We start from the raw sequence: 124,960 nt of genomic DNA, 5'->3' as shown, positions 1-124,960 counted from the left end.
TATTTATTACTTTTGTATATATTATATACGTTTATTCATTTATTTTATATACTTTTTCATTCCAATAGCGGTGTGAGTGTCATATAATTCCTACGGACATATAATAATGTGTATCGCGCTAAATAATAAGATTAGATATCCGAAAAGATCAGTGTGTATGACCCTTTTGCAATAATGTATTCCACCTCTACAAGTATTCATTTACAAAGAACACTGCTTTTTAAGTATGGAAGAGCTTAATAACATATAATCTTGAACGTTTTTCCATCTCTTCCAAACCTTAATCCAATTTAATAATATCTAAACTAGTTGACAGTTTTATATACAATTTACAGTTACCTATCAACGGATATTTTCCATTATTTTGTGCAGAGATAGTGTTGGGGCAGTTACTCGAAATTGAGCATCAGAAATCTCTGAATGGGAATGGGTATTGGAATCGGAAGAGTTTAGCCTAATTTCATATTCCGAAAACCATTCTTTTACTAGTGTTAATAAATATTTATTAATACTAAGTCACAAAAATTTAAAATAATAAATCTATAGATCATAATAATAAGTTTCTTTAATGTTAATTGTGGAATTTAAACCCTAACCTTAACACTAATCCTAACTCTAACTCAAACATTTTTTTTATTAATTTGACAATATTTATCTTATCACCATTGATATTTCATGGATTACTCCGATAGGAACCACACTACCCGAGAATATTGAAAGCATAAAGTCACCCAGCACTTGCATCCACATGTATTTTATATTATTTTCATAAAATAAATATACCAATAAAATTTCTTATATTTTTAATTGGTGCGTTGTTGTTTCGTTTCTTTTTTTACAAATGCATGTCTGTCTAATTATTTTATGTCAATTTTTATTCTATCTGATCAATGCATTTATTAAAATCAGACATACATTGTTACAGATATCCCAAATAACATAATTGTTTTTTGTTATATGTACAAATTTATTCTATTCGAAAGTAAAACTGATGTCATGCTTGCAATTAATAACTATTTCATTTTTCAATTTAGTAAATTGATCTTCTCAATGAAGTTTATAATAGTTTTTCAATGGAAAAATCCGCATAGCATAAATCATCTAAAGACATCTATGCTATGTTTCAATTGATAGTTATATCGCTTCTTCGATTATAAATGGATGTGCATTTTATTATTTCCCATTTGGAGCACAGAGAGAAGCAGGTGCTTGTGTGATTGCAAGAATTATGGGTGGATGGAATCAGTTCAAGAAACTTCTTTCACTGCTAATCAATCAATCAATGTGGAAGGAGAGATCAGGGCTCTGGTTGGAACAACACTGAAAGAAGTCGCTGAGTTTACGTATCTGGGCAGCAACATAGTTTCCACAGAGAGAGATATCAAAATTTGCATCTCAGAAGCATGGGCTGCATTGGATGGGCTGCGTTCAGTATGGACTTCAAAGCTAACTGACAAACAAAAGGCAGTTCTTCACGGCAGTGGTAGAGTCTGTTCTTGTTTACGATGCTACAGCCTGGACACTCACCAAAAGGTTGGAAAGAAAACTAAACGGCACATACACCCATCTGATACGAACAGTATTAAACATATCTTGTCAAAATCATCCCACGAAGCAGCAACTTTATGGCAACCTACCTGCCATATCTAATACCATCAGAGAGAGACGCCTGTGTTTGCCAGTCACTGTGTGAGGAGCAAGCATGAATTGGTGAGTGATGTATTGCTATGGACTCTACGACACGGACGCGCAAGCAAAGAAAGACCTAGATCCACGTACATCCAGCAAATAGCACATGATGCCAACTGTGAACCTGAAGATCTGAGGCAACTGATGGAAGACAGGAAACTCTGAAGAGGAAGAGTCACATCCGTCCTTATGACGATGACGATGATGATGATGATGATGATGATGATGATGATGATGATGATGATAAAGAAGAAGAAGAAGAATCAACAGACAGGTAAAGCTGTCGACCAAAAGAGACTATCAGGAATCTATGCGTTGTGGAAGAAAAATTTGTCCAGTGAAGATTAAGAAAAAATTTTACATGGAAGGAAATAACATTAGAATTCAATTCATATGTAAAAAAAAATTACATGCTTCGTCGCCGTTAAGAATGGCGCGGGGACAGAAAAAAATGAAGGCGAACAAAGAGGAAGGGAGAGGTGCTGTAAATTTAGACGGTCGGAAATACAGTTGACCAGTACCTGTCTAATATCGTCTTGAACTGATCCGTTGTTGGTGCGGTGACGACCTCAAGCGGCAGTCTATTCTCTGGAATAGACTGCCGCTTTTGAGGTTGTCAACGCACCGAATAATACGATGGATGATTAATGCGATATTTAAAGAAAGGCTTAGATTTGATTAGTGGAAGGTTGAATCTAGATAATATAGGGAGAAGTGTGCAGACTAGTTGGTTTGGTCACGTTAAAATAGTAGATGCAGAACAGTTGAGGTAACAGGGTCAGTTGGTAGAGGAAGTCCAAGGGAAACGTGGGAGGAAAGGAAATAATGTATATGGATTTGAAAGAAAGAGGGATATATAAAGACATGGCCAGTGATAGGTTAGTTTGGAAGTCAATTTCTGCAAGCATATAAAATAGATGTAAAGCTGCTGCAGGTGTTTTTATAAGCATCATTGATTCATTTCTTCGTATGAATCGGATGATTATTGTTGGCATTTATTTCCCCGGTATCTTTCTACTTAGAATTCTTTCTAGAAAGAAATCAGGTGCTTACAGGATAGACCACGTGAAGGTCACCAAGGTAAATGAAAGTGTTTCTGTGAAATAAACTGGATTCAAACTTGGTACGCTCAGTCCTTGTCGTTAACCACTCTCATTTCCCTACTGCTGATGACGACGATGGTGATGGTTCCGCTTTTCTTTATCCTGCGATGTTTTAAAGTAAATGTCAGCTAGATAAATAGAGGTTAGTAGAGAGGAGAGATATAAGATGGGTAACACAAAGGTGGAAGATAAAGATGAAGAAGGAGCTATACTAGATGGGCAGGAAAGGGGAGAGTGTACATTAGTAAAAAAAAAAAAAATTTTTTAAAAGAAAGAGGGAGAGAAAGAATAAAACCATATGTAGAAACCAGGCACATGGTTAACCCTCTCGGTGTGATCACCTGTAGATTTTGTCAGATCATCCATTTGAGAAAGAAAACTCTGATAAGAAAACTGAGAGAAGGGGGGGGTCTTCTCAGTCATGGTTGACAACCTTCCTGGAGCTGGTGACTCAAACGGATTCCCGGCTTGCAGACGTAACTTGCTTAAACAGTAGATATGCTCTTCCTATCGCCGGCTTTCACACTTCTTTGCCTAATAGCCAGGCCAGAAGTACAATACCAGGGACTCACCAGAGTAACCCTGTGCTTGGCCCTATTTCATGACTAGGACATTGAACTCTGTTCCCCTATTCCCTATTTTGAATTTCTCTCTTTCTCTCAGAAATCAAGAAAATTTGTTTGCATGCCACTTGTGTCACTAGATTTGTTTGCGACGGAAAAGAAAATATGTTTTTTTATAAAAAAAGAAAATGATAATTGAAAGTCAAAGAAAAAAGACACGGAAGGCCTATAAAAATAATGAATCAATAATTTGTCATTCTCATTTATTTTTGTTCGATTAGCAGGAAACATATGTCGTTTCTATCTTTTTCCATTCCAAAACATCTGTGTTCTTTGTTTGCAACCATCAGGATCCAATTTTCAGTATTTGTATCCCTGGAAAAAAAAATAAAATAAAAATAAAAATGATGATGATGATGATGATGATGATGGTGGTGGTGGTGGTGGTGGTGGTGGTGGTGGTGGTGGTGCGAAACGATAAACCAGTAAGTGAATGCAGCAAACTGGCGCAAAAGGAATACAAAAAACAGGCACGACCAAGTGGGGGGATTGTGCAAACAACTGCATTTTGAACGTACAGACAAATGGTACAAGCATAAGCTCGCAACAGTACTTGAAAACGAGAACCACAAAATTCTATGGGACATGGACAAACCTATTCAAGCAAGAAGACCAGATGTCGTAATAATTAACAAGAAAGAAAAATCCTGTCAAATCTTAGATTTTGCTGTCCCAGCTGACCATAGGGTGAGTATGAAAGAAAAGGAGAAACGGAGCAAATACACAGAGCTAGCCAGAGAGATAAAAGGGATTTGGATGATGAAGAAAATCAAAATAATACCTATAATAATAGGACCACTAGGAACAATTCCGAAAAACTTCGAAAAAAGAATGGGAGAAATTGGAACCAGAGGGATGGCTGCAAAGATACAACGACTAAGGATAATGAAAACGGCTGAAATATTAAGGAAACCCCTTGAATGCGGAGAATAATACACATGAACCACATGCGTGAGCCAGACAAACTGCTGCAGAGGCAAAACATGAAGAAGCGTTACAGGGAATGAAGAATAATAAAGCTGCATATCAAAAAGTTCTACATCCCCATCATGCATCCCCTCTCATTGTCCCATTACCGCCCCCCCAGTGTGATACCAAATAACCGAGAAGGGTCAAGAAGGATGGAAAGACCGAGAAGAGAGCGCTGACCAGACCTCTGCTGGACAAGCGTGAAGAGAACTGGGCCCTTGGGGAGGCTTAGTGCCACTAAAATTCCAGTATAGACCAGTGGCCGCTGCCAGCGAGAAATCAATAATGAGAGGCTGTTGCGATAACGCAAATTTATTTGCAAATGCTATCGAAGGAGGTGGAGAGTGCTGGAGACTTGTTGTCACTCAGCTTCCAGGTAACACCACAGGTTTTTCAATCAGATCTTTGATGACTTGTGTGAAAGCTCCATGTGAGTCAATAATAACAATAGCGACAATAACAAAGAGACGAAAAAATAAAACACATAAGTGAATGCAGCAAACTTGTCCAAAGAGAATATAAAAACAGACATGCTCAGGCGGAGAAGGTAGTACACTGGGAACTATACAAACAGCTACATTTCGAAAGCCCAGACAAATTGTTCAAACACAAACCGATGGCGGCACTGGAAAACGAAATAACAAAATCCTCTTGGACAAGTAGATACAAACAGATAAATTCATCCAAAGAGATCAGGTGTTATAATAGTTTACAATAAGGAGAAATACTGTTAAATCGTAGATTTCGCTGTCACAGAAGATCATAAGGTGAATATCCAGGAGACAAAAAAGCGAATCAAATAGCAAAAATACAGTCATAAGGATGACCATAGACACGCCCTTCCCAATTTTTGAGTGGTCTTGTGCCTACTTTTTTGTTTATTACTGTTTTGTTGTAAACTTTCAGAGTGAATAAAAAATATATATCTCAAATAAATGAAACTGGCAGGAGAACCCACATACATATGGAACCTGGAGAAAGTGAAGATAACACCAACAATCGTAGGATTACTGGGAACGATCCCGAAAAACTTTTTTAAAAATTACAAAAAGAATGGGTAACAATTGGAATTAGAAGCAAAGCTAAGAAGATACAACAGGCGGCGATATTGAAAATAGCAGAAATCTTAAGGAAAATCCTCAAATGCAAAAGCAACCCACATAAACTGCGAACATTAACCAGCCACATGAATGTTGTAATAGAAATAAAACAAGCAACAAAAAATAAACATAACCACCTGAGACCAAGAGAACTGAAACTGCAAAAAAAAAAAATGGTGGTGTCTGTTTTGGCTGGAATCACACTAAACAATGGTGAAGGGTTGAGGAGGATAGAAAGTCTGAAGAAGAAGAGCACTAATCAGACCTCCACTGAAAGTATGACGAGCACTGGAAATCTTGTCACTCAGATTCCATGGAACACCATAGGTTATGTCAATGAGTGGTTGCTGGTAATGGCATGTGTGAAAACTCCTAGTGAGTAAATAATAATAATAATAATAATAATAATAATAATAATAATAATAATAATAATAATAATAAGAAGAAGAAGAAGAAGAAGAAGAAGAAGAAGAAGAAGAAGAGTTTAGAAACTCGGATTAGCAATGCACCAAAATAAAATAAAGCGGTAAATAAGGCGAAAGAGAACAGAAAACAAGAGAAAAGGAAAACATGACTGACAAAGAAGAGCAACTAAACAAGAAACATGAAGAACTAAGGCAAAAGAAGAAAGACAATTCAAATAAAAATATGAACAGTACAAACAAAATATGACATTTGAAAACAATGAAAGCTATTTTTACCGAAACGTAAACGGAGGGAAAATAAGAAGAACCAAACCCAAAAGAAAACCAAACACTTTTGGGATAATGTACGGAGAAAGCAACAAAATCACAACAGAAATGTTGAATACTGAAAAGCATACAATAAAATCTTCTGGAAATTGAAAAACAAAAGAAAATTATTGAAAAAACACTGAAGAAAATCCTAAAAAAATTGCATATTGGTAAACAATTGGTAAACAATTGGTAACGCAAAACTTCTTTTTCTTCTTCTTCTTCTTCTTCTTCTTCTTCTTCTTCTTCTTCTTCTTCTTCTTCTTCTTTACATCTTTTACAACACTTTTCCATTTTTACGCAGTTCTTTACATTATTGTTGTATTCTGCAAGATCTTTCAAGCTGCACCGGTTCGGCAGTAGAGGACAGCCAAGGCTGTGTTGCATCGTACGGTCCCCTTCTGTCCATTCGTACATGGTTGGGTCAGTTTTGTAGCTCCATCTGGGCATAGCAACTTTTGATCGTTCTATTCCTATTCTTAGGCGGTTGCTTCTCAGAGCGTTTATGAATTGGCAAGGATTGCATCAAAAGTGGTGATTCCCATGTCAGTATGAGATGGGGGCATTCTATGTATAGCCGTCTGGTCAACAGCTGTAGTTTGGTTTCTTCCTGAGGGGTTTGACATAACTGAGAAAGCTATTCCTTGATTTCAGTCGTTAGGCTGCTGGTTTACGTTCATGAAATAGATGATGCTTATCACTGACAGCTTTTGTGATCTATACACGGCTGGCAACTTCCTGTCCCAAATCTGAAGGGATAATGCAAAGAACACATACCTTGAGAAAATGTATACACAAAGTAAACTTTCACTAAAAGAAAACTATATTAACACAATAAGACTAAGCAGAGAACGGTCCCAAGCAACTATAGACCAATAACATGTTTACCAACAGTATAGAAGATCGTAATAACACCGCAAAATAAATAACTCTAATACGCCCTTAATAATCATGAACTATTCTCTTGATGCTGGAAAACGACAAGAGGGAAACGTGACCTATATTATACAAAAGATCCTAAAGGAGGTAAGTAACATAAAAACAAGCACAGCCAACACAATCATAATGTACTTTATGAAAGTTAAACTAGACAACTTAGGAAAACAGCAAGTTATACAATGTAGACGAAACAAATAACAAATCACATCATAATGAACGCAGCAAACTAGACTCAAAAGATACAAAAGCAGACATGGAACTATGCAAACACTGGCATTTTAAACATACACTTGGAGACAATACTGGAAAACAAAATGCGTGTCACTCTCTTCCAATATCTTGGTGCTTTCCAGTTGCCCATGATGTTTTGCTCTCAAATCCACTAATAGTAAAGAGAAACTTTACTGTGATTAAATACTTCAAATGTTTCTGTAATGAAAGAATATAATATAGATTAAAGTTTCTTAACTAATAATACTAAAAAGAAAAACTCTTTAATTTTTTTTATTTTTGTTTTTTTTTTCTTTTTGAAAAAGAGAGAGACCTCTCAAAATTACCAAAGATATTTACCATCCCGGTTATGCTAAGCAGTACGTTCGTATTTATTGATTTTTAAGTGCATCATTTTGAAAAACAAATAGTTATACGAATCTAAATACGACCTTCGTTCATTTGTTTGTTTTTTGTTTTTGTTTGTTTTTTTAATACGTAACTTCAACATACGGGTATTTTACGCTGATAACATCCGTCATATGCACTTACATTTTTTTTTACAATTACTTGTAGATCCATTCAATGCTATCTCGGAAATAGAAAACGATATTAAAGTTTTTAATATGTTCTGTTAATTGATTCCAAAACTAAATTATTCTTTGAGCAAAACGTATCATGGTCGAGCCAAACATTTGAACTCTTTTCTGAGTCCGACGTTTGAACTCCTCGTGAAATCCTCAAGAAATATAAATTGGAATGAGTACATAAAAGATGTTACCAAGCCTGCTGAATGGAATATAGGTTCTCTCCATCAGATTTTTAAAAAAAAGCTGTAGAAAAAAAAAAGACAAATAAACGAAATCTCACCTTTAGTAAACAGTTTATGAACAATTGTCATACACAAGCTCGTAGACACGGGTCTTCTTCATTATAGATTTTACGACAATTTGACACTTTTTCTCCTGAAAATAAAATAAAATAACATAAGTCGACCCGGAGATTGCGTACCTCCGCATGACAACAGAAAAATGGGCCAAAGTTTTGCCTGACTGATTGTTTTACTTAATACATAAGAGAGAGAGAGAGAGAGAGAGAGAGAGAGAGAGAGAGAGAGAGAGACAGAGACAGAGACAGACAGACAGACAGAGGCAGAGAGAGAGAGAGAGAGACAGACAGACAGACAGAGGCAGAGAGAGAGAGAGAGAGAGAGAGAGAGAGAGAGAGAGAGAGAGAATAAGCCCATTTTCTAAATCCCCTACAGAATTACTACTAGGAGTTGCTAGCCTGCAGGTAATAGATTGAGTTCTAAGAGTTGAGAAACATTTTTTTAAGTGTGGGGGGGGGGGCATTAGCTGTCACTTTGTATAAACTTTATTCATTTATTTTATTTATTGGTTTAATACATATATATTGGAATATTAACTGTCTTGGTTCATTTTGACGTACTTGTTTGATGAGGTCTATTTCACTAATGGATTGCTGGCGCTGCAGATTATCAACCTCGTCGTGGGTGGACGATGGTTGTTCATCGAAGGTTTGACATGTTGGTTACTTGCGATTAGTGTTGGTTTGAGGAGATAATCTGCAGGTACTGCGGTGGTGATTCTATAGAAAGAAATTATTAACTCTTCATATTTAGTGAAAACAGGGGTAAATAACTGCCATTGACGAAAAACAATATATTTTAAGTTGCCCAGTGTTTTTCTTCTCAGTATACTGTAAGAGTTATTTTCTAAAATTAGCTGTGACTAAATAATAAAATACTCCACAGAAAGTAAACGTTGTAAGAAAACAACTACATAACAAATGTTTCAATAGTCAAAATAATGTACGTTGAAACCTACCTGCATAATATTATTTTGTTGTAACTTATATCAAACTAATAGGTCACTGTGCACTGTTTGTCCACACGGCAAAGAGTGCCTATTTACTATGCCTCCCCACGGGACAGAGTTAGACACCAGGGTCGTTTTTTAACGTGGAGAAAAGGTACAAAAATAAAAATTGTCTCAGTCGTGAAGCATTTCTCCTCCACTGAAAGAGAACAAGAAATAGAAGTGCAGCATCTGAAGAACAGATGGTATTTATTTGCTCCCCCACCGAGCAAATTAGGCACAAGGCCAATTTTTGATGTGAGGAGTGAAGGGAGGGGGAAGGGAAAAAGGGGACCAGCTCCCGAGAAGTGGGAAATGGGAGCTGGTTAAAGGTCAGGTATGTGGGGTTGCCCCCACATCTGGTCTTTGCTTGCAGTATCTGCCGGAACAGATGGTATTTATTTGCTCCCCCACCGAGCAAATTAGGCACAAGGCCGATTTTTAATGTGAGGAGTGAAGGGGAAATGGGGACCAACTCCCCGGGGAGGAGGGGAGCTGGATAGTGACAATTGGTATGAAGGGTTGCCCCTACATTGACCAAGGTCTTATATGTGGGGTCGCCCCCACATATGGTCTTTGCTTGCAGTATCTGCCGGAACAGATGGTATTTATTTGCTCCCCCACCGAGCAAATTAGGCACAAGGCCGATTTTCAATGTGAGGAGTGAAGGGAGGGGGAAGGGGAAAAGGGGACCAGCTCCCGAGAGGTGGGAAATGGGAGCTGGTTAAAGGTCAGACTTGTGGGGTTGCCCCCACATCTGGTCTTTGCTAGTCATAGCTTGCAGTATTTGCCGGAATAGATGGTATTTATTTGCTCCCCCACTGAGCAAATTAGGCACAAGGCCGTTTTTAATGTGAGGTAAAAACCAGCTCCCCTAAAAGTAGGCAAAAAGGGGGCACTCTGGTTACCAAAAATAATAATTGTCCCAGTATAGAGGGTTTCCCCTCCATTGACTGGTACAAATTATCTTAAGTGCAGTATCTGCCGGAACAGATACTACACTTTGATCCCGGCCCGAAGGCCAAGAATCCGAAAGTTGCTCTTAACATGGGAAGGTTAAAAATAAGAAAATGCCTTTTGGAATAACCACCCTTAACCTCCATTTATACGTTGGCCAACCAGTGCAAATTGATCAATCAACGATGTGTTTACATGTTGAGAGTGTTTCATCAGAGCAAGGAAAGAGCAATAGGTGTTTGATTCGATTGTATGTCAGTTACGTATGCGGAAGGAAAGAGTTAGCAATGTGTGTAAAAATGCCAACGTACACAAGGAGAGATGGGGTGGCGGTGTAATCAAAGTGTGGTAGACGATGGGAACAAAATGAACGGATACATTTTTAGAGTTAGTTTTAGGAGTGACTAGGTTGGGAGCAGTTTGCAACGTTCGACGACTATTACAGTTGAGGACAGTATCTGGTTGACGGCAGTTGTGAGTTCGCCTGTGGCTACTGAAAGAAGGCCGATGCACATGACAGCGTGACTTCATTATCACATTCAGTTGTAGGTATATGGTCTAGGCTATCAGCAGCAGTTTCCTCTAGTTTTCAGTTGCTAACATGGTGTATTCTTGCGTTGTTTCAAATTACCGGGGAAATTATCCAAAAGGCCCCAGAATACATACATTTTCTTTTCCTAAATATAAATTAAAGTACTTTCATAACGTTTGATAACATTGTTAATATAAATTAAAGAAACAATACTTTTATTGCTAATACAGCAAATATTATCTTTAACTGTTTATTTTCTTATAAGGCTTTTTAGCCTTATAAGTCTATCAGGAAGGTTGAAAATTTAATTTAATTTTGTTTTAGTTTTGAAAATTATAAACAAATAATTTTTACATGAGAATAATTGTCAAAATGTCATTTTAGTAATGAATAAAACCTTCTTTTTTTTTAAATTACATTTTAACCATAAAACAAGGCACATTGCCACTTTGATGTATGGGGCTACTATCAGGGGCAACAACTACTGGTGTACTATGTAGGGATTTGGGCAGCAAGATGTCGGTTCACGTTGCACTTGAACTTCTGCACGTCAGTACAGTTGGGGAAGCAGGGACCTGGAATGGAATTCCAAAGGCTAGTGGTTCTGGGGAAGAAACTACTGGAGTAGAAAGATCTTTTACATCTAGGGATCTCTACAGTATGGGGTGGGATTTTGCAGCCTGTCGGGTCTGTCGAGGGTGTTCACGTCGTGGGGGCACAAGTGCTTGCAGTTCGTTACAGCATTCACCATTAAAATACTTGATGCAACGTTTCGTCGATGGGACAGAGGCTGAAGCTTAGATGCCAGTTCAGGGCCTATCAGATTTGCGACTCTCTTTTGAACCTTGTCAAGGGGCGAGAGACTAGTAGCCGATGCACCATCTCAAATATGACAGCAATACTCCATACATGGGCAAATGGTTGCCTTATAGAGGTACAGGATACTTTCGGGTGTTAGTAGTTTTCTAGCACGGTAGAGAGAGCCCACCTTCCTTGCAGCGGCCCTGGCAATGCCCTCGATATAATTGTTCCAACTCATGTTTCCTGTGAACGTTAGGCCAAGGAGCCTGAAAGACGTATTCTCAGATAAAGAGTCGTTGGCCATTGTTATAGGTGGTAGAGAAGGTTTCTTGTAATTATTGAATGAAACTAGTTTAGTCTTGGCGGCATTGAACGTGACCATCCACTTTTGTCCCTATTCCACTACAGATTGGAAGTCATCCTCTAGTGTTTCTGCCATTTCTTTAGATGTGTTCATTTGTTTTCCTGTCGTGCCTGTTATAGAGTTTGGTGTCATCAGCATATATACCCATCCCAGAGGCAATTTTGTCGGGGAGGTCATTTATGAATATCAGGAACAATAGAGGTCCAAGGATAGACCCCTGGGGCACTCCCGCATTTATATCATATTGTTTAGATGTACGACCGTCAAGGACAACCTACCTGGATTTTTCTCTTATCTAAGAAGGATTTAATTATGTTAAGTATTCTACCAGTGATACCGTATGATCTAATTTTCCTGAGGAGCCCCTCATGCCATACCCTGTCAAAAGCCTTAGATATATCTAGAGCTACCGCTCTGCCCTCCCCCGCTTTGTTCATTGAGTATTTACAAATTATTTTGAAGTTCTATATTTTTTTCTAAAGTCGGTTTGTAAATTATTCACCACACGGCTATAAATGAAATTAGCCGTGACTGAGCGTTATATATTAAAATTGATTGTTTCTTTTTAAAATAATAAACAAATAATTTTTACATGAGAATAATTGTGAAAATGTCTTTTTAATAATAAATAAAACCTTTCATTTAGTATTTCCGAATTATTTTGAAGTTCTATATTTTTTTCTAAAGCCGGTTTGAAAATTATTCACCACGCGGTTATTAATGAAATTAGCCGTGACTGAGCGTTATATATTAAAATTGATTGTTTCTTTTTAAAATAATAAACAAATACTTTTTACATGAGAATAATTGTCAAAATGTTTTTTAATAAGTAAAACCTTTCGTTGAGTATTTCCAAATTATTTTGAAGTTCTATATTTTTTTTTTTAAGTCGCTTTGAAAATTAGTCACCACGCGACTTATTAATGAAATTACCAGTGACTGAGCGTTATATATTAAAATTGACTGTTTCTTTTTAAATTATAAACAAATCATTTTTACATGAGAATAATTGTCAAAAATATTGTTTTTTTAATTTATTTACTTGCCTCCCCACGAGGGCACAGTTAGACACAAGGTCAGTTTTTAATGTGGGAAAATCTAGCTCCCCAAAAAGGGGCACTCTGAATAGGAACAAAAATAAAATAAAAATTGTGTCAGTCATGAAGGATTTCTCCTCCACTGACCGAAGACAGAACAAATGGAGTGTAGCATCAGAACAGATACTACACTATGATTATATTTTTAGGTATGTGAACATCATTTTCGGCCTGAGGATGTAATAAAGGAGAAGTCAAGATTCGATAATAAAACGTTGTGAAATAAACACGCAAGATGAGAACATTAGTCAGAATCATACAAATTATCAATCCTCATCTCTAAAGCTCCAAAAAATAACATTCAACCCATATGATTTTTCTCTAAATTAAATTAAAAAAATATTTCTGCACTAGTAACTTTTATTGTTTGTTTGTATTTAAATTATTTGTTTCATTTCAATTTTTTGTGTTTTATCGTTTGTTTTCATTCTTAAAATTATTTATCGTTTGTTTTCACTTTTAAAATTATTCATCGTTGGTGTTTAATATGTTATTTAATTCTTTGTTTACTAAATTCATAATTCACTTTTATCAGTATTAAATTGTATATCGCTTTAAAATTACTTAGTTTTACAGAGATAATATTTATATTTTATATTGAATAAAGTTCAGTTTCAGTATTAATCGAACTGTGTTCCATTTTCTTTTTAACAATGTTTTATTGCTCTTTTTCGAATGGCCCTGATATAGTACTGACAGTCTGATAAATCATACCTACATTGCCTGCTGGCATTTTTTAGTTAACAGGCCTTCTTCTTACTCTCGGTGGCCGTGGTTTGACACAATCGGAAGCTGATCGTGGCTCGGCAGTGATCCACCGACTGACGAACACAGTCTCTACAGTAGATGTAGATGTAAACGTTTAACGTTCAGAAATGGTGTCTTCTACTCTAATTGTTTTCTTTTTTTCCTCGGACTGCCAGACTTTGGAATTTCTTCTCTGTTTCCTACTTCCCTAACTGTACTTACCCACAGAAGTTTAAATGTAATATGAACATACATCTTGCTGCTTAACTCTTCATAGTCCACTGTTAGACACAATCCCAAACAGTAGCCCTTTGCATTCCAAGTGACAATATGTCTTGTTTGGGGTAAAAAGGAGTTTAAAAAAAAAAAAGACAGTTCAAACGTAAAAAAATACTGGCCACATAAATTCCGTTAATGGGCTACATGCAGTGCAGCACACGACGTATATAGAGAATTTGCATTATTATTATTGTTATTATTATTATTATTATTATTATTATTATTATTATTATTATTGTTGTTGTTGTTATCATCATCATCATCATCATCATCATCATCATTATTATTATTATTATCATCATCATTATCATTATCATTATCATCATAATCATCAGCATCATCATCATCATTATTATCATCATTATTATCATCATTATTATTATCATTATTATTATCATCATTATTATTATTATTATCATTATTATCATCATTATTATTAATTTTATTATTATCATTATTATTATTATTATTATCATTATTATTATCATTATTATTATTATTATTATCATTATTTTTATTATTATTATTTAATAATAATAATAATAATAATAATAATAATAATAATAATAATAATACGAAAATTAATTCTCATTTCAAAAATTTAAATACGTGATGAAAGTGATAAAATATACTTACGCGGGCATCTTTTTTAGGGGGGCATTGTTTCAAATGTTTGTATAAGTTCACTTCTTTATTTCTGCAAACGGTTTTTATAATTGAAACATTAATTGTATAATGGGTCCATTCTTGAATCTGCCAATTGAAATTATATATATATATATATATATATATATATATATATATATATATATATATATATATATATATATATATATATATATATATATATACATTAGTGGCCTGGCAAGGCCACGGAGGAGACAAAGAAAAAAAGCTAAGAAAAATTCATCCCAAAGCAGCAAAAAGTACACTATATATACAAATGTAGGTAAATTTTGTCATATTTTATTGTCAATTTTTTACCAATTGTGATAAAATTGTAACCATAGGATAGTATTATAATCTTCAAAAAGCCAGCAAATTTCCATGTACTCTCGTCCCATAGAACAAAAGATATGAGGATTTAAATATTCAATTTAGCTACGAGTGTATATATATATATATATATATATATATATATATATATATATATGATGATTGCAACGTCTTGTCAGACGAGTGCCACTCCCTCAGACACTGAAAGTTCATGAAAATGATATTTAGTCCTGCCGGCGAATTCACATGCAAGACATGACACTGAAGACGGTCATTGGTATACACACATATATATACACGTACGCACACATACATATGTACACATACATACACGATACATAATACGCACACATACATGTACATACATACACACGTGCAAACATACACAAGACGGTCATTGGCAGACATACATATAAATGTATACACGCATACATACATACATATCTATAAACATACGCTCATATATACCTATATACATACATATACATACCCACATGCATACATACACATATACATACATATACATCCACATATACACACACGTATACAAATACATACACACATATACTTACACATACACATGCATATACGTACACATATGCACATATATATATACATACACTTACCTACATATACATACACTTGCATATATATGCATTCATACACATACACACATATACACATACACATATACATGCACATATACACATACATATACATACATACACATACACACATGCATACATATACATGCACATATATGTGCATACATATACATAAACACATATATGCATATATACACATACATGCATACAAACATATATAAATATATATACATACACACGCAAACATATATATATATATACATACACATATACATACATATACACATAGATATAAATACATACACACACATGTACATATATAAATATATATATACACATATACATACATATATACATAGATACATATAATTGATCTATATACACATAGACATATAATCGATCAATATCTACATACACATATGCATACATGTATACATAGATACATATAATTGATCTCTCTCTCTCTCTCTCTCTCTCTCTCTATATATATATATATATATATATATATATATATATATATATATATATATATATTTATTATGGGGGAAATATATATATATATATATATATCCCCATAATACATATATATATATATGTATATATATATATATATATATATATATATATATACTAGCTGTACCCGGCCACGCGTTGCTGTGGCTCAGTTTGTTAAAATGGAACACATGTGAAAGTAGAGAAAAGTTTGATTCATTTTTCAAGAGAATGTACAAATTATTATTTTTTTTAACAGATGTTAAGAAAATAAACAGAAAAATACTTCCATCATTAATTATGCAAAAAAATAATAAAATGTTGATTTAGTGTTTCAATATGCTTATAAATTACGATAAAACTGGTTGAGTATGCACTGTTTTACGGTTGTTGTAAAAATGGAACGGAAACTTAAATTTCGCTTCATTTTAATCTTTCTTAATTTTTTTAATTGTGCCCCCCCCCCAACGAATATAATCAAAACAGTAACATTCAACAATTGTACTTTATGTATATAAAACACAAAATATTTAGGAAAAAAAAAATTTTTTTTTAAGTTAATAACGAAAGGGAAATAATTCCATTTTAAACGAAAAAGTCAGTTTACCTAACTTACAATATTAATGCTATTTTTTTAAGCAAGAAAAAAAAAAGGTAAATATCCAGATACGCTACTACAGAACACCGACCACTCTAATTTGTTTTTGTATAGGTAATTGAGGTCGCTGACAACGAATCTGATAGTCAAACTTGGGGCAAAATTACCGTTTGCATGGTATTTACTCCTGAACCCACGAACTTCTTTCCACCATTTTGCAGCTTCCGTTTATGCTACGCGCATGCACGCTGTAGCATAAACGACAGCTTCACCAAGCAAACTACGTTGGGGGAAGGGGATTTTTTTTTCCAGGACATAGAATTTTCTAATTTTCAAAAATACATTATAGCGCTTTTGGGGTGGAAAATTTAAAATTAGCTGAAAAAGAAACAAAATAAGAAAAGGAAAGCACACCAAGTTGGAGTGGGGGAGGTAATTTACCTGTTTTTTTTTTTTACCTGGAACATCGAATTTTCAAATTTTCCGTAAGTAACGCACCGACATTTACCAATTAGAACACCATTTAACATTGAAGATTTTACTTTGTACATTTGGGGGGGGGGCGGATGTGATGTTGGGGCGCGTGAGTGGTCGGTGGGGTTTGTATTACTGTACACATAGATTCGAAAAAGTTGTCAAAAAACAAATATATAACAAATAAATGTTATCAAAGGCAAGATAAGTTACTTTGCTACCAAACTGGATATATTTTTCGTGTTTTTATTCAATGTAACATGTTTATTCAGCTCGAAAAACATACAGTGTTTACAGATGTATTGGAACATTCAAGATGGAGTCTGATTCTCTCTTTAACACGGTAAGTTTTGAAAAAAAATGTTATAAATAAAAAACCGGATAAAATACTGTTAAAAACTCGCTCAATACATGTTACTGTGACATAGGTTGACATATATTCGGCGGGTTTTTAATAGTATTTTGTATAGTTTTTTATTTATAACATCTTTTTCCAAACTTACGGTGTTAAAGACGGTGTGAGACGCCATCTTGAATTTTCCAATACATCGGTAAACACTGTATGTTTTTCGAGCTGAATAAATATGTTACATTGAATAAAAACACGAAAAATATATCCAGTTTGGCAGAAAAGTAACTTATCTTGCCTTTGATAACATTTATTTGTTATATATTTGTTCCCCCCCCCCAAACAAATTAGAGTGGTCGGTGTTCTGCAGTAGCGTCTCTGGATATTTACCAAAAAAAAAAAATATTTAGGTTTGGCTATAAATTCCTAAACTCATTTCACCCTAAATAATTTAGGTGACTGAAATAGGAATCTAATTGAATCTTTAATTTCCTGAATAGTATGCTAGAATTCATTTTTCATCGAGTTATATCGAATACATTAATACGGACTTTAGGGGCTTTTTTCGTAATGTTACTGTAAAAATTATTTTTTATTGTTACAAATTACGATGCTTTAAAAAAAGCAAAAATAAATTCTTGCGTTTTTTATTTACTACTGAAAACCATAACTTTAGTAAAGGTATTTTTTGTTTAAACAAAATAAAACATTTTCACTAAGAGTTAAGTAAAAATAATTAGTTCATTATATTCTGCGATCATTATTTGAAAAATACTGCAATTTTCAAATAAATGTTATCAAAGGCAAGATAAGTTACTTTTCTACCAAACTGGATATATTTTTCGTGTTTTTATACAATGTAACATATTGGGTTTGTATTACTGTACACATAGATTCGAAAACGTTGTCAAAAAACAAATATATAGCAAATAAATGTTATCAAAAGCAAGATAAGTTACTTTGCTACCAAACTGGATATATTTTTCGTGCTTTTATTCAATGTAACATGTTTATTCAGCTCGAAAAACATACAGTGTTTACAGATGTATTGGAACATTCAAGATGAAGTCTGATTCTCTCTTTAACACGGTAAGTTTTGAAAAAGATGTTATTAATAAAAAACCGGATAAAATACTGTTAAAAACTCGCTCAATACATGTTACTGTGACATAGGTTGACATATATTCGGCGGGTTTTTAATAGTATTTTGTATAGTTTTTTATTTATAACATCTTTTTCCAAACTTACGGTGTTAAAGACGGTGTGAGACGCCATATTGAATTTTCCAATACATCGGTAAACACTGTATGTTTTTCGAGCTGAATAAATATGTTACATTGAATAAAAACACGAAAAATATATCCAGTTTGGCAGAAAAGTAACTTATCTTGCCTTTGATAACATTTATTTGTTATATATTTGTTTTTTGACAACTTTTTCGAATCTATGTGTACAGTAATACAAACCCAAACTTCGGAGGTTGGAATCCCCTCCCACCTAAAATGTACTTGGAAAAATCGATTTTATAGTGAGATTTAAGAATTGTGAGTCGAAAAAAAGGTGAAAAACAAAACAAATAATCAATAAATAATTGTTACCAAAGCCAATAAATGCTACTGTTTTTACTTACATTGAATATTTTCAAGCGCTTTTCTTTATTTTTTAATAATCTAATGCGGGTGTGTGGGTGCCAAATACCTCCAGATTTTCTAGAATTTCCCGCTAAATTGTAAACGAAATCTCCAGATATAGCAGGAAAACCGCTAAATTGTAACACTGGTCACGTGACAGGAAGCGGTAATAAATAATTGTCCCTAAATAAAAAAATGGCCTCTCGGTACAAAGAAATCCACCTATTTATCATAGAAAAATTAAGTATAATGTTATAATTAAAAAGAAATATATAAAAACACACATGGATATAGTAAACATATTATACCAAAACGTGGAAGCCATCCGTCCAGTGGTTTTTTAGACAATTAATTCCGAACGAACCAACATTTACATTTATATATATATATATATATATATATATATATATATATATATATACATACATATATATATATATATATATATATATATATATATATATATATATATTACCGTCACTGGATTATTTATCTTCCACCAGACTATCCATTAACGCGTAATCACCTTTTTCTTCGCCAATTTCCCTCTGCTTCACTTTTTTGTTATCAAGTAAGATCTTTGACTTACTTGTTGTTTCATCAAATACTCTTGCATGTAAAATCCGAGCCTGCATTTTGCTAATTCCTACCCTCTGATGAGAAGGAAAGTATTTCTTCGAAACGCCGCGGATTAAGGACTATCCACTTATCAAGTGTTTCCTTTTCAGATTAAATGTGTTTTTAACTCTTTTTCAAAGTGTTTTTTAACATGTTTTACTAAATGTTTGCTCGTATTAGAAGCTCTATCTCCTATTTGGTTTTATCGAGCTTTTACATCTGGCTGAGATGACTTTATAAATATTAATTCTTTTATATTTATATTATACTTTAATTTTACCATCTTGGATCATTTTTGTAAATTTAATTGTAATTTTTATTATATATATATATATATATATATATATATATATATATATATATATATATATATATATATACACACACTTTCATTTTAAATGTTTGGCAACAACCTTCAATGTGACGGACAAGTGGTTCCAAACTTTTGGCAAAAACTGCAGAGTTGCACATACTTTGTCATGGCGACATTTAGAACATACACTAACAATGTGTGACACGGTTTCAAAATTTACACCGCGCATCCGGCTCTTATTAGAACAGTCCTTCCAAAAGATGTTGTTGTTGTTGTTGTTGTTGTTGTTATTATTATTATTATTATTATTATTATTATTATTATTATTATTATTATTATTATTATTATTATTATTCCTTGGTAATCTAAGTTGTTCGCGTATGTGTAAACGTGAAAATGCATATAAATATAACTTAAAGTAATCAAATACGGAAAGCCTACGTCGGTCGTCTCCCCTTAGAAAAGCTGCGCGTCTTAGTGTGTCAAAGCCAAAACGATCGACACATTACTTCATTAGAAACAAGTAACTCGTAAATAAATCGATTTTCTTTTTTCTTTTTATTTTTAGACGACCGGCATGCGTTTTATGTTTCATTTTTCCATACTTTTCTCCTTTTATCAGTGCGTGTTTTTCAACCTTTTTCTACCCACACCACTCACTCGGCTTATAATCCATTCAACCTGTTCTCTATCCCTACTTTGTCTTTTTTCTTCTTTTTATTCCCTTCTCTCACACTTCTAAATTATTCCTTCTTTCTGTCTCCCTCATTTTCCCTTCTTTTTTTTTTCTTTTTAAATATATAAAAACGGTCGTAAATTTGTTAAATTATTCCAGTCGGAAGCTTAACCCCGAATGGTCTTCTTGTTTGAGAAAGCCATTTCGAGTTGAAATATTTTTATGAGATCGTGCAAAGTTAAATTTATACAGTTTACATTGATTAACTGTGAAATGTGATTTTAATGACGAATAATTCAGCAAATAAATAGAGCTTATAAATGTATTTATTTCTAGACTTTTAATATATTAGTTTATAATAATTCAGGATTAACACAACTCAACGGAGTTTAAATTATTTTCAGAAAATCCGTAATGATTCGCAATTCTCTATAAATGTTAAGTAAAATGATCCCTGATTTCCGAGTCATTCTAGCGTTTTAATACAGTTAACCATTTTTTGTTTTGAAATTGGAGGTAAATTCTGTCGGTTGAGTTGGTTCAACTTTTTTAGATGATTGCGTGTGATTTTCCGACTTTGAGAGTCGGACTTAATGTTATTTTAAAAAAAAACAACAACAACAAAAAACAGTACTTGTACAGTTTAATCAAGACATTAAAAAATGAAAATATCGAGAAAAAAAAAAAAAAAAAAAGGTTATATTGTACGTATCCGTTTTGAACTGAAGATCTCCGAAAAAAAAATTTCACTAAATTTGATCGAGTAGTTTTTTGTTTTTTGTTTTTTTTTGTTTTTTTTTGTTTTTTTACAGCGGAAAAACACGTTTTTATGAGAGCGCGTTGAAGGCATATATCTTGGATTTTTTAAAATTTTTGTTTGAAGTTTATAAACGCCACGGGGAGATAACTCCATGTAAAGCGCCGACACTCCCTCCCATCTTTAATAACTAGCTTTTCTTCCTAAAAATCGAACCTTTTGTTCGATATCATAACAAATTGTTTTTTCGCTGTAAAACAAAAACTACTTGAGTGAAATTTATTTCGGAGAACTTCATTCCATAACAGATACGTACAATTTAAACTTTTTTCGATATTTTCATTTTTTTAATGTCTTGATTAAACTGTACAAGTACCAAAAAAAACTTTATTTAACAGCGTTTAAAAAATCCTCCATAAACGTAGAGAAGGACTCATTTTACCTTAAATTTGTATTCAAAACTGATCCTGCTACATTTACTTTCTTAAATAATTATGTTTTATTTTTTATTTTTATCTGCAAAGTTTTTCAGGATGTTCATATGTAATCGCCTAAAAAGGTTAATTACGTAATTACAGGTCGAAATTAGTAAAAATCCTCGCCCCCCCCCAAAAAAAAATGAAAAATAATCGAGTAGAAAAATAATTAGAAGAAAGAAGAAAATTTATCGAATAATGCAATTTCTGCAGTTTACTCTCATGCGGCCAATTTCGTATGACAAACTGACTTATCTCCCTTTGTTTCACTTTTGTCATTTCACATTAGAACATGGCGGATTTATAATAACTGTTTTTTGTAAACAAATAGACTAGTAAATCTTCTACTCGATAATTTTTGTAATTTAAAAAAAAAAAAATTATTAATTTCAGCATGACACGTCAAAACGTAATAGATTTTTATTTAAAATACATTTTTCTATTTTTTAGACATTTATTTATAATGCACAAGCACCCCCCCTCTCTCTCTCTCTCTCTCTCTCTCTCTCTCTCTCTCTCTCTCTCTCAATTCAGACGTTTCCAGATCGTCTTAACTCAGTGCGTCGGCCAAAACATTGCAAAATATATTCTAACATCAAAAGCTATCTGACAACTAAAAAAAGAAAGAAAACATTGAGTTAAGTACCAAATAAGAAACCGAATCTATAAAAATATAATCGATTTATTTTACACATTTGCTTATTATCCGTTACATTGGCCTAAACGTTGTAAGAATAACACTCAAGCTGTGAATAGTAATCCGAATAGTATAAATTTATTTAATTTATGCTAATTATGCACGACAAATGTACAGCAAAGCACGATAACAGCTCTTGCTGCCGCTCTATCCATGTGATATTTAGACACGTCAATTAAGAGCAACCTAGAATTCTTATGTCAGGAACAACAAGAGGCAGCCGATTTTAATTCAGACAGACTGGTTTGCTGTAATTTATTTCCTCTAAATTTGTAAATATTGCCAGGCAACCGAGATTAGGGGAAATTAAATAATTTGGTTATAGATTTCCTTTTATTGTAATTTTTTAGTTAACATTTAATATATATTTTAAAAAACGCATGCAAAAATTAAAAAAACAAAAGCATTTACAATTAAAAAAAAAAAAGAAAATATTTGTTTCTTATGTATGTTAGACTCACTTTTATTTTACATTTTCTCTGCATGTCTTAAAAAAGACGGACCTGTACGAAAGTGTCCACCCCCGAAAAATGCGTGTTTTTCGCTTTTAAAATTGTTTTTTTTTTTTTTTTTTAGTTTTTTCTGACGATTAATGAGATTACAGACTTAAGTATCATATTAGCAGAAAAAAATTTGAAAACAAAAATTAATAACCTTTAAGAAGGGGTTTAATCACGTGACACATCAAAAAGAAATGGACCGTAAGTCAGTTAGCAATGAAAGAGAGCGTTATAACAAGAAAGAGAACCCCCTTTTAAAAAAAACGTTAATTTTGTTTTTTTCAAAACTTTTCTATTAATATGATACTTAAGTCTGTAATCTATGATAATCGTCGAAAAAGTTTTTTTTTTTTTTAAGTGTAAAACACGCATTTTTAGAGGCTGACATTCTCGTACAGGTCCGCACAAAAAAAATACAGGATCAATTTGTTATACCTAAATATCGAATCGGACTGCATGAAGTGTGAAGACATTATGTTCCGCATCTCGGAGACCTTAAATGCCAATCGGTGATGATGAAACGTTTAAATTGATCGCTTTCCATTTAAAATAGTTGCATTCTATAGTAAGATGTCTTTTTTGTTTATCTTTTTCAGATTTTCTAGATACCCTGAGACAAACTTTAACATGGATAGCAGTTCCAGGGGGAAAAAAGCTTTGTTCATGGAATCCATGTTTAGGTTTAGACAACGGTAAAGAGTCTGGGGATTTATTGATAGTAATTTGGGCTGGAAGAGTGTTTTTTGTGAAAGATTGGAAAGGCGGAGGGGAGCCAATCCACTTCAAATCCAATTCTTTCCACTTTAGGGACGTTGTCAACCTTCACATAAATTCCCGTTAGTGCCCTATATACTTCTAGAAAGAATTCTAAATAGAAAGATGGCGGGAAAACGAATGCCAAACAAATTTTTAAAAAATCAGCAAAAGCAGTTGTCATGCTTTGTCGTACATTTGTTGTGCCTTAATTTTCCGTACATAAACAGGAAAACGGCATTGGATCGCTCTAAATCCTGTTATAATCTTTAAAATAGCGGAGAATCTAACTTGATTTTATATATTAGATATATATATATATATATATATATATATATATATATATTATTATTATTATTATTATTATACTAAATTGTTTAGTCGATAAAATAAACAAGCGAACTGAAACTCACAATTTTTATTACATTCAATATTTCGGTGATAAGACTCATGTAGAAAGAGTTTGTTTTTCGGTTAATAGCGATCATACCGAATTCCGCTGCAGCTATGTTTTCCGGATTAGAGACATCAGTATGCCATCCATGATACCCTTCTACCTGCAGATTACGGTCTGTCGGTTGGCATTCCAATACAAACACAACAAGATTCTGAATCAGAGGTTGTTGCAAGATAGCGACATAGCATTCTTCAATCTGAAAAATAAATAAATAGATAATAAAACAATTTTATTGGCCACTTTTTTTTAATGTAACACGCACACACACGCACGCACAAACATTGGCATATATGATGGACTCTCTCCCGCCGATTTCGACGTATAAGTGTCTTAACGTTTACTGATCAGTTCAGATGTATATGTCGGAGATGACATGTAAGTCCAGCGGGTGATCTGCAAAGAAGACCACAAATGGGGCATGGGTGATAACTAGGGCTATGACAACAGAGTATTCTTATCATTGTTTTGACTCTCGAGTATATATATATCCAACACAGTTAGACACAGTTAATCAACCGAAAACCACGTCACTCTATATAAAAGCATATAAGATATCAACAGATACACACTCGAGAGTCAAAACAATAAAAAGAATATGCTGTTGTCCTAGCCCTAGTGATGACCATCGAAGATGATTTGTATTTGTTTGGCATGTATTTTGGTCCTTAATCCTTCTCCTTTCAGTTTGTTGGCCCTGTCGGTGGGGCATTAGAATACGCCGACTGCCTCCCTGCAGAGGGTAAAAGTCCCTCAATGAGGGTCCTGGATATGACCTTAAACTATATCCAGTGGTGAGGCCCCAGCTTGTGGGCTTTGGGGAATGTGGAGCCACTCTTTAATTACCATTGCTCCCAGGTCCACTCTGACCCGGAGTGGTAGTACCTGTTAGGGTCCCAACTATGGGTTAAATAGAAACTGACGTGAAAACAACAAATATATTCTATTAAAAAAATAGTTTTGTTCAAAATCTTTGAATTCGGCATTAAATAACCCGAAAAGGGTTGATATGCCGTAAAACAAAAACAACCAACCAACCTTTCAGTTTGTCGATACCATTTGTTTCAAAAGTCTTCATTTCCTCCTAGCAGGTGCGTCTCAATTTGTTTTTGTTCCTATCAAATGTAAAGTCATCAAAAAATCCAATTGGAATATTGAGGACTGAAAGATGGTACTTAAGTTTGCCTTTGTATCGGAGTCGACGTCTTCCAGTCCTTTAGTTATCGTTTGTAAGTTTACTGTGCATCAAACTTTTAGGTATACTTTCCTCAATCATTCTGATGGCGTAGTTAGGCCATCTAAGATGTGACTACGAACGTTTCGAGATTCCCAATCATACTTTTTCAAGAAGTTCATAATTTCGGACTTTATGTTCAAGTGTTTAGCTTCAAATAGGACGAAGGCATTGTTTACGGAATGCGATAAGTTGATTTATCTGTGACTGGTGGAAAGTTGCAGATCCAAAGAAAAACGTTGAAAGAACAACAGTTTTATAAATCTGAATGATTGTGTCTAATCTGATACTTCTATTATTCCACAGACGATGACGGAGATTTTTTTCCTTACAAGGGAGTCACCACTTATCAAGGACTAAAGGCCACTCTAGGATAAGAGTTAATGAGTGCACGGTGGTCACTGAGAGCAGCGCAGTGATCTTTAGTGATGGAAGTTAAGTAGAAATTAATTGTCTACAGGAACGGCTCAACAAAAACTTGTTTACATTGAACTTGAAGACGACCATATTGTAGTAAGCTGAGAAGCAGGCCAGCGAAAAAGAGTTCCACGGGAGGGAAGTTCTAGGAAAGAAGCTTTGTTTATGAAATTTGTGTTTAGATTTCTGCACAGATAAAGAGTACAGGAAATTGTTGATAGTGGTTGTAACTAGACGAGTGCCTTTGTGAAATTTATGCAGAGGAGACCCAAATTAAAGCTCAGGCGAGCACTTGCCATGAAAGTAATGATAGAGCAAGGACAGGTTTATAATGTCTCTTCTGTGGTAAAGAGGTTGTAGGGAGGAGAATAAGCAGTATCTTACTAAGTTTCGAATCCGGTTTTGAACTCTGTCAGGACAGGAGAGAATTCTCCGAGTGGTACTCCCCAGATGTGGCAACAATGCTCTATTTTAGAGCGTCTTTAGCTCTTGTACAAATAAAGGATTGCGTCGAGGGTGAGATACATTCTGGAGTGATAGAATGATGCAACTATTTTTCCAGCAATTTTGGCAACAGATTTGATGTAAGTCTTCCATTTTAGGTTAGGAGCAAAAGTCAGGTCCAGAAACTTGTCGAAGCAGGAAACTTCTTAGAGACGAAAGCCATTCATATCAATTGGGACCAAGTGTACATCAGAACTTTGGTGGTGAAAAGATAGGAGTTTGGTTTTGGATACGTTAAAAATTAACCAACCACCTTTTGTCCCATTGCATAATGTGCACAAGATTGGAGAATAAAAACTCAGACAGATTTTGCCGTGTTGCCTTAGATGAAGATAAGGAAAAGAGTTTAACCCAAAATGGATGATTGAGGCGCTTTGAGCTTTGGACTTTTGCTTATCGATGATTACTTGTATAAATCTATCAGAGAGAAAAGATTCAATGATTAAGAATGCATTCATAGATATTCCATGCTGTAAATCTTGTGAAGTTGACTTTTATGCCAAACCTATCTAAATGCCTTTAATATATCAAAAGCTATTATGCTAAAGTAGAAACCCCCTTCAATAGTTTCACTGACCATACAGTAGATCAGCTGTAAATATAGCAGCACGGAAACCATACTGCTTGTCACTTAGTAGGTTATTGTTGCTGAAGTGGTTGACAATTTCGCTATTTAACACGGATCCAGGCAACTTGCTCGTGATACACAGAAGACTAATTGATATGTAATGAGATGCAGAAAGGCGATCTCTAGTATTTTTAAATACTGAGCAAACTAATGAGGTTTTCCAATGTGTTGGGAATCATTTCTCCTTTTGACAATGATTAAATGGGTAATAGTCCCGGCTGTAGCTTTTTGAGTACTATGACTGGAATATTGTCAGTACCAGTTTTCTTTGCTGGCATCAAGGTTTTTGATGAGTCTGGCAACATCTCGGAGAGATATATGAATGTACCTCAGAATATTTTTGGTTTTGGGAGGAAATTTAGCATGAAGGTGACACTGATCGTATTGGGTTGAGTTTGATGCAATGTTCTTGGCAGAAAGTTTAGCTTTGTTAGATGTTGACGAAATCACCTGAGGCTCGTTGATAATGGTCGGAATGGGGGACACGCATCTATTCATGACCTTGTTTGTTATTCGCCAAAACTCATGGGAACCAAACTTCTTTTCTACTTAGGGCTTGATAGGCTGAGCATATGACTCTTTCGCGCTTTCTATAATTCTTTTCAGTGATTGCTGGCAATTTTAAAGATGGTTTTAGTTTCAAAACATCTATTACGTTTAAAGCAATTGAAGTAGTGCTTTCTATGTGCAATGGCTGTAGCACACTCGAGTTTGTAACATGTTCGGGTTTAATGTTGGAATTTTGATGGGGTATGTAGCTGCTTATGCCGACGGTTAACCAAGCAATTAACTTAGATGCTATGGCAGAAGCAATTTTTTTTTTAACATGGGGCGTGGGGATAGTTTCAATATGACGTTCAAAATCCATTCCAATCGACCATCGATCAACGATAAACTGATCGATAGAGAGATATATTTGCGGTTTTGTTATGCTTTGTTTTTATCTCTACTGAGACAACCGATTGATCAGAGGATCCTAGTGGAGACAAGACTGTGGATGAGGACAGTTCAGGGCATATTGTCAGAAAAAATCTAAAAGACTTTCAAATTGTCCATCAGTATCAGGTGCCCGAGTGAGCTCGTTAACAATCTGTGTTAGGTCATAAGCAAGACAGGAATAATGACAAAATATCCCTTTGTCATTTGTTTTGAGTGGATAGCCATTCAACATTGTGAACATTGAAATCTCCACAGACGTGAATATGTTCTGAGGTACGAGCGGTATGATCACTTTGCTTAGCGATACTCTTAAAGATACCTACTCCATCTTTGTGGGGAAGCGGAAGAGAGGAATATAAATGGTTTTCAGGATAAATGCTACTCTAAAGTGCATGTGGGGATGATTGGGGTCTTCTTTAAAGATGTCCCTGCCAAAGGGGAACCCACTCCTAATGTAGGTACATATTCCATGTTCATGTCGATCTTGAGGGTCGGGTGTGAATGTGAAGTAGAATAGCATTTGGTGGAGAAATCAGTTAAGGAAATAGTTGAGTTAATGCCAGTTTCCCGCAAGAACAACAGGTCAAGTTTAGTCTCCCGTAATTGGATTTCAACCTCTGGTAAGTTTGTTCGTAGATCCCTGATGTTAGAGAAAAATGTCTTGTAGTGGAGATCTACGTTGGAAGTTGTAATTCTAAGTTTTCTCATTCTTTTTCTTTACAAGGGAATCCCCATTTATCAAGGCCCAGAAGCCACTCGAAGATAAGGGTTAAATTGGGTACAGATGTCAAAAGGACAATATCATAGTAATCTTTAGAAGTGCAAATTTGATAAAATTGGATTACTTAAGAACGGCTAATCAACAATTTATTCACATTGGACTTGAAGACGGCGATATTGTAGTCAGCTAGAAAGCAGGTAAACGGAAGTGAGTTCCACAGGTGTGCAGTTCTAACAAAAGAAGGTTTGTTCATCGAACCTACATTTAGGTTTAGGAACAGATAAAGAGTGGGGGAAATTATTGATAGTGTTTTCAGCAAAACGAGTATTTTGTTTGAATTTTTCATGGTTAAGTTGAGGGGTATGTGGAAAAGGGTCAGCAGAGTTATTTAGAGAAGAGCTGAGGGGGGGGCGAGGGAGAGAGATTAGGAACGAAGAAGAAAGTGAAGAAGGAACACATTTGTAGACCAATAAAAAAGAAAACCTGTTCCCACTAATATGTCATCGAGAGGCTTCACCCGCAACTACTGCATGGTACAGACTCCATTCCTCAAATGTCACAGCAGCAGCTCTGGTTTTGTATCCTTGACTATCAGGTGGATAAGGTCAGCCCAGGAAAACGTTTATCTCCAGCACTTTTACCACTGGCATGTCTACAAGAACAGAATGGAAAGAATTTAGTCATCTCTAACCACTGTCCTAACCGAATTACCGACTGAGTACACAGCGTTTCTCCACTCCTGTCAGAAACTTCTCTCATTCGTTGAAGATTAAGACTCAGGGACAAAACAGGGGAAGCGAAAGTTTCTGAACTGTTGAAAATGCATCATAAGTATTGTACTTAGTATAATTCCATAAAAACTATATTGAAAAAGAATTACAGAGATAGGCCCCCTCTCATGGGGTCACGTAGTCTAAAAGGGGAAAGCTTTGAGAGGGAGTAAAATTTGCCTAGTTTAGAAGCATAAAGTTTTAGGAACTTTGACTACCTACCTTAGCAGATGCTAATATGTGTATTACTGTCTGTAGAGGAGGTAAAAATGCTAGAATTGTTTTCTTGTGAGGAATGATATGCGAAAAAAAACGCGATATGGAATGTTCTTGCCGTTAAACAGTAATTCTCATGCAAAATGTGCAAAGACACTCAATTTAGAAACGGTTTCGAATAAGTTTCGGTATTTGTTGACGACCGGCCCTAGCGTAGTATAAATATCCCAAACAACCCCATGTTAAGAACTGCTTTCGGAATAAACAACCCCAATCTCCCCATGTTAAGAACGGCTTTCGAGGTTTGGGATGTTTATTCCGAAAGCCGTTCTTAGTATGGGGAGGTTCGGGTATTTATAATATGCTAGGGCACGTCGTAAAAATTTACCAAGGTTTCTTACGACTGAAAACAAATGAATTTTACTTGACTGTACCAAATTTTTATGCTACGATTTTGACATTCATGACTTTAAATAAACAGTTTTGCAAGCATTGAAATTCAGTGCGCAAAAAGAGAGAAAATACGGAAGTAGTCTAGTTTAAGGGTATAAAACTATAAAAGAATTTTGCCTACTTACTATAGCAGAAGGCCGAAATACACGTATTACTGTTAGTAAGGTGAGGTAAAGATCCTAGGGTTTTTTATTTGGGAAGGGAGGGTGATACGCGAAATAGAAGAGGAGAAAAGAAATGTCCTTGAAGTTAAAAAATAATTCTAATTTCCCAAAGTGATTAGATGCCTTGGCTATCCGGTTGATAATTTAATCATCCAGCGGTGCGCTCCGCAAATATAGGATGTCCCAACAATATGTATACACTATGCAATAAAACCAACATTTATTATAAGAAAGAAAAGTTTCATACATCAAAATACTGTGAACAAATATAGAAACCAGCTAATTACCGAAAGTGTTCAAATTTTTGGCCATTGTGATCCATGAACAGCTGATAACGTTCAACGATTGAATCGAAGACGTTTCTAATCAGTTTAATTGGTATTTTTGACACATCTTCTTTCAATGGTTGCTTTCAACTTATTCATTGCAGCTCGTTTTCTAGTGTGAACCCTGTGTTTAACATGCCCTTCACCTCCGCTCTAAAAAAGAGAAAAATCCAGAGGTGGGGGGGGGTCAAATCCGGTAAGCATGGACAGTACTCAATGCTTCCTCTTCGTCCTAACTATCTGTTTCGCAGGTGAATATCAAGATATGCTCTTACGTCATGATGATAGTGGGGAAGTGCTCCCACCTGCTGGAAGTGCCATTCTTTACTCCTAAATATCTCTTGGGAACGTAGCATAGCGTATTAATGTAGCAAGTTGAGATAATTTAAAGAGTGTATACATTTTATTGGGGTCCCCTCTATCTGAACGATTTTACATATAGTTATTGCCACCCATTGTTATTGGAACAGTTGAAAATTGGTGAACATGAAGAGTTTACTTGGCGCCTTTTACCTGCTTTAGTGTAGAAGGAAATTGATGCACAACTTCAGTTTTTTTTTTTATGCTGATTGTAAACCCAAAAGCCTTCCAAGCCATTGTGAAATGATTCATCAGTTTCTGAACTTCTTCAAAAGATATTGCAACGAATAACGAATAGGAGATCGCGAATCACACACGATCGAACCTTAATTTTAGCTTTTATAGTTGAAGAAACTACCACTTATGCGAAATTGGAACTTAAAAATACTCTCGCTTTTTCCGCAACCTAGCAAAGGGAAAAGATTATGTCGATCGCTCCCCGGCTTGCTCGAAATCGGCATTGGGATTCTGGGTAAATTTATTTTATTTATTTTATTTATTTTATTCAGATTCTGTGACTTCGTAATCTAATAGATGATGCCCTTTTCTCTTCTTTGCAACCTCTTCCGCACAGAAGGGACGGTGCGGACTTAATTCTGCTCTATCGTTATTTTCATGACAAGAGTTCGACTGAGCTCCAACCTATGGTACCCCCTTGCCAATCTTTCACAAAAAAACACTCGTCTAGTCAAAAACACTATCAATAAATTCTCCCACTCGTACCTAAACCTAAACGTGGATTCCATAAACAAAGTTTCTTTCCTAGAACTGTCCGCAAACGATTACTACGCTACTCTATTTTATATATATATATATATATATATATATATATATATATTACAATAGAAATATACAAGATATTCTAGTAAAAAATATAATAAATTTATAACTTAAAATATTGTAGCATTAAGAAATGATTACATAATGTTATAAATTGAATTTTAAAAAAAATCCTAATGCTGTAATATTATAAGTTATAAATTTATTCAATTTTTTACTAGAATATCTTGTCCTTTTCTTTTCCAGTTTTAACAACTAGTCCTTTACTTTTCCATGTTTAAGCTTCACCATATTACTTTTCATGCTTGCATTTTTCTATTAGAATTCATGATTTTCCCAGGCTTCCAATAAATCCACTTGTTCTTTGTTTAATTTCAGTCTTATTTTTTTGCCCCCATAAACACGTATGTAATAACAATGTACGACAATCGTCTGCTTTCAATAACATCCCACCAATCATCTCCATTTCATGCTTTCATTCTCTATGTTTTACTTGTTACTTCTCTTTCCGCGACAGCAGTGAATTAGTAGCAACAGTAGTCGCTGAAACGACGTAGTTCAATGGAAATCAGTCACAAAAGATGTCGCACACCTCCTTACATATTTTTACGATTTTGAACACCTGAAAATTCATCATAACTTTTGCTTTGCTGGACGAAAATGAAAATTAGCTGAGAAGGTGATCTATAAACTGTAATAATTATTTGAAATTTGGTCGAAAAATGAGTGAACGGTGAAGCTTTAACAGTTTTAAATGACTAAAACTGCCACATATTCAAACACTACCGTGTTTGAATGCTATATATATATATACACATATATATATATATATATATATATATATATATATATATATATATATATATATATGGTGTTTTTAGAGGCGGCGAACTTTAAATTAAAATAAATCACAAAAGTATATTTTTATTATACAAAATATTTTTTATATATTAGGAATAATATAAAAGATGAAAAATTGTCGCCCTACAAAAGACGACATGATTCCATTTCTGTTTAATGAAAACTGGTTTTCTTTTTCTGTTTCAGATTATCTACTAATTGACCAGTTGTGTACAAATCCCGAAAGCGATAGGAGTCCTCTGTCATTTATGAAAGTGACACAATGTTCAACGAGCAAGATCAGTGATGCGCCGCTGTAAAACTTGTGCTCTTTACCGATCCAAGTTATGAAACAAGGCCATTGCTGGCACCCTCAAAATGCAAATCCAACCGGTTCAACACTTGAGGGTACAGCTCAACGAAGTTTACGGCCACAGTTATAGTCTTTGATGTAGTTTCAAGCGAGGATCACATCATGCCACCTCACATCTTTGAAGTCAGCTTGAAAGTCCACACCAAAGTGTACCCGGATGTGATGAAGAGTGTAGCAATCCCCAGGTGCAATCAAGTGACCGCTGGCAAACCCTAGGTGTGGCAGCAGAACTCAGCACCGGCCCACAAGTTCAAAGAGATCCGGGCTTGGTTCAGAAAGAGTGCTACGACATTGTACCCTTCTCCCACTGGCCTCTCTCCTCCTACGACTTGAACCCGCTGAACTACTTCGGTTGGTCATATGTCGAGAACATCACCAACATGACCTCCTACAACAACAAAAGTACAACAAAGTTAGCCTAATCACAGCCATCCGCCGAGTATTCGCCGAGCTCCCGCTTCTGAGCTTGTGGAAAAGGCATGCTCCCAGTTCCAGACCCGCATCGAGGCGGAGATTGAGGCTGAAGTCGGCTACCTTGAATAGATGTCAGTTCTACTACATAATTAAGTAACCTGAATTGATTTTTCAATAAAAGTTTTAAAATAAAGCTGTAGTGTTGTTTTCTTTAGGGCAACAACTTTATCGTTCCACTATGTTGTTTATTCGAAATATTAATTTTTGAGATTTAAACAGTTGACATTAAAACCGATAGTTGTTGATTTAAGAAAATATAGTTGTCAATTTAAAGTTCGTCGCATATATATATATATATATATATATATATATATATATATATATATATATATAAAGAGAGAGAGAGGCAGAGCCATAGAGACATGACGTTTCTGAATTTTTTAGATGAGGATTGGTAATTCGTATTATTTGAATTATTCGGACTACTGTTCTCATCTTGAGTGTGATTTTCACGTTTCGGTCGATCTAACCTCTGAATTTCTTCAGGTGTATCTTGTCGAACTCGGGTATGTTTCTGTCGAACTCAGGAATTTAGACGGAATTTCAAATGGAACCTTTTATTTACTTCACGAGGATAACATGCTCTTGTACCATCAGGCATGACTGCATAGAGGTCCTAAGTAATTCGTAATTGTATTTTCCGGTCGCCCATACTGAAGATGGAACCTTCACTCTTTCAGGAGAATATCACTTTTTACAATTGATTTTTCCAAGTACTCTAAACACTGCGCTAGTACGAATTTTAGGAGCCTTTGTTGTCATATTTGGGTTGGTGCATCTGCTACTAGTCTCTCGCTCCTAGACAAGGTCCAAAAGAGAGTCCTGAACTGTCATCTAAGATTCATCCTCTGTCCCATCGACAAAATGTTGCATCCCCCTGCCTGTTCTAAAAGTACTTTAACAGTGAATGCTCTGATGAACTGCAAGCACTTGTACACCTTCGACGTAAATACCCCCGACAAGCAGCTAAATCCCACCTCTTCACAGTAGAAATCCTTAGATGTAAGAGAGCCTTCTACTCCAGTAGTTTCTTCCCCGGAACCGCTAGACCTTGGAATTCCCTTCCGGGTCCCTGCTTCCCCAACTGTACTGACATGCAGAAGTTCAAGTGTAATATGAACCGACATCTTGCTGCCCAACTCCCTACATAGTACCCCTGTAGCTTATGTCCATGATTGTAGCCCCCTACATGAAAGTGGCAATGTGCCTTGTTTGGGGTGAAAATGTAATAAAAAAAAATACTAATTATTACCGTATATTACTGTATATCTATACAGTAAACCCCAGTATACGGTTTTGTCAGGCTACGATGGTTTTTCCTGCCCCATGATACTCTTTACAATATTATTCATAATGTTATTTGATTATATACATGTGTATTATATACTTTACTGTATTTTGTTACTAATTTTTAATGTCGTGTTCCAGGGTTCTACTGTATATATATATTATTGTTTTTACTTATTATGTGTATATATTACAAAGAAGGTCGGAAGTTACATCGACTGAAACATTGTGAAAATCACACTCAAGATGAGAACAGTAGTCCGATGAATCCAAATAATACAAAGAGACATATTATATATATTAGTGTTGGGACGATTATAATATTTTTCGCGATTCGGATATAATTATCGATTCTTTTCTCTATTCCCGATTCCGATACAATTACCGACTCCAACTCTAAACTCGCCTAAAACAAATAGAATTTCGTTTTTTTTTTAGGGGGGGCGCAATCCTGATCTACTTTGAAATGTAAATAAATTTTTCTTTTTAATTTGAAACGCTAAACGATTTTCTATTTATGTACTGCATCCAAGCTTTTTTTTTTACTTGGGCCAGTCACAGGAGCATCAAAGTTAAACAAAAATAAATAAATAAATAAACTAGGAAATAAAAGAATCGTTTTTAGAATCGGAAATTATACTCAGATTTTTTTGATTCCGATACCGATTCCGATATGATAAAATTCAGGAGGGGTGTTGTTGGGATTGCACAACCCTTGTCTCACAATTCTACGTGCAACAACTTTTACAGGAGGTGTCCATTGTCTCGTAAGATTGATCGGGGAATCGACATAATATTATATAAATATTATGCAAAAGTAGCCATATAGAGGTTTGTCAGAGGGTGTTTGAGAATGGGTATATATATATATATATATATATATATATATATATATATATATATATATATATATATATATATATATATATATATATATATATATATATATATATATATATATATATATATATATATATATATATATATATATATATATATATATATATATATATATATATATATATACGGTGTTTTAAGACATTTTCTCAAGCCTGGTCTTTTTTTAATGTTCCTAAATATTTTCTATTTAGTATTAATGCAATATTTTCCATTTGCAAAAGAAGATGAGATATCCGTTTACCAAAATTCAAAATACAGACATACATACAAACAGCCATTATAAATAGACTAGCAAGGAAACCCAATGTTGCCCGAACTTGAATAAGGATCATAAACGTTGCACAGTTCAATTCTTTTCTTGTTATTGGAATCTGTGAAATCGCCCACTTTTGTTTTTGTTTTTACAATCAAATCCATTGTGGTATGCCAAGAAAAAGCTTCAAATATCTGCCTCGCAGTAACTTAGTACATTGTAGTCTACATCGCACTGAAGAGAACTTACTGTTGATTTTATGAAATGTTCTTTATATAATGGCTTGAATTAAAGTTTAAACTGCAAACGTCAAATTGCATGATTCAATTGTGCTCTAAGCAAAAACATTCATTTTGGACGTGCCCTTGAACTTGTTGTTGATTTTGTACGCCGGCCCTTGTGCTTGTAAGGCAATAAACTTCTCTTATGCACTTATATGTATAAGGGTGCTAGTTTAGGTCAAAATCGAAGTGTTCTTTTTTAATCGGATTCTTTTTATTATCGATCATCGATACTTATCGGAGGCATTCCGATGCAAAACTTATCTAAGCACAATTCCAAACACATAATGTATATTTGTGTGAAATCTCCAAACAATTGACACAGCTGTTTCGTAATCCTTAGGGAACGAACTCACACAGACACGCACACTTTATATATATATATATATATATATATATATATATATATATATATATATATATATATATATATATATATATATATATATATATATATACAAGAATGTATTAATTATTAATTACTTACTGTTCCACTATTATCATGCTTAAAGGATCTGTAAAGTTTCAAGAAATAAACAGTTCCAGAAAATATCTGAAAAACAAAATAAAAAAAATATGACAATAGTGCGAACACTGTAGATTATGATTGTACTCGCCCGAATTCGGCATTTAATAGTTTTAATTCCCTTCATTCCCGTGGCACTTGTTTGGTGGCCATGAGGTAGAGGCTCGGTAAATTGAACAACAGGTAGCTTCGTGCCTAGGTTCGAATCTCATGACCGGTGGGAACTGTTATCCTACACTGATTATTGCGTAAGCCCGAAACACCAGTGTCCGTAGATACAAATGAATAATTCTCATTTAATCGTTTTAATTATATATATGTATGTGTGTGTTTTTTTTCATTTCTTTTTCTCATTCAAAGTTTAATGTTTTTTTTAAATATACTTTTATTAGAACATATTTTATCAAAAATAAAACCAGAGTCAAAAACAGTCAAATTCATTTGATTATTTTCTAAGTCTTCAGTAAAAACAATTTTTTAAAATACGTTGTTAAATTTTCAATTATAAAAAAAAAAAAATGGAACACATTACATAAATATCAGAAGGGACTATTTTATAGAGTAGCGAGTTTTCATAGTAGTGTGTGGAATTTTGGAGTAACAAATTTTGACAACAGTGTGTCGGATGTTGGAGTGGCGAGCTTTGAGGGCAGTGTGTCAAATTTACCCCCAGAAATTGTTGGTTGAAAGTGCAGAATAGTTAACAACCTATTTGAGGAAGTATAGAATAGTTAACAATTGGTTATTTAACCACAATCTGTTTCGACGAAACGGAAAAAATGGACGAACGAGTAAGATTAAGCAGTAACATCCTGGGGTCGTTTAATGGGGAAGGCGATGTGGTTGTGTAGCATAAGCTGAAACGAGCTGCAAAGGCAAAGGTAGGAACATTGATTACGATGGATTTTGAGGGGAATGTGTTAGCGGTCTATTTGGAAATGGGAGAGAAGGACCAGATCGATGCCAAGAGTATTGAGATTAAAAGATTAAAGATAGTATTTTCGGTAGGTTGCCTATGATAATGATATGATGCCTATAATAAGCTCAGAAGAGTTACAGGAACTGGATAATAGGTAGACATGTACACGGCAGAAATAAGGCGACTAACAAGATTCGCTGGATATATAGGACGCAGCCTTGAGAAGAATGTTAAACTGGATTTCATGAGTGGTTTTCCTGACAGCATTTGTATGAAGCTGTAACGATTGACTATCGAAAACATGGAGGTGGAAGAAATTTTGAAGCATGTCTGGGTGCTGGCGAAATATCGCTGTGAACTATAGGCAGTTGTAATCCTTACCGCAAACAAGTCCGACTGAAATGAGCAGACAGTGAGGCGACATAGACGTAAATTCACTGAAAAATGCTTCATATGTCAGGAGCTACACCTATATATATATATATATATATATATATACTAGCAGGCCACCCGGCATTGCCCGGTCGTAAAATACGCTTAAATAAGATATTTTGATGCAGATTTCGTATTTATTATTATAGTATATTGGACCCAATATATATTAATGATTTAAAAAGTTTAGTTTTAAAGAAAAAAAAGCCACCGCCGAGAATCGAAACCAAAACATCTAGCTTACTATTTTCTTTTTCTTTTGATGTTAATGCCTGAGCTATGAAGCTATGAAGACATGTTTGCTGCAAGGCTAACAATTAAAACATAAACCAATAGCTATTACGTTAAGCATGCATATTCGTAATGCTGTCGTTCGACCTTCACATTGCAAATTCCATTTTTTAATTTTCACAATTTTGCACCGATTTTCCCCGGCTAAAACCCAAGTATAAAGTTTCACGTAGTTTCGAATGCCCTATATATTACGTTTCATGTCTGTAGACCAAAAACTGACATAGGGGTTTGGCAGGTAAAATTTAAAAATATATATATATATATATATATATATATATATATATATATATATATATATATATATATATATATATATACACGCATACATAAATATATATAAAAGAAGTTTGTCTTTACTATAAACTTTTTATGCAAATATTGCGAAAGTATAAATAATGTAGAATACCTGCATTAATATAATTGCACGTAAAAGTTAACTAAAGATAATCATAATACCCATAAGAAAACCGAAAAAACTAAACGGGAATTAATAAAAATGAATGTTTAAAAGAATATACAAATTAGCAAGATCTTTTGCAGATGAATGCAATATATATATATATAAATTTGTATTTCCTCTTTCAATAAATACAAAAAAAAGAGTTTTAAATATGAATATCCATACACAAAAAATGTTTATATATAGGAGTATAATTATTTTTTTTTACTATAATAATTAAATACCTACAGACACTAGTGTTTCATCCTTTCGGTAATCTTCAGTGGAAGGGATCACGATTAACACCGGTCGACAGATTCGAACTCGGCAACACGAGCTATCTCTGGCTCGATTAGCGAAGACCGTATCCATTCGGCCACCATTAACCGCGTGAAATAACGTTGAATTTAAACATTTTAATTTTTAAATGTTCTTTACGTCAGTTACAAAGTGATCTATTCGTTATACGATGATCTATGCATAAGAGCTAAATTGACCGACTTAATTCAAATGAAAGTGCTCAACGATAAGAAACGAGTTTCTTAAAGGGGCTGTCATAGTTATTTTTTTACTATAATAATTAAAAAATTTTACTATAATAATAAAATATATAGGAGTATAGGTAGATATATTAGATTAGATTACGGCATTAAATAACGTTTTGAAGTTAAAAGCAATTTAGTAATACCGGGTAAAAGAGGAAAAACACATTTTTACATATTTTTTCGTCATGGGCAATAGGAAAACAGAATATTCTCATCATTGTTTTGACTCTCGAGTATATATCTCCTACACAGTAAGACACAGTTAATCAACGGAGAACCACATCACTCTATATAAAAACATATAAGATTTCAACGGATACATACTCCAGAGTCAACAAAAAAAATGAAGAGAATATGCTAATAATAATAACCTACTAATAACCAACTTCCGGTGTAAGTATGGCGCCATCTTCGATTATGCTAGTATATTTATTTATTTTAAACGAAAACTGAAATATTGAATTTCAAGTGTAACCAATCTTATCTACTAAATTGTCATGTCGCAGTGATGAAAATTTCCAAAGATTACTAAAAACGATAAGGTAGAAAAATTAAATATTAACGAAAATAGTTTTCGGAGACAATTAGTGAAAATTAAGTTTTGCTAAATTGGCCAAATATTTTCAGTTTTCAGAAAATATTTACCTCTCTTTTGTTATAATTAGAACTCTCCAGCTTTTATTTATTTATTTATTTTTATTTATTTATTTTTTTTTTTTTTGCAAACTCAATTTTCTGCTAATTGTTTCCGAAAACTATTTTCATTAATAATTAATTTTCAACCTTATCGTTTTTCGTAATGTTTTGAATATTTTCATTACTGCAACATGGCAATTCAGTAGATACCATTGATTTCACTTAAAATTTAATATTTCAATTCTCGAATTTCGCCACAATAACGAAGTAAAATCGAACTCGAAGCATAAAACTTTTACCAAAATACCCGTAATTCGGCATGAAATAATCCGAAGAGGGTTGAAACCACGTAAAACTAAACAACCGATCAAAACACCATGAATATTTAAAGGTATTAAAAAAAAACTTGAAACATAAAACCTTTTTTACGAAAATGATCGGATTCAGCGTTAAATAATCCGAAAAAGGTTGGTATGTCGTAAAACCATATCAATAATACGAACAGCTATATGACGAAGATGCATTACAATAAGAAATAATTTCTATGTGCTTCACATGGCTTTTTTATCTTTGTTATAATTAGGGGGATTTTTATTAACTGTTTACATGTTTATTTTTTGATATGTTATAGTTTGTGAAGACAACTGTGTTATAAATACATATTTAACCTTTCGTTGACAAGGTGTTCAAAATTACCTAGTTTTAAAATATGATTTTTTGCATTGTGTCTTCGGTGATTTGGCGATCGCACATTTGAAAAATCGGGGACGACTAATACCGTACGCACAAACATGAAATTGCCTTAGCATATTATTATACAGATTAAAAGATCAAAATTAGTGTTTAACTCTGCGTGCATTGGGCGTTCAAAATTACCTAGAAAGCCAATTCGGTTCACACGGACCCAATTCTCCCCACGACGTAGACACCCTCGACAAACCCGACAGGCAGCTAAATCCCACCCCACACAGTAGAGATCCCTAGATGTAAAAGATCTTTCTACTTCAGTAGTTTCTTCCCCAGAACCGCTAGACTCTGGAATTCCATTCCAGGTTCCTGCTTCCCTAACTGTACTGACATGCAGAAGTTCAAGCGTAACGTGAACCGACATCTTGCTGCCCAAATCCATACATAGTGCCCCAGTAGTTGCTGCCCCTGATAGTAGCCCCCTACACCAAAGTGGCAATGTGCCTTGTTTGGGGTGAAAATGTAATAAATAAAAAAAATTTAAAAAACAACAAAAAAACAATGTATGCACTCAGAATCGCCAAACTTTATACATGTGTATTTTCCAGGCCTTTTTGGGATAAAAACCGTTATTGTTTTTGTATATATTGTGATTTTTTTTTTCTTATAGGTGTGTAAGAAGTAAAAGATGTTTAAAAACAAACACATTTCTTCGTAATTAAACAAACAATACAAGCAACTAAATGCATTTGCGATAAAAAAAAATTTTAATTAATTAATTCCATCAAAAATAATATTATGGAACAATTACTTGATATGTAAATTATGTCGAATGATCTTACTTTGGAAAATATAAGGGTTTTAGAATTGCACCGAAACAAAATAGAAATTAAGTAGACATACAGAAGTCTGGTAGTATTTTTAAGGTATATTTTTGGTTGTAGTTTCATTGAAATTAATTATCCTAAACTATTAATGCATGTGAATAGCATAAACCTCTGATGATTAAAGTCAGTCAATATAGGTATTTTTCACGTAAATAAACAAACATATTTAATACTACACGACTCACTGGGAACTCTAGGGCCCCCTCCAGTACACAAAGTGTTAACTGACCATCTTTTGTCGTCTTTTGTTGCCGACATGTGCGTACTGGCAAGCATGTGGGATTCGCTTGCGTTGTCTAACTATACTTTGCCTATGTTTGTGGAATGAGAGTATCCAATAGTCAACATCCAATAGTCAACATCCAATATTCGCATTTTTTCACGGTAACGGGTAAAGACGGAGAAATAATTAAAGAGATAACTGATCGTAATATTTTATTCTCAGTTTTCAACAATAAGAATTTTAAATAAGACATAATATGCCTTGGATTACTCCACTTGCCCTTGAACTTTCCTTTATAATGATGGGTCTTTAGTAAGGGAGCATAAACACTTTTTAAAAGTTTTGTGTGTGTGTGTGTGTGTGTGTGTGTGTGTGTGTGTGTGTGTGTGTGTGTGTGTGTTAGAGCTTGTATTATTGTCTCAGAGACTTGTAAAAAAAGAGGGATTCAAAATGGCGATGTATTTTATATGATGTTTAACGCGATTGCGCATCTTAAGTCCGTTTTTACAAACCCTCGAGACAGCGATACAAGATCTTTAAAAAAGAAAAACACTTTAAATGGTTGTTTCAATAAATGAAAGGCTATGTAAATCGATAGAAAATAATTTTTAAAATCGCGTTTTTTAAAAGTTATTTGTTGTAAATTAATTTTCCTCCTTTTTTTTATTTTTGGTTGTTTATTTTAATGCACAATTGTCGAATCTTTAAACTGTAATTAGTAAAAAAAATAAATAAATAAAATAAAATAAAATAAAAAAAGAAACTGTAGTGTTATTTGAGAGTGCTCTTGCGCATACGGTGTGGAGTGTTCTGTTAAGACGAAACAAAGAAAAATTAGAGCAAAATTTGGACGATTGTAGAGTTGTTGTCAACATATAGCATGGATATGTAAGATGCAAATCTATTTATTAGCAGTAAAGGAAACCCTTACGCGGAAGGAAAAACAAAACCTATTTTAACACAATCGTAACATAGTACGGACGCACGCATAGCAGCAGCAAGAGCAGCAAGAGCCAACGTATGCAAATGATTAAAACAACGTATGCAAATGACCGAGCTGTGTTCGGGGTGGCGTCAAAACGAGGAGGGTGGAAGGAAGGAGATTATAAAGAAAGAAAAACATCGACCCTGGAGGTTACAGAGAACAGAGATAAATAGAGACACGTGAACCGAAAGCTACAGGAAAAGGCGTGTTCGAAACATGGTCGGACAAAGACAAAATACCATATGTTCGACATGGCAGAGTCTTGTTAAGCCCATTGGAATACGAGAAGACTTTTGAACAAGAGACAAGGCGTTATTCTGGAAAGTACCTGTAAATAAATGTCTGTTGTTTCATTGAAAAAAAATGAATCGAATTCTTTACCTGTTTTTGTTTCCTTGCAATTGTCTGCATACAACGTGCGGGTTCCGAGTGTGGACACGTAACATGTAACGTTATACAACGAAAGGTTTTTTTTACATGAAAGAAAGGTAGACAGTGTCCGAGTGAGGAAAATGGAGAGTTGAAAGTTGTTTGGGCTGTCGAAGGTCGATCAGCAGTTATCCTCAGGCGAAGATCGTCAACGCTGACAGGGACAGTAGAGAGACGGTGGGAGTGGGATCTTTCCTCGTTGCTTCTAGGGTTCTCTGTTGATCGATTGCGATTCCCAAAGTGGGTTAAAAGTTCCTCAGGGGATAAATGGAATCAATATATCTTACAAAGTGATTGGTTAGTGCGTAGCCAAATCGCCCAACAGGGACATTGATTCGCAAGAGAAAATAAGTCTTTATTTATGACAATTACAAAAGTATAATAAGAGAAGTGGATTTCAGATCGCTTACGAATTTGTAAAATATAATGAAATACCTTTTAGTGTGTTAGAATTTTAGATAAGATGACAGAATAAATTTTGTAATTGTATTTATTTATTTTTTTATTTTTTTATTTTTATTTATTTTTATTTTTTTTTTTTTTGCTTGTGTATGGTGCATGTTTGTTGAATATTGATTTTATTTGTAATATTGTGATGGTGGAAGTATTGTTGTCCGGCCCACTTTTTGTGATGTTGTAAGCGGCTAGTCATGTTAACTAATTGATAACATGTGCAGGCGGTTATTTCTTTTTTATTTGTGACAGGTTGCAAAAGTTTGTTTTTATTGTCATTGTTGTTGCTATTTTTTGATATTTAAATGTTGAAATGGCATTTTTAAAGAACCAGTCCGGTCTCCAAACCGTATTTCTTCTACCTACTTTGAACTGTTAGTGTTGAACTAACAACAGAAACGCATACTTGTGCACCCATGGGTTATGAAAACGTTTACGAAAATGCTGACATGCATGGGTGGAATAATATTTATATGCAGTCCAAGTAAATCCCAAAAAATAATTTAATAAAAATCCGTGCAAAAAACTTCAACTTGTAAATCCAGGTGGATAAAATCCGGATTTTGCGCCGTTTCTTATTTATCCAATTATTTTTTGACGAATTTACTTGGACTCCATCTAAATATCCTTTCACTTATGTAATTCTGTATTTTCATAAACTTTTTCATAAACTTTTTCATAAACTTTTATGCAAATATGATTTGCCTCATATTTCGCAATTTCATTTTATGCGCTAAGCAGCAAAGTCATACTCCAGCTATAAATAATATTTTGCTAATATTTTTCCTCTGAAGAGAATAAGGCAGTCTTTGAAACTCCATGGAATAAAGAAATTTCTATATGCTCGTCGATTTCTTTATCGAATAATAATTTTGTTGTAAATCTTAATTTATAGAGTTTAACTTAATACTCTTACACACGCACGCAAGCACACACACACACACACACACACGTATATATATATATATATATATATATATATATATATATATATATATATATATATATATATAGGGTGGAACGATAAAATTATCGCCCTAAAGGAAAGAAAAGCTTTATTTTCAAATTTTTATTGAAAAAAAATCAATTCAGGTAACTTGATTATGTACTGGAGCTGACATCTATTCAATGTAGCCGCTTTCAGCCTCAATCATGCCTTTTACACAACCGCCAGCGGAAGCTCGGCGAATACTCGGCGGATGGCGGCGATCAGGCTGGCTTTGGTGTTATGGGAGGTCATGTTGGTGATGTTCTTGACAAGTGACCAAACGAAATCGGGTTCAGGTGGGGGGGGGGGAGATGAAGCAATGAGAGAAGTGTACAAATTCGTAGCACTCCTTCTGAAGCCAAGCCTGTGTCTCTTTTGACTTGTGGGCTGACGCCGAGTCCTGCTGCCACACTCAGGGTCAGCAGCAGGAGATCATCACACTCTTCGGCGCATCTAGGTGCCCTTTGGTGTTGACTTTCAAGCCGATTACGAAGATATGTGGTGGCATGGTGTGGCTATCACTTGAAACCACATCAAAAGACCATAACCATGGCCAGAAACTTTGTTTTCATCACCCTGAGCACCTTCCTCTTATTCGTGGCAATTCAGCGATGTATTTTGATGATGCTGGCAATGGTCTTGTTGTCATAACTTGAATCGGTAGAGAGCATGAGTTGTACAGCGGCGCATCTCCGATCTTGCTCGTTGAACATTGTTTCATTTTCAAACATAATAGACGACTCCTATCGTTTTGGGGAGTTCTACACAAATGACCAACTAGTAGATGATCTGCAACAGAAAACAAAACAAAAAGAAAACCGGTTTTCATCAAACGGAAATGGAATTAGGTCGTCTTTCCTCGGGTGACAATTTTATCGTTTCACCTTATATATATATATATATATATATATATATATATATATATATATATATATACATATGTGTGTGTGTGTATTGTGTGTGTGTGTGTGTTTACTCTGCGAAGTGGCGAAAGCTTGTACATGAAAGTTGTGATGCTCTAGAGAAAAGAAAGCATGCCCACAGCAATCTGAAGCGAGAGCTTCGCAAAGGTTTAATTGATGGTCTTAACCACACAGACACACAGAGCTGGAAATGCCATACTTGTGAACGAGTGCTTTTGTCAAAAGCGTTCTACGTCAACCACCTTAAGTCGCACAAAACTCCTGTTCAGGGCAACTTTGCACCTATTAGTCCGAACCAAACGATGTTTAACATGCAGAAAAATTTGCAAGTCTACTGCTGGTTCATAGGAATAACCTTCAACCTCCAGAGGAAGCCAACTCGATAGAAATTGCACAATTTGTATGTCGCATCTGCTTCAAGATGTGCAAATCTGCGGCGGGAGTGCACAGTCATCTGAGATGGCATGAACGACAAGATTGGGAGAACTCAATGTGACGATGATCATCTGGAAAGATGCAGCAATCACCATATGTATATATATATATATATATATATATATATGTTCATTATATATATATATATATATATATATATATATATATATATATATATATATATATATATATATATATATGTTAGTTTGGTGCAAAAATAATGCAGTTTTTTTAAATGAAATTGAACGTCAACAACCGACATTATTTTTGCACCAGCCATATATATATATATATATATATATATATATATATATATATATATAAGTGAAAGTGTCTACCTTAGAGAACTCTACCAAACTACTATATATATATAAGTGAAAGTGTCTGACCTTAGAGAACTCTACCAAACTACTCCGACAATTTTCGGTATAAACACTTGAAATTTTAGATATAGGTTCCTTGGACATGGATCTTTTTTTTTATTATTACATTTTCACCCCAAACAAGGCACATTGCCACTTTGGTGTAGGGGGCTACTATCAGGGGAAACATCTACTGGGGTACTATGTAGGGATTTGGGCAGCAAGATGTTGGTTCACGTTGCACTTGAACTTTTGCATGTCAGTACAGTTAGGGAAGCAGTGACCTGGAATGGAATTCCAAAGTCTAGCAGTTCTGGGGAAGAAACTACTGGAGTAGAAAGATCTTTTACATCTAGGGATCTCTACAGTGTGGGGGCCTATCAGATTTGCGACTCTCTTTTGAACCCTGTCAAGGAGCGAGAGACTAGTAGCCGATGCACCAGCCCAAATATGACAGCAATACTCCATACATGGGCGAATGGTGGCCTTATAGAGGTACAGGATACTTTCGGGTGTTAGAAGTTTTCTAGCACGGTAGAGACAGCCCACCTTCCTCGCAGCGGCCCTGGCAATGCCCTCGATGTAACTGTTCCAACTCATGTTTCCTGTGAACGTTAGGCCAAGGAGCTTGAAAGACATACTCTCAGATAAAGAGTCGTTGGCCATTGCTATAGGTGGTAGAGAAGGTTTCTTGTAATTATTGAATGAAACCAGTTTAGTCTTGGCGGCATTGAACGTGACCATCCATTTTTGTCCCTATTCCACTACTGATTGGAGGTCATCCTCTAGTGTTTCTGCCATTACTTTAGATATATGTTCATTTGTTTTGCTGTCGTGCCTTCTATAGAGTGTGGTGTCATCAGCATATATACCCATCTCAGAGGCAATTTTGTCGGGGAGGTCATTTATGAATATCAGGAACAGCAGAGGTCCAAGGATAGATCCCTGGGGCACTCCCGTATTTATATCATATTGTTTAGATGTACGACCGTCGAGGACAACCTGGATTTTTCTCTTATCTAAGAAGGATTTAATTATGTTAAGTATTCTACCAGTGATACCGTATGATCTAATCTTCCTAAGGAGACCCTCATGCCATACCCTGTCAAAAGCCTTAGATATATCTAGAGCTACCGCTCTGGTCTCTCCCGCTTTGTCCAGTGAATGGTATATGCGTTCAGAGATTACAGTGAGAGTGTTTGCCGTGGAACGGGCTTGTCTAAATCCATATTGTTGGTCGGTCAGAAGTTTAGCATCTGTAAGGTGCTGGACTAGAGCATTGTTAATTAAGGATCTAATTTAATAACTTGATATGAGCCCAAAACAATAAATGTTAAGGCGTGATAAGAGGGGTCAAAGTTTTAAAAAACCTTACCGCTGCGGTCTCTACCAAATTACTCAGACAATTTCTGGTCTAAACATTTGAAACTTTACATAAAGGGAATTCAGAGATAGGGCAAGCTTTTTAATCGGTTTGGGTCGAAAATTTGAGCTACGATTATATAAATGTATGTATGTATGTTTTCATATCTGCCTTAAACTTTCGACAGTGGCGACGGATTTTCACAAGATCAGTATCTTTTTGAAGCTCGACCATTCAGACGACAAATGCCGAAAAATTCGCTAAAAACATTAATTTCTTAACCTTCAACTGGGCACTTTTCTACAGGAAGGGGTCGCTTTTTTCACTAATATTTTCGAAAGTCATCCCCTGTTTTCGATTGTCTAGCCTTAATTTAAACCTTCCTCATTTCCGGTTTGGCGGTGGTTGTAACAGCAAAGACATCAGGTTTTTCCCCGTTCTTTTCCTCCTCCGCGGTACGGGTTCGAGTCTGCCTTCCTACTATCACTCTTTTTTTTTTTTTGCTGAACACCCATCTCCAAACACCCGCCCAACGCCGGGCACCTATGCTAGTATATATATATATATATATATATATATATATATATATATATATATATATATATATATATATATATGACTACATATGTGGATACATGTTTCTGTAATCACCCGCGTTGGGGGATTACGTCTTCAGGCCAAGAATTATCGACGATAATTCTTGGCCTGAAGACGTAATCCCCCAACGCGGGTGATTACAGAAACATGTATGCACATATGTAGCCATCAATGTTTGTATAAATAAATTTCATATACCTGCTCTGTTTATTCATTGAGCATTCTTTGGTAGACACATGTTGTTTCATTGGATGTACTTCTAGGAAACTAAACTCTACTGGCTAAATATATATATATATATATATATATATATATATATATATATATATATATATATATATATATATGCTATAATTATGTGCGTGTGTATACATGTCTATTTAGGTGATTTCCATGTAATTTCTATTTGATAATATTTTAATTAAATTTAATGAGTGTGTACATATTACGAGGGCGTTCTAAAAGTAATGTCTCCTAGTTTTAATCCGGCCGAATGGATCAGAAAAGACTACAAATTGCATTGTTATGCTGACTACACGCGCGCATTCATGAACTGAAAGTTTCGTCTCTTTCTTGCAGGTATTGATGGTGTGAGACTTTAAAGCAACCCCTGTTTTGGGTGTCTGTCATAAGCAGAGATGCATCATTGAATTCTTCCATGCAGAAAAAATTGAACCGATGAATATACATTAGCGTCTGTTGAACATCTACGAAGCCATAGCAGTTTATGTGAGCACGGTGGGGAGATGGGTTCGTCAATTTCAGAGTGGCGACAGAGATGTGAGTGACAAAACGCTGTCCAGACTTTTACAACCGAGACGTCGTTCATCGATGGCAAGAGTGCATTAAGAATGGCGATGACTATACAGAAAAATAAATTCTGGGGCACTAAAGGTCGCTTGTTTTAATTGTATTACTCCTGTTTTCATATCTCTTTAACGTTTTTTGTTTTGAGTAAAAATAATCAAAGACCTTACTTTTGGAACGACCCTCCAATACACACACACACACACACACACACACACACACACACACATATATATATATATATATATATATATATATATATATATATATATACATTATTTTAATACCTACAGACACTAGTGTTTCATACATGTCTATGCATTAATATCTATCCACATAAAATATACACATATATACATATACTAACCATGCATGCATACATGCGTATATACGTACGTACATGCGTAAGATTATGCCAACATTGTAAGAAAGCTATGCAGATAGAAACATTTTTCTGCTTTACAGCTGACCCATTCCCACATCCATTTCCGCTTCATGATATTTCAATGTTTTTCGTTTTTAAGGACATTCTTTGGCCCCTTTTCTTTTGAAAAAGAGATTATATTCTCGAGATATTAAGACCTTCACCACCCAGATTATATCAAATAGTAAGTTCATATTTACTGATTTATATTCTGATTATCTTGAAAAATAAATGAATATACGAAATTAAAAAAAATAATAAAACAAATAAGACCTTCTTTCGTTTGTCCATTTTTGTTCATACGTCCATACTTCACACCAATACAACAGCCGGTTTCCTGAACTGCATTGCTATAGCCTTCTCATACTCCTCCATATCTATTTACTAGCAATGCTTCAAACAAACTACCTTTCTCTATTATATGTGTGTGTGCGTGCGTGTGTGTGTGTGGGAGAATGTGGAACAGTTTACTGCTAAAAGCAATAAAATATATTTATCATAGTAAACTGTTCATATACACACACATAACCGTACATTCACGCACACACACACACGCGCACGCACACACACACACACACACACACAAACACACACATATATATATATATATATATATATATATATATATATATATATATATATATATATATATATATAAGGAATGAAAAAATATACCAGCGGTGGTTGACGTTATGTTTAAAGAAAAAATAGAAAAAACCGAATGATGACGAATATGTGTTCGTACACATATTCGTCCTTTCCCGACATGGGTTGGATTTTAAAAAACTGTCTTTTTTCGCACGATCTATGACTTTTTCTTTTATCACATTTTTATTTCAATTATCCTGAAGATGTCCTCTGAAACAAGGACGAAACGTTGATTTTTTAATAATTTCATTCGGTTTTTTCTATTTTTTCTTTAAACATATATATATACATAATTATATATTTTCGTATATATAACTTGGAATATTATAGAACAAAGATAGATAACGATTTACTGCTAGTTATAGACAGGAGAATTTCTATTTAAGGGCGGTAATATTCAATATGGACCATAACTTACGGCACTAATTATTGCAGTTTGCTAGCTGAATAATTCCGGAATGCAAGAACTAAAAATAACACAGTGCTTACTGCCATGATATGGATTAAAACAAATATTTCAACAAGGAAATGCTAGAATGTACACAAGCGGAGTGTATTTCCCTCTGTACCTGTGTTTACCTTGATCTTCACTTCGTAAACACCTTTCCTGTTTGGTAGTATAACGTCCAATGTAATGAATGCTTCTGACCAAGCGCTCATTTTTTTCCGTGGCCCTGCACTGAACAAAAAAAAAAACGACATCTTCTCAAATTCATCAACTACATGGTTCTGAACGTTACCATTTCCTTGTAGCTCATCCATTTTTTTTTTTCATGTAGTCAATTGAAGCCTCACATATTTAGCACTTTTGATCTCGTTTTTGCTGTGCTGAGCAGTTGCTTTTGCAACTCTGGAAATTTAGTTCCCACAATTATCTGATTAATCACACGTTTTTCTAATTCACACTCATCTCTGAACTTACATTTATGGGCTTGAAGCCTGCACCTTCCGAGAAAATCATCAATATTGTCTGCTTCATTTTGCGAGTACTTTTGTAAGCAGAAGCATACAATTGAAAAAATAACTTGAGGTTTTATCTGTTTTTGGAATTTCTCCTAATTTATAGCAGAATTGCGTCTGTCGGCTACGTTTCCGAATGACCAAGAATTATATCCTCTTAGTCTTTCTTTCCCCGATAAGAGAATGTGATCCAAGGAAGAAGAAAAAATAGTATACAACTCACTGTTCACGGGTGTAAATTCAGTATGGCGTCTTTATGGACACACGTGGGCAAAATTATCTTTGGCCGGAAATGAGAGTGAAATATTGTCTGTAAAGATTCTCCTTTTTTTCGGTAATATTCCATAATTAAATTTTACCGCCCCTACCATGTCTAATTCCTGGGAAGACTACTATTTAATCGTAAACTGGTCAGCAATCTCCCTACAAAATGCATCGACCAAAATGTCCGAAAAGATGAAACTTAGGATCGCCTACTACAGAGAGATTTGTTGCAGGAAAGACGTGATAAACGTGCTAAAGATTTCCCTAATCTTAGCGCAGGACAACGGGTGCGAGTACAGGACCAGGACACGAAAAGATGGACTCCAGCGGTCGCCAGACAAACTTACACTGAATCGCGATCTTATATTGTTGAAGACCCAACAGGACAGTTTCTTCGCAGAAACTGCAGGCATCTAAAAGAAGATGCCCACATCTCCAATACAACACATACGTTTTTGCATAATACACCCCCGTATCACATTCAGCTTACACCTCCACCCAATATTCCAAACTTGCAGAAACTCTCAACACACATACTAGCATCTGCACTCCCTCTGCAGAAACACACAGATATTCACACATAAAGCACAGTCCACCAACAGCAAATCATCTGGAACAATCACGAGATCGGATCGTGTCGTAACCTCCTTCACCCCCCCCTCCAAAAAAAAAAAGCACGACCTATAGGTAAAGTTCATAACTGAAACCCCTTCCAGCAAACTCTGCATGAACATACATTTCTTTAATGAAATAGGGATGTCATGATATGGATTATCTTACCCTGTTTTGTTGTTTAGCTGTACGAGTTACGTCCCTTTAGGAAATAATAAAAATGGTTCCTGTAGCTCAGTGACGTCTCGTTATTTCTTCTCCTTATTATAACTTATTTGTACTAACAAATATTTAAAAAAAAAAAAAAAAAGAAAAAAGAAAAGGTACAACACTTACCCGAAATTCGCTGAGAGACACGTTATGGATGATGGACTCTTTGAATTGTGGTACAATATGTTCTATGTTCTCCACGAAGTGGTGTTCTTTTACATGGTCAATCTCATCGTCACGGATACTGTCCAGATGCTAAATAGTAAAAGAAAAATGAAAGATACTTTATAATAGCGCAATATGCTAAAATGATCCTTGTTTATCTTTTGTTTGTTTTGTTTTTTAATAATAATAATCTAATTACATAGTAAAATCCAATAAAATACATTTCAGATTCAGTTAGCAATATATATTGTTTTGCTAATATATATATATATATATATATATATATATATATATATATATATATATATATATATATATCCCGACTTCGGATATGTCTAACTGATGAGCCAAATGATGGCGAAACTCGAGTCTTGGACTTCCAATTTGTTGGTTGTCATGGCTGGCTCTTGTCACCTGCGACGTTGTTTATATAGGGGAAAAAATTATATATACATACATACATACATACATACATACATATATATATATATATATATATATATATATATATATATATATTCACGTTAGGGTTTGTGTTCTCTTTATAGAAGCGTAGAAGTATCTAATACGCATTTCATATATGTGTGTGTGTGTATGTGTGTGTGTGTGCGTATATATATATATATATATATATATATATATATATATATATATATATATATATATATATACTAGCAAAAGTACCCGTTGTTGACTGTGTTCAAAAACAGCCTACAGAAAATGGACTCTGATTTGTGAAAGTATGATAGGTTATGAAAAGGAAGGGTTGTAAAGAGATAGCTTCGAACTTGGGGGTATCAAAACCAAAGTAAAATATGATGAAAGTAAAAATAAAATGGATATAGATAAACCCCATAATTTATTATACCATACCTGTTCACACTGAAACACTTATCACAATATTCTGTGGATCTATATTAAAAACCTTGTTAAACTTTGTGACATATTTCCATTCTATAGAGGTCAGACGCGAACGAACACCTCATAATTTTATTATACCATATTTCTTCAAACTGAAACATAATTATGAAAGCATACTTACGCAGATAGATATGAATAGTCTTTATTAAAGTTTGTATCTATTTCCATTCTATGGAGGCCAGGCGCGAACGCAGACCCCACAATTTTATTATACCATCCCTATTTAAGTTAAAACATACTTATCAAAGTATTATTATGTACATCTATATCAAAAAAACTTGTAAAGGTTTTTTTTAATGTTTATTTCCATACTTTGTGGACCAGGCGCGTACGCAGACCCCACAATTTAATGAACCACTGTTCTGCCAGATCAAACATACCCATTCCTGTGTCTCGATATATCTTCTATCATTATATGCAATCAGTTTTTTAAAATAGTCAACCATATAGGAGCCTATTGGTGACTAGACACACACACATTCAGCTTTATATTATATATATATATATATATATATATATTAAAGATTTTTCCAAAAGGTTTAATATATAAAAATCTATTAGCTAATGGCAATGTACATATATCAAAAAGAATTTAAGCTATGTAAATTGACTCTATTATTAAGCAACGTGATTGGCATTTCTGTAATCGAACATTCATATATACTTGCAAAACCAAAACAACAAGGAGAAAGATAACATTATATTTATATTTTTTCGAATATTACAAAAAAACAAGTCAATATTTAACAATTCTCGCTGTAATTTAGAACAAATATACGAAAATAGGTTGCCATAAAAATATTTCTCCAGCACCGGTTGTTGATTCATTAAAAGCACGATGAGACCGTACACACTGCTAGAAACAGTTAATAACAGAATGACAATGTGTTAAGATACGTATTAAACCTGTATTTTTTTCAACTTATCTAATGAGATGTTTTCTACGAAAATTTTTAAATGACATAAAACTGAAAATTGTCTGGTTGATATCGAAACAATTGTAATATTCGAAAAAATACAAATATGATTTTATCTTTCTCCTTGTTGCTTTTGTTTTTGCAAGTATATATATATATATATATATATATATATATATATATATATATATATATATATATATATACAAGTTAGAAAAGCATTTCATCCAAGACATGAAAATTGTTAAACAAAATGTGTTTACTATAGGCTTTAAAAATAAAGGTACAAGATTCAATTTGAAATTTATTTATCTTCAAAGTGCACTTTTATAAATTTTACAAAGTAAGGTATAAAAATTAATTTAAATTGAAGCAAAAAAAAATACATTAGATTTATGTTATGTAATGTACATTCTGTTGCACTTTTGAAAAAAAAATCATTGAAAATTTTATATCGATATCATTAATTGCTAGATGAAATGTAATGTTTTTAAGGACTGTATAACTGGTTACGGTCAATAGTAGTCCTCGCCAGCGAAAGTCTTTGTTATTGTTATTCTATCATTATTATTATTTAAAACATTTTGTGTCCTGCTCTTTCACGCGAGGACTAATATATATATATATATATATATATATATATATATATATATATATATATATATATAACTATATATATATATATATATATGAGAATATATATATATATATATATAACTATATATATATATATATATATATATGAGAATCGGAATCCGGAATCACTCTTGTACGTACCAGAATCGAAAAAAAAATTGTTCCTATTTTCCGATGTTAAAAACGATTCTTTTAATTGTTTTTATTTTTGTTTTTTTAACTTCATTTTCCAATGCTGGTAAAAATGATAAGATAATAAATATTTATGGATTTTGAACTATCAGTAAAATTTAATTCGATAGATCACCCCCCCCCCATACACACATGTGTATTTTTACATTTGCGAAAATATGTGCACAATCTTACATGGTTTTTTAAGATGATGCGAAAATGTAAAAAAAAAAAAAATTCCATAGATAAATGTTTTGAAAAAAATCAGAATTGGTAATTGTATCGGAATCGGTAATTTAGAACCGAATCGATAATTGTATTGGAATCGGGAAAATATCGGAATCATCCCATTACTACACCGCAAAAAGAAAACAAGGTAGGCAATAAAAACAAAAGTTGTATATAAAAAAATGACAGTTTATTTAAAAACTGCTAAAGATACATACTTCATTATTTTTCGATTTACCCACCGCCATCGAAGACGACCATTTCAACACGAAATGAGTCACACGCTTTGGAAAAACTATGTCCTTGTATATAGCGGTAAACACCTCCACGATGGCAACCTTCAGAGAGTCAATCGTGTGGTTGGCGTACTTGATGGTCTACGCCTCGTTCAGAACCCAAAAGAAATATTCGGTGGCGATCTTGTTTATCCAGAGCTTCACCAGGCTCCTCGACACCTTTTAGTAGGTCGTTTATTTTTTGTCAAGGTTGTCAAATTTTCTATCTAAGCCTCAATGGTTGCGTTTATGTTATGTTTTTCTTATCAATTAATATTCTTCATATACGTGAGTTCTTTATCGCCGCTCATCGTCGCTTCAATACTATCGGTTTCCGGGAAGTATAGCTTGTTTTGCCCGTGTCTTCGGGACGTTTCTTCAACGATTATTACGTCCTGAGCACAGAAACTAGCTACCTGTGTGTGAACCAGGCAAAATGATGGATCCATCCCCTTTTTGATCAAGGAGTTAATATGTCGTCGGCTACATCTACTGGTGAATCTTCTCTTCTAGTTCTCTGTCGGCGGCGTTGTTACTGGCAGCGCCGTTGTGCTAAAACTGGACGCTGTATGAAATAGGCGAATAAGAAGTCTTTTTTATAAAAAAAAAATTTTAAAAATAGGATTTTAATTTGAGAACCGTTCTTGACAAAGTTGAGATTACAACTTTGTGAGGCCGTCCGCAACGGTTTCCAAATTCCCAACTCGAGAGTTGAAGCAAGCGATCTGTTTTCTTCGGGGTATTGATTTTAACTTTTTGCGACCGTCCGCAACAGTCTCCCGATACCAACTTTTACGTTCGCCGACGACTGCGATTGGGTCCCAACGTTTTGCGTCTGTCACTGACGGAATCCAAACTTCAGCTGCATTATAATTCTTTCTGGCGAAAACAAGATAGATAGATAGATAGATAGATAGATAGATAGATAGATATTAAAAAAAAAGAAACTGAAATATTATTTTGTTTTTCAAATCCGAGTGCCAGTTAAGTAAGTTTGATCTTTTGCACCTATGTACCACGATTGCGCTGTGATTGTATGAAAATTTGTTTAGAAGGTTTTTACATAAATCGGAAAGTTGGTGATTTTAATAATACCACATGATCGAGAAACATAGAAATATAAAATCGAATAGTGTTAGTACGTATTAAGATAAATAATATCGGAAATATGATCATTTAAAGTTAGTGAATTTTTTTAAATAATTGTACTGTAAAATAAAGAATGTATGCTGAGAATTCGGGATTATGTATGATTATGCATATAGTGTAAGGTTGTATACAAAAAACATCCAAATTGTTAATGTATCAGTTTGGCGGCGATGTGGACAATCTCTATCTATAATTCTGTTATTTGTACATTTTAATTTTTACCATTTTGGAAATATTAGCTTAACCTTTTTTAATACAGTTCATGCATTTAATTAGCCACGCCTTTAACACGTGGCCACGATTTCACAGACAGCTTTCGATACTCGTACGTATTTAAAAATTATCAATTGCCACACATTTTTAAGCTTAGCTAATATAACCGCTAAACGACGACTGGGCCATTCGGTTGAAAGTGATCGCGAAATAACGAAAGAAAAGAAACATGCGGATCCTATTTGTAACAATTCGTCAAAAAATACAGAAAGCACAATACGAAAATTAGAAAAAAAAATCCAAAGGAGGTACGCCGTTCTATTTAGTAATATCTGCATAATATTTTCAAAGGATAAGTGGAGTCATTAGAATTTGGGGGAAGATCGATGCAGGGAGAAAAAAATAGACACTAAAAATAGTCAAAAGACTATTCGACTAAAATAAAATTAAAAAAAAAGAACCTCGAGGTACATTTCGTCCGACACTTGTCTCTTGACAAGGGTCAGACGAAAGGTACCTCGAGGTTCTTTTATTAAGACAAAGCAACACAAGACAAAGCACACAGTACAACACAAGACAAAGCACACAGTACAACACAAGACAAAGCACACAGTACAACACAAGACAAAGCACACAGTACAACACGGGTTTTTACATCAGAGTTTCTTTCTCCTAGATGCATGTCTTAACCAAGACTGGGGGTGCATCTTTTTTTTTTTTTTTTTTTTTTTTTACACAGTGATCACCACTTATCAAGGCCCGGAAGCCACTCAGGGATAAGGGTTATTGCAAATACATTCATTTAGTGAGGAGATTTGCTGAAGTGTTTACTTAAGGGGGCGGTTCATTAGGAAATTTCTGGAAATTTCTACGACTCGGCGCGGTACACACAGCGCCTAACGTTCCCAAATGGTCACCTATCTGGTACTGGCCAGACTCAACGTTGCTTAACTTCGGTGGTCTGGCGAAAACCGGTGTGTCAATACTTCTGCATGCAAAATCCGATCCCGCATTTTGCTAATTCCTACTCTCTGATGAGAAGGAGAGTATTTCTTCGAAACTCCGCGGATTAAGGACTATCCATTTATCTAGTGTTTCCTTTTCAGATTAAATATGTTTTTAACTCATTTCAAAGTGATTTTTAACATATTTTATTAACTGTTTGCTCATATATATATATATATATATATATATATATATATATATATATATATATATATATATATATACGAAGAATATCAGAGAAACCAATGCCAACAATAGAATCAAGTCTGGGTGCCAGGCGTTGCCCAGGTGTTTGGAGGTGGGTGTTGAGAAAAAAAAAACAAAAAAATAGTGGTAGTAGGTAAGCAGGCTCGAACCCGTACTGCGAAGGAGGAAAAGAACGTGAAAAAAAAAAACGTGACTTCTTTGCTGTTGCGCCTATCGCCAAACCGGAAGTGACAAATATTTAAATTAAGGCGTGTCAAGCGAAAAGAGAGGGATGAGTTTCGAAAATATCGGCGAAAAAGCGACCCCTCCCTGTAGTAAAAGTATCCAGTTGAGGGTGAAGGGATTAATGTTTTTAGCCAATTTTTCGATGTTTGTCGTCCGAAAGGTCGAGCTTCCAAACGATACCGATCTCGTGAAAATCTGTGGCCTCTGTCGAAAGTTTTAACGAGACATACATACATACATACATACATTTAAACAGACAAGTAAGATTTATATTATAGACTAGCCTAGGTGCTCGGCGTTGCCCCGGTGTTTAGAGTTGTGTGTTGAGCAAAAATAAAATAAAAGCGGTTGTATGCTAGCAGGCTCGAACCCGTACACGAAGGAGGAAAAGAACGTGAAAAAAAATGTGACGTGTTTGCCGTTGCGGCCATCGCCAAACCAGAAGTAAAGGTTTAAATTAAGGCTAGTCAAGCGGAAGGAGGCATAATTTTCGAAAATATTGGCGAAAAAAGCGACCCTTTCCTGTAGAAAACTGCCCAGTTGAGGGTGATGGAATTAATGTTTTTAGCCAATTTTTCGATATTTATTGTCCAAAGTCTCGAGTTCAAAGCAATATCGATCTCGTGAAAATCCGTCGCCTCTATCGAAAGGTTTAGGCAGACATATAAATATACATACATACATACATACATACATACATACATACATATAGACATACATAGATACCTACATACATTTAAACAGACAGGTGAGATTTATATTATAGATGGAGATGATGATGATCTGGGTTCTTATTTTCAATACTTCCCTTTTCACTTGCTGTATCTCTCATGAAATCATTTTTTCGATTATACTGACAAAGGGATCCTTTTGGCTAGGAGTAAAATCTTGTATCTGTTCTGGTACTACGAGATAGAAGAGCCCCATGATTAATGGAATTCTAACTACTGTATTTAAATCTTTTTCAGATCTTGTTCATTGTCAGCCGAGAAAGGTTTTCGGAACAAATGGAATGCGTTCTTATTTATAGGAGAGTTCAATTAAAAATATTTTTTTTTTAAACGTAAAGGTCAGTTCGCAGAAAGAAACACAGTGCACAAAGTGATAAGCATGAATTTTAAAGAAATGATAAATCAAGACAGCATCAGAGATGCTTATGCTATGTTGATTAATCGGACTATTATACTCACTTTCAGTATTATTAGCACAGTGTTTCGGTCGCTACAACCTGCGACCTTCTTTGGGTGTTGAAAACATGCTTCTTTTTCTCTACTAAGGAAAAGAGGGTTGGCTCTGCATTACAAGAATTCGAACCGTGGGTTTGAGGGTGGGCCCGTAGATCATAAAGAAAGTTCAATCTTCAGGGGTCACTAAGATATTTTTTTAAAACTTTCCTATAACTAAATTTTTCAGGATATCTATATTAATTGTTAATATTAGTGAAAAAAATGTTTTACGAAACAGAGGATGGATATCCATGCGTATATTTTTTTAATTTCACCCAAGATGAGAATAATAATCCGATTAATCAACATAACACAAGCATTCACATCTCACCTCAACAATTCAGAATTACATCATCAGAGATATTGGTTAATTTGGAAATCAATTGTTAAAAGTCGTTTAATGCATGCTAATATGTAAAACCGACGTTTAACCAAATATAAAGAATACGGACCTATTTAGCTACGGAGATTACAATAATTTGCTCAATCGTTAAACTTATTTCATTTAAGGTAGATATACAACTTCATTTACGCAAAAATCCAATATTTTTTGGATCAATTTTTGTCCAATTGGGGTCTTTTTTTTTTTTTTTTTTTTTTTTTTTTTTGCTTAACAAGTCATACATTTCTGAATATTTTAGATAAGGGTTGCTTATTTGAAATATTTGGATTCTTCGGAGTACTATTCTCACCTTGAGAACGTTTCGGTCGATATAACCTCCGACCTTCTTCGAATGTATCTTGTCGAAATCTGGATTGTTTATGTCGAACTCGGGAATCTGGACGGAATTTCGAACGGATATTTACTTCATGGGGGTAGTATGCTCTGGTTCCATCAGCCATTACTGGATAGAGATCCTAATTCGTAATTGTATTTTTCGGTCCAGATTCCCCGAGTTCGACAAGATACACCTGAAAAAGGTCAGAGGTTACATTGGCCGAAATGTTGTGAAAATAACGCTCAAGATGAGAACAGTAGTCCGAAGAATCCAAATAATTTCATATAAATTGATAGTTTAAACTATTTTGAAAATGAGAAAAATAAAAAAAAATCATGAAACAAACTTAAAAGCAATTTATTTAATGAAAAAAAAAGAATGAAGAAAATCCTTTATTTTAATCATTTATAACAATAACGTAAGCATTCAACTCGAATAGTTGTTTCTCTCGGACTGCTGTACTTTGGAATTCCCTCCGGGTCCCCGTTTCCCTGGCTGCACTGATATGCAGAAATTCACGTGTCGTGTGAATAGACATCTCGCTGCCAACTTCATAAATAGTATCCCTGCAAACCTGGTAACAAATAGTAGCTCCTCACGCCTAAGTGGCCCTGTGCCTTGTTTGGGGCGAAATGACAATGAATAATTAAAAAAAAAAAAAAAAAAAAAAAAACGAGAAAATTTTATCCTATTCTTAACTAGAATCATAAATCACGATAATACCACATTTACTCTAGGGGCCGTCCAACTCAAATATTCTCAAATGGTCAAAATATATATATATTAAAAATAAATATAACTATGTACAATAACTTCATTAGAAATTGGAGTGGGGAAAACAAAGAATAAAAAATTTGGTTAGTGAGACATTTCTAATCCATTCTAAATAAATGACCTCCACTGTTTTCCGGTTTGTTTTGAACCGAAAACAAGCCGGCTAATCTCTAAGTGGGAGATGAAAGCTAAATGAGAGAGAAAAGAAAAATACGGAGGTGGAGTTTGGAGAGTGGGAGATGTCTTTCCAAGATGAGTGCAGTTTGGGACAGGCCGGGGACGAAAAAAATTAAAAAGTGAACATTTTACTTTGATCTTAGCCTGAAGTCCAAGAAAGTGTAGTTTATTTCGAGTTCCATGTTCAACATAACAGTAGCACCAGATGAAAACTAAAAAAAATAATCTTTTTTTTTTTTTTGCACTGTATCTTTGATGATCGGGCAATCGCATATTTGAAAAATCGATGACGAGTGATAACGTACGTACAAACATGAAATTGCCTTAGCATATTATTATACAGATGAAAAGATCAAAATCAGTGTTTAACCCTTCGTGCACTGGGCGTTCAAAATTGCCTAGAAGGTCAATTCGGAGCACAAATATATATTGTATGAACCCAGAATTGCTAAATTTTACATGAGTATTCTTCAAGACTTTTGTGGGTGAAGCCCTATACTGCTTTTTGTATATATTGCAATTTTGTGTGTAAAAAGGAAAAATATTCAAAACGCTTTTATTCTGAAAAAAAAATGCATTTCTTCTCAATTGAATAAGTAAATATAAACAACTAAATGCATTTGCACTAAATACAGAAAAACATTAATAAATTACATCAGAAAAATAAAATCGAATAATTGTTTGATATGTTGATTATACAGAATGATAAACTAAATCTAATCTGTTAAAAGTAAGTAATATTTACATGCTAAAAAAATTACGCTGCATGGACGGCAAAGTTATCTCCCTTTGAGGGGATGAAATTGGAGGATGGGTTGTGCCCTTGGGAGAAAGAGGTTCGTTAATATACGTGATCTCATTCTACGTTCTCGCGAGATTGCGGAGATCGATGATTATTTCTTTTTTTTCTTTTTTTAATTCTCTTGCTTGCTATTTACCGCACAAAACAGACTTGCTGGGTTCCTATTACGAAATGTTGAAATTACCTAAAAGGCTAATTCGGTTCACACGAACGCCATTCTTATGAATCAGATGAATACATATTGTATGCACTCAGAATTGCGTTTTTTTTGTTTTTTGTTGTTTTTTGTATACATTGTGATTTTTTTCTTATAATTTTTTCAAAAAATTGTAAAACGCCTTTATTTTAGAAAAAAAATGCATTTCATCTCAATCAAACAAGTAATTATAAACAACTAAATGCTTAAAAAAAAAAAAAGACACGATATTGATTTGGTTCTCTTGGACACAAACCGATTTACATGTTAATGAAATTTGATAAGCAATCTTTGTAAAACATAAAATTTTTAGAATTGCACCAAAACAAAATAAATATGAAATAGTCATGAAAGCCTGATGGTGTTTCTAATGTACATTTTTGGTATATTTTCATTGAAATTAACTATCCCAAACAGAGTACTTTTTCAGGGCAGGTGCTCAAGTGAAAAAAAAAAACGTGTCTCGGTGGGGCACAGGCCTATAGTAAATTCCTCTGAAAAGGACACTTTAAAACAGGAGTAAACATGCACCCCTAGTACCACCATATCCACGTGCCTGATCCCAAGCCTTTAATACTTGTGTATTTCCATAAATCTCTGATGATTAAATTCAGTGAATACGGGTATTTTTCTCGATAAATAATGAAAGATATTTAATACTACACGACTCGTTGGGGTCTCTAGGGGCCGACAAGTCGACAAAGGGTTAAAATATACCAAATAAAAAGGGGACATAACCACGTTCAAACACCGGATCTCTGTATGTAGGAGGGCGTTGAGACCTTCCTGCAAGAATTGCAAAAACCTAACGTCATCATCTCCCTTGATGGTGATATACAATCGACTGGAGACCACTTGTTAATTTTATATACGCATGAAACTTCCTCCTTTGGAAGAAACTGGTTCAAAACGACTAGTGTGAGTGCCGTTTTAGTACGGTCCGTACAATAAATGAGGGAGGGTGGTAAATAGCTTCGTCATTAAATTCTCTTAGCGTATTATTGCATAGAGGAAAAGATCAAATCAAATGAATGGGGGAATCAATAGCTTGGCCACGTTATGATATTTTCAAAGTCAAACCTAAATATTAATCAACACTTTGCTGATCGGACGCTTTCATTTTTAATGCGTGTGAAAGGTGAGAACGTACGTACAAACACAAAATTCTCCAAAGGCATTTCTTTAATAGAAAATCGCCCCAGACCAGGCATAAAGCCACTTGATGGAAAGAGCTTAAAAAATGTACCACTTCAAGATTAACAACTAGTTGATGACTTATATGTATAGATTCCGATTCAGAAAACAGCAATTCTCTCCCTTTGTCAGAAACATTGCTCATGGAATGTGAGAACTAGTAGACAAAATAAGGAAAGCGATATTATTATAGAGATAAAATAATACAGAATTAAATTTGAAAAGGATAAGCAAGATTAAACAAAAATTATGTATTACGGTTAATAGAAAGAAATAAACTCTTCGGTCTAACATTCAGAGGTTACATGAATTGGAATATATACATAGAAGATACTGCCAAGTTTGCTGCAAAGAATGTTTGCTTCCTTTACCGAACTAGAAAACTTCTCGTGCCTACTAATATATTATACTAACAAGGTGACCCGACCTTACCCGGGATTGAATTATGATCAACGAATGTTTCACACTCTTATATTTTTCTTGTCATCGAAATCGATTAAATAACCTATTTTTCAATCAAATCGATTGATTTTGGACCCATCGCAATAAACCTGAAAGGAAGCTTCACATACCTCTCACAGTAAATTCATAATATATTGTAGTGTACATTGCACTGTAGAGAACCTACTGTTGATTTTATAAAATGATGTTATATATATAATGGTATGCATTAAAGTTTAAAATGCAAAAATCAAATATCATGATTCAACTGTACTCTAAACATAAATATTCATTTCGAACGCGCCTCTTTCATATAAAAGAGTTTTATATTGATTTTATATGCCTGGCATTACTGGTTGTGCGGTGATAATAGCTTTAATTTAAGTTTAAGATGAAAAAGTCAAGTATCATTGTGAAATTGTGCTTTAAACAGAAACATTCATTTCGAACGCGCCCCTGTCATATCAGAAAACCTACTGTTGATTTTATATGCTGGCCGTTTCGGCTTTTCTCAAATGAGCTTGTTACGTTAGGCTGTGTAAGATGTTAACTTCTATCAAAATCGCCTGTTTCTTGTTTCATCGGATTATTTCAATTATCGATTATCGATAATTATCGAAGACATTCAGACAGAAAACCTATCTAAAAACACTGCCAGTCATGTAAAGTACCTTCGTGTGAAATTTCATAAAATCGACGCAGCCGTTTTCGAGACCATAGGGAACGAACTCATAGACACACACAGACACACAAAGTTCCTTTTATGTAATAATAGAGGTAGAGATATTTACAAAGCCGCCATTGGCGTATGAATAGAGTATTGTTGCCACATCTGCGCTGGTGTACCAACAACTTTCGGATGAATATAAAGAAAAATAATAATCAATAGATGCTTATTTTGCTATTTTTCCCCCGACTGTACCAACACGTACAAATGTACATGTAATACAGAATAGGCATCTTGCTGCACAAACCCCTACTTAAAATGTCCCCATGAATATGGTTCCTAATTTTAAGTATCTCTTTACCAGTGCGCATTAAAATATAAAAAAGGGAAAGATTGACATACCTCTATAAAGGGAAAGGAGTTGACAGTGGCGACAAAATATACGACGGACACAAATGCCAACGAAAGTAGAGAGTGTGACGCCATGACAGGGGGATCAAGTAAATGTTCGCCTTGTCTGGAGTGAAACTAGTTTTGCAATCATTTATACATGACGACATATACGTTCATAGGATGGCCTTTAGGGGGGGAAGGGAAGAAAAGGGAAATAAAAATGATTGGTAGAAACGATGAAAGAATACATGGAAGGGAGAGAGAAAGAGGTAAGGCGTTAATAAGAAAGAGAGAAAAAGTTAAGAGGGGGAAGGTAAGAAAAAAATGAAAGAAAGGGGGGATGGGAAAAAAGATGGGGAGAGCAAGAGGGAGAGGGGCAGTAGAGAGAATGCGAGTGAGTAAAATGGACAGAACCAGGTAGAATTAAACCAATCACGTTACTTTGTGAAAAAGGAAAAAAAAAGATCAAAAGAGACAAATAAAGGAAAAGGACGCGAGAGGTAGAAGGGGAGACAGAAAGAGTAAAGAAAATTGGAAGAACGATAGAAAAGGTAAAGGAAAAAAGAAAGAATGGAAAAAGATGGGAAGAGAGAGAGAGTGAACAAGAAAGAAAGGGCACAAGAGAAAGGGGAAGAAGAAATAAAGAGAACAAGATGGAGAAAGAAAGAAGGAGAGAGAGATAGGACAGGAGAGAGAGGGTGAGGAGATAAAGAATAAACAAGAAAGAAAGGAGACAAAAGACAGTGGGAGGAGAAAAAGAGAAAGAAAGAGAATAAGAAAAAGAAAGGGAGGGTGCGTAAGAGAAAGGACGAAAGAGAGAAGGTAAGAACGAAATAATGAAATATAAAAAGAGGACACGATAAAAGGGGAAGGCGAAAGAACGAAAAAGAAAGAAAAAGTAGAACAGGGGGGAAGGTAGAAAGAGAAAAAGAAAAAACAAGAAAGGGGGTAAGAGAGGGGGAAAAATAAGACAGAGAACAAGAAAGGAAGAAAGAGTAAAAGAGAGCGTGAAAGGGGGGGGGGAGAAAGAGAGAAAAAGGAACAAGATAAAAAAAGGGGAAGAGAATTGACAGAACCGAGTGCAAGTAAAGTGGCCATATTGTTCTGTGCGCACCAACAACAGTTTGTTTTTGTTTGTTTGTTTGTTTGTTTGTTTTTATTTGTTTGTTTGTTTGTTTGTTTTTTGTGGCCATTCTGACAGAAAATCGATGGATGAGGAGGTAAATCTACGAGAACTTAGAGAACGCGTATACGTGTAACATTGTCCGACATAGAGAAATAGACAAAAGAAGACGGGCGTATAGGTACGAAATGATATTTAAATAATAGAATCTCACATTTATCAAAAAACAAACTTGCACCGACGAGCCATTCGCAGAACCAATGGATTCTTGACAACAAAACAAAGCACCACTCGAATAACAAGAAATATGATCAACGACGAGATTAAGGTTTTGTATAGCATCATCATGGTTGCCACTCGACCGAGCTCCAAACCTGGGTTTCCCCTCTGTAAAACATTCACAGCAAGAACTTGCATAGCTACAGAAGGAAGGTGACAGTAGCTCAGTGTTTAACAATACGGACTGGCAACCTGGGTCTCACAAGTTCTAATCCAGGTCGTTTCAGAGAAACACTTTCACTTATGAACGTTAGCGATCTTTACTTTTTACTCCCGTAAGAAATACACGATTTCTTTTAGAAAGGATCCTTAATAGAAAGATATCGGAACACCAAATGCCAATAAAATTGTTATTAATGATGCTCGACAACAACAACCACTCCCCTAGAAGAAATGTTTATTTTTTTTAAGTGAGGAACGAAAAAATCAAACTCAGTGAACACCCAGAGCGCTACTGAAAGCACCAAATAAAATTAAGGAAACCTCCAGAGAACTTTGTGAAGAAATGAAATTAGTTATGAAACGATAAATTTAATCTCGAATTAGTGTATTTCAATTAAAAATTGCTCATTTCCTGAGCTGTATCAATGCATGATAACGTTAAAAATCGTGTTTATTTCTTGATGGCATTAAATGATAATTGGTGCCTCCCCAACGTAAAAAAATCATGTGTTAAATTTTTTTCCGCTGATAAAAAAATACCAACTTTGTAGGTGTTTGTTGTGTATCTTTTAAGATTTAGCTGGACATAGACGCATACACACACAGACTTTATGTAATAGATGGAGAGCGAAAAGAAGCAAAAAAACCTTCCGAGACCCGACAACGGAATAATTATTAGATTTAGAAGAAAGTTTCTGTAGAATTTTATATTTGGATATCAAACGATGTATTTTCAAATAAATTTTCGTTTTAATACCTTTACTTTATATATCATTTAAAAGAGCGTTTTCCGCTCTATTTAATCACTTGAATTACAATCGTTTTAAAACAATTATGCCTTCTTATAAGAAGGTTTAATACAAGATGAAAAAAGCAAATTCGCACATTTTTCTTATTTCAGTTCCAACTAGGCCGAAAAGTTGGTAAAACAGCTCACGATATCAAAAGTGGGTTCTTTACGACAGCCAGCAAGACTCAGATCAGTGGTTACACGTCGACTATGCTCCACAACACTTTTCGAAGTGAGAGTTTCACCAAAAGAAGGTCATGCTGTTTGGTGGTCTGCGACTGGTTTCATCCATTACAGCTTTTTAATGCAGGCGAAACCATTACGGCGGACAAGTACTGTCAACAAATGGATGAAATGTATCAGAAATTTCGACAACAACAGACAGCATTAGTCAACAGAAAAGACCAAATTCTCCTCCACGACAATGCCTGACCGCATATTACTAAACTTACCCTGCAGAAGTTGAAAAAATCGGCTACGAAACTTTGTCTCTTCCGCCATACTCTCCAGACCTCTCACCTACCAACTACTACTTTTTCAGGCATCTCGACAACTTTCTGCGTGAGAAATGCTTCAATATCCTAAGCGATATCAAAAACGCCTATGCATATATATATATATATATATATATATATATATATATATATATATATATATATATATATATATATATATGAGAATACTGGAAATAGTATTCCGACAAAATAAAGAAATAAAAGGAACAAACCGAGTTATGTGTTCATCAACGTTTCGCTTTTATTTCGAAACTTCTTCTGGATGCGTGAGATTAAGAAAACAAAAACACTAGTACAAATATTTGAAATTTTTTTCATGTGCAAAGCGTGACGCTGTTCTATTTCAGAAACGGAAAATCCTCCACATTGTTTAATTGTGCTTGAATTTACGATAAGCGCTGATTCAAACACAATTAAACAACGTGGAGGTTTCTATAATGTAACGCCATTAATAAGTAAACTTTTATTAAAAAACATAATTTAATTGTAGACATAGGTAACCCTCTTACACCATAAAATGCTACATTACATCAGATTAGCAACACCATCTCAATCATTGCATCTACATAAGAAGAAGTTCCTATTTTTCTCTCTCAGTATTTAGTGCTCTTACCGCTACCAGTTGTCACATTTTTTAACTATAGTGTGATTAAACCCTCCGTAACTGGCTAAGACATTCATAGACATAACATATTCTTTCCGATTTCCGAATCGGCTATATGAAAGAAATATCCCTCTCTTTAACAACGCAAGCACCTTTTTTTTTAATTTCAAACTTTTTTTGTTTTGTTTTTTTGTTTTTCGTTTCTAACATAGAACATCGTCACACTTTTCACAAGAAATTTCCAAATAATTGTGCTGGTGTTTTTGTTTTCTTAATTTCATTCATCTAGTCTCTAAATAAATATGAAACGTTGATGAACACATAACTCGGTTTGTTCCTTTTTATTTCTCTCTCTCTCTCTCTCTCTCTCTCTCTCTCTCTATATATATATATATATATATATATATATATATATATATATATATATATATATATATATATATATATATATATATATAATATATATATATATATTATATATATGCACTTGTGACATAAAGAAAATAGTTTTTTTACATAACAGAAACATTTCGATAAAAGTATATTAAAATGAAATGGATCACTCAAACATGAAAAAAAATCCTCCCTATTCGTGTAAAGTTACCTATTTTTCCGAATAATCGCTCAAAAATCGAAAATTAAACATGATTTTCCTACAAATCGAACGCCGACGAAATTCATTTAGCAGCAAAAACGGATATGAACCTACCGATGAGAAATATAAGAATGAAAAACCCATATTGGAATCCTTCAACCAAGTTATAGAAACTTAAAATCTAAAAAAAAATAATTAATAAAACCTGAAGCAAAAAACTAAAACCTAAATAAATAAAATAAAACCAATATCGAAACAGGTTAGTAAATGTGTCAACAAATTCACTGTTCTCAGACCACTATTTTGTATCTAGAAATGTAAACTAAAAATAAAAAAGAAGGAAGGAAAAGGGACGGATAGGTAGTAGTAGTAGTAGTAGTAGTAGTAGTAGTAGTAGTAGTAGTCTTGGCTTTACTACAATTGTTCTTATGTTTGTCAACGGGTTAAAGCTGTTTAGTTGTAAGAAAATAGCGACAGTATAGTTGTAAATAAGAATAGTTGCAACACACCCCCACTCTTGCCATGTTAAATAATAATTTCGAAATAATAACGTTAATATTTCAGTGCGCAGGTAAAAATCTGCAAAAGAAGCGATCTATGTTTATTTGTTTACGTTGTTATGAGTTAATGTTTATGCGCGCATGCGCAACCGGATGTCGTAAACCAGAAAGTGGGTTACATCACTCGTTACAAGGTCATTTGAGTTTTATAATTATATAGATTAAAGTCAATTGAAAAATAAAATAACTATATACAACTGAGAAATATGTATGGTGTGCGAATAAGGGTAAAAATGAAGTGTAAATATGCGACTAAATATAAGTAGAATAAAAAAAAATAATTAAATTAACTATCAAAATATTCTAGGGTAAACTACAAAAGCATCTAAAAATATTTAAACAAAATCACTGCGAAAAATAAAGGGACGAAAGAGGTAGAAATGGTAAGAAACTCTGGGACCAAGGCGAACGAATGAAAAAAAAAGTATAACAAAAAATACATAGCCATAATATATATATATATATATATATATATATATATATATATATATATATATATATATATGTGTGTGTGTGTATATATATATATATTATGGCTATATATATATATATATAGCCATAATATACACACACACATATATATATATATATATATATATATATATATATATATATATATATATATATATTTAAAGTGATGGTTGTGTAGTTCCAACGAGAGAAAAAATGTATATTTAAAAGAGTGTAGCCATCAACAATTGTGGGGTTTTTTTTTTAAGGTTTTCATCATATTTTTATTTTAAAATATTTTTATAACGCGTTTCGAGCTTAGGGTGTGCTCTCTTCAGATATTTTCGTAAAAAGTTTTTCTTTAAAATGGGAGTTTGTAGATATGCCTCCGCTGATATTAAATATGTTTTTCATAGTGGTGCGATGCGTGTGTTCAGTGTTTAGACATTCTGTCTCCAACTGTAAGTTGTTCACTGTGACCGGTCAAAGTTAGTTTCAAAGAGTGTTTTTAGTCCATATGGTGAAGGTTTTTATGGCTTCTTTAGGGTTCTTTTTAAAGACTTTCTTTCCCCATGTATAGCATACACTCACACACAATCACATACGCATACATATATATTCATGTACATGTACACATGCACACGCACACGTACGCAGGCACACACACATACACACACGTACATACATAGAAATATATGTAGGAGCATACATATATACACATATACATACCCACCTACACACCCACACACGTACTCGCATACATCCACCGCTAACAATTATTTTTATTTTTTTATTTTTTATTTTATATATATATATATATATATATATATATATATATATACACTTTTTTTCCCAACCAAAACACGCATGTATATATGCGCTTAATCATTCAGACATACGTACACGCACCCACACACACACAAGTAAGATGGAGCATAGGTAGAAGATATATATATACACACACATACACGCACATACACACATATATGTACACACATATATGTATGTGCACATACACTCACAAACATCCACATACTATGTAGGCACATACACATACACACACACATGCACACACACAGACATATGCAGGGGCTCACACATACGCGTATATCCATATTCACACGAACACATTTACCCACTCATACATGTGCATACATATGTATATATATATACATACACACACATACATACGGATGTGTATACACTCATCCACCCATATATATATATATGGGCACATGCACTCACAATCACACACACACATACATATTCATACATCACACCTTATGTATATATTGGTTGAAGTTTCCTTTCCAATCCATGCACATATGCATACATGGATTCGGTCACCCAAACATAAGTGCACGTATACATACAAACAAGATGTAGCATAGATAACAGATGATATATAATTATACACACACGCATACACAATCATATGTGTACACCCACGCACACACACAAAAGGAGTCACAAAATGCAACAAACAACGGTGTGGAGTCTGCAACATAATATTAGAGGGAAACACATACACATTTACGAACCCCATACAAACATTCAAAATTAAAAAAAACCTAGATTGCACCTCAAAAAACGTGATCTATGTAATAAAATGTCCAGCATGCGATAAATCCTACATAGGCGCTACAAAAAACCTTAGTAATAGAGTAGCCCTACACCGATCCAACATCAAAATCGCGGAAAATAGACACCTACATGTATCACAACATATACACGCATGCAGTGGAGGCAGATTCGAGATAATGCCCATCTTCCAAACTGACAACTACTTCTACTTGCTAACTCAAGAAAAAAATTTCATAACAAAGTTTAACCCCGCCTTAAACATCTCTCCATAATTATACACATAAATAGGCAAAACACAAAATACACTTACACGCATGCATGCTTGGGTAGGTGTGCACCCTCACACACGAAACAACAAAAAAGCACAATAAGGCACACGCACACTTTCGCGGGTGCGCGCGCCCATACCCAGTACAGTACCATTTCTCTTAACTAAACAAACAACTAGAAATTAAACGTATGTATGTGTATGTGCGCGCGTGTGTGCGTGTGTATATGTGTGTGTGCGTGGGTGTACACATATGATTGTGTATGCGTGTGTGTATAATTATATATCATCTGTTATCTATGCTACATCTTGTTTGTATGTATACGTGCACTTATGTTTGGGTGACCGAATCCATGTATGCATATGTGCATGGATTGGAAAGGAAACTTCAACCAATATATACATAAGGTGGGATGTATGAATATGTATGTGTGTGTGTGATTGTGAGTGCATGTGCCCATAAACTCGTCCCGGGAAAACTCGTCTCGGGAAAACTCGTCTCGGGAAAACTCGTCTCGGGAAAACTCGTCCCCTTTCGCTAGGTAGGAAAACTGGTTCCTTATTGAATAAATATCGATTGAAAACACATTTTATGATCGTTCTTGAAGGAGATATTGTTTTTTGAAATAAACTATAGCCCCCCCCCCATAATATTTTTAAAAAAATATTTTACTTGTTTAATGTTTTTTTTGTGTTTTTAATAAAAGCGTTTATTATGTTCATAAACGAGACCGCATATTTTTTTTTATATTAATATAAAAAGAATTTACTTATATACTGTTGTTTATAAAAGGGTAAAATCGATTTTTCTACCTCGCCGATTATGTTGTTTATTTAATTTATTTGGAATCGTTTATTTGGTAAAGAAAAAAAAAATAGAAAACAAACAAAAAACATGTCGGTCGAGTGTTACGGGAGAACGAGAAATAATGCCCGGTATCTTAGGGGGTCTTGATAATCGCTAAAAAATAGAAAATTAAAGAAATTACTGAGGGAGATTTGGTTTTAAAAAGAAAATAATAAATTTTAATATTTTTTAAAATATAATTTAGAGAGAGAGGGGGGGGATAAAACCTATATCTCCCTTCGAAAAGCAACCAACAAAAAATGAAATTAAAAGGATTTTTGATAAACGATAGCGGAGTTTTCAATAAAATTGATTAATAAATTTATTTAGTGATTACTTTCTCTCTTAATGATTGATTTTAGAATTTTGAAGTAAAAATTAAAAAAATTAAAAATGAGTTAACGAGAGATTGTTAGCACATGGCATCTCTCGCGCCAAAAAAATATTTCGCTTTTAATTTATTAGTTAATTTTTGCAAAATTTGACAGGACGACAATAACTGTTGATAATTGATAAAATCATAATTTTAAATAACGCATGAGTGCATTTGGTATGACAGAAAACAAAAACATAACAACAAAAAACTATCATAATTAAAAAACAAAACCAAAAGCGTAACGAAGAATCGAATCGCTCCCTGTTTTTTAATGTTTTTGTTTGTTTTTTTATTATTGTTTTTATGACTCCAAAAAACATCGTTAAAATAAGAACAAAAAAAATTTGCTATTAACTTTGTATGAACATAATAAACGCTTTAAAATAAGTTAAATCACTAAGAACTTAGCCAGTTAGGTAGAAAACGGACACTTAGAAAATCGATTTTATATAAAAAAACAAAAAACAAAACATTAAACAAGTAAAAATATTTTTTTTAAAATATTAGGGGGGGGGCTATAGTTTATTTTAAAAAAACAATATCTCCTTCAAGAACGATCATAAAATGTGTTTTCAATCGATATTTATTCAATAAGGGACCAGTTTTCCTACCTAGCGAAAGGGGACGAGTTTTCCCGAGACGAGTTTTCCGGAGACGAGTTTTCCCGAGACGAGTTTTCCCGAGACGAGTTTTCCCGGGACGAGTTTTCCTAAATTCATATATATATGGGTGGATGAGTGTATACACATCCGTATGTATGTGTGTGTATGTATATATATATACATATGTATGCACATGTATGAGTGGGTAAATGTGTTCGTGTGAATATGGATATACGCGTATGTGTGAGCCCCTGCATATGTCTGTGTGTGTGCATGTGTGTGTGTATGTGTATGTGCCTACATAGTATGTGGATGTTTGTGAGTGTATGTGCACATACATATATGTGTGTACATATATGTGTGTATGTGCGTGTATGTGTGTGTATATATATCTTCTACCTATTCTCCATCTTACTTGTGTGTGTGTGGGTGCGTGTACGTATGTCTGAATGATTAAGCGCATATATACATGCGTGTTTTGGTTGGGGAAAAAAAGTGTATATATATATATATATATATATATATATATAAAATAAAAAATAAAAAAATAAAAATAATTGTTAGCGGTGGATGTATGCGAGTACGTGTGTGGGTGTGTAGGTGGGTATGTATATGTGTATATATGTATGCTCCTACATATATTTCTATGTATGTACGTGTGTGTATGTGTGTGTGCCTGCGTACGTGTGCGTGTGCATGTGTACATGTACATGAATATATATGTATGCGTATGTGATTGTGTGTGAGTGTATGCTATACATGGGGAAAGAAAGTCTTTAAAAAGAACCCTAAAGAAGCCATAAAAACCTTCACCATATGGACTAAAAAACACTCTTTGAAACTAACTTTGACCGGTCACAGTGAACAACTTACAGTTGGAGACAGAATGTCTAAACACTGAACACACGCATCGCACCACTATGAAAAACATATTTAATATCAGCGGAGGCATATCTACAAACTCCCATTTTAAAGAAAAACTTTTTACGAAAATATCTGAAGAGAGCACACCCTAAGCTCGAAACGCGTTATAAAAATATTTTAAAATAAAAATATGATGAAAACCTTTAAAAAAAACCCACAATTGTTGATGGCTACACTCTTTTAAATATATATATATATATATATATATATATATATATATATATATATATATATATATATATATTATGGCTATGTAAAGACCAAATTCAAACTTGTTCGAAAACATTCATTGTTCCCCCTTTTCTTTTTAAAAAGTAATTAAGCTCGATTTTAGCTCTGTTGAGCGAACTTCGAAACCGGTCAGCTGATGCATTCATTTTTATTTTTTAATTTCACAATCTAAAATAAAGAATGTTTTCGAACAAGAGTTTAAATTTGGTCTTTACATAGCCATAATAAAATTTTGTACCCCGCAAAAATATTTAAATATCTTAAGACTAGGTAATCACTTGAATTAATCAATGGATTAAATTCATTGTTCAAAATTAGGAGTAAAATAAGAACTATGCAGACTAACCAGTCCTTTTTATATTTGTGCCAGAGCAATAAAGTCTGTCCCTCTTTTATTTTGTTTAAAAAAAAAGAGCTAATTTATATCCTGTACAAAAGATTGAAGATGCATTTATCTCTAATTTTTTGTCTAAACTTTCTTGCGATCTGGCGTACTTGAGAAGGAAGTACTCTGAATTATGGAGAAATTATGTAGGCAGTTTATCCTTGTTTGATAAAATACGATTTATTCGTTATGTTGCAAGAATACACGAACGCAACCTTTCCAGGGTGAAGTCAAAACACCAGAATAAATTGCAACATTTAATATTTAAAAAAATTTGGTTGCTCGACTAGCCCGGATATTTCTAGAAACGTCCTTAATATCTCTTCCTCGCAGTTGTCCCAACTCGAATTGAGTATACTTTCACATGGGTTGGACTTCTGCATCCCCCCTTCTAACCCCAAACGTGAAGAGATTTATTCTGAATTCGAAGTCTTTTTTACTCAATTAGCAAGACTTTCCCCTGTTTCCGACAGTAAGGTTAGTGACCTTTAGGCGAAATTGAATGATATTGCTCATTCCTATGCAGGTACACCAGTCTCGTTTAGTGAATCCAAATGGCGTAATGAACATTTCCGTGTTATCAAAACACTACTCCAGAATAAATCTCTTACTATCACTAAACCGGACAAAGGTTCTGGTGTTGTTATACTTGACCACCAGGATTATATCAATAAAATTATGACAATTCTCAATGACACCTCTAAATTTGTACAGCTAAGTCCGGTAGAGACACATGACTCTACTGTATCTGTTGAATCTAGATTCCAAAGACGTCTGGTTAAATGGGTGAAGAGTGGAGCTCTTTCTTCCTCCATTTCTGATTTAATCAGACCGACTGGTTCATTACGTCCTTGTCTCTATGGTTTACCTAAAACCCATAAGAGTGGGGTACCTTTAAGACCGATATTATCCATGATAGGTTCCGCCCAACATAAAGTAGCCAAATGGCTTACTTATATTTTAGAACCCTCATGCCATACCCTGACAAAAGCCCTACATATATCTAGAACCAGTTTGGGAAGAGTATAGTTCTTTCTGCATTAAAGATTCTTTTTCTTTTGCTAAATTTATGCAGAATTATACTCAGACTGACAAATTTATGTGTTCTTTTGATATTGAAAGCCTATTTACCTGCGTTCCACTCTCAGAGACTATTGATATATGTGGCGATGCCCTTTATCGCAGTCAGCTCCCAACTCCCCCTATTCCTGAGAATATTTTTGTGGAACTTATGGAATTCGCCACCATGTCGGTCGAATTCAGTTTTAATAACATTATGTACAGGCCGATAGATGGTATTTCGATGGGTTCTCCCATGGGACCAGCTCTGGTAAATATTTTCGTAGGTTTCCACGAAAAGAGTCTTTTGTCTGGCTTTCAAAAACCAGATATTTATTTTCGTTATGTTGACGACACTTTTTGTCTGTTCAACAATGAAACGGAAGCAGATACCTTTTTTGCTTTCCTTAATAATATTCACCCAGTTTTAAAATTTACTATACAAAAGGAAAGTAATTCTTCCCTTCCTTTTCTAGATGTACTGGTGTGTAAAACACCTTCCGTTTTCTTGACTTCCATCTACCGTAAACCTACATTCACTGGTCTTTACACACGTTGGGACTCTTTTTGCCGCACCAAATAAAAATATAATCTTATCAACACCCTTATCCATAGAGCTTGTATGATATGTTCAGATAACAAATTAAATGATGAAGTCAAATTTATTACCAAGACTCTTTGCAATAATGGTTTTCCATTGAAAATCGTGGAATCTACAATTAGAAATAAAATTTCTAATTTCAATAAAATTAAACAGGCATCTGTCGACAAATGCCCTATCTACCTACACCTACCTTGGCTAGGTAATATTAGTGAAAGATTTGCCAAGAAATTTTCTTCTGTCGTACAACAATGTTACTTTGCATCAAATACCCGTGTTGTTTTTTCTTGTAAACCCATTTTGTCTTCAATAAAAAGTAATTAAGCTCGATTTTAGCTCTGTTGAGCGAGCTTCGAAACTGGTCAGCTGACGCATTCATTTTTATTTTTTAATTTCACAATCTAAAATAAATAATGTTTTCGAACAAGTTTAAATTTGGTCTTTACATAGCCATAATAAAATTTTGTACCCCGCAAAAAATATTTAAATATATATATATATATATATATATATATATATATATATATATATATATATATATATATAATTATAAAACTCAAATGACCTTGTAACGGGTGTTGTAACCCAACATCCGATTTACGACTTCCGGTTGCGCATGGGCACATAAACATAAACCCATACAAGCGTAAATACATCGGTAAATTGCCGTTGTAAAATGCTCTTATGGTTGTCAATGGGTTAAAATAGATTTACTTGTGAGAAAATTGCGTTTAAATAACTTAAACGTAATACAAAATGAACGATGTAAAAAAAAAGGCAGAAAGTATTAACAATTGTTTATTTGGATAATTTAAACACGAAAAAACATTGGGACGCTGAAAACATACACAGTAAAACAATACGTTTTATTATCGCGTTGATTATTTATTTGTAATGCAAATTTAAAAAAAACATATTTTCGGGGTTATTTATTTATGTTGGTAGTGTAAATCCGAAAACATTTTATTAAAGTTACATTTTATTTTCATTTTCTATTTAAAAAGCTATTCTTAACACGGGGAGAGTTTTTTTTTAACTATTCTGTACTATCAACTAACAACTTTATTTAAAAAAGATATATCAAAATTTGAACATAATTTTAAGTATTATGGTATGTGTTCAGTGCACATTTACCTATAAGTATGGCAAACCACTTATAAACCAATGGCTTTAAGTTTTGTTTTTTAAAAAATAAACAAATATAAACAGAACAGCTCGTAGAAATCTATCTATATTGTTTTTTTTTAATTTTAATATACTTTCATAGAAATGTTTCTGTTATGTCACAAAAAACTATTTTCTTTACTTCACAAGTGTCACGCTCATACATTAATTCTATAGCTAATATAACATACTGACCCAACGGTGTAGTATATTTATAAATTAATGAAATCAAATGGATTTAATGTTTACTTGATATACACAATGGTAAACTTCAGACTAATATAAATAACAGTATTTATATATAGAAAATTTAATCACAACCGAATAAAAAAGCTTAATATGCAATAAAGGGTAGAGCTTATTATAAATGTTGCTATTATGTTTATTTCTATTAATAATGTTTTTAGTAGTAGTAGCTTTATAAATAATATTATTATCGCCATCTTTATGACCGTTTTTTATCATTATTACTAAATTTTGTTATCATTAATACTAAATTTGTTACTATCATTACTAAATTATTATTATTATTATTATTATTATTATTATCATTATTATTATTATCACACATGATCATTGGCTATATTATTATTTGAATTACTTTGCATTTATTATTATTATTATTATTATTATTATTATTATTATTATTATTATTATTATTATTATTATGTCATCTTTATCATCATCGGTACTTTTCGACAGCCTTATAATTACTAATAAGCTAAGATTCTGCCACACTTAAATCTTTATAATCCTCACTCCTCTTCACCTTTTTTAATAATGACATCGAATTTAACACTTTATAGAAAGATCTGTTTCGTTCTGTCTAGACAATTTCCGGTCAGAGTAATACGAGCTTTCACGGACTGATTTTTCCCTCGCTTAGCCTGAACTTAATTTCTTTCAAATTTAATCTGAAATCACTTTTTCTAATTAAGCCGATGATGAAGGTTCTCATACTCGTTTTCTCGCCTTTTATTGCTCGGTCCCATTTGACTGGAGATCGACTTCTTTTTGGGCTACTGCACTGTCCGGAAAAAACAATTGTTATTATTTCAGCTGTTTTGAAGGTTTTCCAATCAGATTATATACATCGTCACGCTGGACTTATTTTGGACTCCATTCTCTCTAAAAAAAAACTATTGAGGATTTTCATGCAAGCTGAAATAGCGCGGTTTGTTTTTATATTTTTTTACATATCCAACATTTTTTCACTTTTTTTTGGCAATTTATAACTACAATAAATTGTGGTTTCATTTAATGCCTTAACTAGCAAATTCTATCATTGCTACAAATATAATTTGCTGATTTCTTTATGTCCTCTGATGAGAAGAATAACAAGAATAGCATTCTTTGAAACTCCGCAGAATAAGGACTTTGTAAATTATTTTTTGAGTATTCAGCCGAACAATAAATTTTGATTGTAAAGTTCAACTTACAGTTTTAATTTTTTTTTCTCTTATAATAAGCTCTACACTCTATTGAGTTTTGAGGGGGTTTTTTTTTTTTTTTTTTTTGTTGGGATTAAATTTTCTATATATAAATACTGTTATTTATATTAGTTTGAAGCTTAGCATTGTATATATTAGGTAAACGCTATATCCATTTGATTTCATTAATTTATATGCTCCTTAAGCATTTTGATCCCATCCAATTTTGTTCGACAAAGAATATCTCCCCCTCTCTGCAAACAAAAACATCTCCATTTTTTTAGAGGCTAAAAACGCATAAATCTTTAAATTTGTGAAGGCTTTAAACTCCTTCTTGAAAAATGTAAGATGGATGGCTTACCATTACGATTTGAATTCGAAGAATAACCTCAGGTCCAACACTGCTTCTTCTGATCAAGAACACCCAGAATCCCAAAATCACTCACTCGCTATCAATTCGCAAAGGGAGCAGAAAAAGATTCAAAGAAGGACTGCTTAATTCTATGAACTTAAATCAATTATACACCCCGCACACAATCCTTACCTTGACGAATTTGAAAACTCTATGATAGCTCTCGTAAGGAGGATTAAATTAAAAGACAAAAACACCCTCCTAGCCCTATTTCTAGAAAAATTAAAAACTTTGCACAAAAAGTAAAAACTAGACCCCATATTTTTGTCACTGCTGACAAAACAAAAAATTACTACAAACTTGAATATCCTGAATACAAAAAAAAATCTATATAAAGAGCTTAATAAGGCTTACAAAGTTGTACTTCCTACCATATTAGATAAGATCAATGCTGATGAAAAAAAATTCAACAAAAGATGAACATTCATAACTATACGAAAATATTAACTCCAGGCACACCGAGATCCACGCTGAAGGATCACAAACCTAGCTTCCAAGATAAGCCTACTATTAGGTTAATCTAGCCTTCTAGCTCTGATATTGGTGCTTTCAGCAAAAAAATTCTAGATAGAATCATCCTATCAGTAATGAAAAAGCAAGCTTACGTCTTTGGCAAAATTCTCAATCAGTAATCAATTGGTTCACTAATCTCAAAGATAAAAATAATCTAAGTTTCATTATATTTGACATAAACAATTATTACGAATCAATTTCCTCTATACTTTTAAACAAGTCCCTTATTTTTGCAAAAAAAAAACTCAGATTTAACAGACTTAGAAATTAAACTGATTCTTCTGGTCAGACGTTCTCCCATTTACTTTGACAATAAACATTGCACCGGGAAGGACACCATTTATAGTTTTGATATTCTCATGGGTAATTCAGTCTCAGCATATGTGATGGATTTGGTTAGGATCTTGCTATTAAAGGAGCTTAAGATATATTTCAAAAAGATCCAGGGAGATCTTTATAGAGACGATGCCCTCCTCGCTGCTACTAGAGCCAGACCTAGAGAGTATTATAATACTGTCAAAGATCTTCATAGTTTTTTAATAACTGAATAATAATCCATAATACTTTCAATCTCTACCAGAATCACTAGGTTATCAGCTGACAAAAACCTTTAATCAAAACTCCGTGTTTTATAATAACGCCCTTAGATATTCGGGGTTTACGCAAAAAAAATAAAATGTAACCATAAAAACCAAGAAACTTGCCGATTACCCTCATTAATTACGCATAACATGTCCAGAAATAAAGAAATCATAAATTTTCAACATAGACAAATCTTCCACTAGAAAAAGGACGAAGAAAAAGAATAATCTTTGTTTAACCCCACTTTCAGCTCCAATGTAAAAACTAATATCCTCAAGGAATTCTTCAATATTGTTGAAAATTCTTTTAGGTACACGCATAAGTATAGCACTTTGTTTAATAAAAATTCTATCAAAATATCATACGCTACAATGCCTAATTTAACTTAGACAATCACAGCCTCTAATAAGAAGAAAATTAAAGATGCCCAAGCAATTCCTTTTCCATTGACCAAGAAAACCTAATGTAATTGCCAAAGAAAGAACAATGCCCTTTCGATAACAACTGTATCCATAAAAATGTGATTTATTCATGTACTGTAACTGAGTAACCATCTAAATCTCTCCAAAGAAACACCACTAATCTTTCCGAACAGCCAATCTTTGGTCAATCAAATGGCAATGAACTTGAACACCCCCTCCGCTAATAAGATTGATAAATAGAAGTACTAATAATATAAATACTGATAGTCCTTCACAGAACAACTCCCATGATAATAACTTTGGAAATCAGCTCAGTAATAATATCCCCATTTATTCACCCACATCCTGTCCTAACCTTAATTACAATCTCATATTAAATACCAACAACAGTATCCACAATGCACCCAAAACATACACATACATCGGATCCATTTCTACTTTAATAAAGCAGAGAATCTCTAACGAGAAATCATCTTTTAGTAATAAAAACACAAATAGCAACAAGGGAACTTCTTTGGCTACTCTAACTAAAAAAATTAAATCTAAGAATATTCACTTCTCAATTAATTGAAGTATTATATGTAAATCGCAATCTTACACCGCTGGATCTAAATATTGTAACCTCTGCCTTTCTGAGTCAGTTAGGATAATAACGTCAAATCAATCGAAGAATGTAATCAATATAAAGAGTGAGCTGATTTTCCAATGCAAACATAGGGCAAAATACAAGTATTGCAATTTTGAAATTACGTAGTCCCCCTGTTAAAATTTAAAATAAAAATACGTTAGAAATTTTTTTTATTACTATACATTTTTATTATAACTATACATTTTTTATTATAACTATACATTCTTATTATTGTAGTTTTTCAACCCATTCTACCATTTTATCCTCTTGCTTTTATCTTGAAAATTATAGAAATAATCAATAACACTATCAGCTGTTATTACTTTATTTTTTTAAATATTAAGATAAATAGTACTCCTAAATTATACATATTTCTCTGTATGTATATATATATATATATATATATATATATATAATCTATATATATATATATATATATATAATATATATATATATATATATATATATATATATAACCAATACATTTTCAATTTTTAATTTTCTTTAGGCGCATTACTAATCTTTCACTAGGTATTTATTATTATTATTATTATTATTATTATTATTATTATTATTATTATTATTATTATTATTGTTGTTGTTGTTGTTGTTGTTGTTAGTAGTAATTATAGTGGTGGTGGAGCAGCTATTATCATTTGTATATGTGTATATAATTGTCCTTATGTGTGTATGTATGTATATGTATATATATTTATTAATACATATATATATATATATATATATGTGTAGGTTTTTTATATGTCTATGTATATGTGTATATATGTGTTTGTGCGTTGTATATATATATGTATGTGTATTTGTGTGTTTTTGTGTAGTTACGTATGTATAAATATGGGTAATTATGTGTATGCATGTTTGTGTATACGTGTGTATGTATATATATATATATATATATATATATAATATAAAAGCTGAATGTGTGTGTGTGTGTGTGTGTGTGTGTGTGTGTGTGTGTGTGTGTGTGTGTGTGTGTGTGTGTGTGTGTGTGTGTGTGTGTGTGTGTGTGATCACGAATAGGCTCATATATGGTTGACTATTTTAAAAAACTGATTGCATATAATGATATAAGATGTATCGAACACAGGAATGGGTATTTTTGATCTGGCAGGACGGCGGTTCATTAAAATTGTTGGGTCTGCGTTCGCGCCTGGTCCACAAAGTATGGAAATAAAAAATTTAAAAATTAAAAGAAAACGTTTACAAGTGTTTTTGATATAGATGTACATAAGAATACTTTGATAAGTATGTTTTAACTTAAATAGGAATGGTATAATAAAATTGTGGGGTCTGCGTTCGCGCCTGGCCTCCATAGAATGGAAATAGGCACAAACTTTAATAAAGACTTTTCATATCTATCTGCGTAAGTATGCTTTGATAATTATGTTTCAGTTTGAAGAAATATGGTATAATAAAATTATGGGGTGTTCGTTCGCCCCTGACCGCCATAGAATGGAAATATGTCACAAAGTTTAACGAGGTTTTTTAATATAGAGCCACAGAATATTGTGATAAGTGTTTCAGTGTGAACAGGTATGGTATAATAAATTATGAGGTTTATCTATTTTATTTTTACTTTCATCATATTTGGTTTGGTTTTGATACCCCCAAATTCAACTCAAATTTACAACCCTTCCTTTTCATAACCTATCATACTTTCATAAATCAGAGTCCATTTTCTGTAGGCTGTTTTTGAATATATATATATATATATATATATATATATATATATATATATATATATATATATACTAGCAAAGGTACCCGTCGTTGACTGGGTTCAAAAACAGCCTACAGAAAATGGACTCTGATTTATGAAAGTATGATAGGTTATGATACTATGTTCCAATAGAAAAGGGCGGATAATTCCGTCAAAGAGATAAAACCAAAATCAACATTCTTAGCTGATTAGAAAGACGATATTACGTCAAGAAAAGAATACCTAAGTTAAATTGCCTCAAAGGGTCCATGTACAATATTGGGCGCTAAAGCCCTTAAATTAATAAGAATATTAAAAATGCTTCAGTTCTGCATGAAAGATTTGCTCGGACTAAAGTTTTCAGTTTAAACCTACCGCGCTTGCGGGTTAAAAATTCAAATCAACCATTGAGTAAGTCTGTAATTAAAACAACGAATTAAACCAATCAACCAATGAAGTTAAACGATTCAACTCATGAAATTTCTCACAATGGTTTCATTGACACAAGTTGACTTTTATTGTTTTATTGTTTAGAAAAGATCTTTAAACTCCATTCCAAATCCACGGGGACTTGCGAAATGAGAACATGTGATTTATTCGATATTCTCTAGTCGGTCGGATTTTTCACATTTAATAAACACAATATGTATTCATTCAACATTAATAATGCAAAAAAAAATAAAATAAAATAACAAATTCATATAGGCCATCCACATAATCTATGTTTTAATCTATATTATTTGAAAAAAAATCTGTTGTAATCTGTGATTTATTCGATATTCTTTCATAACCTGGAATTGTTGTTCGAAAATCGATTGTAACACGTCGATGATTGAAAAAGGTTGAACGAAAAATTAAACAGTAAACATCAACCTGTATCACTGAAACTATGATACGTCACTGGAATATGTAATGTATATGTTTTACATAAATCATTTCTATTTTAGCTTTCGCATTCTTACGATCGAATACTTTATTGATTTCTTTTCGACGAGTTATAAGTAATTTTCTATATTTACTTAATTTAAATTTTGTAAGGTTTAACTTTTTTAATTTTAATTTCTATTAACATGTGTTTTTTATAATGTTCCTTTTAAGTGGTATTTTAAATAAATCGTATTATTCTAATTGCCAGAGAAGATAGTTATTAATTATTCTTTTCACTGTAAATACTCATATATCTACTAGTATATAAAAGTCACTGTGGTGTGTGAGTGTGAGTTTTTTTTTTTTTTTTTTTTTTTTTTTTTACAAAGGCATCACCACATTATCAAGGCCCAGAGGCCACTCAAGGATAAGGGTTAAAGAGTGTACAGTAGAAGTTGGTCAATATAGTAATCATTAGTAATGAAAATTTGGTAAATTTAATAACTTATATGGAACGGCTCATCAAGAACTTATTTACCTTAGACTTGAACACAACCATATTGTAGTCAGCCGGAAAGCAGGAAAACGGAAGACAATTCCACAGGCGTGCAGTCCTAAGAAAGAAGCTTTGTTCATGGAATCTATGTTTAGGTTTAGGCACAGATAAAGAGTGGGGGAAATTATTGATAGTGTTTACAGCTAGACGAGTGTTTCTTGTGAAAGTTTGGCGAGGGGGGACCATAGATTGAAGCTCAGTTGAACACTTTCCATGAAAATAACGATACATCAGAGACAAACTCGCAACATCTCTTCTGTGAGATAGAGGTTGTAAGGAGGAGAAAAGGGCATCTCCTACGAGGCTACGAAGTCTATTTTGAACTCTATCAAGGCAGGACAAGTCCTTTCTAGCAGCTCCTGCCCAGATGTGGCAACAGTATTCCATCCTTGGACGTACCTGGCTCTTATATAGATAGAGAATAGCATCAGCAGTGAGATATCTACTGGATCGATAGAAAGATCCCACCATTTTTCCAGCGGCCTTGGCAACAGATTTGATATACGTGTTCCATTTAAGATCAGGAGTAATGGTCAAGCCCAGAAGCTTGTCAAAACTTGAGGCCTCCTGAAGACGAGAGCCATTCATTTCAATTGATGACAAATGTGGATTAAAATGTTGATGATGTAAAGAGAGAAGCTTGGTTTTAGATGCATTAAAAGTAACCAGCCACTCCTTTCCCCATTGTACTACATGCTCAAGATCAGAGGAGAGAGAATTGGAGAGTACTTGCTCGTTTACTGTCTTAGATGTGCTACCATAAATGGTAGTGTCGTCAGCATAAATGTCTACAAATGATGTAAGGATGTGATTTGGAAGATCATTAATGTAGATCAGGAAAAGAGTTGGGCCCAGGATGGATCCCTGAGGGACACCGGCATTAATACTGTGAGCTTCTGATTTTTGCCCCTCAACTACTACTCTTATGAACCTATCAGAAAGAAACGATTTAATAATTGAGAAGACTTTTCCAGCTATACCATAGCTAGCGATCTTATGAAGTAAACCTTTATGCCATACCCTATCAAAGGCTTTAGATATGTCAAGAGCAATTGCCCTAGAAAGATTGCCACCGTCGAGAGATTTGCTAATCCTATGCGATATAACTGTAAGGACATCTGCTGTAGATCTAGCAGAACGGAAACCATATTGAGTGTCACTAAGAAGGTTATTTTTGTTGAGATGTTTGATTACTTCTGTATTTAACACAGATTCTAGCAACTTACTCATGACGCACAGGAGACTTATTGGCCTGTACTGAGAGGGGGATGAGCGATCACCTGAATTCTTAAATACAGGGCATACTGATGAGATTTTCCAGGGAGATGGGAAACTATTCTCCTTAAGACAACGTTTAAACAGTTTTGTAAGTATGGGCGCTAGTTCAGGTTGAAGTTTTTTGAGTACTATAATTGGAATACCATCAGGGCCAGTTGCTTTACTGGAATCAAGGTTTTTGATTAGCTTGGCAACATCACGTACAGATATACGTATATCACATAGCGTGTTTTCTGATACAGGAGGAAATATTGGGGGTTGGCGGTCTTGGTCGCAAAGGGTAGAATTAGCTGCAAAGTTCTTGACAAAGAGTTTGGCTTTGTCTGATGCTGACGAGATTACCTCAGGTCCATTGATAATAGTTGGGATGGAGCACACGCTTCTGTTCAGGATTCTGTTTGCTATTTGCCAAAACTGGTGGGAACCAAGCCGCTGCTCAGCTACTTTGGACTTAACAGATTGAGCATACAACTCTCTTGCGTTCCTTATTACTTTCTTACAATGGTTGCTGGCAGTCCTGAAAACGGCTTTAGTTTCCATACATCTATTACGTTTGAAGCAATGAGTGTGAGTTCTTTCCTCATAGTCTATCTTTTGAAAATTTCATACAAAGGTATTTATATATCTGACAGTGTTCTTAGATATGTTTTGTACAGAAATTCATCCGATAATTATCGAAATAATTCGATCCTCAAAACAGTCTTTCTTTCTTATAGCTAAAAAGAAATATTTTTCACTGGGGAATATTTTACGTTACACCGGCCAAGGGACATATTAAAATCCCTGTAAATCGTTGTTCTTAAAAATAAAACAGAATTATTGTCATCTGGAAATATAGCTCAGTAGTAGAGAATTCGATTACAGATCGAATTATCCCCTGTTCAATCTGTGGTGCACCTCACTATTTTATTTTTAAAAAATTTTATTAATGAGTTCAATTTACGATAAAAAAGAGGTACAATTTAAAATTGCCGCAAATCATTTCTTCGTCTGCATATTTTAAAATAAAACATTAATCAGAAGTGACTTTTCCAGGGCATTTATCGTCAAGCGCAAATATCAGCTGACGTGATATTATAAATTAACACACACGGAATTTGATGGACGACTTTATCATTATTATTTTTATTATTTATCTTTTATCTATTTTTTTTTTTTTTTTTTTTTTTAGTCCATCGGGCAAATTATTCTCCGTAATATATAATACCCAATAAAGAATTAATTCTATAATAATGCATACGCAATCTACATAAATTAAAATACTATGTTTAAGCATATTGTACGACCAGGTAACGCCTGGTATTCAACTAGTATTTGTATAATTGTCTTTTAAAAATATATCTTTTTTCTATTACCACGTGACTTCTTATATGTGTTTAACAGTTTTTCTTTCTCCTATTGTATTTTTGTAAGTTTTGCGTATTATTGGTACCTCTGCTCCTATAAAAAGAGTGTCTACTAGAAAATCATGGAACTATATTTTAACAACCTATTTCAATTTGAGAGTTGCTTATTGTCTTTTTTTCTAATGTTTCTGAGAACGTTTTTAGACTTCTGAAAACTCCCGAGATATATATCTGTATTTGGTTGTTCATGTGTAAACGAAACGATCCGTAAAGTTATACTGATCTTTGGAAAAAATCAATAAAAATATATGATCATTAGAATTTGGTATCCTATTATTTATTTATATACTAGCGGGTGGCTGCTCGGTGTTGCCTGTGCGCTGGACCCCCCTCTTCCCTCCCAAAAAACCAAAACAACTTTTCTTCCAATCAAAATAGTAGGGAGTGCCCGTGCGACCGAAAAATAATGAGCCGCAGTGACCGGGCTCGAACGTGAAACGTGAAAGAGGGGAAGAAGGCAAAAACTTACGGGCAAACGCTTTTGCCCACACAGTTATGTGCTTATGATGTCATAACGTTGCAAACGTGAACAGTTGCCATATAAATCTATCAAGCACAAGAAGGAATATTAATATGACTGATGTGATAGGTTGAGAAAATTTAAATGTTATTTAATAACATGAAAAAAATCGCACGAAAAAGTAAGTAACAAATCTGGTCATACAATGAACAGTATAATATGTTTGTCATTGACTGTCTATAGCAATAAACTGATTTTATTGCTAAAATAAACATATCCCGTTTTAATTTGATGGATTTAAAGACGCAATGCCAGCAGAAGCCGAGGACTATCCAATGGTACGTGGATTTAGTCTTGTGTCGACTTGCGTAACTTTGTAATATGTTATTAACATTTAAAACTTTAGTTGTGGACAACAAAGCTGAAATGTTTCGGCGCTGAACAGGCAATTAAAAAAGAAAAACTGCATGCTCGTTGTTGAAACAGTAAACTTAGCTGTTCTCCTTTTCAACGTATTAAACCGTTGTCTTTAAATATTTAGAGAAATACGTTGGAATTCCTATTCTTTTTTTCCATTAAAAACAGAAAATGAAAGGAAGGAATTTCTAACGGGGGAAAGGCAAAAAAGGGGGTATTTTATTTAGATTAATTTATTCATGTTTTTTTTTTTTTGTGAACTTGATTTTTTTTTTTTCCTCAATTTTTTTATATTACTTCGAAGCAGGTTCTAAATTTTTATGAAGAATTTCTTTTTCCACATGTGAAGGAGTGTAACATAGCGCGGACGCGCGGACGCGCGTATGCAAATACCTGCGAAATGACGTTGTAGGGGACTAAAAATTAGAGGACATCGGGGAGGAGTAATCTGCCCCTCATATATTCCTTGTGTCTTTTACTCTTGGTCATGGGCAGACGTGTTGATTTTCCCTCTCAAGGAGAGGAGAACCTTTTTCCACCACGAGGTGAGCTCTAAGGCCTTATTCCACCACCATCTGGTGAGTCTTATTGAACTGTCTCGATTGTACTATGTTGTGTTGTTCTTTAAATGTTTGCCAGTGTACAATAAATGTGTAAATGTAATTTGGCTATTGTGTTTTATTTGTATTTTTCTGTTTAGTTTAAACTAACAACGTCACTGGTAGGAAAATAAAGACTTTAAAAAGGAGATCACGTTAGATACGGAAATAACGTTCCAGATCACGAGAGAGGCGCGAATGACGCTTGAGAAGACGATCACGTGAGAGACGTCAAAGCGGTAATGAGAGAATGAGAAAATAAATGTCGTTGTACAACAAAAAAAAACGCGAGTTGAAGTTCTTTTCTATTTTTGTCTACCTTGCGACTGGGTCCACAACGTGTTGGTCCACGGACAATGTTACATAATGTATTTTCCCGTGATGAAACGAAAATATTCCAAAATCAGGTAAATTGATCAAGTAGTTTTATTTTTAAATAATAAAATCAAATTTTATGAGTAACCGAAGAGCAGGTGTTTTTGCCCCTAATTTTGAAAACAATCTAAAAAAATAAAGGGAAATAATTGCACAATAATTCATACTTACTATGTGGTAATGCATACGAATTCGCAATTATTGCTCAAAAATGATTTTCTTTATTAATATAAAACTCACGTGATTTTTTGGAATGTGATTTTTTTTTACACGGTGGTCACCACTTATCAAGGCCCGGAAGCCACTCAGGGATAAGGCTTATTGCAAGTACGTTAGTGTGGAGATTTAATGAAGTGTTTACTTAAAGGGGCGATTCATTAGGAATTTGTTTACGTTGGACTTGAAGACATGCAGGTTGTAGTCAGGTAGGAAGCAGGCAGACGGAACAGAGTTCCACAGGCGTGCAGTTCTAAGATAGAAGCTTTGTTCATGGAATCTACGTTTTCATTTAGACACAAATAAAGAGTGGGAAAAATTTTTGACAGTGGATTCAGCTAGACGGGTGTTTTTCGTGAAAGATTGGGAGGGGGGAACAGAGATTGGAGTTCAAGCGAGCACCTGCCATAGAAATAACGATAAAACAAGGATGGGCTCGCAACGTCTCTTCTGTGGGAGAGAGGTTGCAGGGAAGAGAAAAGGGCATCCCCATCCACATGTGATATTTTTGTTTCATCATGAGTACGTACAACATACAGATTTTGATTTTTTTTTTTTTTTTCATATAGGGTGAATGCTGGACAAGGACCAAAATTTTTACAAGCTTTTCTAATTTTATAAGAAGTAGTTTTACAACAACAATAATGTCCAGCTACGATTTTCCTTTCTTTCTTGTTTTCTTCTTTTAGTATGAACGGCTTTACAATATACAGATTTTTCTTTCTTTTTTTTTTTTTCGTACTTGTACAGTTTATTCAAGACATTAAAAAATGAAAATATCGAGAAAAAAAAAGTTTAAATTGTACGTATCCGTTATGGAATGAAGTTCTCCGAAAAAAAAATTCACTAAATTTCATCAAGTAGTTTTTTTTGTTTATTTATTTTTTTTTTTTTTTTTACAGCGAAAAACTATTTGTTATGATACCGAGAAAAAGGTTCGATTTTTAGGAAGAAAAGCTAGTATTAAAGATGGGGAAGGAGTGTCGCCGCTTTAACTGGAGTTATCTCCCCGTGGTGTTTCTAAAATTCAAACAAAAATTTACAAAAAATCCAAGATGTCTGCCTTCAACGCGCTCTCATAAAAACGTGTTTTTTCCGCTGTAAAAAAAAGAAATAAAACTACTCGATCAAATTAAGTGGAAATTTTTTTTCGGGGATCTGCAGTTCAAAACGGATAGGTACAATATAACCTTTTTTCGATATTTTCATTTTTTTAATGTCTTGATTAAACTGTACAAGTACCGTTTTTTAATATGCCAAGGACCAAAATTTTGATAAGCTTTTCTAATTTTATAAGAAGTAGTTTTACAATAATAATAATAATGTCCGGCACGTTTTCTTTTCTTTTTTTTATTGTTTTCTTCTTTTAGTATGGACGGCTCTCATAAAAGGGTACTTACTCTCACTTCGATACTAATAAAATGATTACTTATTCGTCTCTGTTTTTATATATAAAATTCTAAAGGTTTTAAAACGCCTATCATGTATATATCGTCGTTTTATGTCCAGTAATAGCAGACTTAAAGAAATTGCTTGCTATAAAAAAAATCAATGTGGACTATTCAACCATTGAATTCTTTAAAGAGTACGGGGTAATTAAATTTTTGACAGGCAATAAATTAATCTTATCTGTTACGTTTTGTTGTTGGTCCCCATTATGTCGAAAACACAAAATGTTCTTGAAATACGTCCCTCGGTATTTGTGGGGAAAATGCTATTTTAAGCGACAGCGTGAAAACCAACACGGCAATAGGTAGGCGCATTTGAAAATGTCAAAATGGGAATTTCTGAAAAGTTCAAATCGACGAACAATCGAGTTGGCGTTTGGCAGCCATTACAAATGTTACTCACGTACGATTTTATTTGAGTTTTTGTTCCTTCAATGGCCGGAATAATTTGATCAAATTCTCATGGAACGATTTGACCCCTTCTGACATTTTTTCATTCAAGTTGGATCGATACGCAGTGGATGATTAGTGACAGAATTCAAAGAACAGCGTAGGTAAATAATTTTTTTTGCTGTTGTTGTTTCAACCCTGATATTAAGAAATATTACAGATGAAAAATGAAATAAAATTGTCAATACGTATAAAAGTTGTCTACTGTCTGAATGAGATGCAACCTACATATGCCACGTTTATCTGAGCAAATGTAAAATATTTAACAGTGGATTGTAGTATTTATTTGCTTGAAAGCCTTTTTCAAGAGTTTTAGCCGAGTTTTATACTAAATTCATTGGAATGTGCGTCTGAAGAGGATGCTCAACCACAAGCATTCTCAGTTACTCACATATCTAGTGGAGACCAGCAGCTTCTTCAATACAACTGCCATGCAAAGTAAAAAAAAAAAAGGTGCACCAACTCACAGACACTCAAAAGACAGAGAGACCCCTTTTTCTGTGTACATCGGGCTGTCTGTCTGCACACAAACCACACAAAAAACATTAGTGGAAAACCTTAATAAGCATGGCATTAATATTTCATATGACAGTGCTCGAGATATCGGCATAGTTAGGAGATGCAGCAGTCAGCAAGTATTGTCTGCTCACCAGTTCTCAGAAAAGGGCTGTTCACTATCTCAGCAATGAACAATATAGACCATAATTCCACTGCAACATTGGCGACCATTTCTTTTCATGAAACCAGCATCTGTTTTTTTTTGTTTGTTTTTTTTCAGAACCCAACGAAAGAATATAAAGGTGAAGAGCGTGTACAGCTGAAGTGTCGGGAGCAGAAAGTAAGGGCAGTACCAAAACTGCCAGACTCCTTCATCAATGTATGACCCGATTTCTTCAACAAGAAGAACCCCTCTCCTCCCAAGAAATGTGTGGTACTTGTAGATACCAGCGGTTGCTGAAGCCGCAACTGACAATGGAGTATAAATGACTCAACAAGAGCAGTTGGTCAGCCCATCATATTTCACAAGTCAGTATATCATCATTATTACTGTGAGATCAGTTGCACATTCAGTTGCACCAGTAAAATGCAATGGCTAAATCATAGAGACAGTGGCATTTCCGAATCCCAATCAAGTGCCAATTATTGCTGTTGACCAGCCAATATATGCAGTTGCTAAGCAGTTATAATGGTACTGACCTGAGTTCTATGGTGAGGACAAGTTCGTCATAATGTTTAGAGGTTTGCATATTGAGATGACAACACCGAAGTCCATTGGAACTCTACTGCAGGGTAGTGGTTGGACAGGACCCCTCAAGGAATCAGAGATAGCATCTCGTGGGACAGCAGATTGATTTTTGATAGCTTTAAGCATCACTAGGACACGACAGATGCATCAGATAACAGTATGCACTTTGTAGAAACTTCTAAAGACACCCTACACAGATTATTTGAAAAAGACGGAAGAAAAATCCAAAGAGGTGTTTGAAACTTGGTGTGAGTACCGCAAACAGCATAGTCCAATGTTTCATTTCTGGTATATGTTTCTGTCAATAGAACAGTTCTCAGAAAAAGGCTGTTCACTATCTCAGCAAAGGATAATATAGACCATAATCCCACTGCAACAACGGCGACCATTTCTTTTTATGAAACCAGCATCTGTTTTTCATTGTTGTTTCATTTTTGTCAAAATAATTCAACCAGAACTAGCACCCATACTTACAAAACTGTTTAAACGTTGTCTTAAGGAGAATTGCTTCCCATCACCTTAGAAAATCTCATCAGTATGCCCTGTATTTAAGAATTCAGGTGATCGCTTATCCCCCTCTCAGTACAGGCCAATAAGTCTCCTATGTGTCATGAGTAAGAAGCTGGAATCTGTGTTAAATACAAAAGTAATCAATCATCTCAGCAAAAATAACCTTCTTAGTGACAGACAATATGGTTTCCGTTCTGCTAGATCTACATGTGCTTACAGTTATATCTCATAGGATTAGCAAATCTCTCGATGGGGGCAACCTTTCTAGGGCAATTTCTCTTGACATATCAAAGGCCTTTGATAGGCATAAAGGTTTACATTGTTTCATTAGTGGTATTTTATCATTGGTTTTATCTATCCATTAACTATACTCTCTCTATCTTATAGTTGGGGTAATCGTACTCTTATTTGACTAGGGCATATGTCCCAATTTATCTCACAAGAATATGTTTTAGTTTTACAATTTGCAGACGCCGCTTTGTTGTCAACACGTTCACTTATTAAAACAGCCGACGTGACTTTGCCAACCCCATAACACATCTCACAACATCGTAGATTTAATATTGTTAAAATCAACAATTCTCTGTTGTTGTTAAAATTGCCATTTCAACTTTCTACTAATGTTCTAATGCTAGACTTAGTCTATTCTGTGTTCAGTGATGGAGAAGTACTTCTAGATTGAGGCAATTTTTATTTTTGTTCTAATCCAGAGTTACATTTGGGGGGGGGGAAGCTGGAGTTTACCGACATTAAAAACTGACATTGCGTCTAACATTGCCCTTGTGGGGAGACAAATGAATAGGAAGAAATGGTGCGTTTAAGATCTACCATTAGTTAACTGAGGAAGAAAGCATTATTCATAACCTTCGCCTTGGACACGTATACGATATAGACAAAGTTTCTGCCATATCGCAAGCGTTTGAATGAAACTGATGATGTTTTCCTGGTAGACTTAGAGTCACTATGCTATTCGACGGTATGACAGTGCGAGTTCATGCAGCTGCAACTGTTTGTAGACTGCTCCATGATATCCGACAATTTTTGTGTTACAAATACATTTAGTAATCTAATAATTTATAAAACTCACTATGTCTGTCTGCCTCCATTTTTTTCAAACTGCATCTCCCCTGAGGCGAAAGGTCGCAGAGCGGTTCTAGGCGGGTTAAATGATTGCATTTTTTGTGAGCTGTATTTATGGATCTTTAGCCGGTAAAATTAACTGCTAATGGATCGAGAAAAAAAAAGAAGAAATTGGAACTTGACAGGCATAAGTCAACTTCAAGTTCTCTTGCATGCATGCGCATATATCTATATATCTATAAAGTGAAAGTATCTGTGTATGTACATTTCCCTACGCAATAACTCTGTCAATTTTTAGTCTACAGACTCGAAATTTGATATACAGGGTACTGAGATTTGGGTTTTCGGCCAGAAATTTGGCGATTAAGTGGTCAAAGTTCAACGATTTCACCTTTGGGAACTCTACCAAACTCCTCCGATAATTTTGGGTCTAAACACTTCCTTGGATATGGATCTAACTTAATAACTTGATTTGAGCCCAAAACAATAAATTTTAAGGTGTCATAATAGGGGTCAAAGTTAAAAAAATTGACCGCTTTTTTTTTTTTTTTTGCTCAATATACACCTCCAAATATCCGGGCAACGCCGGGTACCTATGCTAGTATATCTATAAAAGTGAACGTGTCTGTGTGTCTGTGTGTCTGTCTGTTTGTCTGTGTACATTTCCCTTCGCAATAACTCTGACAATTTGTGGTCTAGGCACTTGAAATTTTAGATATAGGTTCCTTGGAAATGGATCGATTTGAGGCCAAAACAATAAATTTTAAAGGGTTATTATAGGGGTCAAAGTTTAAAAAAAAAAACTTGACCATTTTTGTTTTTGTTTTGTTTTGTTTTGTTTTGTTTTTTTTTGTTTTTTTTTTGTTTTGTTTTTTTTTTTTTTTTGCTCAGCGTACACCTCCAAACACCCGGACAATGCGGGACTGAAATGCTATAAAAGTGAAAGTGTCTGTCTGTATGTCTATCTGTCTGTGTATTTGTGTATCTGTGTATCTGTGTGTCTGTGTGTGTACATTTCCCTATGCAATAACTCTGTCAATTTTTAGTCTACAGACTCAAAATTTGATATACAGAGTACTGAGATTTGGGAAAATCGATGTAATTGGTTTTCGGCCAGAAATTTGGCTGTTAAGGGGTCAAAGTTCAACGATTTGACCTTTGAGAACTCTACCAAACTCCTCCGACAATTTTGCGTCTAAACACTTGAAATTTTAGATGTAGGTTGATTGGACATGGATCTAACTTAATAACTCGATTTGAGCCCAAAACTATAAATGTTAAGGGGTTATAATAGAGGTCAAAGTTTTAAAAAATTAACCCTTTTTTTTTTTTTTGTTGTTTTTGCTCAGCATACAGCTCCAAACACCTGGGCAACGCCGGGCACCCATGCTAGTATATCTATAAAAGTGAACATGTCTGTGTGTCTGTGTGTCTGTGTGTCTGTCTGTCTGTGTCTGTTTACATTTCCCTACGCAATAACTCTGTCAATTTTTAGTCTACAGACTCGAAATTTGATATACAGGGTACTGAGATTTGGGAATATCTTTGCGATCGGTTTTCGGGCAGAAATTTGACTGTTAAGCGGTCAACGTTCAACGATTTCACCTTTGAGAACTCTACCAAACTCCTCCGACGTTTTTCGGGTCTAAACACTTGAAATTTTAGATATAGGTTCCTTCCACATGGATCTAACCTAATAACTTGATTTGAGCCCAAAACTATAAATGTTAAGGGGTCATAATAGGGGTCATAGTTTTAAAAAATTCACCTCCGCGGTCTAAACCAAATTACTCAGATAATTTCTGGTGTAAACATTTGAAATTTTTTATAAAGGATATTCAGAGATAGGGCAAGCTTTTTAATCGGTTTGAATTTTTAGTTACCAATATATAAATGTATGTATGTATGTATGTTTGCATGTCTGCCTAAAACTTTCGACAGAGGTGACGGATTTTTACAAGATCAGTATCGTTTTGAAATTCGACCTTTCAGACGACAAATATCGAAAAATTGGCTAAAATCATAAATATCTTCACCCTCAACTTGGCACTTTTCTACAGGGATGGGTCGTTTTTTTCGCCGATATTGTCGATAGTCATCCCCTCTTTTCGATTGTCTTGCTATAATTTAAAACTATGTCACTTCTGGTTTTGCGGTGGTCGTAACAGCAAAGACGTCACGTTTTTCCCATTCTTTTCCTCCTTCGTGATATAGGTTCGAGCTTGTCTTCCTATTACCACTTTTTTTGCTCAACATACACCTCCAAACACCCGGGCAACACCGGGTTGAAATGCTAGTGTATATATATCTTCACCTTTGACTGGGAACTTTTCTACAGGGGGGGGTCGCTATTTCCGACGATATTTTTGAAAAGTCATCCTCTCCTTTCGATTGTCTAGCCTTAATTTTAAAAAATGTCACTTCTGGTTTGGCGGTGGTCGTAGCAGCATAGACGTCAGGTTTTTTTGCCCGTTCTTTTCCTCCTTCGCGGTACGGGTTCGAGCCTGCCTTCCTGCTACCACTTTTTTTTTTTTTTTTTTTTTTTTTTTTTGCTCAGCATACACATCCAAACACCTGGACAACGCCAGGCTGAAATGCTAGTATATATATATGACTGATCAAAAGCAAGAAATTGGTTGTTGAAAACCAAACTAAGGCCCTGTTCATCAACTATCATAACTACCAGAAAGGAAACTTGAAAAGAAAATCGACATTTATTTCCTCTTATTTTTGATTCTCCTATGAAAAACTGTACATACTAAATGTTTTTATCTTTCTCTTTTGTGAATAATCAATTTCATACGAAAACTACACCCAACATTATTTATTGTTGCTAATATTGGATTTGTGCAAAAAAAATAATGTTTTTTATCAGTTATATATATGTCAAAAAACATTATTTTTGCACCAACTTAATACTTACAAGTAAACTTAAAGAAACAACCAAGTTGAATGATCTTTCCTTTCGGCAAAAGAAAGAGGACAGAAGAGATCATCAACTGCTGTGTCCAATGTCTTCATGAAACCCTGTCTACATGAAAGCAACTGGAACTACGTCGCAGGACATTGGTGAATGTTCGAGCCAAACTATCTAGGACTACGCGTTGTGTGCTTTGTCGTTAATTATGGGTTATTTGGTTATAACAGTGGCTGTGACAAGGTACACCCCAAGGAAAATCTTTACACTTATAACCACCAGTGTGAACAGCTAAGACTACACCTAGGGGGCGTTTGGTTATGCACAATTTGTTTTTAAAAGTTTTTTTTCCCCCCTCTCTGGTATTATTTTCCAATCTTCTCTTTCATTTTTGTTGATTTGATGGCGTCTGATACAGTACTGTTAGATATTTATAGGTATCATGTTCGTCAAGTGCCCTCATCTGCTTTCGGTTAGATAGTTCCATGTTCTTTGACTGTCTCAAGTTTCCCCCTTTTTATCTCTAGTAGTGCACACTTTTCTATTGTTGACGACCAGAAAAAAGCGGGAGATAAATCGAATCATGCAGCAAACACTAAACAGAACAGCGACAATGAAAATGAACGGCTAATTCAGTCAGTGATGAAGAGAAAAAGAAGCAGAACAAAGGCAATCTACGTTTTATATCATTAACAAACATTTAAGTTTGTTGCTTTCTATGAACAGAAGAGATCGCAAAAAGTGTGTAAAGAGAATTTTTTATGAATAAAAACATTAGAGAACTCGTAGCTAACCTTTGTGTCAATGACCCTTTGCACATCGAAAAAGTCATCATTCATTGAGGAGAGTTCTATATCACTATTTAAAATATTTTTTCTCTGTTGAGCTTAGAATTATCTCCATTTGAGAAGATTAGCGCAAGCGCTAGGAGGCGTTACGATCTTGTTATTTGGTAATTTTGTGCTCTCACATATACGTAAGTTTTTTTTTTATTATTATTACATTTTCACCCCAAACAAGGCAAATTGCCATTTTGGTGTAGGGGGCTACTATCAGGGGCAACAACTACCGGGGTACTATGTAGGGATTTGGGCAGCAAGATGTCGGTTCACGTTACACTTGAACTTCTGCACGTCAGTACTGTTGGGGAAGCAGGGACCTGGAATGGAATTCCAGAGTCTAGCGGTTCTGGGGAAGAAACTATTGGAGTAAAAAGATCTTTTACATCTAGGGACCTCTACAGTGTGGGGGTGGGATTTAGCAGCCTGTCGGGTTTGTCGAGGGTGCTCACGTCATGGGGGTACAAGTGATTGCAGTTCGTCAGAGCATTCACCACTAAAATACTTGTAGAAAGGGCAGAGGGATGCAACATTTCGTCGATGGGACAGAGGCTGAAGCTTAGATGCCAGTTCAGGGCTTATCAGGTTTGCGACTCTCTTTTGAACCTTGTCAAGGAGCGAGAGACTAGTAGCAGATGCACCAGCCCAGATGTGGCAGCAATACTCCATACATGGGCGAATGGTGGCCTTATAGAGGTACAGGATACTTTCGGGTGTTAGTAGTTTTCTAGCACGGTAGAGAGAGCTCACCTTTCTTGCAGCGGCCCTGGCAATGCCTTCAATGTAATTGTTCCAACTCAAGTTTCCTGTGAACGTTAGGCCAAGGAGTTTGAAAGATGGACTCTCAGATAAAGAGTCGTTGGCCATTGCTATAGGTGGTAGAGAGGGTTTCTTGTAATTATTGAATGAAACTAGTTTAGCCTTGGCAGCATTGAACGCGACCAACCACTTTTGTCCCCATTCCACCACAGATTGGAGGTCATCCTCTAGTTTTTCTGCCATTTCTTTAGAAATGTGTTCATTCGTCTTCCTGTCGTGCCTGCCATAGGGTGTAGTGTCATCAGCATATATACCCATCTCAGAGGCAATTTTGTCGGGGAGGTCATTTATGAATATCAGGAACAATAGAGGTCCAAGGATAGAACCCTGGGGCACCCCCGCATTTATATCATATTGTTTAGATGTACGACTGTCGAGGACAACCTGGATTTTTCTCTTATCTAAGCAGGATTTAATTATGTTAAGTATTCTACCAGTGATACCTTATGATCTGATTTTCCTGAGGAGACCCTCATGCCATACCCTGTCAAAAGCCTTAGATATATTTAGAGCTACCGCTCTGCCCTCCCCCGCTTTGTCCAGTGAATGGTATATACGTTCAGAGATCACAGTTAGGATGTCTGCTGTGGAACGGGCTTGTCTAAATCCATATTGTTTGTCAGTCAGTAGTTTAGCATCTGTAAGATGATGGACTAGAGCATGGTTAATTATGGTCTCAAATATTTTGGCAAAAAGTGGGAGGAGGCTAATGGGGCGATAATTTGATGGGTCTGTCCTTTCGCCAGAATTCTTGAATACTGGTACAACAGAAGCAGTTTTCCAACAGCCCGGAAAGCAAGCTTCATTAAGGCATTTGTTGTAGAGTTTGGAGAGAACTGGAGCTACTTCGGCTGAGCACTTTTTTAATAGCACAGCTGGGATAAGATCGGGTTCACATGCTTTTGAAGTGTCAAGGTTTTTTACGATAGCATGCACCTGAGCAGGGGTGGTTTTCAGATCGTCTAGCGTGGCGTCTGTCCGCATAGGAAAGTCAGGTAGGGAATGGTTGGAAGGGTCCAGTGTAGAGTTTGAGGCAAACCGACTGGCAAGCATGTTAGCCTTGTCGGTTGCTGAGGAGACAACCTCGTGATTGTTGGTTAGTGGGGGAATTGTTAAAAACGAGAGTAATAATCTTATTGTCACAACTGACGCGTTGTAAAAATAACACTCAACTGCCGAATTCAGGAATTTTTTCTGTTGAACTTGGGTATCTGCACAGAATTTCTAACAGAACTCTTTATTTAATCCTCAGGAGTAACATGCTCTTGTTTCATCAGCCATTACTAAGTAAAAGTCGTAAACAATTTGCAGCTGCATATTGAGTCTCGCTCCCCGCATTAAGTATTGAACCTTCAACCTCCAGAAGAGTGTCACTTTATAACTGAATTTACCAAGTACCTTATCCACTTACATACCTAATATATCTGAAGAAGATCGGAGGTTACATCGACCGAAACGTTGTAAAAATAACACCCAAGATAAGAACAATAGTTTGAAGAATCCAAATAATACGAATAATCAATCCTCATCAAAAAAATTCAGAAACGTATGATGAACTTGGTATTTCAGAATTCCCTGGCACACATCCATAAATCTATACGTACTTAGACTTAAACAGACATACACAAACATGTTGGTAATGTGATCCTGTTAAAACAACCTGGAAAAAAGGATCCATAAATATCCTCAAAAGACATTTAAAATGTTACAATATGCACATTGAAAATGCCAAAAAAAAATAAATAAATAAAATTTGTCAATTTAATTTGACGTTTTTAAACAATTTACTTTTCATTTTGTTGTTCTTTTGTTTGTGAACTGCTTTTTTATTTCGTTCACCACATATTATTCAATATCGCTGTTATGTACAAAGTCTTTTGGAGGAATGTGGTGTAAAAATAGTCTGATTCTAAGTTTAATTTTTTGTTGTTGTTGTTTAGTATTAGTTTACTGGTTAAAGGAGATAAATAATGCAATGGCTTCTACAATTTAATTGTCAGAGTTTATTATCAGTGCTAGTTCAAGAAGTCTTCAGCAAGATTTATTTTAAATTAATCCAGCATGTTTAAAATTTAAATAATGATCATATATAATGTAAATCTCACCTGTCTATTTAAATGTATGTATGTATGTATGTATGTTTGTATGTTTGCCTAAAACTTTTGACAGAGGCGACAGATTTTCACGAGATCGGTATCGTTTTGAAGCTTCAGACGACAAATATCGGAAAATTGGCTAAAAACATTAATTCCTTCACCCTCAACTGGGCACTTTCTACAGGGAGAGGTCGCTTTTTTGCCGATATTTTCCAAAGTCATCCCCTCTTTTTGATTGACTAGCCTAAATTTAAGCTTCCGCCACTTCTAGTTTGGCGACAGCAGCAAAGACATCACATTTTTTCATGTTCTTTTCCTCCATGGTACGGGTTTGAGCCTGTCTGCCTACTACAACTTTTATTTTTTCTCAAAACACACCCCCAAACACCCAAGCAACGCCGAGCACGAAGTCTAGTGTAATATATGAGAGAATAGTGCATTTAGGGAATTGTTATTTATTTGTTTCTTTTATGTTTATCCAATCTTTTCTTAAGTTTTTGTTAAATTTCACCAATATATATTTGATTGCACTTATTGCATGGGACAGTATATATTCATGTCTTAGATGTGTGTTGTAGTAAAACGTTGTCTTGTTTTTAGTGTTTGTTTTATCATTTGTGATTTAATTACTTTTGTTGCAATTACTAGCATATTTAGAATGTTGTAAATTGTTATATTAGTGTCACAGGTAGGTAAAATAAGATGTCTGCTTCTACAAGAAGTGTTCAGTGTTTACTATTCTTGTTTAGTGCTTTAGAAAAAACATTGTCGGCCTTTCTTTGCATTTAGAGTGCAATATGTTTTGGACTACAAATTCTGAGTGTAGGGAAGAAAAAAATCGTTATGTTATTTCAGTTTTGAAAACCTGTTTAGAAAGGGGAATTGTTAAAACCAGAGTTGACGCCCTTGGAAATAATTGGCTCCAGCACTAACATGCGATATAATTATATGATTTGTGGATCATAAATTAAAAACGAAACAAAGCTTCTTGTTGGTTACATTTTAAAACTGGATAAACATGTGTCCAATTCCTTGATTTTTAGCATGTGTTAAAAAAAAAAAAGAAAAAAGCCTTGTTTATAAATGAGAGTGAAAAGTGAACATTAAGTTTACTTTCGACAGCAACGTGGCTTTCGTTTCACTTATTTTGTCCTTTAGTCCTCACATTTCATGAGCAATGTTTCTGACAAAGAGGAAAGAACTGCAGTTTTCTGGGTTCGGAATCTATCCACTTTGTATTTATCGTTGGCTGGTTTATGATGATGAAACAGTATTTTTATCTCCTTACATTAAGTGGCTTCATCTCTTGTCTAGAACCATTTCCATAAAAATAATCCTCCCAGTGGCAAATCATAACAGATGAGATGTAAGTAAATTTAACTTCTGTGTATGAACACATTATTCTTTGTCTCCTAAGCAATCTCTATAACAGGCACGAGGGGAAAACAAATAAACACATATCTAAAGAAATGGCAGAAACACTAGAGGAAGACCTCCAATCTGTAGTGGAATGGAGGCAAAAATGGATGGTCACATTCAATGCTGCTAAGATTAAGCTTGTTTCCTTCAATAATTACAAGAAACCTTCTCTACCACTAATAGCAATGGCCAAGAACACATTACCCTAAAGTACTTGCTTTAAACTCCTCGGCTTAATGTTTACAGGGAACATGAACTGGAATAAATACATTGAGAGAATTGGCAAGGCAGCTGCAAAGAAGGTGGGCTCTCTCTACCATGCTAGAAAAATACTTACGCCTGAAAGTATCCTGTACCTCTATAAGGCCACCATTCGCCCATGTATGGAGTACTGTTGTCACATTTTGGCTGATGCATTTGCTACTTGTCTCTCACTCCTTGACAGGGTTCAAAAGAGAGTCGCCAACCTGATAGGTCCTGAACTGTCATCTAGGCTTCAGCCTCTGTCCCATCGACGAAATGTTGCATCCCTCTGCCTGTTCTATAAGTACTTTAATGGTGAATGATGAACTACAAGCACTTGAACCCCATCGACGTGAATACCCCTGAAAAACCCAACAAGCAGCTAAATCTCACCCCTTCATAGTAGAGATCCCTAAGTGTAAAAAAGACTTCTACTCCAATAGTTTCTTCCTCAGAACTGCTAGACTTTGGAACTCCCTTCCAGGATTCTGCTTTCCCAACTGTACTGACATGCAGAAGTTCAAGTATAATGTGAACAGACATCTTGCTACTCAACTCCCTTCATAATACCCTGCAACTTATGTCCCCGATAGTAGCCCCCTACTTCAAAATGGCACTGTGCTTTGTTTGGGGTGAAAATTGAACAAACAAAAAAAAAATCCATGTATTCACTATTCTACGATGGAACGAATGTATTTTCAAAATTTTAAATCCATTTTTTTCTATCATATTTTTGTTTTCACGCATTTATGTAATTTTTATGCCATCTTTAAAATCTACGCACATTTCTAATATCTTTGTGGAACGAAGTCAAAATAATTGACAGGGATGCAAGGTGAAGGGTTAGGCAACTGAAAGAGGTAGCACATGCTAAAAAAAAAAGAAAAAGGAAAAGAAAAATTACTAAACAAACCACGCCTGGAATTTAGTAACATTTGAGAGCCTCTAATTGAAGAAAAAAAAAATATTGTACACCCTTACAATTTCAGCGATCTCTATCATAACTGCCTTCCCTTTGTCAATAAATTTTTTTCTCAGAGATTCGAAACAATGACCAAAAAATGGAGCCTGACTCACAGAAATACGAAAATATCTACGGAGCCACTAACTTTTCTCTTTTCTTTTCCAAACTATAACCAACACGCTTGATTATGGTCGAGAGACAATCTGACCAAAACGTTGTACAAATAACACTCAAGATGAGAACAATCGTCCGATCAATACAAGTAATACAAATAATCAGTCCTCATTTATTGTGGACTATTATCATAATCATGATAATAGTCCACAATAAATAAACGAATAAATAATACTCATCTGAATAAACATTCCAATTAATTAAACAATACAATCAGTCCTCATCTAAAAAAAGTCCTAACTTTAATGCATTTATATATGTGTGTATATATGTATGTGTGTATATATGTATGTGTGTATATATATTTATATGCATTTTTTAATTTCGGTTTGAATATGCACGTGTATATTTATTTATATGTATTTGTGTATGCATATATATGTATGTGTGTGTATACATGCGTACGCATGTGTACACATATATGCATATAAGTTCACATAAAAGTGTAGGTAGTAGCTCAATAGTGTATGATATGACTAGAGCTTAAAATAAGATAGTAATTTCAAACAAAAAGGTTCAGGATTTTATTAAAACAAAATACTTTAATACAAACAAATGTTTCTGCTTATTCTGAAAACATAGATATTCTTGATAAACAAAATATCAAGATATTTTTAAAAGGCTTCGTCGTCATACTCATCAAAAATACAACCGTCAACATTTCTAAGTTATTCATTAAACTTTTCTCTTTTTGTTCATAGACCAAATGAAAACTTTTTTTTCATTCTATTCATTAAAAGTTCAAGTTGATTGTGGTTGATAACAAAAAATGTACACTGATGAAGTCTTTTTGAAAATATTTTGATATTTACCAAGAAAATGTATGGTTTAGGAAGGGGCAAAAACAATTTTTTCTATTAAAATATTTTTTGTTGTTTGTTTCTTTTTTCTTTTGATCTGGAACATTTTTTTTTTAAATTTCGGTTTGAATCTGGCTGGCTGGTTTTTTATGGCATATCAACCCTTTTTTATATTATTTAATGCAAAATCCAGTGATTTTGAAGAAAATATTTTAATAGAATATATTTGTTTGTTTTTTTTTTTTCAAGTCAGTTTCTATTTAACCCATAGTTGGGACCCTAACAGGTACTACCACTCCGGGTCAGAGTGAACCTGGGAGCAATGGCAATTAAAGGGTGGCTTCACACTCCCTAAAGCCCGCAAGCTGAGGCCTCACCATCGGATATAGTTTAAGGTCATACCCAGGATCTTCATCTGGCAGAATAGTTTCATTATTTATACTGATAAGTAAATAGTAATATAAAATAAATAAATATATATATATATATATATACACATACATACTGGCAGGGAAACCTGACATTGTCCAGGATTGAATGAGGATTAACAAATGTCCCATACTTTCATTGTCATCGAAATTGGTGAAATCGACCATTTTTTAATCAAATCGATTAATTGCCTTCTCTAGTAAGGGGCCCCCTCTTCGTAGTGCTCCAGGAGGAACCTTCACATGCCTCCCCACAGTGATTTAGTCCACACTGCATTATAGTATGCATTGCATTGTAGAGAATCTGTTGATTTTATAAAATTATACGTAAATAATAGCTTCATTTAAAGTTTGAAATGGAAAGGTCAAGTATTATGGTTCAATTATGCTCTAAACAGAAACATTCATTTCGAAAGCGCCCCTGTCCTATCAAAGAACCAGCTGTTGATTTTATGAAATTATTTTTACATAATCACTTGAATTAAAGGTAAACATTAAGTCAAGTATCATGGTTTGAATGTGCTCTATAAAGAAACATCTATTTTGAACACTTTCCTGTCTTATAAAAGAATCTACTGTTGATTTTATATGGCAGACCTTTCTGCTTGTGCGGCGATAAAACTTCTCAAATGCACTTGTGATGTTACGTTATATAAAAGTGTTAACTTTGGTCAAAATCGGACTTTCTTTTTTAATCATATTTTTTCGATTATTGATTTTCCATACCTTATTAGATGCATTCTAATACAAAAACTATGTAAGAACACTTTCAGACAGATCAATTACCTTAGTGTGAATTTTTTTTCTAAATCGGCCCAGCCATTTCCGAGTCTATAGGGAACAAACTCACACACACAAAGTTCCTTTTATATAATAATAGAAGATAAACAGATACACACACATATTTATATATACATACACATACATTTGTATGCTGATACACCAGTCACATTTTGCAAATCAAAATGGCACAGTGAACACTTTTGTCCAATTAAAGCACTTCGCCATAATAAATCCTTAGTCATCACTAGGGCTATGACAAGAGAGTATTCTTTTCATTATTTTGACTCTCGAGTTTATATCAGTTAATATTTTATGTTTTTAGATAGAGTGATGTGATTCTCAATTGGTTAACTGTGTCGGATATATACTCAAGAGTCAAGACAATGATAAGAATGTTCTCTTGTCATAGCCCTAGTCATCACAAGCCATGACAAAGTCTTCGAAGCTGTCATACCTGATCACTAAGATTACATCAACAAAATGGTGACCATCCTATAGGACACCTCTAAATTTGCGCAGTTAGTTACAGAAGATATACATGATTCTACCTTATCAATCGAGACTAAGTTCCAAAAACATCTGATTAAATGAATAAAAAGCAGAGTTCTTCATGTGACAATTTCAAATTTAATTAGACCTACTGATTCTACTCATCTTCATGATTTAACTTACCATTAAGACCTATATTATCAATAATTGGATCTTCTCAATAAGTTAGCCAAATGGCTCACAACTATTTTAGAAAACGTTTTGGAACGTTACAGTTGTTTTGCATAAAAGATTTTTTTTTATTTCTTCACTCGTGTTCCACTTTTCATGTTTTTATCTCTTCACTCGTGTTCCACTTTTCATGTTTTTATCTCTTCACTCGTGTTCCACTTTTCATGTTTTTATCTCTTCACTCGTGTTCCACTTTTCATGTTTTTATCTCTTCACTCGTGTTCCACTTTTCATGTTTTTATCTCTTCACTCGTGTTTCACTTTTCATGTTTTTATCTCTTCACTCGTGTTCCACTTTTCATGTTTTTATCTCTTCACTCGTGTTCCACTTTTCATGTTTTTATCTCTTCACTCGTGTTTCACTTTTCATGTTTTTTATCTCTTCACTCGTGTTCCACTTTTCATGTTTTTATCTCTTCACTCGTGTTCCACTTTTCATGTTTTTATCTCTTCACTCGTGTTCCACTTTTCATGTTTTTATCTCTTCACTCGTGTTTCACTTTTCATGTTTTTATCTCTTCACTCGTGTTTCACTTTTCATGTTTTTATCTCTTCACTCGTGTTTCACTTTTCATGTTTTTATCTCTTCACTCGTGTTCCACTTTTCATGTTTTTATCTCTTCACTCGTGTTTCACTTTTCATGTTTTTATCTCTTCACTCGTGTTCCACTTTTCATGTTTTTATCTCTTCACTCGTGTTTCACTTTTCATGTTTTTATCTCTTCACTCGTGTTTCCACTCGTGTTTCACTTTTCATGTTTTTATCTCTTCACTCGTGTTCCACTTTTCATGTTTTTATCTCTTCACTCGTGTTTCCACTCGTGTTTCACTTTTCATGTTTTTATCTCTTCACTCGTGTTCCACTTTTCATGTTTTTATCTCTTCACTCGTGTTTCCACTCGTGTTCCACTTTTCATGTTTTTATCTCTTCACTCGTGTTTCCACTCGTGTTTCACTTTTCATGTTTTTATCTCTTCACTCGTGTTCCACTTTTCATGTTTTTATCTCTTCACTCGTGTTTCCACTCGTGTTCCACTTTTCATGTTTTTATCTCTTCACTCGTGTTTCCACTCGTGTTTCACTTTTCATGTTTTTATCTCTTCACTCGTGTTTCACTTTTCATGTTTTTATCTCTTCACTCGTGTTCCACTTTTCATGTTTTTATCTCTTCACTCGTGTTCCACTTTTCATGTTTTTATCTCTTCACTCGTGTTCCACTTTTCATGTTTTTATCTCTTCACTCGTGTTCCACTTTTCATGTTTTTATCTCTTCACTCGTGTTTCACTTTTCATGTTTTTATCTCTTCACTCGTGTTTCACTTTTCATGTTTTTATCTCTTCACTCGTGTTTCACTTTTCATGTTTTTATCTCTTCACTCGTGTTTCACTTTTCATGTTTTTATCTCTTCACTCGTGTTTCACTTTTCATGTTTTTATCTCTTCACTCGTGTTCCACTTTTCATGTTTTTATCTCTTCACTCGTGTTTCACTTTTCATGTTTTTATCTCTTCACTCGTGTTCCACTTTTCATGTTTTTATCTCTTCACTCGTGTTTCACTTTTCATGTTTTTATCTCTTCACTCGTGTTTCCACTCGTGTTTCACTTTTCATGTTTTTATCTCTTCACTCGTGTTCCACTTTTCATGTTTTTATCTCTTCACTCGTGTTTCCACTCGTGTTTCACTTTTCATGTTTTTATCTCTTCACTCGTGTTCCACTTTTCATGTTTTTATCTCTTCACTCGTGTTTCCACTCGTGTTCCACTTTTTATGTTTTTATCTCTTCACTCGTGTTTCCACTCGTGTTTCACTTTTCATGTTTTTATCTCTTCACTCGTGTTCCACTTTTCATGTTTTTATCTCTTCACTCGTGTTTCCACTCGTGTTCCACTTTTCATGTTTTTATCTCTTCACTCGTGTTCCACTTTTCATGTTTTCATCTCTTCACTCGTGTTTCACTTTTCATGTTTTTATCTCTTCACTCGTGTTTCACTTTTCATGTTTTTATCTCTTCACTCGTGTTCCACTTTTCATGTTTTTATCTCTTCACTCGTGTTCCACTTTTCATGTTTTTATCTCTTCACTCGTGTTTCACTTTTCATGTTTTTATCTCTTCACTCGTGTTCCACTTTTCATGTTTTTATCTCTTCACTCGTGTTCCACTTTTCATGTTTTTATCTCTTCACTCGTGTTTCCACTCGTGTTTCACTTTTCATGTTTTTATCTCTTCACTCGTGTTTCACTTTTCATGTTTTTATCTCTTCACTCGTGTTTCACGTTTCATGTTTTTATCTCTTCACTCGTGTTTCACTTTTCATATTCTTCATCTCTTCACTCGTGTTTCACTTTTCATATTCTTCATCTCTTCACTCGTGTTCCACTTTTCATATTCTTCATCTCTTCACTCGTGTTCCACTTTTCATATTCTTCATCTCTTCACTCGTGTTCCACTTTTCATATTCTTCATCTCTTCACTCGTGTTCCACTTTTCATATTCTTCATCTCTTCACTCGTGTTCCACTTTTCATATTCTTCATCTCTTCACTCGTGTTCCACTTTTCATATTCTTCATCTCTTCACTCGTGTTCCACTTTTCATATTCTTCATCTCTTCACTCGTGTTCCACTTTTCATATTCTTCATCTCTTCACTCGTGTTCCACTTTTCATATTCTTCATCTCTTCACTCGTGTTCCACTTTTCATATTCTTCATCTCTTCACTCGTGTTCCACTTTTCATATTCTTCATCTCTTCACTCGTGTTCCACTTTTCATATTCTTCATCTCTTCACTAGTGTTTCACTTTTGGAGATTATGTGAAGATGCTTTATATCACAGTCAACTTCTGACTCCCATTATTCCTGAAAACATTTTCATGGAACAAATGAAATTTTCCACAATGTCGGTCTAATTCAGTTTAATGACATCATCTATAGACAAATAGATGTGTGTCCATGAGTCCGCCCCTGGAACTGGCTTTGGCAAATATCTTTGTACATTTCCATGAAAAGGCTCTACTATCTGGTTTTCAAAACCAGATTTTTACTTTCGTTACATTGATATTTAACAACACAACGAAAGCTAGCCTTTTTAATTTTTTTACTCTTTACTTCATTATGTTTAATAAATTTGGTCCGTATATAGGCATTATAAAATTCTGTATGGCCAAAAAGATACTTCCATACGTAGTGATGAAAGTAATATGGTAATTAAGCTAAACAGTATTTTCCACTTTTCATCCAAATTTTTTTTTTCCAATGAATGTTGTCAAAAAATTAAGTGATTAAAGTAATATGGTAATTAAGCTAAACAGTATTTTCCACTTTTCATCCAAATTTTTTTTTTTCAAATGAATGTTGTCAAAAAATTAAGTGATGAAAGTAATATGGTAATTAAGCTAAACAGTATTTTCCACTTTTCATCCAAATTTTTTTTTCAAATGAATGTTTTCAAAAAATTAAGTAATGAAAGTAATATGGTAATTAAGCTAAACAGTATTTCCCACTTTTCATCCAAATTTTTTTTTTTAAAATGAATGTTGTCAAAAAATTAAGTGATGAAAGTAATATGGTAATTAAGCTAAACAGTATTTTCCACTTTTCATCCAAATTTTTTTTTTCCAATGAATGTTGTCAAAAAATTAAGTGATTAAAGTAATATGGTAATTAAGCTAAACAGTATTTTCCACTTTTCATCCAAATTTTTTTTTTTCAAATGAATGTTGTCAAAAAATTAAGTGATGAAAGTAATATGGTAATTAAGCTAAACAGTATTTTCCACTTTTCATCCAAATTTTTTTTTCAAATGAATGTTGTCAAAAAATTAAGTAATGAAAGTAATATGGTAATTAAGCTAAACAGTATTTCCCACTTTTCATCCAAATTTTTTTTTTTAAAATGAATGTTGTCAAAAAATTAAGTGATGAAAGTAATATGGTAATTAAGCTAAACAGTATTTCCCACTTTTCATCCAAATTTTTTTTTTTAAAATGAATGTTGTCAAAAAATTAAGTGATTAAAGTAATATGGTAATTAAGCTAAACAGTATTTTCCACTTTTCATCCAAATTTTTTTTTTTCAAATGAATGTTGTCAAAAAATTAAGTGATTAAAGTAATATGGTAATTAAGCTAAACAGTATTTTCCACTTTTCATCCAAATTTTTTTTTTTAAAATGAATGTTGTCAAAAAATTAAGTGATGAAAGTAATATGGTAATTAAGCTAAACAGTATTTCCCACTTTTCATCCAAATTTTTTTTTTTAAAATGAATGTTGTCAAAAAATTAAGTGATGAAAGTTATATGGTAATTAAGCAAAACAGTATTTCCCACTTTTCATCCAAAATGTGCTTATTTCTACTAGTATGTTTTTTTGCTTATCCATTATTCCATAAACTAATTTTCCTTATATTTAATTCTATTTATTTTGTTCTCATTTTTCTATAAAAACAGACATTTTTATAGTAGCATACAATTATATTCATATGTAAATTCATTTTTTGGTTTCATGTGATTGTGTTTTTTGTGTTGTGGGGGTGTCATGTTGGGGTTGGCAGTGGAGTAGACATTTTATTCATTTTCTCATTCAGATCTTTAGGAAGATTAACATTCTTCTTTCTTTTGTGTATATTAACAAATTCTAGAGCATTAACGGATGAAACGTGTTTCCAGACCATTCAAAATGTCACCAAAAAATTAATCCATTAACACACCTTTAGGGCTTCTAGTGCAGCGGATAGTGGTGTTGAGTCTCTATGGTTCCAGGTGAGCATTGTCTGCAGATAGCGGTTTCAATCCTACCCAATGCAGGCCAGAGGATTAGTTGGCTAAAACATGGTGAAACAACAACAACTATGGAAGGCAGTAATTACTGGGGATACAGTTACAAGACTCAGCATTCCTATCATGTTGCGGATACTACCTGAAGAAGATCAGAGGATGAGTTGGCTGAAACGTGGTGAAACAACGACTATGAAGATGAGGATAAAAGTCTGCAAAAAATGAATAAACACACCTCCATCTTTTTAATCATACACCTATTCTATTTCTAAAAAAAAAAAAAAAAAACAGGGATTACATCAGTCATGTAATCTACAATGGACCCGTGATACAAAGGATAAAGTGTTAAATATAATAACCAGTTGTAAGGTATTCTTTATTTACATTAAAAGTGTGAACATGTTTTTCTTACTTTGCAAAATATGAAAACATGAATTAAAAAACGAATTTAAAAAAAAAAAAAAAAGATTAATACTGTTAATTCCTCAAGAAAAAGAAAACAAAAAACCAATGACGGAAAAAAAGAATTTTAATTTAAGAAACCGGAAATCAAATTAAAATGTAACAAATAGTTCATCTGATAAAAATCAGAATAATGACATTGAAACACGATGAAGTGACTCGAATCTCATACATCTTAAATGTATACAGTGCTGTGTCGAGGGTGGAATGGTAATGTCTGACAATATGGTGGCCCCGGGCATCCTAATTAGGTAACCAATTATATTCAAAATATCCATCTCCTTTCTCATGATATCTCAGTACTAGGATTTATACTTGAGTCTTTATATATCCAATAGAACAGTGGCCCCAGGCACCCCAATTTGGTAAACAATCATAGCAAAATATCCCACCCCCCTTGTCCATAATGTCTCAGTACTAGGATTTATACTCGAGTCTTTAGGACACACAATCAAGGAGCTTCACCAGACCTCTGCATGCCACTAAATATAGCTCATCTTTTTTTTTTTTTTTTTCAGCAAAGCAATCGTATGGCACCGTTGTCTGCTCCCAGCAAGAGAGTTCGATTCAGTGGCAATATGGCCATACTGGCAAGAACGCCTTTAAAGATTTCAGGATGAAGCTTCGTGCTGGTGTAGGTGGCCTGTAAAAAGAAGACAACAAAATAATTTGAACAATTGCATGACCATACACAGAAGAAATTTATACAAATACCAATTCTATACAAAACTCTCCTACTACTACTACTACTACTACGACGACGATAATGCTGTTACCTTGTTGTTATGCTTATATATATGAGAAAAGAAATTAAAACTGTAAATTAAAATTTACAATTAAATTTATTATTCAACAGAATACTCCTGTAACACAGTGTTCAAAGTCCTTATTCTGTAGAGTTTCAAAGAATGCTGTTTTTGCTATTCTTCTCAGCAGAGGACAGAAAGAAATTAGCAAATTATAATTGTAGCTAGGCTAGAATTTGCTGGTTGAGGCATTACATGAAACTACAATTTATGATAGTCATAAATTGTAAAATGTTTGCGTCCATGAAGAAATGAAAAAAAATGAGGGAAATGTGAAAACAAACAAAAACAAACCAGTACTAACATTCTTGTTTATTTGAAGACGTTTTATATATATATATATATATATATATATATATATTATTCTAGTACATCATAGTCCGGTGATTTTGCCATACTCGCCAAGGGTATTTAATCCATACTTGGAGGAGTTTGCTAGATGGCCGTTATCACTTGGTGCTCATCCACCCTTAAATAGGTTTTGTTTTTAGTTCTGTTGGGTGCCTAGTCACCCTCCTCATCAAGCTTGCTTGATGAGGAGGGTGCCAGTTTAGTCACCGACAATCTGACCATGGACAGGTTGGCCTGGTTTACATGTTACTAGTAGCATTCTCATTAATGACCTGATGGCAAACAGTAAAGTTAAGAAAAGTTTAATACTACAATATTGAAATGAAGAAAATCTAAAACAAACTTTGTTATTCTTTCTGTCATCCATCGCTAAATATGCACCGGATTTTATGTTGAAAATTTAATTGTCGATGGAAAAACCATTGAGGAAGTTGAAAGCTACATCTACTTGGGAAAGAAAATGACGACAGATGGAGCTCTCCTTCCTGAGTGAGATAAAGAGAAAGATAACATTGGGATGGGCAGCTTTTGGGAAAGTGGAGAATATCATGAGAAGCCAAAAAGCAAATATGTCAATCAAAGGGAAGATCTTCAATGAATATGTACGGCATGTGATCTATAGTAGTGAAACATGGGCCTGACAACTCACCAAAGTGAAATCTTGGCAGTAGCACAAAGGAAGATGAAGAGGATAATGTTAGACATCACTCTACAAGACAGAAAGACAAACATCTGGATCTGCCAACAAACAAGAGTCATTGACATCAGTACTGCCATCAAAACATCCAAATACAGATGGGCAGGGCAGGTAGCCAGACAACATGACAACAAATGGTCCATTAGAACAATGGAATGGACAGACACCTCATGAACATAAACCAAAGGGAAGACCAAGAACAAGATGGAGAGACGACCTGATAAAACACATGGGTCCCACATGGCAGTGGATAACTCAGAACAGAGTTAGATGGCTAAAGTTCAGGGAGGGGTTCCTCATTGAGTGATAAAACCCTTATTGATTGATTGATTGAATTATTTTATGTATATGTGACCCGATGATAGTCTTCATGATCATTTCTGATAAAACAATGCAAGATGAGTAGTAGATGCAAATCAGTTATGCTCAGAGTCAGGGCTTAATGTTGCAAGTGAACCAGTCGTATTTGCGAGTGATTTTTTTTTTCATGCGCAATCTTCCAAAGCTCATTATTGAGTAACAAATGTCTTTTCAATCTTTATTATTATTAAATAAAACGAACAAAGTCAAGTTATTTAAACAATAAAAGGTTTAATGAAACTATACTTTTTTTTTATTGAAGGCTGTTTAAAAAATATCTGAAGAATTTCAAATGTTTATACGTTCAAGTATCGGCATAAAATTCAGTATATATTTAGAATTACCCTTATTAAAAAAAACACAGAAAAATATTTATTATGTCACAGATCAAAGATGTCATATTCCAAAAACGATGTGGATTAAGCTAGTAACTTTTTTATTTGGCTAGTAAACAAAAATATTTAATTGTGAAAGGTCAACCAATGATAAATTAGTCAGTAGAGCCTTGTAAGTGCATATGATACCATTACATAGCATAAAAAGAGGAACCCCAAATGTTGCCCGTTGCTAGCTGTCTGGTTGTGTCATTCATAAGCAACTTTTTTCTTGGATGATCTACTCTCATCTAGCTTTGACTCCAATCTCTCTCAAGGGACCTCCGAACCACCAACTAACCCAAACTGGACACTGTCTTCAACTGTCGTAAACCCAAGACAGTCTGTAAATTGTCCCTAGCTGTTGTAAACTGTAGGAAAACTCACTCCTAAAACTGTTTGTAAACAAACTCTAAATATATTTACCCTTATGTTCGGTCTTTTGTCCGCCATACCTTGATTAACAATCCCATTATTTGCTGACTTTGTGCGCCTTGGTGAATAATTTCTTATAACTTTGTACTGCTGATAAACTTATTTCCTTTTGTTATATTTTGCCTCTCTTTTTTTTTTTTCTTAACACTTGGATGGGGGAGGGAAGTCAATAGTATCGCACATTTATGTAAAATTAAATTTAAATTCATTGGTGACATGAACTAAACCAAATTTTTTCAAAAGTGTTCAATGTGTTGAGTGCAGCTTTTATGAATACAAGTATATAAATAATCGGCACTTGTACAGTTTAATTAAGACATTAAAAAATGAAAATATTGAAAAAAGTTTAAATCGTACGTTGAAGTTCTCCGAAAAAAAATTTCACTTAATTTCATCAAGTAGTTTTTTTTACAGCGAAAAAAAAACAATTTGTTATGATACCAAGCAAAAGGTTCGATTTTTAGGAAGAAAAACTAGTAATAAAGATGGGGAGGGAGTGTCGGCGTTTTAACTGGAGTTATCTCCCGTGGCGTTTCTAAAATTCAAACAAAATTTTTTTTTTAATCCAAGATGTCTGCCTTCAACGTGCTGTCATAAAAACGTGCTTTTCCACTGTTAAAAAAAAAAAAAAAAAAAAAAACTACTCGATCAAATTAAGTGAATTTTTTTCGGAGATCTTCAGTTCAAAACGGATACGTACAATATAACCTTTTTTCGATATTTTCATTTTTTTATGTCTTCATTAAACTGTACAAGTACTAAATAATCATAAGTAATCCTCATAATGTTTATATATTTTTAATAGGAGACACACAGAATGGAACAATAAAATTGTCACCTGAGAAAGACAACATGATTCCATTTCCGTTTAAGGAAAACTGGTTTTCTTTTTTTGTTGCAGATCATCTACTAGTTGACCAGTTGTATACAAATCCCAGGAATAATAGGAGTCTTCTATCATGTCTGAAAGTGACACAATGTTCAACGAGTAAGATCGGAGATGTGCCACTGTACAACTCATGCTGTCTTCCGATTCAAGTTATGACAACAGGACCATTGCCAACACCCACAAAGGCACAGCTCAATGAAGTTTTCGGCCACAATTATGGCGTTTGGTGTGGTTTCAAGTGAGAGCCACATCATGCAACCTAAAATCTTTGAAGTCAGTTTGAAAGTCAACACCAAAGTGTACCTGGATGTGCTGAAGAGTGTGATGATCTCCAGGTGGCTGCTGGCAGACCCTGGATGTGGTAGCAGGACTCAGCACCAGCTCACAAATCCAAAGAGACCAAGACATGGCTTCAGAAGGAGTGCTACGATTTTGTACTCTTCTTTCACTGCCAACACCCCTCCTCCCCCGACCTGAACCCGCTAGACTACTTCGATTGGTTATACGTCGAGAACATCACTAACATGACCTTCCAAAACACCAAAGCCAGCCTGATCGCCACCGACATTTGTGGAAAAGGCATGCTCCCAGTTCCAAACCCGTATTGAGGCGGTGATTGAGACTGAAGGCGGCTATATTAAATAGATGTCAGCTCTACTACATAATCAAGTTAACCGAATTGAATTTTTCAATAAAAGTTTTAAAATAAAGTTGTATTGTTGTTTTCTTTAGGGCAACAAATTTATTGTTCTATATGGGTGTATTATTTCATTAGAATGTATTTTGAAATACTTTAAATTTGAACATAAATGTTTAGATAGCATGAGGGGAGGAGCAGGCGAATAACGCGAATAAATGTCGAACGATAAGAGGAGTTAACTCATCTTGTTGTGGACCATTAAAATGATAAGAGGAGTGTTGAGAAAAATTGAAATGGTTGAAAGAGAGAAAGAGAAAAAGATGGAAGCACGAGATGGGTAAGAGAGAACAATTAGAACAATTATGTGACTGCATGCAGAACAAAATTGTACAAATATTTAAAAAAGAAGAGAAAATGCAGGGAAGGAAAAAGAAAATTGGAGGATGGAAGGGGTAGAAATGGGAGGGAGGAAAGAGAAAATGGTGGCGAAAAAAAAAGAAATGGAAAGAGAGAGAGAGAGAAAGGGGAGGAAAGAGAGAGGGGGAAGGGAAGAAAAGAGAGAGGGGAAGGAAGAGGAAAGAGAGAGGGGGGAAAAGACAGGAAAGAGAGAGGGGAAAGGACAGGAAAGAGAGAGGGGGAAAGGACAGGAAAGAGAGAGAGGGAAAGGACAGGAAAGAGAGAGGGGGAAAGGACAGGAAAGAAAGAGGAGGAAAGGACAGGAAAGGAGAGGAGACAGAGAGGGGAAAGGGAGGAAAGACAGAGAGGGGAAAGGGAGGAAAGACAGAGAGGGGAAAGGGAGGAAAGACAGAGAGGGGAAAGGGAGGAAAGACAGAGAGGGGGAAAGGAGAGGAGACAGAGAGGGGAAGGGGAGGAGAGACAGAGAGGGAAAGGGGAGGAAAGACAGAGAGGGAAAGGGGAGGAAAGAGAGAGAGGGAAAGGGGAGAAAAGAGAGAGAGGGAAAGGGGAGAAAAGAGAGAGAGGGAAAGGGGAGAAAAGAGAGAGAGGGAAAGAGAGAGAGGAAAAGAGAGAGAGAGGTGGGAACGAGAGAGGGAAAGAGAGAGGGAAAGAGAGAGGGAAGGGCAAAGAGATAAGGGATAGAAGAAAGAAAGGCATAGAGGGAGAGAGAAGGGTGAAGAGACAAAAATAAGGAAGATAGAAGAAATCTGGATACAAAGAGCAAGGGGTTATTGTAACATCAAATATATTCTGAAAATTTTTCAAAGGTTTTGTCCATTGATTTGGTTACAGCTGCTTAAACCAGTGATTGTGTTGAATCTATGTTTTTGTATTCATCAATTTATCGCATATACAATCTACCAACGTTGGCCAACATAGCATGGGTCATCTAGGATTTTATTAAAAAGAGCAATGCTTACATGTCTGTCTATAGATGAATGGACTCCGATTTTATTTCCAGCAGTTGCTGAAATGATTTGGTTCCGATAGAGACCGATACAGTGGACAGGTTCTGAGGCTCCTAGAAAATAAAAAGAAAATATTTTATTTATATTTTTAGCTTGGGTCTGAGAAAAGATGAAAAAACAGAGATAAAGGAGTTAGTTGATAAAACAAATGTACACTGATGAAGCCTTTTTGAAAATATTTTGAAAATGGATGCTTTTGAAATAAGCAGAAACAATTGTTTGCATTTAAATGTTTTGTTTTAATTGAATCCGGAATAGTTTTTAAATTATTATTGTTATATACCTAACAGGGTACAAAACAGTCTACAAATCTAGTGAGCAAAGATCTTTTTGCCTTCCTACTTCCACGTTCTCACAGAAGAGATGTTGCAAGTCTATCTCTGATTCATCTTTACTATTATGGTAAGTGCCTGACGGAGCTTCAACTATGGTTTCCTATTGTAAAACATTCATTACCAACTACTATAACAACTGTCAACAATTTCCCTCAATCTCTATCTGTGCCTAAAACTAAATGAAAATTCCATTAACAGAGCTTCTTTTCCAGATCTGTCCATCTGTGGAACACAATAGTGTGGGTGTTGCTTCCTAGCTGACTATAAGTCATTTTCAAGTCTAATGTAAATAAGTTTTTGCTGGGCTGTCTTTTTATATAATTAAACCCTACCCAAGTACCACCATTACTGATCATCACAGTGTTATCTTGCCATTTACCTAACACTCATTATCTTCGAGTGGCCTCCAGGCCTTGATAAATGACATACAATATATTTAATTTATAATATAAATCTCAGTTGTTTGTGTGTCCAGCTAAAAGTCAAAAATTTAAAAACCGAAAAACGACCACCATGAATATGATATTGTCGGAACCATCGATCCTTTGGACACGTAATATCGTAAATTCAGAAAAAAATATGTTTTTCTACCTGAATGACTGCAAAATTTGATGGGGAGGGTCACATAAAATCGTCTCCTTCTAAACGGTTTGAACATCCATGCATGCATAAACCATTCATCTATTATATAAATCTCACCTGTCTAAATGTATGTATGTATGTTTATATGTCTGCCTAAAACTTTCAACAGAGGTGACAGGTTTTCATGAGATCGGTATCGTTTTGGAGCTCGACCCTTCAGATGACAAATATCGAAAAATTGACTAAAAACATTAATTTCTTCCCCCTCAACTGGGCACTTTTCTACAGGGAGGGGTTGCTTTTTTTGCCGATATTTTCGAAAGTTATCCTCTCTTTTCGATTAACTAGCCTTAATTTAAACCTTCGCCACATCCAGTTTGGTGATGGATGCAACAGCAAAGACGTCACATTTTTTTTATGTTCTTTTCCTCCTTTTCGGTACGGGTTCGAACCTGCCTACCTACTAACACTTTTTTCTTTTTTTTTTTTGCTAAAAGCACACCTCCAAACACCCAGGCAACACTGGGCACCCAGGCTAGTATCTTATATATATCAAACTGATAAATTTGCAACGTCATGTTATGTACATCGGCGTAGCTGAATGGATCCCAAGGTTTGCTCATAACTATTACTTTTTGTGTTTTGAACCCACATAACGGCAGACGTTTTGTATTTTATTTTTAACATATTTTTGAAAACATTTCAGTAAGCGTTTGCATTTAAACAGGGTTAAAAGAATTTTTAAACATCTTTTGTTTTGTACTTTCGCAATTTTTTATCAAATTAAAAACAAAAATTATTTTTCTTATCAGCAGTTGATTAAGCTACCCTCAGCTAAATATTAAAGATTTAAAGATTAGATTATTATTGAATGCATGATCATTACGCCTGTGGAACTCTGTTCCGTCTGCCTGCTTCCCACCTGATTACAACTTGGATGTCTTCAAGTCCAACGTTAACAAATTCCTAATGAACCGCCCCCTTAAGTAAACACTTCATCAAATCTCCACACTAATGTAATGTACTTGCAATAACCCTTATCCCTGAGTGGCTTCCGGGCCTTGATAAGTGGTGACCACTGTGTAAAAAAAAAAAAAAAAAACTTATGTAAATGACAAATATATTTTTTTTAATCGTAACTGTTTGATACTTTTTTTGGAATTCGCAACAGTGGGCCCATATCAGTGGATTTTTTAAATTATTGAAATTAAAACAAAAATCATTTGCAAGTGTTATAAAAAAAAATTCTATTTTGTTATTTTTAAAATTGAATTATTTTCAAGATTTTTCTCTCCTATCCTTAAACTAGACATAAAAACAATTTCAACCACCCACAAAGTAACTCAGCCATTGCAATGGACCGTATGCGTTACTTTCATTGTAAAAAGATAAATTTGCAACGTCAAAATATCTTTGCCATGTTGGCCTAATGGATACCGTGCTTGCTTACAAGCTAAGCTTTTGAGGTTTGCACCCAGCATGGGTCATTTTTTTTTTTAATGACACAATAAGTTATGATAAACATTTTTTTTTAAAACAAACACGTATTTTGGTTAAAAAAATATTTATTTTGTTATTTTTTAAAATTGAATTACTTTCAGTTCGTTTAATTTTTAACTTTTTTCTTTCCTACTTTGAAGGAGACATAAAAAAAAAATTCTGAAGTTTATGAGCTGTAAAGTAACATGGCCTTTGGAACAGACTGTAAAAAGAAATCTTTCTAGACTGAGGCAGCATTTAAGAAAGTTGTTTAAACTGGTATATAATGATCAAAAAGTGCTCAATATCCTGAGAAAAGCTTCTTCTCTTTGTATCCCTTGTGCCAAAATTTCTGATAGGGAGGTGGTCAAGTACTTCTTTTTTGAGGCCGATTACATTTTCGTATTTTTATCCATTTTTTAAGTAAGATTACTGTACCTTTTGTTTTTGAAATTGTTAAATTTAAATACAGTTACCAACCACCACCCCTTCCATATACTCGGAAAGGGTTGGGGTATTGATGTTGCCCACAATGGAATTGACATATAATGAAAAATTGCTCAATATCCTTAGTATAGCAGGTGTGTCCAAATGGAACTTCAGATCTTCTATTATTTATGGACTTGGGCAATCCCGGGTATTCCTGCTAGTATATATATATATACATATATCAATTTTGTCCCATGTGCCCCTTAGAAAGAATTCTGATTAGAAAAATATTGGGGAAACCAATGCCAACAATAGAATCTTAAGATTCATATATGATGATGACTTAAAGAATGATACCAATGGTGTATCGCTCCAGTCTCGGGTGAGAATTTCAGTCTCCCAGACCAGTGGGTAATGTAATGGAAGTGCTGTGTTTTGAAGATCTCTGCCGGGATTTTATCTTTGCCTGCAATTTAGTTATTCCTTAGACTTTTGTTAACAACAAGCTTTTCAAACAAGCTTTTTTTTTTGTTAACAACAAGCTTTTTATGTGGGAAGCTGTTTGGCAGTCATAAGGAGTTGCCTTGGCTGTTGGGTACTCCCATAAACTTTATAGCCATTTCTGTTAGAACACAATGAGAGGCTGAGAGAGAGAATGGAGAGCTAATCACCAATCTCAATAAATACCCACTGGAGAAATCACTTTGCTAATCTGCTAAACCATGACCAACGGCCTCCAATTGCTCCTGTTGGTACTCAGGTATCCATGCATGTTGTTGAGTTGGTGTGGGGGGGGTACGCTGTACATGAGCAAACCATTTGAGACACTGGGCATGTGGGCCATCTAAAATCCCACCAATGCCAAGCTTCTCATAGAGCATGGCAGAAAGGATGCCGTCTAGTTTGCTGCCTCACAAGATTGTAATTAAATATTCGGAATGCTGATACCGTGAATATTCAAGATAATCAACAAACAGATTAATAGAAATAAATCCAGAATCAAATCCCACTGAAAATGGTTCCAAATCGACTCTTACCTTTAAACTGGCAGATTTCTTTGAGGTCACTGGCGTTCCACAGCCGCATGCTCTGATCAAAGGATGAAGTCACGAACGTGTGCCGATTACAAGCTTTGATCTGAAAAAGGACAAAGATTCAAACACAATTTAGTTGTTTTTTGCTATAGAAATCACTCCGAACAAGGCATGAAGCCACTTGATGTAAAGAGCTAACAAGAATAAAAGATGATTATTGCAAAGACAGGAGATTCCTATTGAGCTTAATCTTGTTTTCCACAAGCTTGCAGTTCTTGGAAAGAAACTACTAAAATAGCAAACTGTATTACAAAACAGCAAATTGATGAAGTCCGATAGAGCAATGAGTCAAATAAGCTGAAGCAAAGGAAAAAGACCAGACAATTCTGAAGAACATATGCTATAATACAGGGTGGAATGATAAATTTGTCGTCCTAAAAAAAACAATACTACAACTTTATTTTAAAACTTTTATTGAAAAAAAAAAAAAATTCAGGTAACTTAATTAGTTAGTAGAGCTGACATCTATTCAATGTATCTGCTTTCAGCCTCAATCACCACCTCGATATGGGTCCAGAACTGGGAGCATGCCTTTTCTACAAGCACTAGCAGGAGCTCGGCGAATATTCAGCAGATGACAGCAATCAGGCTGGCTTTTGTGTTGTAGGAGGTCATGTTGGTGATGTTCTCGACATATGACGAAACAAAGTAGTCCAGCAAGTTAGGGTCAGATTATCATTCTACCCTGCAGTATTTATAGAAAAGATTGAGACTAGCAACATCATGTTTGTGAGAGAGAGGTTGCAGAGAAGAAGAGTGGGGGCAATCAAATTACAGATAAATTTCTGCACTTTATTAAGAACCCACAAATAGAAGATTCACCAGCCCAAATATGATAACAATATGCCATAGGCTTGTAGTAGATTGGTTGAGATTTTTTTTTTTATTACATTTTTACCCTCAAACAAGGCACTTTGCCACTTTGATGTAGGGGGCTACTGTCAGGGACTTAAGTTGCAGGGGTACTATGTAGGGAGTTTAGCAGCAAGATGTCTGTTCATATTACACTTGAACTTCTGCATATCAGTACAGTTGGGGAAGCAGGAAACTGGAAGAGAATTCCAAAGTCCTGCAGTTCTGGGGAAGAAGCTATTAGAGTAGAAGGCTTTCTTACATCTAGGGATCTCGACTGTGTAGGCGTGGGACTTCGCTGTTTGCTGGGGATATTTTCGTCGAGGGGGTACAACAGATTACCATGCGGTTTTAGATCATCAATGTGAAATACACTTTGGAGCATTTTGGATGACTGACACCTAGCTATGCGGCCGTACCAGTTGAGATATCGTTATGTGGTATATTTTCTCATAGGAACCTTATAGAGTATGATTGACAATTTTCTCCATCCAATGTACTACAGACAAAATCATGTCATTCAGACATTTTGATGCAGTCCAGGTCACACGTGTGCTATATAAACCCTTATCCTCGAGTGGTTTTTGGCCTTCAAAAGTAGTGGCATATTATTTCCATTTTTCCTATTCTTGTTTCAGGTTGTCATCAATTGATCGCCTCCATATCTTGAGTGGCTTTGGGGCATCGATGTCAATGTGGGACAAACTTTGGAGCATTTTGGATAACTGACAGCAGGCAACAGAACCATCTGATTTAAGATGTTTTTTTTGCAAAAGACTTTCTCATATATATGATTTTAAAGGATTTTCTTTTTTTACTTTTTTTATCCCAAACAAAACATATTGTCACTTGGAACATTAAGGGGCTACTATTTAGAATGATGTCTAACAGGGAACTGTAAGGAGTTGAGCAGCAACATGTCTGTTCACATCAGATTTAAACTTTTGCAATTTAGTACAGTCAGGGAATCAAGAAACAGGGAGGGAATTCCAAAATCTAACAGTCCAAAGAAAAAACTATTAGAGCTGAAGGCTTTCTGGCATCTAGAGATCCCAACAGTGAAAGGGTGGAATTTTGCTGCTTGTCAGGTTAGTTGAGAATATATACGTTGAGGGGGCTCAAGTGCTATGAATTTATCAGAGCACATTCCATTTAAGTACTTGTAAAACAGGCACAGGGATACGACATTGCAGTGATGAGACAAAGGTTGAATCTTCGTCGACAGTGCAAAATCTATTAGATTTGAGACTTTTTTTTTTTGACCCTATCAAAGAGTGAGTGACTAGTGGTAGATGCACCAGTCCAGATGTGACAACAATACCCCATATATGGGTGAATCGTGGTTTTTTAAAGATATGATTATTGGTAAAAAAAAAAAAATAATAATAATAATAATAATAATGTGCAATTAATGTGGAAACTTCTCTTTAAATTTAAAAATGTTTTTAGATTTTTATTTTTGCAAAATTCAAGGGAAATAACTCCTGATTTTATCCATTAATGTTCAGAAATATTTGATAATTAAGGAAAAAATATCTCCAAAGTTTTTTTAAACAAAATAAATATTTTCAGAAAAACAACTGGCATAGAATGGAATATATTCAAGCCAGTACTCTAGTGGAAGAAAGAAAAAAAAATAGGCAAGTTTGAATCGAGTATCAATATGCCAGATGAATTGCCATGTTTATATATATATATATATATATATATATATATATATATATATATATATATATATATATATATATATATATATATATATATTAGTAATAAGACGATTCCAATACAATTACCGGTTCTGTTCCAAAATCCTGATTTCAATACAATTACTAATTCTGATTTTTTTTTAATTCGTAAATATAGATTTTATTTTGCTTTGATTTTATTTTTAAGGAGGGAGGGAGGAGGCAAACAAAAACTTATGTAATATGTGAATATATTTTTGCAAACATAAAATTACAATTG

General features: G+C 34.3%; 2 protein-coding genes across 2 annotated transcripts in view; both read right to left on the bottom strand.

The window, feature by feature from the left end:
* Positions 1-3,586: 3,586 nt before the first annotated feature.
* LOC145256216 (uncharacterized) lies at positions 3,587-65,211 on the bottom strand. The gene is made up of 7 exons (XM_080114833.1): positions 65,089-65,211; positions 52,505-52,633; positions 36,818-36,883; positions 24,370-24,609; positions 14,658-14,774; positions 8,238-8,332; positions 3,587-3,730 (listed from the first exon to the last, which is right to left on the bottom strand). Exons 1-6 carry the CDS (start codon positions 65,170-65,172, stop codon positions 8,252-8,254), a joined length of 717 nt encoding a protein of 238 aa, XP_079970959.1. The 5' UTR covers positions 65,173-65,211; the 3' UTR covers positions 3,587-3,730; positions 8,238-8,251.
* A 46,932-nt stretch (positions 65,212-112,143) lies between these two features.
* LOC145256214 (WD repeat-containing protein 81-like) overlaps positions 112,144-124,960 on the bottom strand; it is a 131,103-nt gene continuing 118,286 nt past the window's right edge. Inside the window, exons 25-27 of the mRNA XM_080114830.1 lie at positions 122,087-122,186; positions 118,177-118,277; positions 112,144-112,891 (exon numbers count right to left, since the gene is read on the bottom strand). Coding sequence (XP_079970956.1) covers positions 112,763-112,891; positions 118,177-118,277; positions 122,087-122,186 — 330 coding nt within the window. The 3' untranslated portion in view covers positions 112,144-112,762. The remainder of the gene's footprint in view (positions 112,892-118,176; positions 118,278-122,086; positions 122,187-124,960) is intronic.

This window comes from Euprymna scolopes, chromosome 32, assembly GCF_053919585.1.
Source record: "Euprymna scolopes isolate OS-2025 chromosome 32, ASM5391958v1, whole genome shotgun sequence".
Taxonomy (NCBI): Eukaryota; Metazoa; Mollusca; class Cephalopoda; order Sepiida; family Sepiolidae; genus Euprymna; species Euprymna scolopes.
The sequence above is the reverse complement of the archived record's forward strand: the minus strand, read 5'-3'. Positions and strand labels throughout refer to the sequence as shown.

Bases quoted from the DNA above. Each gene is read 5' to 3' on its own strand.
- LOC145256216 (XM_080114833.1), bottom strand. From the start codon at position 65,172: ATGGCGTCACACTCTCTACTTTCGTTGGCATTTGTGTCCGTCGTATAT. The intron at 36,884-52,504 runs GTAAGTGTTGTA...TTTGTTTTTCAG, and splicing joins TGTCTCTCAGCGAATTTCGG to ATATTTTCTGGAACTGTTTA. The intron at 14,775-24,369 runs GTGAGTTTCAGT...TTCAATTGGCAG, and splicing joins TATTGAATGTAATAAAAATT to ATTCAAGAATGGACCCATTA.